General features: G+C 45.7%; 3 protein-coding genes and 1 long non-coding RNA gene across 20 annotated transcripts; 3 read left to right on the top strand and 1 right to left on the bottom strand.

Annotated features, from left to right (window-relative positions):
- Positions 1-1,242: 1,242 nt before the first annotated feature.
- Akap3 (A-kinase anchoring protein 3) lies at positions 1,243-27,107 on the bottom strand. Of its 16 annotated transcripts, none has more exons than XM_063286147.1 (8): positions 23,165-25,472; positions 21,933-22,001; positions 21,351-21,470; positions 20,419-20,519; positions 19,480-19,590; positions 15,763-15,858; positions 9,512-11,836; positions 1,243-1,590 (listed from the first exon to the last, which is right to left on the bottom strand). In XM_063286147.1, exons 6-8 carry the CDS (start codon positions 15,856-15,858, stop codon positions 1,435-1,437), a joined length of 2,577 nt encoding a protein of 858 aa, XP_063142217.1. In that variant the 5' UTR covers positions 19,480-19,590; positions 20,419-20,519; positions 21,351-21,470; positions 21,933-22,001; positions 23,165-25,472; the 3' UTR covers positions 1,243-1,434. The 16 variants fall into 16 exon arrangements, with proteins under 16 accessions (XP_063142217.1, XP_063142215.1, XP_063142216.1 ...); XM_063286145.1 differs by having other exon boundaries at positions 21,351-21,451; XM_063286146.1 differs by having other exon boundaries at positions 21,351-21,382.
- Positions 22,204-23,941, top strand: LOC134486843 (uncharacterized). Its single transcript, XR_010066268.1, has 3 exons — positions 22,204-22,378; positions 22,802-22,977; positions 23,119-23,941. It is a non-coding gene; the product is annotated as an uncharacterized LOC134486843 (long non-coding RNA).
- A 9-nt stretch (positions 27,108-27,116) lies between the features above and the next one.
- Positions 27,117-55,907, top strand: Ndufa9 (NADH:ubiquinone oxidoreductase subunit A9). 2 transcript variants are annotated; one of them, XM_006237500.3, is made up of 11 exons: positions 27,117-27,196; positions 30,986-31,224; positions 31,610-31,707; positions 33,822-33,913; positions 35,370-35,511; positions 39,582-39,684; positions 41,176-41,243; positions 43,116-43,192; positions 47,742-47,837; positions 52,904-52,970; positions 55,650-55,907. In XM_006237500.3, the coding sequence occupies exons 2-11, from the start codon at positions 31,017-31,019 to the stop codon at positions 55,818-55,820; spliced, it is 1,122 nt and encodes a 373-aa protein (XP_006237562.1). In that variant the 5' UTR covers positions 27,117-27,196; positions 30,986-31,016; the 3' UTR covers positions 55,821-55,907. The 2 variants fall into 2 exon arrangements, with proteins under 2 accessions (XP_006237562.1, NP_001094222.1); NM_001100752.1 differs by having other exon boundaries at positions 27,135-27,196; positions 31,054-31,224; positions 55,650-55,901.
- An 8,912-nt stretch (positions 55,908-64,819) lies between these two features.
- Galnt8 (polypeptide N-acetylgalactosaminyltransferase 8) lies at positions 64,820-93,702 on the top strand. Its single transcript, XM_063287010.1, is given in 11 exon segments — positions 64,820-64,865; positions 66,379-66,647; positions 68,586-68,729; positions 70,841-70,968; positions 74,541-74,591; positions 76,097-76,331; positions 76,333-76,448; positions 77,109-77,363; positions 77,798-77,994; positions 85,177-85,304; positions 85,800-93,702. Coding segments are annotated over 11 exon segments (1,716 nt in total). The 3' UTR covers positions 85,947-93,702.
- The last annotated feature ends 8,170 nt before the right edge of the window (positions 93,703-101,872 follow it).

The raw sequence follows: 101,872 nt of genomic DNA, 5'->3' as shown, positions 1-101,872 counted from the left end.
ATATGTGAGCAGGTACCGGAGGAGTCCACTAGAGGGCATCAGATCCCCGGAGCGGGAGTCACAGGTGGTTATGAACTGCCTGCTGTGGGTGCTGGGAACTGGATTGGTCCTCTTCCGCTATATCAAATCCCCTTCACTGTTGAGCCATCTCTAGCTCCAGGTCTGGTCTTTTCCACTGGAGAACTCAGGTCCTCATGCTCATGTGGCAAACATTTCATCACATTCTTGTTTGACAATAGTGGTTGACATTCCTCCATTTGTCCAGTGGGGGAGTGGCTCAGATTCCCTGTTCATCTCTTAGGCCTGCCTGCCCCCGCTCCCCCACCCTCCCATCCCTGTAGCTAGCTTTGTGCTGATGACAGGCTCCGTCTGGAAGTCATGGCACTGGGATGCCACTCAGTTGGTAAGTTGCCGCATAAGCAGGGGGACTGAATGTGGTCCCTAGCGCCTGAGTGAAAGGCTGGGTGCAACAGTATTTCAGCTCTGGGTGACGTAGGCAGTTTTAGACCCCACCTCGAAACAAGTAACATTAGCTGCATCTTCTACAATGAACCAGTAAACAATGTAAAATAGAAATGAAACTCTGGGCTAGCAGGACGACTAGGGGTTAGAAAACAGTTGCTGCCAACGCTGAGGAGTGGTCTGGCTTTCTTCCTTGCCCAGGAAGGAGAGAACTGATTCCCACAAGTCGAAGTAGACATGTCTTGCCCACCAATCAATACATAAATAAATGCAGTTTAGATCGAACTGGGTGCCATCCTCCTGCTTCCACTGCCTAAGTGTTTATACTGCTGCCCTGCAGCCCCAGAACCATTCCTTTTTCTTTTTTCTTTTTTTGCCACTGGGATGGAACTGGGCTCTCACTGGCTTCATCTGCCACACTAACTGCCCCCAGGCTGCTTCACCTATACTTTGAGCTGTGGGTACGGTTGGAGGTGGCAACGGTTCTGCACCTTGTTCAGACTGGACACTAGGTCACACCCACAACACATGTGAATGGCTCTCGGCCTTGGTAAAATCTGTTTTATGGTTGTTGTGGCTCTAAAAGACAAATGAAACAAAATAAGCCCAACTGAGGCTTATTTAATGGAACAGTTTAATCAGCTCACCGCTGGAGATAGCAGGAAACCCCGTGGGTGACTGGCCTCTCTTCTCTATCATTCTGACCCTGCCCTCCTATGTCTGATGGCTTCTGGGAGGCTGCGGCCTTACCTTCCCAACAAACGTAAGCCAAATTCACGCTGCCCTTTAACTGTAATCTTTTAATTTATGTCCTTGCTCGCATGGACAAGAAAATCTGCAAAATCCAGTGAGTAGCATTAGATGGCGTGTCTAGTGTGGGTGGTATGGAGGGAACTTTAGGGCTCTGTGCGGCAGGGAGGGGCTGAGAGGGCAGGGACTCGGCCCACTGCAGGAACACCGGGTGGGCCCCAATCACAGGTTTGCCATCAGCCAGTCCAGCAGCTGCAGCCGCGTGACATTTCCCACTGCCTCATCCAGCTGTCGCTCCTTCTCATACCTAAGCACCGACTGCAGAACCTCCCCGACGCTTCGGCCTTTCTCCACAGCAGTGGCTGAGAGCTGAAGCAGCTGTGGAGAGCAGAGAGAGGGTGTTGGAGGGGCAGAGCGGAGAGACCTGCATACCTGGGGCCAAGGAGCCACCTGACCTGGGAAACTGAAGGAGGAGGGACTCGAGGGAGGACAAACTTTCAGGGATTCATGTAGCTAAGGCTGGCCTCAAACTGTTGATCATATTGCCTCCATCTCCCTAGGCTTATAGGCATGAGCTACCTCTCACTCCACACAAATGCATTTTAATTTTTATGGTACATGGATTGTAGCCAGCACCTAGTACGTGCTTAGCGCTTAGCCCAGCCCAAGAGGACTTCAGTGACAGCTGCTGTTGATGAAAGGAAGTTGCTCTCATTACCCACAATACAAACAGGTTAATGGGACCCCACTCGTGATCCAGAATGTGACCTCTCAGTCAAATCCACCTATTTTTCCCTTGAAGATGATGCTTGAAGTGAGCATTTGTCGACACTGCTCTTGTTTCCCAACAGTTCTAAGATTTTCTGCTCACCCCAATATAAAACAGTCTCCATTTGTGATGGCATATATTCACTGGGAACTAGACAAGGTCTAGAGCCACTTTGAAGTCAAAGCTTTGCGTCATTGAGGTGTGAAGACCCCCACAATGTGGGCAGCAGCATTCCTGAGGCTAGAGTCTCAGACATCACGCAAAAAAGCAAGCTAGCTGAGCAAGAGCATTTGCCACCTTCTGCCTTCGCACTATGGAGACCATGTGGCTGACCATGAATTCCTTACCTTGGAGGATTGACTGCACTCCAGAACTGGGGGCCCAAATAAGCCCAACCTCCCTAAGTTTCATTGTGAGGTGCTGTCACACACAGCAAGAGGACACATCAGCAGCACACCTCTGTTGTCCTAAGACCAACCTGGGTCTTATGGGATTGTTCCCCATACACCTCAGAACCCTAGAGTGTTAGGGCTGGAGGTACAACAGGGATCAATCCCCCCCACCCCCCAGGAGATGTTGCTTGGAAAAGTGAAGGGGCCTTCCAGAGTGATGCTCCTAGAAAACCACAGAGCAAACTCACATCCAGGTCTCAGAATCACGAATTTAGTTCTCCTCCCAAGCGTACGATGAGAATGGGCTGAAGCAGCCATCCAATCATGTGCACAGAGCACTGTCATTCAACTGATATCCTAAGGGCACCAAACCTCTCCAGGCATAAGTTTTTATCTGTACATCTTGCTTTCACTATAGAAATGCACAGAAAGTATAGGTCATGGCCCCAACCCATGAACTAAGTATATATAGGTCATGGCCCCAACCCATGAACTTATCCAGAAAGAAAAATCCCCGCAACAGAAATTGAAGTATTCTTGAAATGAGCAAGACAAAGTTTTGTTGGATGTGATGCTGCTTGCTTGGAATTCTGGGACCCAGGAGGTAGAGGCAGGAGTATTTCTTTAAGTCTGGGGCAGCATGTTCTGTGAAGTGAGGGCCAGCTTAGTTAGGTTAGTCCAATTTTCAAAAAACAAACAACAAAGCGAGCCAGCCTGGTGTACAGGCTTGTCATCTCAGTTACCAGGAAGACCAGGGCAGAACTTTGGCAAGTTCAAAGCCACCTGGGCTACACATGGAGTGCAGAGCCAGCCTGCGTGAGGCAGGGAGCTTCAGACTCAAGTGAAGTATTGCCGCGGTGGAACATGGCCCTGTGTTTGATCCTCGGGTCACGACCAGGACAATGTTTTGCAAAGAAATAAGAGAAATAAAGGAAAACAAGGGGGAAATTTGGGGGCTAAAAATTACATTAAACACATAAAATAAGAGGGCGTCAGATGGAGGAAACCTCAGAAGGAAGAGTAGAAACATTGAAGACCAAAGACGTGATAAACAGAAGTTAGAGCCTGTGAGCATGACCTTCCCAGCCTCAGGATCCTCTCTCTCTCTCTCTCTCTCTCTCTCTCTCTCTCTCTCTCTCTCTCTCTCTCTCTCACACACACACACACACACACACACACATGAGTGCACGGGGAAAAAAGGAAGACCACAGCTGCTGACAGAAGAGAAAGACCAAAGCAGATTCCTCATCCAGCAGAAATACACCTCAGGAGTGGAGTGAAGGTAAAAAAAAAAAAAGCATTTCAGACAGTGTTTGCCTAGTGTGTGCCACACCCTGGGTCTGATCTCTAGCACAAACGAGAGAACTTCTCCCCAACATATGTGTCCTAGGAGAATCACTAGAGGACCACGTTAGCCCAAAGCAACTGCAAGCCAAGTAAGAGAAGCTGTGGCTTCTCGGTGCAAATGGGCAACTGTCCTTTAACTCCTAAAGATAGGAGTTAACACAGACGCCCAGCCACAAAGCAACACATCTTAAAGAAACCAAAATGATCAAGACAGCTCCTAAAATATCATGACAGAGAAATTAAAATGGAACATTGGAAAATGTTCAAATAAATCAAAAGGAGGAAGAACAGGAAAAACAAGGACAGCCACAATTAGAACAAGTGGCTCCAACACTATCACATACTGACCTCTTAATAAGTGGTCAGAAAATTCATAGGGGTCAGTTACCCACAGGCCTTTTGAGAGTACGTCAGAAACACCCACATATCCTGTGTGAAGGAATATATTTAGTTCCTTCCTGACAGGTATGCAAAAGTTAATTCAAAATAGGCTGCTCATAGGTAGAGAGAGCAGTAACTTGGTGGAACTGTGGATAACAAAAACACACAAACACAGAGAGCCAACATCAACACACAAGGCACACACAGACACAAGGGCATGCGAGCCACACGCACTGACACAAGACAACACGGAGGAAAGTCCATGTGACCTTGAGGTGCCTAGCTCTGTCCATACTGTTCCTGTCACAGGTTCACAGTTCTTTGCTGTGACATCGTTCTATGCTTTATAGGGGTGTTGAATTATATGCTTGGCCTTCTGTCCCACTAGCAACTGTCTTCCCTATTGTGACAATCAAATGTCTCCAGACTTTGGCGAGTGTCCTCTGGGAACAAAACTTCATGCAGTCAAGAACCACTGGAAATGCCTTGCCTAGCGTGTGAGGCTCAATTTGAGCACAACAAAGACACAGAAAAGAAACACTAGTTGGGCAGAAATTACTCATATTATTAGATAAGATAAAAAGCACACAGCTTTCGTACCCTGGGGTAGAGGCAGGAGGATGAGAAGTCCAGAGTCATCCTTAGCTACATATGTAATGAGGCTATAACACGAAGACAAGGAACACACAGGAAAAAAGATAAATCAGATAATTCCTCATAAACAATGTTTGCTCTTTAAAAGATGCTTCACACAGAGCAAACATTTGAGAGTTGTGTCTGGCAAAGGACTTATTTCTAGAATGTGGAACCTTTGGGTAGAGGATGTTTGACTCAGTGGTAGAGCATCGGTCTACCATAAACAAAGCACCACATAACTGGGCATGGTGCCACACACCTGTACACCAAGCACCGGAATGTAACACATACTGGGCAAGAGAATCAGAGGTTCAAGGCTATCCTCAGCAATAGAAAAAATGGGCAGCCTGGGCTACGTCAGACTCTGTCTTCAAAAACATGCAAACAAACCTCAACTCTGAACAAGGACTAAAATACCGTCATCAGGATGTGGGCAAGAGAGCTGTGGGGACATGCAGGCAGTGGATGGTACCAAGAGTCAACACAAAATGGAGGAAGGAGCCACATGCACTGACACAAGACAACGTGGAGGAAAGTCCGTGTAGAATTATGTTCAACATCTTTAGTTATCTGAATTTATGTTTATCAAACCAATCCACAATGATCTACCACTGTGACTCCTACAGTAAATGGAAGACACATTGAGAAGAATGGGGGAGTGGAAATCCAACTGAATGGCTACTTTAGGAAGTCATCTTACCACCACCACCAGCACCACCACCACCACCATCACCACCATCATAATTCAAGGTCTCAGAATATAGTCTTCAGCTCACTATGTAGCTCATCCTCCCTCAGTAGGAATGGGTACTATAGATATACTACGGGAAGACTAGCACTGTGGTTTGAATGAGAATATGTCCATAGGATCCCATGGTGGGATACTTGGTCATCAGATGGTAGCGTTGGTATAGAAGGCTGTGAAACCTTTAGATGATGAACATTGCTAGCGTAAGTGAGTCACAGGGGAAGGCTCTTCAGTTGCCCTCACTTCCTGCTTCCATGCCTTCTGTACAGTGAGGGGCTGTCCCCCTTGGAGACTGTAAGGTACAGTGAGACACTCCTTCCTTTCATTGCTTTTTGTCAGCATTTAGTCACAGCTGTGAGAAAACTACCAAAAACACTGGCACAGACAGATAAGGAGTCCTCAGTCTTAGGGGATGTTTTAAAATTCATGAGACTACAATAGAGTTGGCCATTGGTGTAAGAATAGACAGATGGGGGGCTGGGGATTTAGCTCAGTGGTAGAGCGCTTACCTAGGAAGCGCAAGGCCCCGGGTTCGGTCCCCAGCTCCGAAAAAAAAAAAAAGAATAGACAGATGGGCAATTCAATGGCACAGAACGTTCAAAAAGAATAAGGCAGAAGCCAGGTGAGGGCAGGGGGCTTGGGGGCGGGGCAGGGGAAGTGCAGGAAATGACAACAAAACCCCAACTCCCTGCCTTCCACCTTACCTGCAAATGTACACAAAAAGGTCACTCTTAAATAATTTAAAATATCTCAAAATACTAAAAGAAAACTCAAAGCAAAACCCAGAAAATATTCAAAGGAAAAACTACCTTAGATTATATTAAATTGGATATGGTGAAATCAAAAGAAAACCCCAGAGGCAGCAGCTGGAGAGTGTCCAGTTTGAGATCAGCCTGGGTTACACAGAGAACCTAAGCCAGCCTGTGTTACGTAGCAAGATCCTGTTTCAAAGAACAAATTAAAAAGCAAAACAGAACAAAATTGTGAAAACTCTATGCTGCAGAATATATACCTTTACAATGTGTGCATCTATATAAGTTTTATGTGTGCATGGGTATTCTATTTTATGTATGTGTGCATACATATTCCATATGTATATGTGCATGTGTATATCACATATGTGTGCATGTATGTGTATGTGTTTTTCTCATGTGTACATGTGAATTATATCACATGTACTGTACATGTAAATTATGTTATATGTGTTACATGCATACTCTTTTGCTTATAAATGTATGTCGCCACTTGAACTAAAAAAAGACATAGGTATACATTAGCTCTACATATGTATTTTTGGAAGAACACCCTAGGAAGAGATGAGACTGACTTTTCTCCAGAGAGGGCAATAAAGAGGTGATCTGATGAGGAGACACTGTTTTCAGTGTTCAATCATTTTAAATTTTGGGTTTGGATTGTGCATCCATCTACAGTGTTGAAAGCAGTTGGGTTTCTGGGCACCCCAGTTTTCGGCTCAGTGAGCTGCACCAGCATGGTATTTGTATATATCAGTGTCTTTCCAAAAGAAAATCAGTTGATTTCGGATAGTTCCTTTGCTATACATATTACCAACTGTTCTAATGTGGAGAAGTCAAACTGTTGCTGGTCCTCCTTCCTATTGGCCCTTCAATGAAATAATAGGATAAATTTTCTCCAGAATTAACAAAGCTGTGTAAAGGGTCTACAAGTCTATTTTCCTATTCAGACAAATAGATTACAGAACTTTAGTTTAAAATCCATCAGCAGAATATATTGAGTATGCTACGTATGGTGGGTTGGAAAGATGGCTACAGAATAGAAGCTTTTTCATTCGCTGCACATGGAGGCATGCTTGCTTTTAGCTGGTTCATTCATCTAAAATGTTTGCCAGAATATACCCTCCCTTCCTTCTTCTGACCACTGTGGACCAAAATAACTGTGGTTTATGGACTGGGAACACTGAAAGACACAGTCTGCCAGGGCCCCAGTGTCGGAGATGGAAGATGACAGATGACTGGCTTACTCTGCATGTTCCTGACTGTCCACAACCCTGGTACCAAGGCTATTTGCAGACATAGCAGCTGGGTATATGGCTAAAGATGAAGATTGTGTCAGTAGGTCAGGAAGGAGGCTGCCCCTGAGGATGTGCTATGGTGCCTTTTGAGTAACAACTGTAGTCTTGCTAACACTGGGGGAGATGTTCTGACTGAAGTTAAACTCAGTCTGGTTCTTGCTTAGGGTTGGTGCAGTCCAATCTGTAAGCTACATGATTCTGTATCTTCCCACTTTTAAGGTTATTAATCCAATTTATTAAAAGAGAAATCCCTTTCCCTCTATGTCTTCTGGTTTCTAAAAGGAGAGATTTTTGTGCTTGGTGCTGGAGAGTGAATCTCTCTGTCTCTCTTCTGTCTCTCCTAGGCCTCAGTAACAACAGCAGCACCAACAAAAACCAGCAATAAAACCCAAAACAGTTAGAGCATTCTACCCCTGTCTTCTGGTTTAACCTCCAAGTGTCTCTGGAGACACTTCTGAGGGTCGCCACCAAAGGCTTAGAAACTCTGATTTGTGAGCCACGTGTTCCAACCTATGCCACCGACTGATTCTCCACTGTAGAGAAACTAGTACTTGTCTCCCTCAGAATCATCATGGGAAGTTTGCCTTCAATTTTCTTGACCCCCTGCTGTATGTGTGCATGGGTATTCTATTTTATATATGTGTGCACACACATATTCTATCATACGTATGAGGGCATGTGTATATCACATATGTGTACATGTATGTATATGTGTTTTTCTCATTGTACATGTGAATTATATCACATGTATTGCACATGTAAATTATGTTATATGTGTTGCATGTATACTCTGTTGCTTATAAATGCATGTTGCCACTTGAACTAAAACATATAGGTATACATTAGCTCTACATGTACACACATATGTACACTGTAGATCAATTAGGGTAAACTGATGTTAAGGACTAAAGAAAATATTGTCTGGCATCAATATAAGATGGAGGATAGGGAATTTGGCCAAAGGCTGGAAGCTTAAATTAAAATATATACTGCTATGGGATCTGTTCTGGAGGCAAGCAGGAAGCAGTGTGAAGTGCCTTATGTACAGGCCTCCATGGCTCTTCATCAGGTAAGGGCTATGGCAAAGAGAAGCCCAAAAGAAAACCCATAATCTTAGATAATCCCAGTCTACGTTCAAACTCTACTTTTCAAATGAAAAACAACAGAACACAAGGACCAGAGGATGTACCTCCTCCGACTCCACGGAGTTCCAAACCATGCCTACATTTTCCCCAAGAAGGAAGCAAGCCAGCCCTATAGAGCACAAAAAGAGTGAGGCCTCCTACTGACATCCTATCTCATCCCTCTTCTACACATACACTGCTCCCTCAAGACAAGGGCCTGGCCCTATGGGGGATAATCCACATTTACATCCTGTTTTCAGTCACAGACCTCCAACATGCAAGGTAGAGCTTGAGAAGGACCCACACAGATTTCACAGGACGAAATCTGTTTCAGACCTTAACTTTAGTTCTGAATTTTGACTCTCTGCTGTGTCCCTGGGGAAAAACAGAGGCTCTAGGAGAAAGCTAAAAAGCAGCAGACTGATTTAGTTAACATCCTGATGTCCAACAGCCCAGTATGCAGGCTGTTCCAGATCAAGAGCTCAGTGAGTACAACTAGCTGGCAGAGAGCCACGGGTATAGAACCATGATAAAAAGCGAGCAAGCAAAGAGGCAGCCTCAGGTGCAGACTTTTGTCTGACTCATGTACTGAGTCTCCTGGAGAATTTTCCTTTGTGCTCCTGGCACAATAAATGCAGGAATGCGCAAGATGTCTTTTCTCCTTCCCTCTCTTGGTGTTTCTGGTTGTTCGTGATCTAATCTCAGTTTACTCTTACCTCTGCTGAGAGGCATAATCTCCAAATTCTTCCTGTCTGGTTCTCCCCTTCCCATAGCTGGGTTCCCATTCAGAAAAAAACACACAGACCAGAAGATCCAAGCTAACCCACGGGAAAGCTTTCCGGCATTTCTTACCTTCTCCTGGATTCCTTCATCGTCACCAGCGAAGTACAAAATAGGGACATTGAGCTCTGAGGCAGCCACCCACTGAAGGACAGCTTGCAGCTGCTTGTTCTGGACAGTGTCAGCCAGATTGTGGTTGCTGACGATCACCTTGGGGATTTCACAGCCCTCGGGTGGCTGTCCTGACAAACCTCTCAGTTCGTTGTGGATGGCTAGATAGGCGTTCTGCAGGAGGGCTTCGGCTGTCCCCGTGCCCTTGACTGGTAAGCACTCATATAAGTTATCTGGGAAGGCAGAACTCGGCCGGCTGGCATCCCCACACTTTTCGTCTCCCAGCTCTGACAAGGGCGAGTCACAGGACTTGGCGATAATGAGGCATAACTTCATCACCGAGTCCATCAGATGCTCCACCATCTGCCCATTCATACAGCCATCTAGCTGGTTGGCGACCATCTTGGTTAGCCCAGATAAGGCACCACCAGTGGCCTCCTCATCCTCACAGAATTTCGGGACAGGTGGGGACATAGGCCTTTCACATGGAGACAGAGGCCTTTCACATAGGTTGATCTCTTCTTCCTTAATGATCTGCTCGTGAGCCTTGGACTCACAATTACGGCTACCCTTGAATATGGTCTCACTGAGTAAGTTCCGGATAAAATTGAAGATGACACTCATCAGATCTTTCTTTTCTGTTTGTTCCTGCTCACATATCTTAAGGGGAGGAGACTTAACTTTGCCCTCATCATGAACTACAGGAGAGGACTTGGTGGGAAAATTGGTGCTGGCGGCGGCTTCCAGGAAGCTCTGAGCATCCATCCTTCCTCCCTGTGCCAGGTGGTACTGAATCAGAAGCAGGGCAGATACAATCAGGTCCTTGGCCCAGGAGTCTGATTCACACATAAAATTTTCAAAGTTCTCTGGTGGCTGAGGTTGCTGAAGAGGGTTTACCTCACAAGGATCCGGACACTCAAAGGAGACCTCCTGTGGAACGGCGCCCTGTTTTGTGGCACGCTCCAAGCCAGGAGAATTTTGCTGACTCTTGTGCCACATGTTCAGTCCCTCCTTAATGATGTGCTCACCCAGAGTTTCAGCGCATGTCTTCTCTTTCTCTGATATGCATGCAGAAAACAAATTTTCTTTCAGTTTTGATTCTGATTTCATCGCAAAGTTCAAGTTTGAGAGCTTTGGGTCACCAGGTCGTGATTTCATGGAGATAAGGGAGTAACTCTCGGACTTGTCCCTGGCTTTCCTGATGTTCTCAGGATATTTCTTGGCACACATCACATTGTATAGCTTGCCCAGCATGGCATCCATGATATCTGTAGCCTTTTGGCTTCCATGAGAAAAAAAACTTCGCTTCACAGCTGAGACGAAGTCTGTGTCAGTCATGAGACTCCCTGTGACACTGTGGAGGTTCTTCATGAAGGAGTCGATGAGATCGGAGACAACCTCTTTTGCATGCTTCATCAACACCTTCTTCAGCAGAATAGTGGCGATGGTTGTGTCTTTTACCTGGATCTTCAGTGTCTTCATGATGGACACCATCATGTCAGACACCACACTGTTGGCATAGGTCATGATCCCTTGACTGATAGAGTTGGAAAAGTCGTCAGGCCTGTCCGGGCACCTGAACAGTTTTCTATCTCCAGGTAAGGACCTCCCACCCTCCTTGGCATCTCCTGCATTCCGAGACTCAAACACTTCCTTGTAGAAGAAGGACTTCTTAGAACCAGGCTTGTTGTCAGGACACTTGCCTTCCTTCGTGCTCTCCTTGATCTTCAGAGTGCTTGTGAATCTTAGACCAGGGCTCTGTGAAGACGCCAAGGCCCTGTCTCCAGAGCCGGGAGCTTTGTCACCGGTAATATTCTTGGAACATGCACTGACTGTCTCATTCACGAGCTCAGAAGCTACTGTACTCAAGCTTTTGTGGGGTGTGGGATCATCCCCCATATACAATGACTGGTGGACACATTTGTTTTCAGTACCATGAATCTTCTCATTGATCTCTTTTCGGGCCATGGCGATCACTAGGTTTGTGAGGCGGTTGGCGTAGAAGGAAACTTCGTCTATGGAACCCCCATTACCAACATGGGCAATGAGGCCCTGGGGAGGGGTCTCCTTGTGAGACATCTCAAAATGCAATCTCCCTGGATTGCCCTTGTTGGTGGTATTGTAATAATCAACGCAGAAACCTTTTCGTTGGTCTCCTGGGTAAGCCACTTCCTCCCCAAATGATGATTCTCCAGGCTTGAACCTCGAGTCCTGGAACCCTGCTGTACTTTTCTCCAGGTCTTTGCGGAGCCAGCTGAGCACTCGGACAGGATCTGTTGATGAATCCTGAAAAGCAGACATGGATTCACCCAGTTGTAACACAGCAAAGATACGGGACATTCAGGACAACCACAAAGGCCAGTCTCTCAAACTGGCTCCAACATCTTAATAGGAGGAATTCACCTTTGTTGAACATTTACCGTATACCAGACACAGATTTTAAGGCTACCGTCCTAGCGCTGCTTCTCTTGCTTTCTTCATTTTACAAGGGAGAGAATCAAAGAACTACAAGGTTAAGTTAGTTGCTTGAAATTATAAGTTTACTTTGTGACGAAGCTAGAATCCTAACCAGGTCATCTACCCTAAAGACCATGTTCTCGGAAAGCATGCTCTCAGACGCTATATCACACTGCTTCCGTCCTTCCTGACAGCAACATCCTGAAGAGCGCAAGGTGTTCATATCTGAAATGTGCTAGTACTAATGTTCATCTGTTTTGTGTGTGACTGTATGTTTTTGTTTTACAGGTTTTTCTCCCTCCTTTTTTCAAGGTAGTGTTTCTCCGTGTAGCCCTAGTGGTCTTCAAACTCAGAGAGATCTGCTTGTATCTGCTTCCTGAATAGCTGGGGTTAAAGGCCCTCTCACCCTCACCCAGATATCTGTTTTTTTTAAATTTATGTCTATTAATATATTTCAGAAAAATGGGAAAACTGTACATGTTGGATACAACAAAATCTTGACATGCTAAGTGCCTTCCCACAACTAACAAACATTGATGGATTGATTTCTAATTGGGGGATTAATAACTGTGGGTGATTAGTTTCATGCAGGTACAGTCTCTTGAGTGGATATGGACTGTGATAAGCACATACACATTTATATATACCTACTTATTGTAATCTATACGTGGCAAAAACGTTAAACCTAAGGACAGCACCACGTAGGTGTATATGCTTTCCTTGCTATCAAATGTAAAGAATTTTCCATTTAGGAATGGCCACAAATATAGTCCATTTAAAAAAGAATAGTGTTTTACTATAAATTGCTAATATCATCAAACTACTAGGTTCTCATGAAGGCAGAAGTCAGTAGCTATTGGCCAGGAGAGATGGCTCAGCAGTTAAGGGCACTTGTGGCTCTTCCGGAGGACCAGGGTCTCAACACTAAAGACTCATGACCATCACAAGTGTCTGTAACTCTGGTGCTTAGGGACCCAATACCCCATTCTGGCCTCTGTAGGCATCAGGTGCATGCAAAAACAAATACCCATATTCACAAAATGAAAATAACATACTTAAAATGTTCCATAGCAGTAATTTAAAAAATACTTTTTGTGCAGATGTGTATGCACATGTGTGTGTGTGTGTGTGTGTGTACGTGTGCACGTGTTTGCGCTTGCGCGCCAGGAAAGGTGTTAGATCTAATCACACTCAGGCCTGCTGCATCTTGGCCATCTCAGGGTTCAGGCAGCTTCCTCAGAAGGACGCCAGTCCAGCTGATGTAATGAGGTGGTCAGACCAACATGGATGTGACAAGCCTCATGATCACCAGAATTCTTATCCAAGTGGAATGGAAGAGACTTGTAGAAAAAATCCTGTGCATCACTATAAAACTATAGATTGTCCATAATCTGTCTAAATGCAAAGTAATCCCTATGGCATTCCACACTGCTTGACTCCTATTCCTGGAAGGCTGTTTTACAACCCTGCAGGGACAGGGACTGAGGGAAACACAACCATCTGAGTGAGCCCCAGAGACTCTCATTTCTATTCAGTCAGAGTTCACTGCTCCTACAGCCCCCACCCCTTACACAACAGCATCCTGAGCTGTGTGGAAGGAGACGTTGAATCATTCTTTCTCCTTTCAAAAATCAAAACTGTTTGACGCCCGTGGAGAAGAGTGCCAGATGATCAGTAGGTTTAGTTTTCTCTGCTAGAGACCCTATGCTTCTGCAGCTTAGTCTAGGAAACTGTAAACTCAGACCTGCGTTCCTCTTCCACATCCAGTTCATTAAACATATTTAATCCATTTTTCCATCTCCACCTCCTGAGTGCTGGAGTCACAGGGATATCACCATGTCATGCTTGAAATGCCCTGGATGAAATGCTTGTCATGAAACACTTTAACGATTGTTATCGTTATTGTTCAGAAAATCCGTTTGTCGAATGACTCTGAACTGTTTTTTTATTAACGTCCAATGGTTACTTACATAACTTCAAATGCTAGACTAATACCAAATTATACTTACATCTTATAGTATAGTTAAGGTTTATACAGTTTCCCCCATGAGTGGAAAGCTTTACCACAGAACACCTTATTTTGGGTTTTGGATCTCCTGGGGTACTTCTTGCTTAGTGAAAGGTAACAGAGTTTTGTTTGGTTGGTTTGCATTTTGCTTCTCTATATGAAAGGGCAGAGGTGGATAAACGCCCAATGGAGGCAGTTGGGGTTCTTTAGCAATTTGATGAGTGTATGTCTTGTAAAGATTTCTTGGGGTTTTGGCTCCTATTGGTAAGAAAATAAATTTGATATAAACACAGTAGGTCATTAAACACTACATGTTAGTGTTATGAGTAAGGACATAGTAATGAATACACTGGATCATGGAACCCTTAGTTTTGATTTGTAGTATACATGTGTGCTTGTGTGCACACATGTGTGATGTGTATACATCCGTACTTGTGTGTAGAGGACGACAACCTGTGGGAGTCATTTCTCGTCTTTCACCCTTTCAGTATGTGGGTCTGGGACATGGACACGGGTCATCTTTGAGCCATCCTACTGGCCCAACACCGTCAAAAAGAGAAAATTCTGCTCAATGTATGTGAATGTTTCTGGCATTGTATCCTACTGTCTGTGCAGATCAGTTACGGTCGTTCACTGCAAACTCATCTTGCTTTGTGATTCTGGGACTGAGTCTTTTAAGCATTTTTCTCACTTGGCAGCAGCCTTCATCAGTAGGGGACACTATGTAACTGCAAGGGGGTGAAAAGAGCTGTGCCATGGCCCAACTGTGTCCAAACAGTCTTGAATGAGGGCTCTTGCGAGGTTCAGTTTAATGTCTACTTTTTACATTTCCAGGGTCCTGAAGCCCTTCCCTCGCATCTTTCAATAGTGTACTACGTTCCCTCAGGAAACAATGTTAAAACATTAAACCATAGGTGTGGCTTTTATTTTCTTATCGGACCCTGACAGATACAGCCTCCCACCCCAGGCCCCAGTAAGCATTTAATAAATATGAAGCATTTAGTAGATGCCTACAGGATGCTCAAGATACAACGTTGCCGTCACTGAGTTTAGACTTCTCAGCATCTTAAGTCATCCTGATTTCAGGAATTCTTTCTGATATACCTTGGAGACATTTATTTATTTTCTTTTTACAATGACTGATTGGAAGCAAGGTTTATTTCACAACATTTGTGTGGAGGTCAGAGGGCAGGTTTCCTTGATTAGTTCCTCCTTCCACCATGTGTGTTCCAGGGACTGATATTGAATCAAGAGGCTTGATGGTAAGCCCTTCACCCACTGAGTCATCTCACTGGCCCAGGGACAGTTATTTCTAAGGTGCAGTTGTTTAAAACTTAACATTTTGTTCTTGTAATATGTAACTTTTTATTAATCATAGCATATTCTGCACACTAAATAGCAAACACAGGCTCACAGTCAGGAGCATGCACTACACTTGCAGAGGAGCAGAATGGTTCCCCGCCTCCACATGGTCTTTCACAAGTGGCCATAGCTCTGGTTTCCAGGGAATTGCACACTCTCTTCTGGTCTCTGGGGTACCTGAACTCACATGCACAAGTCATGCTCCAGGAACACATAATTAAAGACTAAAATATCGAACATCATAAACAGCAGAATTTGTTAAGGTAAATTGGGAAGTTTTTGCTCTACTCGAGCTCATTTTAGTCATCTTCACAATGAAGAAAGAGACTAATTTGATGACAGTTCAAATGTCCCTAACTAGTGCCGCTGAAGAAAGTGACCTTACCATTTTCCAGTCTTGGTGTTGGTTGTCTCCAGGTGAATAGACACCAACTTTGCAAACGCCACTTTGACTTTGTAACCAGTCAACCCTATCCGCCATCTGGTAGTATTAAAAAAAGAGAGAGAAAAGTCATCAAAAGGTTCCATGACTAGAGGGAGAATTAAAGAGAAAGAAAGACATATGGGTAGCAGGAGTCATGCTTCCCAGAGACTTGTCCAAAGCTACTTAAACCCCACCCAACTGCGGATCTCCAGCTTCGGCTCTCTCCTGCAGCATGATTTCTCAAGGTTTTATCTCTAGAGATGACTGTGGTGTTTTGAATATGCTTGGCCCACGGAGTGGCACTGTTAGGAGGTGTGGCCTTGTTGGAGAAAGTGTGTCCCTGTTGGGTGGGCAATGAGACCCTCCTCTTCCTAACCACGTGGGAGCCAGGCTGCTCCTGGCTTCCTTTGGATGAAGGTGTAGAACTCTCAGCTCCTTCTCCAGCTCCAGGCCCACCCGGACACTGCCTTCTTGCGATGATGACAATGGACTGACCCTCTGAGCCTGTAAGCCAGCCCCAATTAAAGGTTGTCGTTTTTAAGAGTTGCGTTGGTCATGGTGTCTCTTCACAGCATTGGAAACCCAAATGAGACAATGATGTTCACGCCCAATATGTGCTGTTCATGCTCAATTATTTGTTAAATAAATGAACCTAGTCAGCTGTGTCCTGCTTTGTTCCCTACTAACATTCCCCACACCTCGGATTTTCAGTAGACACTCAAAACTAAATGTAACCAAATGGTTAATTTACTTTTTTCCTCACGTGTTCTGTCTACATGACCTAATATTTAAAAAGGGAAACCTTTACTTTTCATTTCTAGAGCACTAATATATACTAGTAGATCTTCCTCTCTCCAAAAGCCAATACTGGGGGATTCTAGTCTCCAGGGTTCAGGATCCAGGATGCAGAGAAGACTTGGCTAACATGTTCTTTCATGGCCCTCATAACACTTTGCTCTGTTCTCTTCCTGTATGGTCCTCTGGATGGCATCCTCTTCAGAAGGCACCTGCCCTGCCCACCTCTAACCATTCCCCCAACCTCCAGTCGCCAGCCTTACACTTGCTTGTACTTGCACTTTCACAGTTCCTGACTCAGAACCCTCAATCCAGATCCTTTTTGGCCTTTGTCTTTAGTCTCATCCACTCTTTGAAACCTTGCATTCTACATTGTGGTCTTTGGAAAGCCTGCCCAAGCATCACAGTGCTGTCCTCCTGCCCAAGCATCACAGTGCTGTCCTCCTGGAGTGACAAGAAGGCTCTCTTTGCCCTCACTTTCTTTTCCTATGTCCCCTCTTAGGCTCCACACTCAAAGTCCCCAGGCTCATTACAAACTCTCCTCCCATTTATATCTCTCAGTGGGTAAGAAAGATGAAGTGAGGGGTTGGGGATTTAGCTCAGTGGTAGAGCGCTTGCCTAGGAAGCGCAAGGCCCTGGGTTCGGTCCCCAGCTCTGAAAAAAAGAACCAAAAAAAAAAAAAAAAAAAGAAAGATGAAGTGAGACGCACACGCCCCCCCCCCCCCAGTATGTCCTGACATCCTCACAAAACAGATGCATATCTTTACATTGACAGTAAAGTTCAACATCTCACTTGAAGCTGAAAAATTGTGAATTAAAAGGCATGCAAGTTCTTGGAGTGGGCACTTGATTAACTGGAAATACTTGTCTTAAGGGACATTGGCAGAGGTGGGAGCATGCACCCTCTCTCAAAATTAAAACCAACATAAATCAAAGGAACATCGGACACATGCTGAATAAAAGTTGAAGAGAAAAGAAAAGGACTGTTGAGATGGTTCATTTGCGTAAAGGTGTCTGCTGTCAAGTCTGATGACCTGAATTTGGTCCCTGGGACTCACATGCCATAAGGAAACCTGACACAAATTGTCATCTTATTGTCACACAAAAAACAAGGCATGTGTGCACCTGTCTCAACACACACACACACACTCTCTCTCTCTAAATAACAATGTAAAAATTGCTTACACATATATGAGCATATTATTATTGTTTTGGAGATCATTGATAAATGTTAAAAGGAAAAATAAAAATATAAAATCATTCAAGAGCTGTTTTCTGTTCTCACAAAGACTTATTCCTATTTTCACACTCTACTGTCTCTGCTTACTGAGCTGTGGCAATCATTTCTGTACTCTTCTTAACGACAGAAAGTTCCTGAGTGAACAATAGATTTTCTACAGTGAAGAACTTGTACAATTACTTAAGAGTGGAGAGAAACTGAATCTGGGGCTGAGGGTCTAGCTAAGCAGAAGAGTGAGTGCCTAGCCTGTGGAAGGCCCTGGGTTTGATTCTTAGTACAGAAGAGAGAGATGGTGGGGTAGGGACGGGATAGGGGTGTGGTGATCCAATATGGCTGGACTTGCTGCAGGTACTGTACATCTGTGATTCCTGTGCTGAGAGAGATCACATGTTCAAGGTGAGCCTGGGTCACACGGCAAGACCCTGTCTCAAAAAAAAATATTGAATAGCACTTCTAAAAACTTTTTTTCATGTGCTTTTTGAATTGAGAAAATTTAGGCATTAAATTTCTTAAAAGATTTCTCAGCATCTGTCACTAAGCTTGACTTCAGTTAGATTTCCAGACTCCACGTGGTGAAAAGAGATAACGGCCTCCTACGAGCTGTGTTCTGAACTCCACATGTATGCATATCATACCGTATGGTACATCCCCCCACCAAATAAGGACATCTTATTAAATGTTCTCACAAGCTTTCTGGCTGATTCTAATGAACGATATGTATTGAGAATTCCTGGGCCAGGAGAGAGAGTGTGATGGCCAGTGTTGACCGTGTGCATGACATAGCAGGGAGAGGGAACTTCAGCTAAGGAGTTATTTCCACCAGACCGGCCATTTTCTAGATTGGTAATTGATACAGGATGGCCAAGCTCACTGTGGGTGCCCGGCCGACAGTTTATAGGAAAGGCAGGTGAGCAAGCCTGCGAGCAGAGCTCCTCAAGGTGTCTCGGATGAACGCCAACCCGTAAGATGCAAGATGAAGCAAACCTTTCCCTCCCCAGGTTGGTTTTAGTCAGTGTTTTATCATAGTACTAGCAAGCAAACTAGGACAGATAACTTAGGTCTTCTAATCTTCTTTGCTTTTGTATTTTAATGTTCTGTTCACTCTGCAGAGAAGTTCATACCAATGACATTAAACCTTGTATGGTTCTCAATAGCTCACACTGTGTAGATTTTTCTTTTTGGTGGTATTTCCTGTGATGGACTCTGGGGCCTTTTACATGCTAGGCATGCAACAATATTCATGAATCACACCTCTATATAAAATATTATGCTTGTGTCATGGGGATAAGGAAAAGCATTAACAGTACTGCTATTTAGCCAAGAAAGGCAAGATTTAGTAGCAGCTTGACCTAGAATGCTGACAAAATCAAAAGATCTATGAATGATGGTCTTCCCATTCCTATATTTCACCCAAGGGAGCTACTTGTGGTGGAGAACAGCTAAATCAATGGAATCTGTTGCCTTATTCAGGCTGCCAACACATGACAATTAAGGCAGATACAAATTAAGTGTAAGAGTAAGGGAGTGGGGGTTGAGGATTTAGCTCAGTGGTAGAGCACTTGCCTAGTAAGCGCAAGGCCCTGGGTTTGGTTCTCAGCTCCGAAAAAAAAAAAAAAGAGTAAGGGAGTGGTGTGCTTACTTACCCTTATTGAGGATGGGTTTTGAGATACAAGGAAAACTCCGAGTGAGCCTTATTGGTGTCTTCACTATCCCTAAGTCTACCCACCCCTCCTGCCATGTAATATATAAGGACTCTGCAAAGAAAGACAGAGAAAAAATGGCTAAATTTATGTGTGGACTCCACTCTTCTTACCAAATGGTGATTTTTGATTTCTTATTTTCGGTATACATACAAGCGAGGGACACAAAGTGACCTGGAGACTTCTGGAGAGTTCTCAGATAACAAATCATTCTACTTTTGGCCAGTGATTTCTTATGTGACTATTGCCATTCTCTGCTCCTGAATGAGTGGCTTACTGAACGTTAAGAACAATTGGCTGTCTCAAGACCCTGGGTTCGGTCCCCAGCTCCGAAAAAAAGAACAAAAAAAAAAAAAAAAAGAACAATTGGCTGACCTCAAAACACACTTCAGTAGGAAGCTGGAAGATAAGCAGTGGAATGGGGAGAGCCTTGGACTGCTGGATCTCAGAATGTTTTGTAAGCCTTTTGGGGGGTTCTTGAGAGAAACATGTATCCTCATAAAGAGAGTTACAGGCCACGAATCCAGTTCAACTAACTTCCTTAGCCTAGCTCTTCCAAGACATGATTAGAGGACATTCGTGTGCTTTAATCTCTCCTTCGAATATCTACCCATCATCAACTGCACATGTGCCTCTAAAATGTCCCTTTAAACCCCATCTTTACTTGAGCCCAAGCCACAGTTATCCTATCCATGACAAACGTCTTAAGTTCCTACTTGAATGTCCTTGCTCCTTCTTCAAAGTCTCCAACACAATTCATCCCACCTTCTCATCCTACCTAACACGTCAACTGTGCACATGTATTCTACACTATTGTCTTCATGGCCTCATGAAGACAAGCAGTTTCCTAACTCATCTCGGTATCCCTCATATCCCTAGTACCTTTAGAGTTGGTGCTTAGTAATTTTCTGTTGAAAGAGTGAATATAAAAGTCCTGCCCATTTGTAATTCCAGGCAGCTCATCTTTCTTAAAATTGGAGAACCTGGGGGAAAAAAAAGAAATGGCTTGCTCAAATGAGTTATGACAGTAAGCCATCATATTTTAATCTTTTAATATCCACTGTTTTGCGACGAGTTTAACACAGCAAGTTACTTATCATTAGATCTTCCTATTCTAGTAATGCTAAGGAGTGAACATCCCCCAAACGTCCAGTATTCTTTTCACAGAAATTAGTACATCTGGTAAACTCTTAGCTTACATCTAGTCTACTGTTTATATACTATTTTGTGTGTGTTTGTGTGCAAACACAAGGCTTTTTTTAGTCTGTGAAACCCCCCAAGTTGTCTGGATGATAGGACACATACATAAGCAATACAGTTTTCTTGCTTTTTTTTTTTTTTGTTATTGAGAGAAGGATTTGTTGAGATTCATGTTGACCTTAAGTCACTATACAACTAAGGATGGTCTGGGATTCCTGCTCCAGCTGCTTCCTGCCCAAGCACTGCTCTATAACAGACATGATCCATGAAGCTTTTCAGCTTTTGTAATGTACACATTTCCCACGATAAAGAAAGGATGATCTAAAATTATTAAGAAGTCAAGTTATAAATGTATTTATAAGTTGAAGATCGGAACTGGGGGTAATGGCCCGTGCATTTGATCCAAACACTTAGGAGGCTGAAGCTGAAAGACTGTCCTGATTTCGAGGTCAGCCAGAGATTCAGAGCTAGCCCAGCCTACCCTGGATGATACAGTGCGATGTTGTCACAAACAAAGAAAATAAAAAAAGTTATAACTTGCTGGAGTCCTGGTTCTATGTTATCTATTAAATGACAGAGAAAAAAATCAATATACAAATGTAACTGCTATTTACCTTTCAATTAATCCACACACCCATCTTACGAACTGGGAAACCGGAGTCCAGAAGAAGATTAGAACCTAATGGGCTTCTTTGGGTACTTCTACCTCTTAAGCCTGGGAGATATGGCACTTTCTGTGGTCACAAAGGGCTAACTTAAAATATTCCTCCACAATTCTAATGTGAGGCTGGGGAGATGTCTCCGTGCGCAATACTGGCTGAACAAGTATCAGGGCCTGAGGTTGAATCTCCAGGGCCCAACTCAAAAGTAAACGTGGCTGTTCACCGGTGCCTGTAACGCCAACCCTGAGGGGGCTGGCAGACACAGGCCTTGTTAGTGTGCTAGCTACCAGCCTAGGTGTAGGCTCCCTAAGAGACCCTGTCTTTACTGAGTAAGGACGAAAGTGATTATGCAACATATATTCCTCTAGCTTCTGAGTATGTAGGCTTGGGTGCAGTGCCTACACATACTACATACATACATACACACACACACACACACACACGCCAATGAGAGTGGGCCTGGGGAGATGTCTCAATCACTAAAGGGCTTGCTATTCAACCTGTAACACCTCAAGTTCCATCCCCAGCACTCACCTAACAAGTTGGGTGTGGTGGTTCACATCTGTAACTCCACTGCTGGGACCAAATTGGTCAGTAGAGACTCTGACTCGAAAAAGTGGAGAGTAACTGATGAAAATACCTGTTATCTACCTCTGACCTCTCCATGCATGCTCTCTCTCTCACGCACAGTTATGTACATACAGATATACATCATACAAATGCCTATGAGACAGCTGGATGTCATGGGTCATGCTAATAATCTCATCACTTGGGAGACAGTGGCAGAATGACAGCTGCACGTTTGAGAGCAGCTTGAACTACACAGTGAGTTCTGAAGAAGCCTGGAATAGTTATGAGGGGGGAAACGAGACCACGGAATGCCAGAGTGAAAAGGTAGGAGGAGGATGTCAAAGTGATTATTACCTCAACCTGTAGAGGAGTGCAAGCCATGAACGTTGGTGGAGAGCTGAGTGAGGCAGGTATGGTTAGGCCTGCTCTGTTCCAGGCCACAAGACTGCCTGAAGACAACCCCTACCCCATTTCCTAATTCCTAAACTCACGAGAAAGCTAAATTGTCGGTAGTATAAACCAGGCTCTTAGGGGTTCCTTCCTATCTTTCATGTATCTTGAAGCTCATTCAACCAAATTTTAGTATTCATTTTTTATATGGACAGATTACTAGTTGTCTCTATCCCTTCCTCCCCTTCTGTCCCTTCTTTGTCTGGAGCACTGTAGAAACTCAACAAATCCTGTTGATACTTGACAGTTCAACCCCACACGGCTACAGATAGCTTGCCCGTTTCCAGTGCTCTGCTGCCTAACCACAGCTTTGGCTTTAAATACTCCTGAGGCTTCAAGTGGGTAAGAATCAGACTCATCTATACCAGCATGATTTTACTCAGAGTACCAGAGAGAAGAGAGCATGCGGAACTAGCCAGACGACACAGCTGGAAAATCCAACAGGCAGGCATTAGTCTACTCTCAACATCACACTTGGAAGGAGGGAATCCCTCAGGCCCACACAAGAATGGCCTGGGAGAGCAGGTCAGACCTGTAAGTCACTCTGAACTTGACCAAGGTGAGTGGAATGTTGCTGAGGGAATCCATGTATTTCCACAGGATTCAAAGTGGAAACTAAAACTGGCTGGGCAGCAGCAGGAAGCTGAGTTTGACATAAAAAAAAAAAAAACTGTCCATCACTTCTCCTTTTTAACCACAGGGGATCAGAAAATGGGCCGTTTTCCCAGCCCAGTGGGCTTTCCTACCTCCGAAGCTCTAGAATAGTGAACCACAGGAGACTCCAGAATATACTTTTAAAGTCAATGAAGATGCTGGGATGTTCTTACTCAGCTGAAGATCTTGTTTCCTCCCCCAGCCTTCCATGCACCTCCTCCTTGTTGGGACTAGGGAGTGACATCAGAATTGCAGCTAGTGATGTCACTGTCTCTATAGCAACCATGTGAGGCTGCCTAAGATTGAGTACTCATAAAGGATAAGAGGAGGGGTGGAAATAAATATACTTTATGGCTCTGACATTTACTTAGAAGGACTGGCCTTGCTTTTCCCTATTTCTTCTGAGTGTTTGAGTGAGGTGGGAGAGTATGGGAGGGGAAAACTTTCCCATTGGATTTCATTTGAAACAGCAGAGTATTATCAACACATCTGGCCTGGCTTTCATGCCAATGGATTCCATTCAAACGGCAGAGTATTACCAACAAACTCAGATGGCAGCATAGGACAGGATCCTGTTTCACACTGGCTCATCTGGAAATAGATGGCCTGAATTAACTGTGGCGTTTCGTCTCTCTCGCTGCTGCTGCTGACTTTGTCACAGGCATGAGCCACCACGTCAGGCACAAAAGTAGTCTAACCAAGGAACAAAGTTCCAGTGGAGGTGGGGAAACAGCATATCCACCCCCACTCCCCAACCAAAACCAACAAAAACCCCAAACCAAATACAAAGCCAACAAAAACTGCTACCATTCAAAAGCAGCTGGGTATTGGTTTCAATCCTCCAATAAAGTCATTTGTCATCTATCGTCTTTTATTGTTGATCTTTCTCATCTTAAAAAAAAAAAGCAGGCTTCTTCTTGTCTGCAGAGCCTCTGCAGCTCAAGCACTCTGCATCTGTGCACTCCCCTGCAGTTTGAATAGGTAGGCACACCTGCTGGCTGGCAGTCCTTTGCAGGTGACCAAGGTCTTTATATCATTACGTCACCTGAGCCTATTAATAATCGTTTGAGGCAAGTAGTAGGTATCCATTCCCTAGTTAGGTATTCGAATTGGAAAATGGACCAAATACTCTCTGGGTATTAAAGTTAGTGCTCTTTTAACCATGACACCTTGAAATCGAAAGTGCTTGACTCAGAGATGGTAAGTGATACACTTACATCAAGGGTTAGGAGGCGTGTGCAAACTGGGGTTGGGGGTCTGTCAATTTATCAGAACTATATCAATCTCGGGATCAAGGGTTAGCCAAATTGTGAGCTCTACTCAAGAAAGAATGAGGCCAAGAAATGCAAGGCAATTCGGCATCGCTGAACTTCAGAGAAAAAGGGATTCTTTTCCGATTCAATTGGGTAAATGGCAATTCTCATAAATAGTAGGGTCAGCTGGGCCTAGAGGTGTAGACCTGTCATCACAGTATCTCAACTACTCAGGAGAACTGTAGTTCAAGGTCAGCCTCTGCGATTTAGTGAAACACTGTCTCGAACTAAAAGGGGACCGAGACACTTGCCTTGCATGTCTGATGCTGCTGAGTTCAGTCCCTTGTGCCTTAAGGAAAAAGTAAACAACAGTAGGGGGCATGCAGGTCTTGCCATCCTAGTCATAAGTGGTCCCTACTCACCACTAATAACTGTCTTTCTCAGCCGCACACTTTCCTCCTGCAGATAAACAATGGGCACTTCCACTACTAAGCATGAAAACATTACCAAGTTGAGAATGACTCCCCCAAACTAGGAAGTTTATTGATAAGCCCAAGGTATATTTCATAGGGTTACTCCCCTCAAAGGGGACAAGAGGTAGTTTATTATGGAGTCAAATATGAATGACCAAATCCAGGTTACCCAACATTCCATCATCCAACAGTGAAAGTTCTTGTAGTAACAAGGAATGTTACAAACACTTTTCAAATACATGTGTGGAAGCATCAGGTGGGCAAGTTATAATAAAATCAGGAAACCCTTGCTATGTATGGACCTTAGAGGCTCTCAGATGATATTCTCAGCTTCTGGGTTAGTGGCAGCTAATGGTCCCCTAATACATCCCAAAGGGTTTCAGCCCAAAGAGGACAGGGGCACCACAGGAAGACCAATAGAGTCAACTAACCTGAACCCTTGGGGTTACCAGAGACTGAACCACCAACCAAAGAGTGAATATGGGCTGGACCTAGAGCCCCTGAATATATGTAGCAGATGTGCAGCTTGGCCTTCATATGATTTCCCCAACTGAAGTGAGGGCTGTCCTTGAATCTGCTGCCTGTCTGCCTGTAGATCCTGTGCCCTTAACTGGGCCACTTTGGCTTTGTCTGGCCTTGGTGAGAGGTGAGAGAGGATGTGCCTGAGTGATTTCATGTGTGGTAGTGAGTGTGGGTATGAGTGTGAGTGTGATACTCAGAGGGGGCTCCTCCTTTCTCAAAGGAGAAGGGGAGAGGATCTGCATGAGGGGGTACTGGGAGGAGATGGTGGGGGTGGGGACTGACATTAGGATGTAAAGTGAATAAATAAATTAAAAGCTTTCAGGTGATGGACACAAAAATGTTATCCACACACAAAGGTGGATAATAAATGGCTATTTGGAGGGCTATGGATACCCCAGGATAATCTGCCCTTGGATCTGCAACACTACTTTCTCTCTACTATTATTAAAGTTCTAATCAATTAATCAGTCTTTCTAGAATGTTCAGAACTTGCAGCTTCTTTCTGGGGACTTCAGTTTACAACTGCTTGTCTTTTACTCAGGTATATCAAGAGGATGAATGTTTTATTTTTTAATTTTTTAAAATCTTTTTTTTTTTTTTTTTTTTTTTTTTTTACTTTTTTAAAATCGGAGATGTCATCACCTAGGCTGGCTTGGAACTCCTTATGCTCCTGTTTCTGCCTCCCAAGACCTGAGATTACAGGTGTGGACCACCACACCCTGAAAATAGATTTTTAAATGAAAGTGGTTTTATTTCTTAGAACATTCTTAGGCTCCAGGTGTCTCCTTCCAGAACAACACAGATTTTCAGAGGCCCAGTTTTAAAAACAAACAAACAAACAAACAAACAAACAACTGACTTGGGTAAAGCCACCAGCAGTTGTTCCATAAGAAAAAGTGTTGAAGCATGACATACAATTTTATATCACCTTTCAGGACATAACGCTTCAAATCCATTTATAAATCCCTGGATCAGCCCAGGGTGGTGACTCCTACTTGAAGCAGAGCTGTGATTATCTCAAGTTCGAAGCCAACTGGGGCTTCATAGGGAGACCCTGTCTCAAAATCCCAAAAATAAAACTTCCCGTTTCATAGTTCAGTTAGTGATCAGTGTGCTTCAATAAACAAAATTAAAAACTGAACACATAAACCCCAGTCAGCCAAATTCATAATACGGAGACTGATCACCGCTTTGGAAAAGGTGGTCAGAAGTCCCTGGAGAGGTCATTCTACGTGCGGAATTGAACTGGTGTAGACATCTAAGTAAGCATTCTATGAAAGGGGACAGTGTACACTAACAACCCCGAAAAGGGTGTTTTGATGGCGTTGGCGTGCACTTACTTTGGCGGCGAGGGGCTTGAGGTGGGGGCGCCTCTGCATTTCTATTTAACTCCCCCCACTGTAATGCAGATCCTATTACACCTGTTTTCTCTTTGCAACTTCTTGAGTGCAGGGACACCCTTCCTCCTTACCCCTGAAGAGCTGTCAGACCCTTTCTGGCCATCGCCCCTAGAATGAGCGTCTTTGAAAGCTGGCCATTTTGCATGCCCTTTAGTCAGTCCCTGGTTAACTCTGAAATGCAGATTCCCCAGAAATATCAGACGGCCTTCACAACCCATTACAGATCCCGGATTCTGTTTTCCCCTGCCTTCTCTCCCTCTCTTTTTCTTTTCTCTACCTCTGCTTTCACTCCCAGTCTCTCTGATCAACCTGGGCCCCGCCACTTCCGTTCTCAGTTGGCGTCTGCGCAGAGAGGTCCATGAGATTTTGGCCCTGCGTAATTGCCGTAGTTGGCGGAAGCGCCGGCCGTGAGGCATTGTGGGAGAAGATGGCGGCCGCCGTCCGCTTTCAGGTTGTTAGAGCGCTTCCAATGTCACGTAAGTGTCACCGGGTACCGGGTCTTGGAGCTGCATTCCGCGACGGGAACAAAAACCTTTCTTCCTCATACCCTTGGCGCATGTGTGAAACTGTGCACTCGGGGAGGAGACGGAGAGCTGGAGTAGTTGGGTGAGACGAGGAGGACCTGGACACTTAAAAGGCTCGAGATAATGCGGAGATTGTTGGGAAGGTTGAGGGCAAAGGAACTACTTAGGGAGGAAAAGGGGTTTGGACAGCTGGACATCGATTGGCTTCATGGTAGTAATTGCAATGGAAATCATAATCCGCTCCACGGATGGAGTCTGTCAGGTTGTGGCGCTAGGGTCTGCAGCAGAGAAAGATGTTTGTGGAGAATTGGGAGCTGGGTGGAAAGAAAAGCGAAGGCCGCTTAGAATTTGTCAACATTGTTTATTTACTCTTCTGCTGTGCTTGAATCTGTTCACGGTCCTCAAATCGAAAACATGCATTTGCTCTTGCAGAATAAGGGAAGCAAAGCTTCAGTCGTTACATGTCACTGTCATTCACCCTCCACACCACAAAGTGCCCACTTCAGTTACATTTTTCCATAGTGGTTTTTTTTTTTTAAAAAACTCATTACGGAATGTTGTTCATTCTCAAAATTGCTTCAAGTCAGATCACCTAGAAGAGCTTGCTTCCCCCCACACCCTCAGGGTTGGAGCAGAAATTTCACCAGCTGCTAAGCAGGAGTCAGATGTCTTTTATGTCACTGCCAAAGCCATCACCACTTCTTTGCCCTTTCTGTTGCTTCCTTCATGTCACCAACTGAGCCCACACTACTGAAAGTAGACAAAACAAGGCCACTCCCAAGAAGTCTTTTATTAGGCCTCCTGCTACACTACAGGGGAAAAACAGCACAAAAGGGTGTCTCCCAGGAGAATCTCCAGATGAGCCATGCTAGCTAGGCAGATAATTTGGAGCAATCATAGCCTATCTTCTTTAGTAGCAGTCACAGTTGTCCCTCTGTGCTTATACTCTGACCTGGGAAATGGTTACAGGGTCATCCAGAATTGGGTTGTGATAGCATAAAAATCTGGAACAAACTGTTTCAGGTAACCAGGAGTTAAGGCTGCTTTGGTCATGTAGTTTCCTCAAGGCGTTCGTGGAATATTCAGGACCACCGGTGCTGCTGTTAGGATAGACCAGCCAGCTCGTTGATTGCTTAGATAAATAGAGCATCAAGAGATAGTCCAACAGCTGCTGAATAGGGAGTTAGCTGTCCCTATGCCCCAGTCTTACTGTAAATGAACATCAAAGGAGCATTAGAGTGGGATTGTAAAACAGAAAGGAATAGTAGCTCACACCTGTAACCTCAGTACTTGAGACACCGAGGCAGGAGGATGATTGTGGGTTCAAAGGCAGTTAGGGCTACATGGCAAGTTCTAGGGTAACCCGGTTACAGACTGATACTCCATCTCCAAAACCTTTGTTTTTAACAAGTGTTAGATAAGGCTATCCCATTGCCCGAGGGTGAGGTGGAGCCCCCTTGTGGATGCCCTGCTTCTGTCTTAATGCATTCATTTACATTCTCATCAGCCCCTCACCAAAGATTGCTTTTCAGTGTTGTTGTTTTGTTTTTTTACGTCTAAACTGTACTCCTTTCATTTATCTTCTTGTTTTCCGTATTTGTATTTATTTAGGATAGGAGAGTATGTATGTGTATGGGCACAGCCATATCCACTGGAAATGGTGAGACTCATGAAGCTGGCACAGCTGGCTGACACAGTTCCAGCAAAACTGAGCGGTTGCCACAATCACTGTCCTTCTTTCTCTAGCTTTTGGATTCTGGTCTCTGTGTGTTGCATCCTTGGGGACTCTCTGCATCCATCATGATTCATTTTCCTGAGATTCGTTTTATGTCTTTTCCTGAGTCTTTTTAGGAAAATCCTAACATTAACTTTTATCTGGCCACTGTTTGGAAGTCTTCCTTATGCCTTGGAGATCATTAAGCACAGATAAGCACATAACTAGATGAGGACATTACTCCGGGAATCTGCTTGGGGTCTCTGCCCCTGAGCAAAGTCAAACAGCGTAATTGATGCAGGGCAAAGAGATAATTGACAAACCCTGACTGGCCAGGAGAATAGGTTACAGACTCAAGGTCTCTTTTTATTATAGGCTTAGAGGTCTCTGAAAATGTAGTTTAAAGATGGGGTCTTGTACAGGGTACACCCCTGCAGGAGTAAAACTCAGTAAATAAGATAGCTCAGTAACTTTCTATCACCTATAGAGAGACTGAGAGAGGTAAATTCCTAAAGCTTGCTGTCAAGACAGCCTGGCCAATCAGTGACTTCCAAGTTCAGTGAGGGATTCTGTCTCAAATAAATAAATATTAGATAGATACGCAGACAGACAGATGTTTATCTGGAGTGTTAATGCTAACAAACATTGCCAGCCTAAATGCAGGTTGTCATAATAAACATGTTTGCTATGGAGGAGACGTTCCTTTTCTTTTTTTCCTTCCTCCCTCCCTCTCTCTCTCATGTACATGAGTACACTGTAGCTGTCTTCAGACACACCAGAAGAGGACATTGGATTCCTTTACAGGTGGTTGTGAGCCACCATGTGGGTTACTCAGGTCCTCTTGAAGAGCAGCCACTGCTCTTAACCACTGAGCCATCTTGCTGGCCCTGGTGGAGACATTCTTTAGATTCTTTAAGTCAGAGTTATAGGGCTGATAACAATAAAAGTTGTTCTGTTTATATTTTCTAATTGAAACTGAACTGTAACCCTGGACGTGTAATGAAAAGTCAAACATATTCTGTTCCACTTAGATACGCACCAGTCCATCTTTGTTCTGTGAGATGTGCATACATAAAGAAGCACCTTGTTGCTAGTCAGTCAGAGCAGCAGAAATGGCCTGGTTGCTAGTCAGTCAACTGTGAGATTCCCCCACCTTGCACATCCTTCTCTCCTCTGCAGGCAGCCCTGCCAGCAGTGACCCTCCATGCTGGGGAAGGCCACTGGCACGTGCACGTATTTGTGTTTGTGAATATGTGTGCATCTGAAGGCCAGAGGTCAATAGCTACTGCCCTCCTTAATCACTCTCCACCCATCTGTCTGTCTGCGTATCTATCTAATATTTATTTATTTGAGACAGAATCCCTCACTGAACTTGGAAGTCACTGATTGGCCAGGCTGTCTTGACAGCAAGCTTTAGGAATTTACCTCTCTCAGCCTCTCTATAGGTGATAGAAAGTTACTGAGCTTGCCAGCCACCATGCTTGGGTGTTTTTTTTCCTTTCCTTTCCTTTCCTTTCCTTTCCTTTCCTTTCCTTTCCTTTCCTTTCCTTTCCTTTCCTTTCCTTTTCTTTCCTCTTTTTATGCACGTGTCAGGAATTCAAACTCAGCCCTCATGCTTTCATAGCAAGCACCCTACCTTCTGAGCCAGCTCCCCAGCAATTTTTCTTCCTTCTTCCTTTTGAGATGCCAGTAGTCTTCTGCCTTACGCCACATCATGACCTCAACTCACTTGCCATCAAATTTCAGTCATGCGCAGATAGTCCTTTGCTGTTACTCCACTCCAGTCTTGCTCAGTCTTACTTCTGCTTAGTTGTGCATGTTGTGTTTCTCATAGGATTCCAGGCTTGGGTCTTCCTCTTTAAAACCTTCCTTAAAATGCTTTACCCAGAAATCCTTTCTTGTGATAATATGGCTTGATGTTATGTATCCCATAGGATGTGGTATTTCCTTTCTAATTTTCTGTAATTCCTATGGATTTTATGCTCCAGTAATTTGCGTTTGCTGTTGTCGGTACTTGAATCCCTAAGGTACAAGTCTCTAGGAACCTTTCGTGCTAACATGTGCCGTGTTTGCTGGCTCTGGTGTTTCCCTGAAGGTCCTGCCATTTCTGCAGCAGCCACATCTGTGTTCTGCAGCTCATCCCATCGCCAGCTTCACCATGCTGTCATACCTCATGGGAAAGGTGGCCGCTCATCCGTCAGTGGAGTTGTGGCCACCGTGTTCGGAGCAACAGGCTTCCTGGGTCGATACGTTGTCAACCATCTTGGTAAGTGAAATTCTTTTAGTTGAGTGTGCTTCATGCCTTGGACTAGGATTGTCTGACTTGAGACTGCAAGCCATGTGTTTTTGTTTTAACGATATTATAAATTACTTCTGTCTTAGATTTATATAAATTTCATCTGCCTTGGCACTGAGAGAACATTCATGCTTCCTCTATAGGATATTATTATGGGAATGCATACATTTGTTATGGGAATAAATAAGTATATGAGAAATAATATGTGTGGTTATGGCATCTTCAATATGCCAGAATACATTCTGCTTTAAGCATTAAGTTAATCCGTCTATCATATTGGAATTTAATGTTTTCTAATCATTGTTGTGTGACATACTCACATTGATGTTGATCTTTGTTTCATGCCATCTTTTAGGACGAATGGGGTCACAAGTGATCATACCATATCGGTGCGATATATATGACACCATGCACCTTCGTCTAATGGGTGACCTGGGCCAGCTTATCTTTCTGGTAAGACTTTATGATGTTAAGGTAGTTTCTGAGGTCATTGTTAGGGAGAAGAGGAAGTATAATAAAGCAGTAGTTTAACCCCAGGGCGGACCAAGTGCATCCTCTTGTTTTAGCTTGCAAACCCTACTCTAGTTGTCAGCAAACCTTTTTGTAAAGTACTAGATAATGATTATTTATAGTTTTCAGATCATAGAATCTTTGTCAGAGCAGCCGAGCTCTACCCTAAAGCAGTCATAGACAGTATGTGAGTGAATGGATGTGGCTGTGCTCCAATATTACTTTATAGATTGTAGGCAGATATGGCCTATAGGCTCTAGTTTACTAAGCCCTCCTCTAGACATGTGCTTTTTCTGCATGGTAGCATTAGCCCTGTGTAGCAGTAGAACACTTGAATTGTGGCTGTTCCAAATTGAGAAGTACTATAAGATAAAAATGCAGATTTCAAAGACTGCATGAAAAATTACATTAGTATGCTAATGGTTTTGTTTATAGTTATTATATATTGGAATATTTTTGATATATTGGGAGAAATAAAATATGAACATGAACTTGTCTTGATTTTGTTTACTCTTTTAATTGTGGCTAGTAGAAGATACCAAAGGGATCTTTTAGTATTTAGGATCATATGTGTGCCTTGTGGTAGGGTTCTAAGGTGATTTTACAGACAGAATCTCAAGGAGGAAGTCTAAGAAGTTGGCATAGTTGGTACGAACTTAGCTGTGCACAGTCCTCTCTTAGCATTCCCTCTTGTTTTTCTTAGGCCAGTGGCTCCCAGAGAACTAAGGAGAGCCTACAGGGGAGGGGTTAAGTTGCATGAGCCCTTTGGTCGTCCAATGAGCAACGAGTTGATTAGACATCATGTAGGGTTTCAGCTCAGCTTGTAAACTCTTGCACTGTGACTATATATTAAGTAATCTCGGAGAAAATAAGAACAGAATTTTCTGTACTAAAATGAAAATTGTCCCAGATGCTGTATGTCTCCTTCCTGCAATCCCAGCAACTTGGGAGTCTGAGACAGGAGGATTCTTGTGAATTCGACGTCAGCTTGGAATACACCATGAATGTTGGGCTATTCAGGGTGGAGTGAGGCTCTGCCTTAACAAACAGGAGCCAGGCTCGGTGGCACACGCTTGTAGTCCTAGCAATGGACAGGTGGAAGCATTTAAGGTTAGCCTGGCTATGTGAGCCCCTATGTGAGCAATGTTAACAACAAGACCTGGAAATTTTCGTCTCTGCATTTCTTCAATTCTTGGTTTTGTGTCTTTAAAACACAGCTGAGGGGCTGGGGATTTAGCTCAGTGGTAGTGTGCTTACCTAGGAAGCGCAAGGCCCTGGGTTCGGTCCCCAGCTCCGAAAAAAAGAACCAAAAAAAAAAAAAAAAAAAACCACAGCTGATATTATAGAGTATTAAGGGCTGGAGATGTAGTACAGTTGATAGAATGCTTGTTGTACATGCTTGAAGACCTGGGTTAGACTCCCAGTGCTACAATTAATGATAATAGATAGATAGATAGATAGATAGATAGATAGATAGATAGATAGATAGATAGGTGGATAGATAGGTGGATAGATAGATAGATAGGTGGATAGATAGATAGATAGATAGATAGGTGGATAGATAGATAGATAGATAGATAGATAGATAGATAGATAGATAGATAGATAGGGAAAGAATTGAAGAGAAATAAGGAACTAGCTCCGAGTTCCCTAGTGGAATGCTGTTCCTTTTGGTGGTCTCCACTGGTGGCAAAGCTTTGCTCACCTCCATGCCATACTTCTTTATACACTGGGGGCAGAATTCCTGCGCCTTCATCAGTGGCTAGTTAGTGGCTAGATATCTGCTTGGGCCTCAGAAGACCAAGCATGGCCCACTAAAATCTGCCATTAAGGATGACCTGCCTCTTTTCTAGAGTCTGATGTCATGAGTGACATGTACTTTGACTTCCTTGTCTTGGAGGAGTGGGGGAGTGAGCAGGGGGTGTGAGCTGTCAGCTTCATATGTGGAAGTGAGTGGAGTCTGAAATGGCCCCGAGTTTGAACTACTGCGGATGGCTATTCTGTAAGTGCGGAGATGTACCTGCATGTTTTACTCTGATTGGTCTCTGCTGTTGTAGGAGTGGGATGCTCGAGACAAGGATTCTATCAGGAAAGCAGTGCAGCACAGCAATGTGGTCATCAATCTCATTGGGCGGGAGTGGGAGACCAGGTAAGTCCTGTGTCCTGTCTTTTCTGCTGAGTCCTAGGGTTCGGTGACATTTACCCGGTACCTTCTGGTGCTGGGGGTTAAGTTTCAGTGCCATTTTAGTCAGCCCACCAGTAACGGGTAAGTAGGTTCTTTGGCACAGTGTAGTGGATGTTAGCAGTATGATACATCATGTCAGTACGGTCGGTGCTGTGGATGTGACAGTGACCAGTGTTGACTGCTTGAACCTGTCGTGGGGTGGAGCTAGGGTGTAGGATTTGCTTGTCCCTCTGCTCACTACTTTGGATTGCCTCTCCGCGGGTTAATTGACCATGATCAGGTACTGGTGTGAATGTGGGTCAGTTTCTATGGGGATTATTAATAAATAATGATATTGTTATTTCTAAGGTTTTTATTATTTTCTTTTGAGATAGGGTCTTATGTATCCCAAGGTGACTCTATTAGACTTAGAGTTCTCCTGCCTCTCTACCTTGCAAGTGCTGTGATTACAGATGTGTGCTACTACACTGACCTAAATAAATGTTTAAGTTTATATTTTCATAGCGCTTTGTTTACACTTTTTCCCCCTTTAGCATTCATTGAATGTCTGTCTTAGATTTATTTTAGTCCCCTGTTTCATTAAGTAGTTTAAATTCTTTGATGACTTACAGGGTCCTTTTCATCTGTGTGTCTCCCGTAGGGACTGACACACTGGCTTGTGCATAGGCTTGTGCATAGGAATCATTTAGCTAATGTAAGGCTCGAGTTGTGGCTTAGTCCCCTCCCTCTCTCTTCCTATGTGCCTTCCTTCCTCCCTTCCTCCCTTCCTCCCTTCCTCCCTTCCTCCCTCCCCCTCTCTCTCTGTCCCTCCTTCTTTCCCATTTTAAAGACTGAACTTAGGGCCTTCCTCAGACAAGCATGTGTCTACTACTGAGCTATATCCCTAGTCCTGTTTTTCTTATTTTTGAGCTAAGTTCTCACTATGTTGCCCATTCACACAGTTGGTCTTGAGCTCACTCTGTAGCCCAGGCTAGCTTTGAATTGTGAGGCCCCTGTCTCAGCTTCCCAAGTAGCCAGCATTATATGCCACTAGGCCCTGCCATAACTGATTTTTTTTTTTTTTTTCTCTTTAGGGAGAACAAAGGTCTGTGAGTCCCTTTCCAGCCCTGCTTCCCTCTAGCCAGAATAGTCAGGTTTTCTTGAGGTGCCTTGGTTACAGGATTCCTTGAGAACATAAAGTACTTTTTATGCTGGCTTTATAACTTGGAGTCAGCCTTTAGTTAAGTGTATTGACAATGAGCAGGCCTGGAAGCCTTAGGAAAAGTTGCATTTGGCTTAGATTTAAGGCATTACTATTTAAAAAGTTAACGGTTATAAATTCCAATCCTGTCATGAAAACCAAAGTAGTATAGAACACTCTGAAATCCTGAATCTTCTCAAATTCTTTACTGTATTTCCCTCACCCCACCTTTTCTTCCAGAAACTTTGATTTTGAGGATGTTTTTGTGAATATTCCTCGAGCAATAGCTCAGGCATCCAAGGAAGCTGGGGTTGAGAGATTCATTCATGTCTCACACTTGAATGCCAGTATGAAGAGTTCTGCTAAGTCACTGAGAAGCAAGGTTAGTACCAGGGACTCGGTCGGTGCTGGGGAAGGCTTTTAGAGCTTGACAGGGGTGAGAAGCTCTTCTCCACCATGCATTGAGAAGTCAGATTGATTTTCATTGTCCTTCCAGAACAGGTGTACTGGTGTTGTGGATTTTATTTGGTTGGTTTTTTATGTTGGGAACTGAACACAAGGATTTGGCCTTCATAGGCAAATGCTTTAACCCTGAACCAAGGCTGTGGCATCTGCACACATGTTGGGACATTTTGTTTCAGTGGTCTGTTGAAGGATAGACCATATTACCTGCCTCCAGATAATATGTAATTGGGGAGATGTAATAAGAGGTACACAGGAAACACCAGGAAACGTAGAGCATGATTCCTGCCAGAGAAGTCATGCCTGTGTCACCTACCATGATTACAGGACCCTCTCCTTCTCAAACCTTCTGTGGTCACAGGTTTCTGCCAGTCCCACCTGGGCATTGTGAAGACTTGGAGTGACAGGAAGAGCTAGTGAAAATGCCCTTTGCATAGTTCATCTTTTCCTCCTGCAACTCCACTGTGACTCAGAGTTCATCTGGCCCTAAAGTATCCTTGTCCAGGCTCATTAGGGTCTGGGTCTACCCGTCAGCATTTGTCTTCAACCACAACAAGCTTGAGTCATGCTGACAAGGACAACAGGGTTCCTGATAATGACTGGGTTTTTGACCCCTCACATGTGTTTATTGAGAAAACTATTAAACACCAGTTGTATGCTGTGAATTGTGTTAGATACTGAGCATACAGTTGTTTATCAAACAGAGCTGATCCTAACCTATGTTAAGTTTCTAGTCTACCAGGAAATGTGATCCCAGCCCCGTGAAGCATTGCAAAGTAGCAAAATGTTCCAGAGGAGCAGAGAGTAGTGGGTGGAAGTGAGCCATACCTGTAGCTAGTAGACTTAGTTGCTAGCACCAGAAAGCTGAGTGTAAGGGGCTGTAGAGATTGCCAGGCAGTTAAAAGCACGAACTGTACTTGCAGAGGATCTGAGTTCCCATTGGATGGCTCACACTGCCTGTAACTCCAGTTCCAAAGCGATTGGATACCATCTTCTGGCCTCCCTACTCACAGCACTTATGGGCAGAGACCCTGACTCTAAACACACACATACACAGAACTTAAAAAGTAGTAAATATTTTTTAGAAAAGGAAAATTGGCTGTAAATATAAAGGAAGTGTATAGGCTCACATATCTAAAACCAGCACTAGGGAATCTTAGCTATGATCGGTGCCAACATTTGTCAAGCCCATAACTTGTTTCAGAGATTTTTCTCAGTTCTGACTTCCTCCCACAGTCCCATGACTGGCTTCTAGCATATCCAGGCGCACATTCAGATATTACATTGGAGAAAAAGACAGTAGGAGTGAACCCAGCATGGCTGCTTTAGCATGTACTGAGTCACATGGATGTCATGGTTCTTGTAAGGGGTAGGCATGTAGTGTTGAGGGGCAGAGACAGCAAAGCTGCCTAGCCCTTCTCTTTAAGCCGTGTCTGTGTGTGTGTGTGTGTGTGTGTGTGTGTGTACTATTGGGTAAGATAGGAATACTTGAGTGGGGCTGGGCCTTAAGCTAGTGATTCTTAGCCTTACTTACACATTAGAATCACTGAGACTTTCAGAACTCCAAAGCCCAGTCTGTACCCCAGACCAAATCAAATAGAATCTTTGAGGGTGGAATTTGTGTGTCAATATTTTTTTTAAATTATTTTCATATGATCTAGAGAGGGATCCGTGAAAGCTGTGCTTTTTGTTTGAATGAATGAGTTTATTAAGCATATACAAGCAAAAGCACAAGAGTAAATAGTAGTTAGTGGACAGAGGGAAGTAGCAGGTAGAGGTCAGTATCGTCTGGTCAGGGCTCACAAAGTCCAGCTGGGATGAGTGGGGCAGCCAAAGGACAAGGGAAGCAAGAGTAACATCACACCAGGGCTGAGGACAGATATCCACAGACAGACTGTGGCACCCTGGTGAGACTGCCGGGATTCCTGATCACACTTGAGTCCCGGGTGGAGCAGGACATCCCTCCAAGGAGGCTATTAAGTACAAGGACAAACAGCTGCAGATGGCATTACTGTTGAGCTCTTGTGCTCTCCAGCAGAAATGACTGGGGAGCCTTGCCAACTCCCAGTGGAGTTCCTTCCAGCCAGAGCAGAGAGTTCTCCTGGATGAGCTTCTGGCTGCTCCTTCCACTGTGGGGCATATATATACCTGAGAAGAACAGCAGTAATCTCTGTGAGAAATGCTTTATTAAACTCTAGTCGATCTTAAGGACACAATATTTTAGCACCTTTAGCATCTCCCATTAGAGAACCAAAGGTCCAGCCTGAATGGGGATTTTGAAAGAAACTTGATGTCAGCCTTCTTGTGCCTCAACTGGCGGAGGTCAGCCCTGCTTTAGAGCCAGCTTCTTAGCAGGCTTAAAAGCACATAATAGTTTGCCAGTATTATGTTCATGCTGCTTTCTTTAGGCTATTCTGAGCTCAACACAGATTACCAGGCATGGTTTTACTTGAGAGAATACTCAGTTTTGAAATTAGCTTTCAATATTGTCCCAGTTGTCCCGGGTTGATGACCCTGGAACTCAGAGGAGATAGAAATTGAGAGTCAGCAGAATCTGTGAATCAGAACAGGAAGGTATGGAGGCCTAGGGAGTAAACAGGCTGACTGAGGAGAGAGCTCTGAGTGGGACAGAGGCATGCAAATGCTTTCAGTGTGGCAGAGAAGGGATCCTGGTAGATACCAAAGCCAGCCAGGACTGAGCAGTGGGTGTGTGGTAGACAGGAAGCCAGAAGAGATCAGCGTTACAGAAACCAGCATCAGGGCTGGGACAAGGATTGTGCTTTTAAACAGTCAAGAACTGTAGTGTCAGATCTGTTGATATCAGTGATCTTATCAAAAATAGTCTCAGATCAGATACTGTAGTTGTTGAAACAGAATCCAGGGTCAAAATGAGTGCCATGTGAGCTGGTGCTTGGCGGTGGTGCAGCAAGGGTAGGCCTAGTTTATCTAGCTTGGCCTTTCTAGAGAAAGAGCGAGAGGAGGCAGGAGCGGGAAGGGTTTGTGGTGGAGGTGATGTTTTTTGTTTTTATAGGGTGGAGGGTGGAGGCTCTACCTCGTTTACATTGAGAGAAGAAGGTGGTGAAGAGGAGGAGGCAGATTTCGTAGACAGTGAAGGAGGCCGCAGTCACTGCCCCCACACTGACTCCTGTGGTGGGCTGCCAGGTTACTGACACAGCAGGGAATCTGTAAATAGGAGGAAGAAAGTGGAGGCTGGAAAACCATACCCCAGTTTCCCCTTCATTATGAGGTTCCCTAGCATAAGAATAGGAAGAACTGTAAATAAAGACGGGGGAGACAGATGCTGGGGTGAAGCCTTCTACTTAGAGAGGCAGGGAAAGCTCCCAGCTGACCTTGCTCGTTCAGTCGTCATCCCAGAAGGAAAGAGCTCCTTCTCCTCCACCCTGTCTTAATAACCCTTCAAACTGAGTGTCTCTCCAGAAATATACTTCCTGTGTGTCTCTCTATCCATCCTCCTGACTTCCTCCCAATCTCTATGGTCTTTTTGTATGTTCACTTCCTGTCAACTGGTTGCTTGCCTCGCCTCTTTCCTGTATGGTTTACATTTTTTTAATCGTGTTTACAATAAACAGAAAGCTCTTAGATGAAAGGTGTGTGCTAGGGCTGAGCCAAACCATTATTAGAGACAGGTTTTCCAGCACAGAATCTCATAATGTAATCAGATATCCAGCAACACTCTTAGATGAAATGTGTGTGCTAGGGCTGAGCCTCAGCACAACTGGAAACAGATGTTTACAATGTATAATCTCAGGGTTCACAGTGCGATCACTGTCCAGCAACAGAGAACCTCAACACAAGTTCTGGGGTGTGTGTGTGTGTGTGTGTGTTATGGCTAATATGATTATCTCCCAAAATTATGGTTACCTAATGAATATAGGGCCTTGGCGATGTAAGCGATGTCTGATGGTGGGGGAGGGGAAGCTCTGTGCACTTGCTATGGAACTTAGAATGCTTTTATTTTCGGTGGTTTAGGCAGTGGGAGAGAAGGAAGTGAGAACTGTGTTTCCTGATGCCATCATCATACGACCATCTGACATGTTCGGAAGGGAGGACAGGTTCCTCAACCACTTTGCAAGTATGTATCTTTCTTCCCTAAAGAGAGGTCCCCTGGTGGCCTAACCCAGTTTGAGCAGAGCATCAGTGGGCAGTGCCCTCGGGGTTCCCAGGCAGAGTTCTAGTTCCTATTCAGTTGCCTCTCCCCTTTTGGGTTTTATTTTCATCACCAACAAGAGTCCTTTCTGCTTCTGGGAGATGAAGGTCCAGTTAAATGTTACGTTGGGGATTTGGGGGGAGGCTGCACAGTGTTATCTCCCTGCATCTGTGGAAGGCAGTGACCATGCTTGCCCCAGAGCATGGACTTCAGGGCCAGAGACTTCCAAGTTTAAACCCCCATAACACTGTGACCTTGGCAAGCCAATAGCAAATCCCCTGAGTTCTACAAATGCTTCCCTATCTCCATCCTGGACACCTGCAGACCACTGATCTCTTTACTGGCCTGGTAATTGTATCATTTTCAAGCTTGACTTCTTTCCTCTTGGTGCATTTAGGATTTGTCCCTGACTCTTAGGGATTTGTTTCCTTGTGCAGCTGAATAGTATTCCTTTGTTTGGCTGTACCCCTTTGTTTATGCTGCTTTGGTGTTTCCCTGTATCTCCCTCTTGATTGTGCCATCTAGAAATCTGTATTAATTCCCACTTTGTTTTTACAATTATGATATACAGTATATAAAGCTTATCACCTGCTAGTTCTTTTTATGTTGAAACTTTAACTCCTGCTGTGGACAAAGGGATTTCTAGGTCATTGAGACTACATGACTTTGTAAGGGTTAGGAACTAGTTGATGGGGTTGGTGGCCTTAGAAGGAGAGGAAGTCTCCGTGTGCACACACTGAAGTAGGCACCCGTGGACACAGGAAGAAGATGGCCATCCACAAGCCAGAAAGAGGCTCACCACAGCCTGCTGACACATGGCTTTGGATTTTCCAGCCACCAGAACTGCGAGAAAATACAATTTGGGATTTTAAGCCATTGAGTCTGGTATTTTACTGTGACAAGCTGAACAGACTGAGACAGACCTGTGTCTGGAAAGGTGAAATGCTGACCCAGTCCTGGAGGAAGGAGAGGCAGCACTGGACTGGGCAGTGGGATGTGGACTGCTGAGATGTGGACAGGAAGAAGCTGTACCTACCACTGGTCTCGCTGCTTCACTGAGTCCCTGGCAGGAAGCACCTTGGGGAGGATGGGTTATTTTGGCTGACTTTTTGTGGGACTACAATCTGCTGTGGTGGGGAAGGTATGGTGGTAGGAAGGTGAGGCAACTGTCACTTTGTATCCATACTCAGGAGGCACCCCAAACCCTTTGCTGAAATAGGTGACATAGCCCTGTGTGGACCAGGCTGGCCTGGAACTCAGAGATTCTGTCTCTGCTTCCTGGGTGCTGGGATCAAATATGTGCACCATTACAACCCAGCCCCCTGTTTATTGAGTCCAGAACCCCCAGATTCTTCTGTGTTTCATTGTAAACATTATGTAGCCATTCTCAGAACAGATTCTCATTTCTTCTTCCAGATTATCGTTGGTTTCTTGCTGTGCCTCTCGTTTCTTTGGGCTTTAAGACAGTGAAACAACCAGTATATGTAAGTACCTTTCATGAAGGCTTAGGAGGTTTGTAGCTGGAGTCAGGTTTGGTTCAGTTTTCTGCAATGATTCTCACCCACAGGCTTCATTCTTTCCTTCATCAACTTGCTTCAACTGGTTGCCTCAGTTTACCTAAGAGGTGCATGTCTTCTCAGTGTCTTCAGTTGTCCATCCACTTACAAAAGCTTTATTGAGGCAGGTTTACAAAGCTAGCCTTGAACTCAGTGTGGAGCCCAACCAAACCTTCAACTTGACACTTTAGGCCACATCTTCCGAGGTAACCAAGGTTACGGGCCTGTTCTCTTGGTCTGATGCCTTAACTCAATAAATGCTTAAGCATGTCTCAGGATGTGTACAGCATTCTGATACTATGTTACTGGGAATATATAGAGGATAGCCATCAGACATACATTTTTGTCCTCAAGTTCTTTTCAGGTAAATGACCATTATTATTCAATGTGGTAAGTGCTAGGAGAGGGAGAGCATTTAAGTCATCGTATCTGAGGCCACAGAATCCAGCTTTGGATGATTTAGAACCAGTGGATAGGCACTGGTTCTCTGTTTCACATAGAGATGATGATACATGCTAGGGCCCAGAGGTGAAGGAGGAGGTTTGGTTCTACTGGGCGGGCTGGGTTAGACCAGTGTTTCTGGATTGGTATTTCTGTTGGTGTGACAAAACACCATGACCAAAAGAAAGTTGAGAAAGAAAAAGTTTATTTTATAGCTTATAAGATCATCACTTAGGGAAGCTAGAGCAGAAGTCTGTAGTCAGGAGCTGATGCAGAGTTCATGGAGGGGTGTTCTCTATGGCTTGACTTTAGCCTGCTTTGATATACCTCAGGACCTCCTGGCCACTGGTGGCACCACCCAGAGTGGGCTGGGTCTTCTCACATCAGTGTTCAATCAAGAAAATACCTTACAGTTTTGTCTACAGACCAGTTGATGGAGACATTTCTCAGTTATGATTCCTTCTTTCCAGATGAATCTACCTTGTGTCACGTTGACATAGAAACTAACTAGCAGTTTTCTAATAGTGACACTACTGATGTTTGGGACCAGATAATTCTTCAGTTCTTCATTGTGGGATAAGGATTCTATCCTTTAGTCAGGAGGTACTGGAGACGGTTACACCCTTACCTCCATGACAACTAAAATTCCATGCAGTTGTTAGATGTTCCCTAACACCATAAGTAATTCTGGTTGTGGATTCTGTCTCTTGATCTAAACCTGTGTACAGTTCCTACTGTGAAAGTCGGAATGACAGAACATCAGCAGCCCTCCAAGGTTTGGCCTTTAGGTTCTGGTGGCTTAGGACAGAGTGGACAAGAGTGTAAGAGATGGCATTGGAGAGCTGGTGGCCTGGCCAGGTCAAAGCCTTGGGATGCTTTGATCTGCCTAGGATAGTACCTGGCTGAGCCTTGAACCTGGTTCTGGGAATGCCTGCCTAGCTAGGTGCTTCCTCCAGAGTCTGAGAAGAGATGACGCCATTGCTTTTCTGTTGTAGCCCTGTGACAGGCAGCTGCTTTCCTTCTTCCCTTTCTCTTCCTCCCTTCCATCTCTCTTTAAGCATCTGTTTGTCTATTTGTGTTTGGTCCTGGGGTTGAGCACAGCACAACATGAATGTCAGGCAAACACTCTCTCTGTCTCTAGGCTACATTCTTACCTCAGTACCACCACCCTGATTTAAAGAAATGAAGACACGTTGTACTGAGGTGCTCAATCCAGCCTTGAACTCAGTGTGTAACCCAGCCGACCTTTGCTTAAGTTTTTCTGCCTCATCTTCCTAGTAACTGATGTTACAGGCCTTGCTCTCCAGGGCTGATGTCCCAGGTCAAGAACTGCCTAAACATGTCTTCCGATTTGTATAGGTTGCAGATGTTTCCAAAGGGATTGCTAACGCGACTAAAAATCCAGATGCCATAGGAAAAACCTTTGCCTTCACCGGGTAAGTGCCTAGAGTTGCTTTACATGGAAAGAAGATGGTAGCTTAGGACAGCAGTTCTTCCTGAGCAGGCCGTTCACAGAACTGGAGCATCCGGCCCTCATGTTCAGCACCTGCCTGAATATGCATGATTCTATTAGCAACCCGAGAACCACTGCCCTAGACTACTACAAAAGCAGGCAGCACTTGGTCTGGGGGTTCCTGGATTCCACTTTCTGATGGAGTAGTCAAGGAATCCAGACATCACCAGTGACTCTCACCTGAGACACAAGGATCACCACACATTTAAGGCCAACCTGAGGAATGCAGTGAGTTTAAGGGTACTCCGAGCATGTAGTAAGACCCTGCCTGAGAAAATAAAGCAAACCCACAGTAGGAGAGTGTGTCTGCACTGAAGATGTGCCTTTTTCTTAGTTCCTAAGCTTACTGACTGAGCTAGGCTGTTTGAGCAACAAGTCCCAGGCATCTGCCCATCTCTGCCTCCCAGCACCACCGGCGCGCTCTGCTGTGCCGGCTTCTTCTTTCATGTGGCTGCTGGGGGTCTAATTTTAGGTCATGCTTGTGCAGCACGCACTTTCCTAGCTAAGCCGTCTCCCCCACTCCTCCAGGTGTCTGGTAGTATTAATCATACTGCTGTATTCTGTCATCCATCAATTAAGGACCTATAAAACACACACACACACACACACACACACACACACACACACACACACACACACAATTGAAAATTAATAAGCAAGTTCGGTAAGGCACACAATAGATCAATATAAAAATCTATTTTTACATACTATCCAGTGAGCAATATATAGACAGAATTAAGCTGACGTTATAGGCCGGGGAAATGGCTCAGCCCATTAAGTGTTTGCTAGCAAGCAGCAGGACCTGAGCTGATCTCCAGACACAGAAGTAAAAATAAAAATAAAAAGCCAGGCAGGACTGTGCCCTCAGCTCTGGGGAAGCATCGTCTCATTAGCCAGCCAGCCTGGCTCAGTCCATGAGCTCCAGGTTCAGTGACTGACTGCTGCAAAAAATAAGCTGTCAAGTTATAGATGAGGTCTGGCCTCCGTGCGTGTACTGCCGGTACAGTCAACACACAAGTGGGTCTACCCACACTGTACATGCGCCAAAGGAAATCATGTTCACAGTAGCATAAAAATAGAATACTTAGGTAAGTTTAGTAAGGCATGTACCCTAAAGGCACTGTGAAAGCAAAATAAGGAACAAGTGATATGACCTTCCAAATTCATGAATTGGAAGTATCAATATTGGTAAAATGGCAGTTGTCTTTAAATTGGTCTATAGATTGTATTTTGTCAAAAATCCCAGCCACCTTTTGTAGAAATTGACAAACTCTAAATTTAAATAGTATTACAAAGATAATATAAAGTGGTAATAGCCTAAACCCTTGACCTTCCCAATTCTAAAGCCTACTCTGAGGCTCTAATAAGCAAGACAATTTGTAATGAATTGATAGATCAATTAACCAGAACCAGCAGTCCAGAAACAAACCTTTGTTTGCCTGTTTGTGACAGGGTCTTGCCACCTAGGTAGCCCAGGCTGCTCTAGGCCCTGCTGTGTAAACACGGATAGTATACTCCGGATCCTCTGCTCTTGCTGGGTTTCTAACTCTCCACTATGCCCAGCTCCACACCATAATTATGGATGATTGGTGTTGACAAACGTGGCACTTGAGTGCAGAGAGGGCAGTCTTTCAACAAATGACTCTCTGGAATATAGGGACTTGGACTTGTACCTCCTACTCTATGTGAAGAAAAGAAATAAGTGTAAGCTTTGAATTAGAAATATTTGTAGTGGCACAGTTCTAGACCCGGGTTTAACAAGATGTTTTTAGTTATATCATCAGAAGCATAACCCATAAAAGGAAAAAAAAATAAGTTTGACTCACCAGACTGTGAAACCTTTGCATCTCAAATGATACCATTTAAAAATGAAAGACCAGGTCTGGAGAGATGGCCCAGCACAAGGTCAGGAGCACTTTCTTCCCGAACCCCGAGTTTGATTTCTAACACTCACATGAGGGCTCAAGACCATTTGTAATCCCAGTTCCAGGGGATCCTCCTCACAGCAGGCATGCACATGCTGGGCAGACACACATGCTGGCAAGTACTTATTATATTAAAAACAAATTCCAGGCTGGGGATTTAGCTCAGTGGTAGAGCGCTTACCTAGGAAGCGCAAGGCCCTGGGTTTGGTCCCCAGCTCCGGAAAAAAAAAAAAAAAAAAAAAAAAAAAAGAAAAAAACAAATTCCAGAGAGGAAGGTAATATGAATGTTTAAGTACATCTAAGATGGTGGAAGTCTTTTCTAGTTACTAGGGAAAGGGTAAGTTATGTAGAGGGAGCATAGCACAGAGAGAACAACAAACGATCGTGACAGTGTGGAAAAATAGGGAATCGTGATATTGGTGCTGGCACGAATGTGAGGTAGGCATAGGCATGCACCTGTAATGCTAGCACTCTAGAAGCTAAGGCAGGAGACTCAAACGTTCAAGGGCAGTCTTTAAAAAACCAGGTTAACATAATGGACGTGAAGGTGTGGGTAAAGAAAGACATTGCAAGGCTAGATTATGCTGATGGGTACACAACGTTCAATTAAATTGCTGAATTATAACTTGAAGTGGGTGAATTTTATAGTGTATAAAATATTCCACAATACTGAATGATACAGACAAGGTTTCTGTTTTTGTGGAGTTGATTCATTAGTTTTGACACCCATGTATAATAAAGCCATACAGCATGAATTGTCCCAAAGCAAAGCCCAGTGAAGCAGAGCCAGAGGAGAGGGAGAGACAGTGACACTGGACGCTGCAGAAGGAGAGTGACAGACAGCATGGTGGCCTCTGGCTCTCTGGACCTTAATAACCTTTGAGACAAGGGCCAGTGTCAGCCTGTGGTGGGAATCTCACTGGAAGCATAGGACGTGGAGGTGGTGGGTAAACAGCTCTAAGGAGAAGCAATGAGAAAGTGGTTAGGAGAAGGTGGGGCTGGTCGGATGGCTTACTGGATAGGGCCCCTCGGCACCAAGCCTGACTGCCTGAGCTTGGCTTAAAACCGTATGGTGGAGGAGACAACTTGACTGCTGCAGTTTGCCCCAGCCCCGTGCTCACTGTGACATGCGTTGTGACGTACTAGGGGGTTGGTTCTGGCAGATGACTCCAGCAGGGTTCAAGACGGTAACAGTGTCTTATGTTCTTACAAATGATGTGTGAAGAGATGGCCGTTAATGTTTCCAGGGACAGAGTAGTCAGAGGAACACAGCCTTTGGGAATGGAGATAGAGCAAGTGAAGGCTTAGCCACCTTACAGAAAGCATTTCTTCATCTTGACAGGGACGAGATGTAGTCAGCTATGAGACACCAGGAACATCTTCTCATGGAACATGAGCAGAATATCAGCCAGCAGGAAGGATGGCTGGCCACAGAAAAGCAGGTGGAAACTTCGAGGTCAGAGAAGACAGATCAGCTAGTTCCCCGAGAGAACTCAAAAGAGCGTAAAAGCAAGCAGCCCTGGGAGTATCATTTAAAGTCACTGAACAGAGTAGGGAGGTGAGGTCAGTTAGCTCAGGTGTTTCCTCTCTGGCTGGTTTGTGTGTGTGTGTGTGTGTGTGTGTGTGTGTGTGTGTGTGTGTGTCTTGCTGAGGATGTCTGTTGACAGTGATTCCCATGAAATGCAGGCTGGGAAGGATGCAGTCTTCAGTGGCCCTGTCTAGGAGCAAGGGCTCTGCTTGTCTGGCCACACTTTCTGGGTTGGGTTGCCATGGAGCCTCTTGAGGCACTGTGCACACGGGAAGCCTGGTCTAATGTTGCCTTTGTTGGACAAACAGACATCTTTTAAAACCCTTTGGGGATTTAAAGGCAGTTTGAGGGGTTTGTGTGATATTTCCACTCGCTGATACCAACATGTCCATTTGAACAGTGGGTCTCGTGTTCTTTGTAAAATGTTGAAATAATGAGCTTTATAGTGAATTATCTTCATTGTGCTCTCAGTTACAGATCTTTCCGACACAAATGACTTAGGGAAATGGGTGGGTAGATGTTAAAATGCAAGTGGTGATTAATTATTAAAGCCTGGTCCCAGATAAATAGAGGCAGTCTAAGTGGAAGGGGTGACAGTTCAGAAGATGGAGTTGGTGTTTATCACTGTGAGGAACAGAAACTATCAGAGGAAAGAAAGTTGTAAATGACCAAAAACACATGAAAAACTAATCTCGTATATTAAAGAAATGCTGATTAAGTCAGGCGTGGTGATTCAGACTGAGGCAAGAAGATTACTGTGTGTTTGAGGCCAGCCAGGCCTAGAGTGAGCCCTTCTCAGAAGGACCAGAAGGATCAGCGAGTAGGGAACATTATAAGCACACCTGAGAGGGCGAGGAGGGCACGGAAGGCAGTTCTCTTTGGCAGTTTGTTAACAGGCGCTTTCCCTTTGTTTATCTGTGTTTGTTACACTGGGTTTCCTTTTTCATAAGAAAAGTGTTAATTTTCTAAAAAAAAATTTAGGGGGCAAATAATGTGAGGAACTCTGTCTTGGTTTCCAGGCCAAATCGGTACCTGCTCTTCCACTTGGTGAAGTACATCTTTGGCATGACCCACAGGACCTTCATCCCTTACCCCTTGCCACGGTTTGTGTATAGGTAAGTGCAGTGCTGTTCGTGTGGCCCCACGAGAGGGCCGACTAGAGGAACTGTAGGTGGCCTCAACAGGCAAGGATGACCCAAACCTTCTTAGGTCATTCTTAGGTGACTCTTAGATTGCACTAAAACCCTAGGCTCAGGTTGGGGTCAGTCAGAGACGGCACGGGTACAGTGTGCGGCCCTGGGTTTGGTCCTCAGCATCTTGAGGAACCTAGCAACAGTGAATACCAGGTTTTAATTTGGAGAAGTGTCTGGCTTGGAAGCTGGTTTGCGGAGCAGTCAGCTCCCCTTTGTTTCTTTCCAGTTGCCCACCGTGGGGCAGTCTTTGGCACAGTTTTGTTAAGGCAGTCTTTGGTATAGTTGGTGTAGTTGGGGAGGAGAAAGCTGACTTAGGCCTTGAGCTGGTCCTGTCTCTTTCCCTCCCTCCCTCCCTCCATCCCTTCCTCCATCCCTCCCTCCCTCCTTTCTTCACCTCTTCCCTTTGGGGACTGAGATTTGTACCTACCAGGGAGAGTAGCTCAGTGGCAAAACCCTTGCCTGGGGAGTGCAGGGCCCTGAACTCCATCAGCCCCTATTATTGGCCGCCTTCCCTTTCTCAGGCAGTGTTCTAGGCACTAAGATCTTAGAGCAGACATTTGTGTAGCTTGTGGCCTGTGGGCTGTAGGTGTGTAGCTCAGCCGCTGTGTGTGCTGAGCACACTCAAACCCCATCTTCAACCCCAGCACCAAAAACAAAACAAGACAAAAACCCCTTAAACAACAAAACCTAGAGTACAGCGTGATGGAGGTTGTTTATTGAGAGCATTCTCCTTCAGTGGCCTTTCTTCCACTTGCTTAACATTCCCTGTGACTTATGTAATGGACAGGGATAGAGTGTGGGCAGAGGAGCAGCAGAGAAGTCACTGGAAGCCAGAAGAATGCCCCCCATTCAAGGGGTGGGCCAGAGATGAGGACTGCTGAGTGCAGGGCTTTCAAGACACTGGGAGAGATTGAGAGGGCATATATGTTTTCCTTCCCGACTGGCCTGGAACTGGCTGCATGTTCCATGATAGCTTGGAACTTGCTGTATAAACGCAGCTGTCTTGAATTTAAAACAATGTCCCTGCCCCTGCCCCTGCCCCTGCCCCTGCCCCTGCCCCTGCCCCTGCCCCTGCCCCTGCCCCTGCCCCTGCCCCTGCCCCTGCCCCTGCCCCTGCCCCTGCCTGTTCTGAAATCACAGGTGTGGACCACTGTACCCGTTCTTTTTATAGATTTTGTTTGTTTGTTTGTTTGTTTGTGGTGCTAGATGAGACCCTGGACCTCTTACAAGTTAGACAAGCATTCCTTTGCTGAGCTGTGGCCCTCACCTAGGAAGGGGAGACATAAACATGCATATCTGACGAGGAGAGTGCTACTCTCTTGTTCATACCCCTGTATCCAGTACCTGGAACTGTTACAGAGCAGTCAGGCTCGGTGTTTCTTGGCCTCTTCTTATCCAGAGTTGAAAATAAGGGCTCACTTTGCAAAAGTAGCAACAAAACTATTGAAGTAGTAGCACTGATTGGGGGGGGGGCTGTGCTGCTAATATATATTGACAGCTGCTCCCTCAGGGCAGGCCTTGGGGAGACCAGTTACTGTCTAGGGATTCCTCATGAGGCTTAAGGGAAGGGGGAGCTTGGTTGCTAAGGAGAGTTAGCTAGGGAACTTCTTTATTTTAATTGACAGATTAGTTCATGTAATCATTTTTCTATATGTTTATTTCCATAATGCAAGTGATTTTAGTCACACGTAAGCCCAAGTTTACATAGATGTCAGATGGTAAAAGTTGACTTGACACAATTTGACCTCACTGTGTGTGCACCTAAAACAGTTTGGGCTGGATCAGAGTTTATATTCTTCGTACCCGAGTGCATTAGAAATACATTTGAAAAGAAACTGCCCCAAGTTGAGGGTCAGTAGGGAAGAAGAAACTTATTCATTCAGAGAGGAGTATGTGGGTAGCCAGATGAGGGTGGGGGTACAAAGTTGCTATGGCCAGTGTTTGCAGATGTTTGTGCATGCACAGTACTTCCAGGTAAAGGAGCGAGGCTGCCATGTGTGTTATGAGAAGAGGCAGGAGTGCGTAACCCAAATCCAGTTGGTCTGAAGTTACTGAGCCATTTCCCACGCCAGTCTGCCTGTGCCGTGCCTGGTGCACAGAAGGCCCCTCCATTGATATTTGTGGACTGGCACGCTAATGAAGTCAGCTGATGTAAAGAATAAAACCCATGGAGTCATTTGGGACACCAGCTTTAGTACAGTGCAGTGCTAGAAACCAGGTGGCAGGGAGGCACTGTCATGTTGCATATGGAGGTGGGAGTGAGGGCAGGGTTGGCAGACAGCAGTGGCACGGCCGCTGAGGGTGTTGCACAGTCTAGATGATGTCAGTGTGAACCCAGAGCACGGGAGCTGCTGTGGGAGGGCTTGTCTGTAATCAGGAGTTTATATGTTGTTAAAGAAATTCTGAGCAATCTTAAGGCTTCCTTTTTCATGGATTTATTTTAGCAACAAGAATGTTCTTTCAGACTTTTAAAAACTGTAGATTGGGGCTGGGGAGATGGTTCAGTGGTTAAGAGTACTGACTGCTCTCCCAGAGGTCCTGAGTTCATTTCCCAGCAACCGCATGGTGGCTCACAACCATCTGTAATGGGATCTGATGCCCTCTTCTGGTGTGTCTGAAGATAGCTACAGTGTACTCACATACATAAAATAAATAAATAAATAAATCTCTTTAAAAAGCTTTACTGAGGGAAGTCCCACACCCGCGGATCCTGAACAAAACACCAATGGCTTATGCTCTAAGATCAAGAATCGACAAATGGGATCTCATAAAACTGCAAAGCTTCTGTAAGGCAAAGGACACTGTGGTTAGGACAAAATGGCAAACAACAGATTGGGAAAAGATCTTTACCAATCCTACAACAGATAGAGGCCTTATATCCAAAATATACAAAGAACTCAAGAAGTTAGACCGCAGGGAAACAAATAACCCTATTAAAAAATGGGGTTCAGAGCTAAACAAAGAATTCACAGCTGAGGAATGCCGAATGGCTGAGAAACACCTAAAGAAATGTTCAACATCTTTAGTCATAAGGGAAATGCAAATCAAAACAACCCTGAGATTTCACCTCACACCAGTGAGAATGGCTAAGATCAAAAACTCAGGTGACAGCAGATGCTGGCGAGGATGTGGAGAAAGAGGAACACTCCTCCATTGTTGGTGGGATTGCAGACTGGTAAAACCATTCTGGAAATCAGTCTGGAGGTTCCTCAGAAAATTGGACATTGAACTGCCTGAGGATCCAGCTATACCTCTCTTGGGCATATACCCAAAAGATGCCTCAACATATAAAAGAGACACGTGCTCCACTATGTTCATTGCAGCCTTATTTATAATAGCCAGAAACTGGAAAGAACCCAGATGCCCTTCAACAGAGGAATGGATACAGAAAATGTGGTACATCTATACAATGGAATATTACTCAGCTATCAAAAACAACGAGTTTATGAAATTCGTAGGCAAATGGTTGGAACTGGAAAATATCATCCTGAGTGAGCTAACCCAATCACAGAAAGACATACATGGTATGCACTCATTGATAAGTGGCTATTAGCCCAAATGCTTGAATTACCCTAGATCCCTAGAACAAACGAAACTCAAGACGGATGATCAAAATGTGAATGCTTCACTCCTTCTTTAAATGAGGAAAAAGAATACCCTTGGCAGGGAAGGGAGAGGCAAAGATTAAAACAGACACAGAAGGAACACCCATTCAGAGCCTGCCCCACATGTGGCCCATACATATACAGCCACCCAATTAGACAAGATGGATGAAGCAAAGAAGTGCAGACCGACAGGAGCCGGATGTAGATCGCTCCTGAGAGACACAGCCAGAATACAGCAAATACAGAGGCGAATGCCAGCAGCAAACCACTGAACTGAGAATTGGTCCCCCGTTGAAGGAATCAGAGAAAGAACTGGAAGAGCTTGAAGGGGCTCGAGACCCCAAAAGTACAACAATGCCAAGCAACCAGAGCTTCCAGGGACTAAGCCACTACCTAAAGACTATACATGGACTGACCCTGGACTCTGACCCCATAGGTAGCAATGAATATCCTAGTAAGAGCACCAGTGGAAGGGGAAGCCCTGGGTCCTGCTAAGACTGAACCCCCAGTGAACTAGACTATGGGGGGAGGGCGGCAATGGGGGGAGGGTTGGGAGGGGAACACCCATAAGGAAGGGGAGGGGGGAGGGGGATGTTTGCCCGGAAACCGGGAAAGGGAATAACACTCGAAATGTATATAAGAAATACACAAGTTAATAAAAAAAAAAAAGAAAGAAAGAAAAAAAAAAGGAAATCATGAAAACAACAAAGAAAAATAGGTGCATAACCTACTTAAATTAGTTTAATAACCACTTTTCAAGGAAATGGTCTGAATCAGCCAATTAAATGATAGTGTGTATCCTAATAGCATCCAACATGAATGAGGTTTTGTTTTTTTATTTGTTTGTTTTTTTGCTTTCAGTTGAAGGTAAACTTGTGAACTTGCTTTTTTTAAACTATGTACTGACTTGGCAAAATGCATCAAAACTAAGAGCAGCCACCAACAATATAAAAAAAAAAGCTTTACTGAGCAGTGCTGCTCCGTGGTAGAGTGCTTGCCTAGCACTGTGAGGTCCTTAGTTTTTCCTAGCATCCCCCTGTCCCCAAAGCTGTAGATTTTGGTAGGCATGGTGGCACATGCTAACTTTTGAGAGGCAGAAACAGAAGGATAAGGAGTTCAGTCATTGTCAGCCACCTAGTGACTTTGACCCCAGCTTGGGGTGTATGAGTCCCTGATTTACAAATCCAGGAACGGGAGGCGGGGAGAGTGGATTAAATCTGTCTCCACAACAGGTGGTAGATCCAGGAAGTTGTTATTTTCTCAGACAACAATGACAAACTTAATGAGTTCTTGTGTGCAGCAGCCCCTCTTTTCCTGGGGGTCCAGTAGGCTGAAACCCAGCACAGACGCCTCTCACCCGTGCCGTATGCACTTCCATTGCAGCTGGATTGGCAGACTCTTCGGGCTGAGTCCATTTGAGCCCTGGACAACAAAGGACAAGGTGGAGCGGGTAAGTTTGGGCACAGCAAGCCTCTGACAGGGAGAACGCTATGGAGGAGGAGAGGTCAGGGTAGCTTGGTTGGCTGGCTTGGCTAGTTGCAGGGCTTCTATGCGTGGGGTCGTCCTCCTGGCCAAGGCTGACCCTTCTGTTCTGCTTTTGGCTCACACACATCCACTCTCATAGTGTCTCACCGTCGTAGTGTATTCTTCCAAGATCATACAAACATGCACAATAGTCGCCCTTCCTCACTGAAGGCCAGACTCTCCTCCCCAGGTCCCTCTGGCCATTTTGCTATTCGTTGTGTTCCCTTACAATGATTTTTGGGTTCTGTTGTTATTTTAAGATAGGGTCTCTAGGTTAGGCTGGCTACCAACTCACTGTGTAGGTGAAGGTGCCCTTGGATTCCTAATCCGTCTGCCTCTGCTTCTAAGGGCTGGGGTTACAGGTGTGAGCGACCATGCTTTCCTTTCATCCCCTAACCATGAAGAGCTGTCTGTACCCATTCCCAACAGTCTTGCCTCATTCTTTGTTTACTCCATTTCAATCACATTGCATCCTCTGCCCTGAAACTGCCCTTTCCAAGGCTACCCGTGATCCCATGCTGCCACCTCTCAGACAGTTTTCTGGCCTCATCTCGCTCCCACTGTGAGCAGCATTTGTTGAGGGGCCCCATTTCTTCATTTTGAAATGGTGTCTTTGCACCTGTGCCTGGCCCAGGCTGCATTCTCTGCCTTTCCTTTCTCCCATTGGGCTGTAGTGGATGGAGGCCCTGTTCCTGCTGCCTCTCCTCCTGGTTGCGGTCTGTTCTGATGGGGGTCACAGCCTCAGCCATTCTCACTTCTGTTTATAAATTGCATCCATCCCAGTGGCCAGCTGCTGCTGCTGCTGGAGGCCATGCTGCCGTTTCTCTCCTGTCTTGAATGTTTTATGTTGAACTATGCAGGCATAGCCACATGTAAATAGAACTGCAATTTTCTTTTTAAATCCTACCAGGCGTTTTTCTGTTTTACTTTGTGACGGAGTCTTGCTATGCTCACTGTGCAGCCCAAGCTGACTTTGAACGGGCGCTGATGTCCTTTGTTCAGGCTCCCCTGTATAGGGTTAGAGGCCTGTACCATGCATGTCCTGCTGTTGCAAGCTTGTGTTCTGTCCTTGAACTCTCGCCTCAGTGACATGCCCTTCTGTGGTCTGCGTCTATGCCAGCACATTGCCAGAGGCAGCGTATGATGCAGAGGACTTGATATATAGCCACCATGACTGCAGACATCAGATTTTAGTTCACTGAAAGTGAGAATTGTGCTTGACTAAATGGCTTCTGTGTTAGGTGGTAAAGTGCTAGACCCTCAGCTACCCTCAGTAGATGCCAGGTTAGGCCACTTCTAACCCCTGCCTGCCTGTCCATCATTAGGAATGTGCTTCTACTAGTATTGGAACTTTGCTGTCTATGTACTAAAGGCAGAGTGCATAACTGTCTCTCCTCTGCCTACTGTTACCCAGGCAACAGTGCTCTCCTCTCTCCGTGAGCCTCTGGCTGCCAGTCTTGTGTGCCTGCAGTATGCTGAGCTCCACAGCCCTGCCTCTTCCTCCTCAAGTCGGCCGTACTCGTCGGACTCATTGATTATCTGCTTCCCGCATGCTCAGATCTCACTGGGAAGGTTGCCAAATAAGCAGATGACAGCCTCTCAGTCTGCAAACGGTGGACTTCCTTTCTATTGAGGAGACGCAGCCAAACTGTCCCTGAAGAGCCAAAGCTTAGCAAAGAACTGATAACAGTCCCAGGGAACAGCCTGCCTCTGACACATTTCCATGGTGTCCTTTCTGTGGCCATGAACCCCACTGTCTGACATTTGCTCTTACCTGAACCCTACTGCCTAGCATTCGCTCTTACCTTAGCAACTGGCAAAGAATGAACATCATAGGCAGACAGGCTTTGGGTTTGGTTTGCAGAATGCCCTGGAGACTCCATAAACACACTGGGGTCCTCTCTGTGTTGTCATTGTGGGGGTCACCGGATGGGACCTGCTTCAGTTCCTGGACAGAGGGATCTGCTTTGCTGCTCTTTGATGAGTGGGGCTGTCTTGTTCATTCTTCCCTAAACAAGCTTGGTTTGGCTTCAGGCTTTGTAGTGAACATAACTTAACCCACGTTGAGTATAATTGGAGCAAAAAAAGGCTGGTGGGGACACATGTGCTGTTACTAGGGAGGCCCCAACACTAGGGAGGCTGAGACAGAAGCATTACTACAAATTTGAGGTTAGCCTGGGTTACATAATGGGTTCCTAGGAGTTCCAATGTGAGACACCGTCAAAATCCCTAAACCAAAACAAACCCAAAGGTTAAAACTGAAGTAGAGAGCTAGAGCCCAGGGACTAAGCATAAGAAAATGGGGGTGCAGAGGTGGACTTCTACCTTAGCTCCTCCTTCCTACCTGGGTTTAGCTCTGTGTACAGGTGCCTGGGGAGCTGCTCTTCCAGGGTCGCTGCCGTGTGGCCCTGGGTGGTACGGAAGACCTGCCTCAGGTCTCTGATGATCTTCTCTATTTGTTCTGCTTTTATGAGTTGCAGAATCAAAGACTGTCGTGGGGTCTCTGACGACACTTGCCTCAGTGATGAACCTCAGGCCAGCTTGGAGGTGGAGGTCTGAGGGGTGGCAGTCTGTTTCACCATTCTCTGTGGCTCTTTGTCCACAGATACATATCTCAGATGTGATGGCGACCGACCTGCCCGGCCTGGAAGATCTTGGCGTTCAGCCCACACCACTGGAGCTCAAGTCCATCGAGGTGCTCCGGCGACATCGCACTTACCGCTGGCTGTCTTCTGAGATCGAGGAAACCAAGCCTGCCAAGACAGTCAACTATTAGTGCCACCCAGGCCACCTGTGTCCTCTCCAGGGTTTTGTACTGAAGGAGGGTGCTCTATTAAATATCCGAGGATTCGGTCTACCGCAAGTGTCTCTCTTGACTGATCTGAGAGCTCACAGCCGTTCAGAGCTGAGCCCCGTTTTCTTTTAGATAACTATAGATAATATTGACTGTTCTCTGAAACGTCAGTGGGTTTGGAATTCTTAGACCAAGGCCCTGTCCTCAAAATCAAACTAGTGTGTGATCTCAGGGTTGGGTGCATGGTTACTCAGAAGCAGTTGGTATAAAGGAGCACATGCACACCTGCAGCTGCTCTGAACTCACACACACTGAGTGTTTTCTAGCTTTCTCACATGGCGGAATGCATGTTGTGTCATCTAATGGTAAAAAGAAGGGAGCAGGGAACTCAACCGTCTTGTTTTTTCTTTTATGCAGTGCGGGCATTGAACACAGGGCTTTCTACCACGGAGCCACACCCTTCTCCTCAACCTCTTTTGTGACAACAGTGATCACTCATGACACAGACTTCTTAAGGTCTGGTCACCTAAACCAAGCCAGAGCGTCTGCTATGCTGGCAGTAAGTGTGCATATGAGCTTAGGAGGGTACACATTTCAAACCACAGCATTAATCAAGGAAACAGTCTTACCATCCTATTGGTATTCTCCCAGTGAGTGCAGAGTTCACATACAGGGACTGTGAATGGCTTAAAAACTGGGACAGATAGTTGGGGAGATTCTTTTCATGAGGAAAAATGGAGTCAGCCTCCTTAGATAGGGATTGTGGGGGCTTCAGCGGACTCTCACGGAGGTGAACTTAAAGCTTAGAGTCTCTGACTTCAGGTTACTCATTACTTGATCCTGGAAGCTGACTTGAGCCCGTAAGACTCTCAGCCCCAGTATCATTTCCTTTTCATTAATCATTTATCATCCAACCTGCATAATTCAACAAAGGCACCCTCCACTGTTACTCTGAACGCCCCGTGTTCATCCAGAGCCCGTCTCACAGGTCCTTCAACCTTGGTAGGACCTGAGACCACCCCATGCTGTGTCCTAAGAACAAACAAGTACTGCATTGTGTGCAAGGAGTGTGAACAGTGTAAGGAAGAGTCCGTCTCTGACAGGTCGGGAAAACCTGGAGAAGGTGACTTGTAAGTTGAATCTTGGGTCTAACCAGGAAATGGGGACAGAGTGCAGTGTGTGGTGCATAAATACACATAGGATGGGAAAGGGAGAAAGAAGGAGAGAATAAGAAAGGTAATGGGGAGGGGTTGGGGATTTAGCTCAGTGGTAGAGCACTTGCTAGGCCCTGGGTTTGATCCTCAGCTCCGGAAACAAAAAAAAAAAAAAAAAAAAAAAAGAAAAGTAATGGGGGAGATAAAGACATATTATCACACAGTTTATTACATGTTAAATGTAGACTTCAGTGTGTGTGTGTGTGTGTGTGTGTGTGTGTGTGACAGAAGGCATGTAGAAATCAGAGAACATGCAGAAATTGGTTCTTATTTTTCACCATGTGTGTCTCGGGGATCAAACTCAGGTCAGATATGTGGCTTAGCAGCAGGTGCCTTTGTCTGCCGTACCAAGTCACCAGGCCTTTTTTGTGTGCAGAATCTCTGTGGCTTAGAATGGCCTGGAATTCACTGTGTGGACCAGCCTAGCCTTGCAGTTGGAGCAGCTTTCCTGCCACAGCCTCCTAAGTGCTAAGGTTACAAGTATGAGCTACCACTATTAGGGACGGGGCAAGGAACATAGAAGCAGATCAGCAAGGTGGTGGGAGCAGGGGCCGGGGAGAGGAGAGGGGGTGCAGGGGGAGAGGGGATGTGAGTAAGATAAAGGATATATGAGAACTTCATAGTGAAGTCCATCATTCCTTATACCAAAGTTTAATGTAGAGAAGTATGAATTTTAATATATCCTTGCTATAAAAATTAGACAAGTCCACTGGTCTTTCTTCCTCAGCTTTGGTTTCCTTGTCTATAAAATGAGACAAATCCAGCAACTACATCCTGATGCAGAACTGACTGGGATAACGCATTTGAAATGCTACCCTGCTTGGTTGCCACCATAGCTGGATGACAAGATCTCATCGGCAAAGACACTACACACTTGGTTATAGGAGTGTAGAAGTCAGTCTTTAACTGATAGGGAAATTTCCTCCCTAAGGAAGGGAGGGAGGAAGGAAGGAAAGGAAGGGAGGGAGGGAAGGAGGAAGGAAGGAAAGGAAGGGAGGGAGGGAGGGAGGGAGGGAGGACGGACTCACTCATAGAGCTCGAAGGTGCTATGCAGCTTCTAGGAGAGGGAAGATCAGTGGTCTTACCTAGTACTGTAAAGCCAGCCTGCTAAGAAAGGTAAATCCTCTGGTCCAGCAGTGGTATGACTGTTAAGGCAGTAACCAACTAGGATCTAATTGGATTTGAGGCCTAGTCTGCAGGATAGGATTCTGTTCAGAAGTTGAAGGGTGGATTGGAGGCCCTGGCGGAGAACCGACTACTGTTTTTCTGCTAACCATTCTAACTGCCTTCTAAATATTTGTTATGCCCATATTTAGTGTACTCTCTACTTGATCAGAGAAGCCTTAAGTCAGGGTGAGCTTTAGTTCTTTCAGCAGTGAGTATTATCCTTACCAGTTCTTTCCGGACTTAACAAAACAGGCACTATGCTGGCTGTGTTGTTTCAGGCCTTGGGAGGCTGAAGCAGGAAGATTTCAAGCCCAGCACCAGCTTGGGCAACTGATTGAGACCCTGTTTTTAAAAGAGCTGGGATGGTGGTGGCAAGATGGCTTAGTGGTTACAAGCACTTGCTATTCTTGAAGAGGACTCTGGTTCACGCTCCAGCACCCACATGGTGACTTAACACACATCAAAACAAAATTTAAAGGATTAGGGTGGTAGCGTTCTTATCTAGTTGTGCAAAGCTTAGGTCCCATCAGCAGAACTAAAAGCACAAACTGAGATCTGCTGTTTCTAAGGGAGAGAGGAGGGAGGGGAGGCCAGTTCCCTGAGTAATAACGGACTAAGAAGTTGAATGACTGTTTCCACACGTAGCTGATCTGAATCTCACTGTAAAGCTGGTTTGTTCCAGCTGCCAGATTTACACCCCAGAGGGTTATGGGGTGCACAGGAGGTGTAGTAGAGCACAAAGTGTATTTGAAGAACCCTCCCCTGCAAAGGAAGAGGCCCAAGAGAATGAGAGTTGTTTGTTAGGAAGGTAGAGGGCAGTTAAGAAAAACAAGTCCAGACCTAGTAAAGCCTGGGAAGACTTTACTGGAAGTCTTTACCTGGAAAGACTCTGCCAGGGAGGAAAGGGGACGGTTCGGTAAAGGAGAGAGGGTAGAGAGAGGTCTGGACTCCACAACACCAAAACAGAAGGTTGGGGTGAGCTGGGAGCAAAGATTCCAAGTACATGAGGCCACCTGGGTTGTGTGCAGGGCTGTCCATGTTTGTTCAAAGGACAGATAGATCTGTTCGTGAGGCAGGGGAGTGCTTGTGTGCATCTGGGAGTATCTTCCCCACTGTCAGAAGCCAAGGGGAGGGGTTTCTCCTTTGATGGCACTTAGATGAGGGCTCCTAGGTTCTGCCACTTTGTAAAACTGGCAGGAGTCTGGGAGGAGAATTCTGTCTTCTCAAAGGGACAGAGAGGGAGTTTGTAATTGCTCATCTTCTAAATGGGATTTGGGAAGTTACTAGGGTTGGCTTAGGCTGAGGAGAGTGTGAAGGCTTATGACCATCTTGGTTGGGGGAGGGAAAATGTTAAGTCTATCAATGTGAGTGGCACCATTGTGGCAGAGAAAGGGACTGCCAGCCATCTGGTCCTGGAAAGAGCAGGAGGGACAGAATCTGGTGTGCAGAGGGAAGAAAAGCACATCGAACAAACTCCCTCAGGGATACAAAGTATGACTTCATTCATTTATGGATAGGGTCATGTATATCCCTGGCTGACCTGGGACTCACTAAGTACATAACTCAGGATGGCCTTGGTCTTCTGATCCTTGAGGCTTCTGCCTCGAGTGTGCCACATGCAGTGTATGTGGTTCTGGCTATCAACCTCGGGGCTTTATGCATACCAGACAAGCACTCTACTCACTGATTTTATTTTATTTTATTTTTTTATCACTCTACCTTCCTTTAAAATCTCTATACAGAATGTAAGGTCTGCCCATTGGTTTTGTTGAAAATCCATGGCTGGAATTTGTTGAACAAATGTATGAGAGCTGGCAAGACTCCTCCCTTGAATTGAAATGGCTCAAGGAAGCAAATAAAAATGGAGTAGCATTGGTTTGGGAGACATGAAGGAGAGCCAAGAAATTATAGACGCATTGGATTTCTGACAGGTCCCTGGGTCAGCTGCACTTTCTCCTGGACTGCAGATGGCCCCACCCCCAGGCACACTGACCTGTGAAAAAGGACAAAGGAAGTTTCTTGAGGTTTGGGTCTGTTAAATTGTATTCTATCAACTAGGAGACCCACACTATACCCAAAACCTTGATTGCATGAGAGCTCATTGCCTTTTTGATTGGCTGGCTGGCTGGCTGGCTGGCTGGCTGGCTGGCTGGCTGGCTGGCTGGCTGGCTGGCTGGCTGGTTGTTTGGCTGGTTGGTTTGGGATAGTCTCAGTATATTGCCTAAGCTGGCCTTGCATTTAGTGGTCTTCCTGCCTTAGGTTATCTACAAATAAATGTGATTTTCCCTTGTTCTCAACTTAAATTTTATTCTCAGTTAATAGATGAAAACTCTACCTAGCCCCCCAACTTTTCTGGTCCTGTTTAGTAAGAATTGTAATTGCTTCTCAGATCTTCAGCTAGGATTGAATGTGATGATTTCAATTCTATAATAAAACTTCAAATTTATAATGGGTTCAGTTTGATAATTAAGATGCCCAGCTCCTGTAATCATACCTGGCTTGGTAGCCTTGAATCTCCTCTCTGAACTCCAGCAGATAAAACAAGAGTGTGATGGCTGACTTCCTGCATTTCCCTTTCTCTTCGTTCTGGCTTGCCAACCTAAAGCATCCTCTCTCTGAGACCGGGCGGGAGCTTAGAAGAGGGGAGAGCAAAGGGTCTTGGTGACACATGCCCTGTCTCCTTAAGCAACAGCTATTTAAAGTCGGTATCACAGGGAACACTTTTGGTATAATAATCCTTTAGATGGCCACTGACGCTATAGATAATAGATTGAGGATCCATTAACATCCTAGCACAAATTAATGTAGTCACACATCATCCATGAGGATCTGAATGGCCGCATAAGGGTAACTAGTTTGTGTGGGAGGCTGGAGTGGGAAACGGAATGGAAGCAGAGGTAAGGAATTTAAAAGAAGTGTAGTCAGAGTTCTAGGGTGAAAGCCTGGGCTCCAACAGGTCAGACTCACCACACATCATAAACCACTTAAAGGTGAGAAGCAGAGAGAGATTCCATCCACATGGCTACATAAAAAAAGAACAGATAAAGGGTTCTGGTATCCCCATGTTATCTTTCAGTTTTTGATATGAACTTAAGTATAAATAGAATGTAGGCAAAGGTCGACAGGCGAGCATGCTGAGGCAAACCTGGTCAGAGTCATTCAACTGATCAGCTTTAGCATGCAGGCAGGCAGGTGTAGGAAAAACTTAACCGAGGGGTTCCTCTTGACTTGGGCTTTGCACACACCCATCTGACAGGGCACCCAGCAGCCAAGGACCCTGCATCAAGCTGCACACACGTACCCTGCTTCGAACCGTGCCCCCTAATACTCCATTGGTGACTCCTTTCATGGGCCACTTGTCCATTACGACTTTTTCAAAATGTATCTGGGAACTGGAGAGAGGGGGCTGGAACTATTTTGAGTGCAAGGTCAGTCCGATTGTGTCTCCTGGGTGAACTCTCGAGTTGAAACCTCTCTGCCACCTTACGCCTATGCATAATTGAGTGGGCATATGATTAAAATCTGATGTGTGGGGAGAAGGGGTGTGCATAGTGAGTACAGCAGATGCTATCATCGTCCATGTCTGTCAATCATGTGCGGGATAACCCTTAGCAACAAACTCCTCCTGCACCAGCCCCAAACAAAAATTCTAGCACAAGGTATATTTGTTGTGAAGGATAGTTCTCTTATAGAGAAATATTTTCAGAAAAGAAAAGAGCCACAAATCAGGCTTTAGGCCTGAATGTATGTGTGTGACCTCAAACTTGCTGTGCTCCTGCTTCATCTTCCCAATTAGCTGGATTGCAGGCATTCACCAGCACAGCCACATGTGGAGATCTCAGCTCTGTGCTTTGCACTGCTACTGTTAGCTGATGTTTTGCTGGGGGAAAATGGGCTGGCACCTTGGCAGGGCAGGGAAGCCAGCTACTCTCTATGCTAAAGAGGCACGTGTGTTCCTGCCTCTTGCTACTAGACAATTGCCCTTGCTCACTTAAAAAATTAGCACGTTGGACAGGTAGACAGGACTTGGAGCTTGATGCTGGCCGCCGAGGAGATTTTTCATAAGGTTTCTGCCCTACACTCACGTATCAAAGGATGGATTGGTAGACAGCTCTGCTAGGCATGCAGATAAACAGATGGCCATCCTCTCATGATCCATAAGGCCCTTTGGTTCTCTCTTTTGAAAATCGAAGGGATGCAGTGGGGGCATCTTTAAGATGGAATGTTAGGGCTGGAGAGGTGGCTCAGTGGTTAAGAGCACCGACTGCTCTTCCTGAGGTCCTGAGTTCAAATCCCAGCAACCACATGGAGGTTCACAACCATCTGTAATGAGATCTGATGCCCTCTTTTGGTGTCTGAAGACAGCTACAGTGTACTCATATACATTAATAAAATCTTTTAAAAAAATGGAATGTCTACCCCATTTTCCTCGAGCCTGGATTTAAATAAAAATTTCTAGCTATGATAGCATTACTTATAAAACTTAACAGACGCTCCAGGCTGAGAACAGAGATGTCAGAGACAACTTAAGGCCACTCACCTTCCCCACAAAAAGACAGTGAACTGATCTCACAGCCAAACCTACCTACCTTCTGGTCTTTAGCGCATAGATTCCTCTAGTTGTAAGACTAACACAGCACAGGAGAAAGAAGTTAGATCTTTCCCCTTGCTTGATAAAACTGCACAGAAATCCATTTCTTTCCCCAGTTTCTGTTTCCTAATTTCTTCTAGAATACAGGAAATCCAAGGTCATGGATCTGTGTCCGGTAACATTACATTACCATGTTCCTCGCTCAACGAGTCCATGCGTCAGGAAGACACAGCAAACTCAGCATTGAAACATATGAGACAGGGTCACAGCAGAGGAGCTGGGCTAACCGGAGATCACAATCAGGGCTCTAAGACCTCTAGTGGTACCTTTTTCTTCCAACTTTTCAAATGTGCTTGCTCTAAGCTACTCTTGTATAGTTCCTCCCAGGACACACTCAGCCTGTCGGTTGTCCAGGAATCTGGAAGAATCCAGGAAGACTCCTGAGCCCCTTTTATGCTGCTCTTTTAACTTTAGTGCCCTCTGCTGCAAGCCATGTTTAGGCAGCTCCCAAGCGTTACTCCTTGACACCTCTGCTCAGTGGGTGTCTCTGTCTGTCTGTCTGTCTGTCTGTCTGTCTATCTGTCTGACTATCTGTCTGCTTCTCTCTCTCTCTCTCTCTCTCTCTCTCTCTCTCTCTCTCTCTCTCTCTCTCTCTCAGTTTGCCATCCCAAGTCATGACTGTGGAAGTGTCCCCCCCAGGGCAATGACAGAGCACTCTGTTTCCTACCTCTCAGAGATCATGCCTTTGCTTCCCTGAAAACAGTTATCTATTTCATGTAGTTTTGCAGATGCCTTTGAGAGGAGGACCAATCTAGCCTCAGGTGTTCAATTATGGCTACAAGCAGGAGATATGTCCAGATCATTAAAAAAAGAAGTACAGCATTGATTCTTCCTAACTCTTCACCAATTCCATTTGATATAGCGCAGGGATAGCCTTCTTTCTAACCCATCAGTCTAGTCTTCACCTGCCTGCAAAACTACATTGCCTTGTCCTAAGTGCACCATTCAATGTTTGAGTTCGAACAGACGGATTGTTTCTCCTCACTGGAGATGGAAGCTAAGCTGTCCACTGAGAGGTGATAGGTAAGGCAATATCTCACCCATCCAATCACACCCCGAGAACTGAGTCCGAAGGCTTACAAAAGTGAATCACATGATCATAAACAGCCGCGTGTGCTGGAGCAGCTCAGACAGTGGTAGTTTCCCTGTGAAACTCCCAACCAGCATACTCAGCAAGAACAAAAGAGAAAATTAAGAAATTTTCTAGCTCCTAGCTTTCTGTTGCCTTATTCTGTAGTCTGTATTGATCTGATGTCCAGGAGAATGCGTTCCTCTGTGCCAATGTCTTCCCTTACAGGCATTCAGTGCCGATGCGGAGTTCTCAGACTTTGCCTCTTTCCAAGATTAAATGTGTATCAACCATAATGACCATGCCATTGCGTTTCCAGTTTACACAGTGTCTATAAATACATCTGGTTAGGATACAATCCAGTTCTGTACAAAGGTCTTTTTTTTTGTTGTTGTTGTTGTTGTTGCCGTGGTGGAGGAATGTGGCTGAACCCCTTGACTTTTGTGGGAGGGAGCATCCTTAAGCTGAGTTGAACCTGAAAATTCTATAACTGACAATCATACTTACCCTAGGATTTCCTCTTGGCTTGTACTGTCTGGTGTATCCTCTCCTGGCCGAAGTTACCATCAAAACACTTGTGTCTGTGTCATACGCAGAATTCAACACTATGATACTTACTTACTACTAATCCAGATGAACAGGAAAGCTATGTCTGTGATACAGGAAAACGGTGTGCAGGTTATCTGCGTTAAACCCCAAACCACAGCACAAAGAAGCATGATTAAAAATGGAAACGACCTCACGACTTGAGGTTGAGGCGAGGGGATTGTCAGAGGGTTGAGGCCAGCTTGGGAGACAAGGTGAATTCCAAGCCAATTGTGAGTCTAAACGAAATTAAAACCCCAAACAAAATACAAAACACAACCCTTCAGAGTTGGGAATGGCGGCTCACACCTATAACCCCAGCCCTAGTAAAGCAGCCAGATGTAGCCCAAGATCAGCTCCTACTGCAAATCAAGATCAAGGCCAGCCCCGGCTACCTGATACCCTGATACCTGATACCCTGTGCCAAAAGACAAAACCACGAAGAATCCATTGAGTACATTCCAGAAGCATCAGGCCTAGGTCTTCTCCAGGACAAAGAGGCCGTGCTAGGATAACATGGTGCTTAGTGGACAGACCTTTCATGTGGGGATGCGGGCAGATTCAGAGTCAGTCTATGATGCTATGTGGGACCTTTATGGGCTAACTCTGAGATGCCTTTAGGGACTTTTAGAAATGCTTACGGAGATTTTGCACAGTGTGGACTCCTTTAACACATACCTTAATACTGTATTAAAAATGCCATGTTATTTGGACTATAAGTGGCCCATGGTAGTATTTAGGTCTCCTAGTTAGAGAGCCCAGGAACCTAAGTCATATTCTAACTCCCCCATCCCCCCATTATTATTAGTCTATTTTTAATTTTTTCCGTTGTTTCAGTGGTGGGGATGGAACTGAAGGACTTGTGCAGCCATCACTGAGGTACCCAGCCCTGGCCAGCGTCTTATTATAAGGAGCTTTCTGTATCACACTTTGTCTTTCAAGAGCTCTTTTTTTTAAAAGATTTATTTATATATATGAGTAACTGTTGCTGCCTTCAGACACACCAGAAGAGGGCATCAGATGCCATGACAGATGGTTGTGAGCCACCATGTGGTTGCCAGGAATTGAACTCAGGACCTCTGGAAGAACAGTCAGCGCTCTTAACCATTGAGCCATCTCTCTAGCCCAAGAGTTTTTTTTTTTTTAACAAAAAAATCCACTGTGATGACAGTATCTTATGTTTCCTGAATGTGCTGAGTCTTTTACAAGGTTGTCTCTCACCTCATAACCACACCACAGAGGAAACTGTTGATTTGTTTCACTTTTTGAAAACAAAGTTTCACTGTTTACTCCAAGATAACCCCAAACTTGTGGCAATCATCCTGCCTCAGCCTCAGGAGTGCCAGAATTCAGGGAAAAGCTCACTGTGCCTAGCCTGTTTGCCTGTTTGTTGTAGCACTAGGGCTCAAACCCAGGCCCTTGCCCATGCGAGGCAAACACAAACCACTGAGCTCTACCTGGAATTCCAGTCAGTGTTATAAACTCTCATTTTGTAGATAAGGAAAAGTTCAGAGAGGTAAACTAGCTTGCTGTGGTTCCCCTAGCTGGTGAGTAATGGACCCACTCTCTTAAACTACAATCCATACCGTCTCCCGCACTCTCTCTGGGTGCCTGTGGTGGTCTAATCTATGGACCAGAGTGACATCATTAACCTATCAATCACTACAAATTATTTACTTATTCTCTTATGGCTGTCATATAGAAGGATGGTGGTGGTGGTGATTATGGCGCTTTGAATGATAATGGCTCCCATAGGATCTTTAATATCTTGCTACCAGTTGGTGGAACTGTCTGGGAAGGATAGGGAGCTGTGGCATTGTTGGAGGAGCTGGGCCTCTGGGATTGCGCTTTGAGGTTTCAAAAGACTTCTGGGATTCTCAGTGCACTCGAAGATCTGCCAGCAATGGGGCAAGGGGCTTTCTGAGGCTCAGCAGAGAGAGGCCCAGGACTTGTTCCTGGAGTTTGGTTGCAGCGTGTTCCTCAGCAACCAGATGCCCTATAATGGCAGCATCCCTGACACCCACAATGCCAGGTGCACTGGGCCTCAGTGTAGTTTGGTGATGAACTTTGGAAGCCACGCAAAGGAAAGGGTAGACAGGGGGTTGAGCTACATAAGTTCATGTGTCAAACAAACACCAAAAAAATTGAGTTTTTTTTTAATTTGATTGTTTTCAGTTATGAAATGAAAGTAAGTGTGTGTGTGTGTGTGTGTGTTTTCATTTTCTATAGTGTGCCCAAAGTACTATTCATACAATAACTAGTAGTCAATACTCCCTTCTGTAATGACATGAGACAATTACCCTTTAGTCATCAGCAGATGGCTGGTTCACTGTTTCCAGGTCTGGGCTGCTGTGAGTAGCACTGTCCTGTTCTCCTTTTCCATGAAGTGGAGTTAGGGTTTGATACACACGTGCTCACACACGAACACGAAGGTTAAGGGGAAAAGAGACAATCAGGAAGAAGCAAGCAAGACATACCCCAAAGCATGGGTGTGGCCTCCTCGAGGTCTGTCTGAAAACAAATGGAGGTCTTCATTTTGTAGACCCTTGTAGCAGAATTGCTGGGTTGTATGGAACTCTGCATTTAACCTTCCGAGGGCCTGCCTGCCTGTTTCCTAAACAGGGCTCCATCATTAGTTTATATTCTGTCCAGCAGTGTTGAGCAAATTCTTGTTGCTTGGTTTTTTTTTTTTTTTGAAGGAGGATTCAAGAACTTTGAGTTCTGAGCTCCGTCGATCAGGGGATTGCAGGGATGGACCACCTGCCTGGCAGAAGCCAAGTCTGGTGTTGGGATTGAACCCAGGGCCTTGTGAATATACAAAGCATGCCACCAATGAAGTGTAATCCGACTCCCGGGATTTGCCCACATATTGGCCAGCACGTGTTATTATGTGTGTGCGTTTGAGCTGTTCACTTTGCTCGTAAGATGAATCTCATTGTGTTTTTTATTTTATTATTTAAAATTTTAGGCCTAATGATGTTAAACATCTCTTTGTGTGCTTATCATCCATTTGCATGTCTTTTTTTTCTTTCAGGTGTGTTTATTAGGACATACTATTTTTTTATTATGAATTGCAACTTCCTTCCTTCTTTCCCCCATCCTTCCCCCTCCCTTCTTGATCTGGTTTCCAGGACTGAATAAAAAAATGGGGGTTGGGGAAGAGAAAGGGCATAGGTCCAGCAGCCCTTGCTATGCTTCCTGATCTGTGGTGATGTGGGAGTCCCAGTCACTTGTCCCTGCTGTCCCGACCTCTGCTGTGCCCTGCCATGATGGATGATGCAGACCCTTGGACCCCGAGCACGAATGAAACTTGCTTCCCTTAAGTCCCCTCTGTTGGACACCTTGTCACAACAGGGAGAAAAGTTTGTAATGAAACCGGAGGCTCTGCAAAGGTGGACATTTAAAAAGGAAATTGACAACCATTTTAATCTTTTTTTTTCCTTTGTTTTTCGGAGCTGGGGACCGAACCCAAGGCCTTGCGCTTGCTAGGCAAGCGCTCTACCACTGAGCTAAATCCCCAACCCACCATTTTAATCTTTAAGTGTGGCTTGAGATTTCCTTCCAGAGTGGCAGAAGGCTGAAGCTTCCTCCCCCACCCCTCACCCTCCACCCCCCACCCTCCAACCCCCCAAATAGTACAACCATCTGACTGGAGAAAAGTGATACACCAGGCAGCATTTTCAGAAATTGTCTCAAGGATTCACAGCAAGTGGAGAATCATCCTGGCAAGAACATCTTCTAAATCTCAACAAAGGTCAGTGGGAGTCTGTGGCCTATGAGCCTCTCTTTCCCCGTGTAACCTCTCCTCCCCCAGTTCTAGAGAGTGATATTCTGTGCCAAGTTCTCTACTCTGGGTGGGGCGTTCAAGGGGGTGCTTACCACTGCATTTCCCATCGGGCTGTGGTTTCATACCCCCCACCCCCTCCGGGAAGGGCAAGCCAAGAACAAACAGACACTTTCCCCATGTCCACTATTGAGATGCAAGTCCTCTATCTGTGGTGGGCAGCAGAAGCAGCTGTGACTTCCACCCTCCACCTCATACCTGCTTGTCTCTTCCCCAGATTGCTTGCACTGAGGAAGTTCTATCCTGGAATGCTAACATCAGGGAAGCCCAGCAGCTCTGCTCCCTACCCGCTATGTTCCTGTCCTTTGTGTCTGCTTACAGAATCCCATGTCATGCTGCTCTCTGTAACCTTGGCCCCTGGGTACTGATGCAGAGGCTCTGTCCAGTATGGAATTCAGGGTGGGAAAAACTTCCTTGCTCTTTCTACCGAACCAACCTTGTTTGGACCAGTTTTAAAGTCAGGGTCTCATTCTTCAGCTCTGGCTGTCTACTCTTTATGTAGGGAGGGGCTTCTTGGAACTCACCTAGATCCATTTGTCTCTGTCTCCCTAGGGCTTCGATTAAAGGTGCATGCTGCCATTCCCAGCTAACCAGGCATTCATGGTGGAGAACTTAAGAGGAAGATCATAGCTCATGGTATAGCTAGTAACCTGTGTGATGCTGGAATGTTAGACATTTAACAGAAGCTGGGAAGACACGAAGAACCGCATGGTATCACACTCCTGCCTGGGCTGACCAGCCATGCTGGAATACTAGCTGTTGGCCTGGACCCACTCAGAAGCAAACAGATGGGCATGAGAGGAAGGCTGACAGCCATTCCTCAGCCTACACATAGACCCATCAAAGGGCAGTTTAAGCTTCCAGGCAGCCATTCCTCAGCCTACACATAGACCCATCAAAGGGCAGCTGAAGCCTCCAGCCCAGGAGAACTTCTAGGATGCTAGACTTGGGCAAAGCCATGTGCCATAATGTCTTCAGATTGTATTTTTAAACATCTTTACACTCCCTCTTCTAACCCTCACATTCCCAATTTGCTTTGGAGACCCTAATGAAAGTCATACATTGCTTAATGATAGGCTACATTCTGGGGAAGGTAATATTAAGTCATTTTTTTGTCATAGCACAAACACAAAGCGTGTTTACATAAACTAAGACAACTGAGACATCACTGGGCGACATAATGTTACGGGAACCATGTTTGTATATGTGGTCTCTCATGGACTGAAACACTTTCATGTGGCTTTAGATCGCTTTATATAAGAGAAATGAGAACATTCCAGTAAAGAAGTTTGTTCAAGGGCTGGAGAGATGGCTCAGCAGTTAAGAGCATTTGCTGCTCCTGTTCTCAACACCAACACTGAGATTCACAGCCCATTTCCAGGGGGGAATCTGACGCCCTCTTCTGGCCGTGGCAGGTACTGCATGATTATGGTGCACATACAGACATGCAGGCACTCATAAACATAAATGAAAATAAATCATTTTTAAAAAAAGAAGCTTGCTTAAGTATGTTTATCTAATCGATGTTCATAATTGCTTCAAAGAAAAAAATACCCTAAATATACTCGAAACCTGTTTGCTGGCAAATGGATAAACACTGCAATGTTATTTGACCACACAAGGTACGCTTGCTATTGGCACCTAATGCAACTCTGATGATAATTCTGTGCCCAGTAGAATATATAACTCATTTCCATTTTCATGAAAGCTCCTGGGATGGTAAGTCTGTGAAAACGTAAACTTGTTCACAGTCTATGTCTATGGCCGAGGGGACATGGGCAGAATGGGTTGGGAAGAAATAGCAGATAACTGGAAATGTTTTAGACTTTCTTTATGTGTGATGAGATTTTCTAAAATTAGAGGCTGGGGGGAGACGGCTTGGTGGGTGAAGTGTTTGCTTCCTAAGCTCAAGGACCTGAATTTAGGAGCCCCAGCACGTCCCTAGCAGGTGGATGCAGATGGATTCCCATGGGCCAACAAGCTTAGCCTATTTGAAAAGCTTCGTGTTTAATTAGAATTCCCATCTCAACAAAATAAGGCGGAGAGGAATCGAGGAAGGCACTTGACCTCTGACCTCTTAAACTAACGCTAACAGTTACTCAGTTTTCTGACTCACCAACCTAGGAGATTACGTGCTTTTAAATAGATGAATTTTATGGCCTGTGACTTATTTCTCAATAATAGGTTGAATTAAATCCTAGGCATCTCCCTTTCAAATTAAACAAAAAAAAGATGGATTGCCTCTCTATGAGCAGAAAAATATTGAACACATAGATATGAAATCTTTTTTGCTTCTTGGATAAAGTCCTGAGATTTTTTTTCCTCACCCACTGAGTTTGAGGTTTAGTGAGTCAAGGAAGACTGGATAGCAGTGTTTAAATCATAAAGATTAATGTGTCACAAAGAATGGTGTCTTCAGAAGCCGGATCCTGCCTGGCTCCCATCACTCAGAGCCATCCTCTTATTATGAAGGAAGCCCCGCCCATCATTGAGAGGCGCCATCACCAGCATCATCAACCGACCCCACCCCAGCTGCTGAAGATCATCCTGGTGGATGACATCAGCTCCCATGGGGAGGATCCTGAGGGAAGGAGGAGAAGGCACGATTACTGTTGGTCACGAGGTTGGCACTTAGGAGTTTGGGACATGGTGAGTGTCTCCCAGAGGGAAAAGTAAAAGAGAATTTAGTGAGGGTCTATCTGTGTTGGGAAAATTTAAACTTCATGAAGCCAGGAGGACAGTTCACCATCTCACTTGTGCAAGGAGGGAAACAAAGACACAGAAGGGCACAGTGTGTCCAAACTGCATGGTAGGTCAGTGTGGGTTCGGGGTCAGGCTCAGAACCATGTGATTCCAAAGTCCCTGCTAATGGACTGTGATGGAGACCTGAGGGTTGAGACCCAAGCAGACCCCAAGAAGAGATTCAGAGCTTCTCCTTATAAGGCAAGGACCAGATTTCTCAGGTAAGGAGACCTGGAGGGAAGAATGCTGGGATTCCGGGATTACTTGCAGTGGCCATAGTCTTGTCCACAGGCTACCTAGCCCCAGGTCTAGCCTCAGACACACGAGAAAGAGGCAGATTGTAGACTTAATGCTTGCTTCCTTTTAAAAAGTTTTCCCATTTTTGAGACACGACCTCATGTAGCCCAGGTTGGTGTACAGTTCACTATGCGGTCAAGGGTGACCTTGGTCACTCTGTCTTCACCTCTCTAGTGCTGGGATGACAGACGTGTGCCACGACATCCAGTTCCGGGAACACTGAGGATGGAATGTATGGTTTCCTGAATGCTAGGTGACCTTGCTTAGGTGGCCCATCTGTTCTCCTCAGCTTCACCACTGGGGTGCACCACCATGATGGGCCTGAGGTTTTTGCCTTCTAAATTTACAAACTTCAGCTTCCTCCCCTAAAAGGCAGATCCTCAAGAATTGTTAGATCTCCAAGATTCACTTTCTTTGAAAGACCCCGGAGCAGGGAGACCCTCACTCAAGTCTCAGGATGACTCGGCCCCCCAAGAACTCACATGAGACTGTCCTTGCTGTAATGAACATGAGGTTTGGGGCTGGGGATTTAGCTCAGTGGTAGAGCGCTTACCTAGGAAGCGCAAGGCCCTGGGTTTGGTCCCCAGCTCCGAAAAAAAGAACCACAAAAAAAAAATGAACATGAGGTTTATTGATAGGAACCAGTGCACTGGGGTCGAGACTTGTATCCCATGCAGGGACGGAGGAGTTCAACCCAGAGAGGCTGGGAGAGGGAGAAGGGGAAGAAACCACAACTCAATGGGGGCAAGGATGACGTCATTGGAAAGTGTGGAGAATACCAGTGTAAAGTCACTTCTGCCTTCTCAAGATTGTTCTCTAAGATTTTAATCTAACTTTATGGTCAGCTAGTTCCTGGGAGAAAGCTGTCGAATCGGCCAATGTGATTGCAGTTCCAGGGCCTGACCAGTTTCTTTCTTCTGTTCTAAACTGTTGTCTAGGGGGCAACCTTAAAACTTCTACCTTTCATCTTTACATGCAAAACATGGCTTTTGGTTGTCATATCCGTGCTAAGGACAGCCAACACGATTTCTCAGTGCTACCAATTTTGGGTAGCAAATAAAAAGAAACTAGGAGTAAATTACAGAGCCAGAGATCTGGACTGATGAGAAGGACAGATTTTAGATTGTGTGGGCTTTTGAAGTGGTAGGCTTTTGTTCCCTTAGTGGGCATCCTTAAGGATGAGAGAGACGAGAAGGGTTTTTGAGTTTGAGGTCACTGAGGAGAAACACGGAGAGAGGGCGGGGCTGAAAAACCTCAGCCCCTGAGGAAATACTTCTCTTCATTTACACGAATCCCCATTCTAACAGTGTAATTAATTCAATGAGAAAGGAAAACACATTTTTTTTCTTTTTTCTTTTTTTCGGAGCTGGGGACCGAACCCAGGGCCTTGCGCTTGCTAGGCAAGCGCTCTACCACTGAGCTAAATCCCCAACCCCAGGAAAACACATTTTATGGAACGGAATTTCCTGGAAGCCATGAATGAGAACTAGTTTCATTCACTTCCGGTTGAGGGGATGGGTCTCAACTTGTACCCTGGTTCTGCTGATAAGGAAAGGGAGACCTAGACACGCACCTTGGAGACCTGAAGGCCCAGGCCCCACTTGGCCCTGTCTGAGGGAACCTTAGACAAGGCCTCTGACTTCTCTGGGACTCAGCTTCTTCATGGAGCTGATGCAAGGGTTGAGATGGAAAGCCTCAAAAGATCTCTCCACTCCTACCATAGTTCTGTAATCCTATGCTCCCTAGTGGGGCAGTAAAACTTAATTCAAGACTCTGTAGTGGGACAATAACATTGAAAATACAAGCAAGATCACTTACGAGGACAGCAGTCTTGTGAAGAAAAGCCAGACAACGATCCCTACTGTCCCAGCTGCCAACCTCATGTGACCATCATTCTCACCTGGGCCTGGAATCAAATTACGTCTTTGTCAACTTATTCTAGTTACAGCTACTGTGGTAGGAGGGTGTGGGCTTGCACACACCACTGTGCACATACGGAGGGAGTGCCGTAAAATGGGGCAAGGGCCAGCCAGATGGCTCGGTGGACAAAGTTGCTTGCCTTCAAGCTGGAGGACCTGAGTTTGCTCCCCAGGAATCCACACGGTGGAAGGAGAGAACTGGCCTCTGTGGGCTTCCCCTGTCTTCCACATGCGTGCTGTGGTTTATGTGCACCCCCACTACAGAATAAACAGGTAAATAAACAAACAAAAGAACAAATGAATACATAAAGTAAAAATGAAACCAGGCAAGTTTCGGTGCCATAGCCACATAAGTGTTGATTTTAGGAGCTGGCTACTCCAGGGGTCACAAATATATTCATTTCCTGAGAGAGTCGCCAATCAGAATTGTATCCTTTGGCTGTAAGCAGAGAGATGGTATGGGGCGTTTAATAAGACTGACCAGCTGTGCACATGGTTCCCGAGCCCCTGGGTGATTAAAGACAGTCTGGCTGTGCCCCTAACTGGATGTGTAATTTGGAAAGTATTTTGCTCGTCCCATGCCTCAGTTTCCCTTTTTCTGTAAATTGGGGATACTTTAGTGCTATCATTCATAGGGTTCTATAAATGATTAGGTGAATTGATAATATCAGTGATGCCAGCCCTTGGGAGGCGAAGGCAGAAGAATTTGTTTGAGGTTGAGGCTAGTCTAGGTTGTGGAGTCTGTCTCAAAAACCAACCGAGCCAAAAACCACTCGCGCCCTCAGTGGATGACTCGGTTATTTGGTTAGCTATTTTGCATACTACTTAGCAATTTGCATGAAAGCTGAAGCTGATTTCAAATATGCAAAGAAGGCAACTGGGAGCGCAGTTAACAAAGGCAGAGACAGGCTTTACAACAAGGGAGGGGAGGAGAGCCCTTGTAAACAGTCTGGGAAGAGTGAGTCGTGCTTGCATAATATTGAGAGTACACTCTTCAGCTAGATTCAGCCAGATGCTGGCATAGAAGCTCGCTCTCAGCGTTTGTTCCCATTGTGACTGGAGCAGAACAGCCAGGGACGCGGAAAACAAAGCAAAGCTGCAGACTCTGGTTCTTGAGGAAACCTTGTAGTTAAGCCCTGGGGATTCCCCAGGCTGACTCTGCAAACTCATCCATTGAGGCTACCAAGCCGGCCCTGCCCTGCTTCCTTACCCAGTTTCCAGTACCCAAAAAAGAAGCTCTCAGAAATCTATGATGGTGACCCCAGGTAAGACTCCTGGCCATGGAGGATACAAATCCCGAACTGGCCATCTCCTGTAACCAAGCAAGACTTCCAATGGAGGGATGGGGACATCCTGCTTACAAGATGTACAGAAGTAAAAGACAGAGCAAAATTTGAAGGAAGGGCTAACTAATATCTGCCCCAGCTTGAGACCTAGGCCTTGAGAGGGAGTCCTGTAGGATGATGTCATTACGCAGTGAGGCGGGTCCAGGATAAGGCGAAGTGGATCATTGGATGAGAAGGAAGGGTAGGCGGGAAAAAGTCTAGGAAGGAGAGAGGAGGAAGGGCGAGAAAAGGAAGCTGGAGACAGAGGTCAATTTTATCTTGTTTAGGTGGGCGGTTTCTATTTTTATTAATTGGCAGTGAATTTATTCTGTGGATGTACTGTAGATTAAGAATTTGACATATACATCTAATTGTTAAACTACAGTTTCTAGAGCTTTGATTTTTACCGTGCTACAGGGGATGTGAGCAAAGTTTCCGGTGGGCAGAGAGACTCCCTGTCCTAGTTCTAGATGCCATGCTAGGCTAGGCTATAGAATGCCTGGGGCTAGCATGGTGTGGTGCCACACTAGACCGCCGCCTCAGGGAACGCAATGTGTATGTCAGGTGTGGTAACAATCTGCCAAGGAGACAGAGTGTGAAAGCGGCTGGCAGAGAAACAGTGGGAGCACGCGGCTCCCACGGATCCGCGCGGAGTGAGAACGTGTGGGAACCGGTAGCCACCGATCCCCCCCCCCTTTTTTTTGGTTTATTTTTACCGCAACAGAGTCCACCCCTAACACTGCTAATGATACTCTGCTATACTTGCAGACAGGATTATCCTAGCACAATCATCAGCAGAGAGGCTTTAACCAGCACCTAACGGAAACTGATGAAGAGACCCACAGTCAAACATTAGATGGAGCTTGGGGAATCCTGTAGAAGAGACGGAGGAAGGATTGAAGGAGACAGAGGGGCCAAGGACATCACAAGAAAACCTATAGAATCAACTAACCTGGGCCATAGGGGCTCACAGAGACTGAACCGCCAACCCCAGAGCGTGCAGGGGACTGAGATAGACCCTCTGTACAGACGTAACCATTGTGTAGCTTGGTCTTCATGTGGGACCCCTAAAGGAGGAGCAGGGGCTGCCTCTAACTGAGTTGCCTGCATTTGATCCCTTTCCTCCACCTGAGCTGCCTCATGTAGCTTCCGTAGAAGATGCGCCTAGTCTACTGTAACCTAATATGCCGAGGCTGGTCGATATCCACTGGGGTGGGGTTCACTCCCCTTTTCTGAGAAGAATGGGAGGAGGAGTAGATGAGAGAGGGGAGGTGAGAGGGAGGGAATGGGAGGAGAGAAGGGAGAGGAAGCTGTGATCAGGATATAAAATAAATAAAATGATGATGGCGATGATGATGGTGGTGGTGATGTACTCACAGCCAGTGAGTCGCATCTCCCAAACAGAGGTACTCAGGGATGGGGAGAGGAATCAAGGAATGATACAGAATGTCTTGGGGGAAGGCACTGGCATATGCTATCTGTACCCTCAGTCAACGTTCTGGAGCTGCTTGCCGCACAGTGGCATCACCCACAGGCCAGTGCAGGACTGTATACAATTTCTGCATCGCATCCATTTTTTTGCATGCAGGGCTCTGCTGGGGTGGTGTCTGGTTGGGAGGAGAACTGAAGGATGAGAAGTTTCAGGTTTACAACCAGAACTATCCAATCCTATTGAGATGTACTTATAAGGCACACAAAGAGAAGAGGTCTTGCACACGACCCAAACACTGGCCTGGAAGCTGCTACAGCTGACGTGGTGGCCATCTTGGATGCTCCAGTTGATGTGAACATTGGGTGGTAGGTTCTAGAAGGCTGCTGCTTTCAGGAAAAGACAGAACTAAGCGATGGTACATGGCAAGTCAGGATGCCATCAAGTTGGGGAATACTAACACCAGTCCTTGAACTAAGGGAAGCTATAAAGCTTTCATTCTAGGGGTCTTGGTGGATAAGAGAAATAGTGTAAGCCAGGCATGGTAGTATAAGCCCATAGTCTCATGATTTAGGATGTAGAGGCAGGCAAGAGAGTCATAAAGACAAGGCTAACCGGGGCTACACATGCATATTTGAAAGAGGTGAATGGGGGCTTGGAATACTGACAGCCAGATCCAGACTTTGCTAATTTTGTGACTTTGAATAGCTCCTTAACTAGACACTTGCATATTTCTCTTTAAAATGCAAAAAGTGGCCATTGTTAATTCCTCCAGTTTCCCTAGCTCTTAAAGGACACAGAATAAAGATTACATGGACAGTGTGGAGAGTCATGCAAGAGAGAGAGAGACACCATTTGGAAACATGGATAATGTAAACTCAGGTCGAGTAGTAACCATCCTAATTCACAATGGCCTGGGTGTGGCAGTTAACAGTAATTCCAATCTGCTCTTGACCTGGGTCAACCGCCAGGAGTCGCAGCAGTCTAGAACATAGCAGACTCTAGAGTCCTTTTTAGTTCCTGCCCAGCTTAAGTAAGAATGGCCTTCACATGACAGTGAGGTTGATAAGAGCGTCTCTCTCTGCTCCCGCCCACTGCGGTGCCACTGTTGGGCTTACTGTATTGTCTTCTTTTAGGGCTCCTGTGTCTGATGATATTAATTTTGATACATTTGAACTGAAAAAGGATGCGCTGGCAGCAGATGGGTTTGTGTGGAAGCTGTGGTACCACTATGATCCTAGCCCTCGAGCCTGGATTGATCTGGGTGATGCCTCTGTTCCGATGACACAGGCATGCGGAGGGAAGCTAATCAGAATGAATTGTGTAGGGCTCGTCTGTCTTCGATGATTGCTATGGAGGTGGAGTGGAGAAGCAGAGAAGGGATAAGAAAAACATATAACAGTGATAACAACATTAAAAAAATCCCTAAAGGCCTTACCCCAGATTAAAAATCATAGACATTTGGCATTATCTGGATTTTCAGACATATAAAACAAAGATATTTAGCACTTTAGAAAGTGCTTGAGACTTCTAGCATTATTGAGCCATGATGAACGATGACATTGCACCATCATTTGTGAAGGGCGGTCACCGCACAGTGAACGTTTCCTCAGGATAAGAAGAGGCTAGGTAGAATTCTGAAGAGCACTGTGGGGCTTCCCAGCCCTCTTCCCTGTTTCTTGGAGAGAGATTGGTAACTCTCTTGCCGTGTATTCCGCAGGAGTCCTTCCTTTGTAGGCATCGTGGCCACCAACAGGATCTTCTTGGAAGAGATCGGGGCTCTGGATGGTGGGATGCTGCTCTGTGGAGGTCAGAATGTGGGACTTGGCCTGAGGGGTGAGTACTTTCCATCCTCTTTGTGGGTCAAAGCAGAGGGAGACGTAACGAAAGCCCTAAGAATTTGGGAATCCTACAGCTAACTCAGCTGAGCGTTTTGCTCAAGAGATGGACAGATGAGCACATTTTCAGTCCCTAGGGTGAAAAGCAAGTCGTAGGCAACAGGACTCTGGAGCGGAACTCTCTGGTACAGGCCTGAATCAGGAGAGCTTTGGTGGGCAGTGGTAGAACTGAGGCTGGGGAATGTTTCTTTCTCTCCAGAGGATTCCAGGCATTTCTAGTGAATTTTCTGGCGTACACCATCCGTGGGGAAGGCAAGACTTGACGGACAAGCACCCTGCCACTGAGGTACAGTCCAAGCTCCTTTAGTTTTGAGACAAGGTCTTTCCCAGTTGAACAGGCTGAATTTGAAGTCACCATTCTCCTGCCTTAGCTTCCAAAGTCAGACTCCCCAACAGGAACTTTAGGGGTTAATTCTTGTATTTTTTAAAAAATCAGATGGCTTTAAAAAAGCTTTTATTACATTTCTCTCTCTCTCTCTCTCTCTCTCCCTCTCTTTTTCCGTGTGTGTGTGCGCGTGCGCGTGTGTTGTGCGTGTGCATGTGTGTGTTGTGCGTGTGCATGTGTGTGTGCGTGTGCATGTGTGTGCGTGTGTGTTGTGCATGTGTGTGTGTGCGTGTGTTGTGCGTGTGTGTTGTGCATGTGCGTGTGTGCGTGTGTTGTGCGTGTGTGTTGTGCATGTGCGTGTGCGTGTGTGTGTGTTGTGTGTGTGTTGTGCATGTGTGTGTGCGTGTGTTGTGCGTGTGCGTGTGTTGTGTGTGTGCATGTGTGTGTGTGTTGTGTGTGTGTGTTGTGCGTGTGTGGAGCTCTGAGGATAACTTGCAGGAGTCTTCTCCCACAGCCTGAGTCCCAGGGATGACTCAGCTTAGGTCATCAAGCTTAGGCAGGTGTACTTAGTTCTTGTGCCGTCTCACCAGCCTGAGGCTGACCTAAAAGCGCCACCTAGCATAACAGAATTTGTAGAAGTCAGAGAGAACAGCCCGGGTCTCATGCTGCCACTGCAGGTGGAGTGAGCCTTGAAAGGTTTTGGACATGTCATTTTGGGGTGTCAGCGTATGTGTGGCTTTTAAAAGCTTGAGTCTGGGTGCCATCCTCAAGATGTAAGGGAAGAAGAGACAAGGTCAAAGGTCAGCAGAAGGCAACATACATGTTCTTAAGGCCCCGTCTGCTGTATCAAGCACCTTGCACGTCGAGTGCTGCAAAGTTTGCGCTCCATGATAGCAAGCGATTAAAATGGCAATGAACTCTGTAAAAAAAACACCAGGCCCAGGCTCTAAGCCACGATCTGGTAACTAGCATCTACAAAGTGTCCTTTCCCTTCCCCAGACAATATTCTATAGCTAAGGTGAGTGATCGCCAGGCCACTGTGGTATACAGAGGAATGCCCTCTGTCCTCTCCTCCGTTCTTACTCTCTTCTTTCTTATTGAGACTGATGATGTGTTTGGTTTTTTTTAAAACAAAATCTCAATCATTCGATTTAACAGTGATGGAGCCCGACATTGAGGTGAAAGCCGTTACCTCAGAGAGGGCAGCTGACCTTCCTCCTCAGCTGACGTCCCACCAGCAACGCTCCTCTCTCATGCCATCTCAGAAGCCCTCCTTCAGACTCAATGTCCCTCCCTTCTTCCGGTGTGTCTTTCTACCCATCCTCCTGACTCCCCCTTACTCTCTATGGTTTTTTTCTTAATAATCCTAGGTTCACCTCTTGACCTCTGGTTGGCTTCATTTAATTCTGTTTATGATAAGCAGAAACTCCTGGATTAAACGTGTGTGCTAAGTCTGAGCCACACATCTGAACACACGTGGTTTTTTTTCCTAGTAAACATCACAATCCCAGGATTCACAATGTGGTCAAATGTCCTCCACCAATGACACGACAGCTATGCCCAATTAGGTTCCAGTCAGGACCCCAGATTTCTGTTACCCTTGTCTAGTTCGTGCCTCACCCCACAATCACCATTCTTCAGAGGTGAAAGCTAAGTCCTTCCTGCACCTTGGTCTCGGCGATTTTTCCCATGCGCGGAAGGAAAGCATTTTGTTGGATGCCTACATGAGGATGATGGGTCCGAATGCTGGCTCCTCTTAGGTGACCAGTGTTGAAACAGCGGAGGTTAATACCACAAGGATTTCAGGCCCACAGTAGCACGATGGGGACCAAGGCGTTCCGAAGTGTAACTTTGCCACACTCAGTATCACGCCTGTGTGGTCTTTAGGCAGAGAAAGGGCGAAGGGAGAGAGTGCTCTTTTCCTCCTAGAACCACGCCTGAAAGTCATGTATACTGTTTCTCTAAGCAAAGGGGTGGAGGAACTGAGTTTGGCCATGGTCATGTGCCCAGCTCAACCAAATTCCCCAACTTTGGACCCAAAGCCCCCATTGTTTCTTAGTTTGTCCTGGCGCGCTTGCCTTTCATTTTCCCATGCGTTGCCTAGAGCTCTGCCCTTTCAGTTTCTGTAGTCTAGGATAGCCTAGAACTCACTGTGCAGATAACACTAACCCTGAGTTCACCATAATCCTCCTGCCTCACCCTCCCAAGATGCCGGGATTACAGGCATGATACCCCAATTTTTTTAAAGCCAGGATCTCACTGTATTTTCCTAGAGACCTAGGCTGCCTGTAGATCAGACTGGCCCTGGACTCATGGCGGTTCTCCTTCCTCTGCCTCGTGAGTGCTGGGGTTACACGTGTGGGTCACCAAGCTGGGCAATGGTGGATTTTTAGCAGTTCCGGGCCTCATGCTGGGCATCGACTGCACCCAGGGCTACATCGGGCCTGAGTGTGGGATTTTAAATGTCAACCTTGTTGACAATCCGAGGGGTGACTGGGAAAGTGTTTCACTATTCCTTTGCTTTGATGACGGCATTCTCTGACGTCCAGGTGGCCTGATTTGCAAGCGCAGCTCTTCGCTTCTTTTTACGTCAGATTTTTTTTCTGTCTACTATTTTTGCCTTTTAGTTTTTACATAATGACTGTCTACATCTGTGCAGGGTAATGCGCTATTGTGCTCGTGGAGTCCTTGTGTATTGAAGCAATCAAGGATGATTAGTCCTCCAACACACTTCACCATCTCCTCATAGCGAGAACTTCCAAAATCTGCTCTTCTAGCTATTTTTGGATTTACAGTGGATACTGATAATTACATCCACCCTGCCCAGCTTAAACTTAGCCTCCCTCCAAACTATAGCGTCTATCCATTGACCAGCTCCTAAGCCCACCCTCTTAATCCTCCTGGCCTCTTGTAAGCACTACTCAGCTTCCGTGAGACCAGCCTTTTCAGGTTTCACATATGAATGAGGTCATGTGGCATTTGCCTTTGTGTGTGAGACCCATCCCTGTCATGTCCTTTTAATGTCTGAATAGTTTTCGGGTGTGTGCTCGTGTGTGTGCGTGCATGTGCATGCCTGTGCGTGTGCATGTGTACATGTGTGCATATGGACTTGCTTTCACACACTTTCTTCAGACCCTCATCTACTGATGGACACCATGATTACTCCTGCATCTGGCTGTTGTGAGTGGTGCTGTGGTGGAAGGTGGGACGCTGATGGCGTGCTTTCGTTTCCTTTCGGATTTACACCAAAGGGTCAGGATGTTGGCTCCTGTGGTAGTTCTGGGTACTTTTTTTTTTTTTAAAGATTTTATTTTATGTATATGAGCACACTGTAGCTGCCTTCAGACACACCAGAAGAGGGCATCAGATCTCATTACAGATGGTTGTGAGCCACCATGTGGTTGCTGGGATTTGAACTCGGAACCTCAGGAAGAGCAGTCAGTGCTCTTAACCACTGAGCCATCTCTCCAGCCCCCGTTCTGGGTACTTTTGAAGAGTTTGCATATTGTTTTTATCATGGTCATAATATCTTACATCCCTATTCTGGGGTCTAAGAACTCCATTCTCAGGGCTGGAGAGATGGGTCAGTGGTTAGGAGCGCTGACTGCTCTTCCCAGAGGTCCTGAGTTCAAATCTCAGCAACCACATGGTGGCTCACAACCATCTGTAATGGGATCTGATGCGCTCTTCTGGTGTGTCTGAAGATAGGTACAGTGTGCTTATATATAATAAATAAATCTTTTTTTTTAAAAAAAGAATTGCATTTTCTACAGACCCCTGCCAGCATTTTCTGGGTTTGTCCTTTTGATAGCAGGTTTTCTAACAGGAAGAAGTGTCGTTGTGATTTTGATTTTTTCATTTTCCTGATGGGCAGTGTGCCCAGCCTGTCCTCTAGACACTTGTGAGGATCTTTGCTTATTTGTTTCTTTCCTGCGTCCATCCCTCCCTCCCTTCCTCCCTCCTGCCCGTCTGCCCGATGCCCCACCTGCCTGCCTTCCTTCCTTGGTTTTTTGAGACAGGGTTTCTCTGTGTAGCCTTAGCTGTTCTAGAACTTGCTCTGTAGACCAGGCTAGTCGGGAACTCAAGAGATCTGCCTGCCAAGTGCTGGGTGTGTGCCACCACTGCCCAGCTAATTAAATTAAGTTAATTAATTAACTAATTACGTTTTTTGGAAATAGGGCTTTTTGTGTAGTCTTGGCTGTCTTGGAACTAGCTCTGTAGACCAGACTGGCCTCAAACTCACAGAGTTCCATCGCCTTTGCCTCATGAGTTCTGGGCCTGGCTAATTTAATTTGTTTGTTTGTTTGTTTGTTTGTTTGTTTTGAGGCAGGGTTTCTCTGTGTTGCCCCGGATGTCCTGGAACTAGCTCTATAGACCAGGATTGCCTCAGACTCACAGAGATACGTCTGCCCCTGTCACAAATGCTGAGAATAAAGGCACGCGCCACTGCCACCCGGTCTGCCCTGTCTTAAATAGCAGAACCTGAAGCCTACATACCAAAGCCGTATGGAGTGCTTTTGTTCTGAGAGGTATGGTTTTAGTGGTGCTTGTGGATGTGTGTGGACAGGAATGATGGGTAGGAAGGAAGCCAGCATTCACATCGCACCTGTATTACTGGTCCTATGCCAGGGATTAACGCATGAATTGCTGGGTTCAGAATCTACTCTGTCACCTGTCCCCCAACAAGCATGAACACATTATTAAATGTGTGCTCTGCTTAGTGAAAGTTAAACTCACAAGAGCTATTAGGATAGGGGTTACGAGCAGAGACTTCATGAGAGGGAAAGAGAGCGACTGGAAAGGCAGAACAGACTAGAAGAATCAAGCCAGATTTGGCTCATACCTGCAATTCCAGCACACAGGAGGCTCAAGCAGGATTGCTGTAAGTTCAGGGCCAGCCTGGGCTAAAGAGTGAGACCCTGTCTCAAAGAATGAAATAATATAATAGACCCAAACAATCAAGCATGAGACTCTGCGTTAGGATCTCTAAATTTCACGTAAGGATCCTGGCTCTACGGTGCATGCCTGTGACCCCAGTCTTGGGAAGGCAGGTGAGGTGGAGCCTATGGCCTGGAGACTCCAAGGTCAGCCAGCTTAGCTCGGTGGATGAGCTTCCGTCTCAGTGAGAGACCCTGGAAAGACCCCCAGGTATCAACCTTGGATCTCCACGTGTGTACACATCTGTATAAACACAGTGCAAACGCAACACTTATAAATACATTTTAATTAAAAGATAAACTAAGGAGTAAAACTGAAATAGCAAAGTTGGAAATTGTTCGGCAAGAACAGCTGATAAAATTTATTATTTTATGAGCAATTTTTAATTTTTAATTCAAAAGCGAAGGCTCTTATTTATGCCAACTGTTATACTTTTCCTTTCGTAATTTTACATGGATTGGAAAATTCCATCAACTGGGAAAACTAAAGTAAAGGCTAAATTTTCTGTTTTATTAGGATTTTTGAACAGGGTCTTGCTTTTTGTCTAAGCTGGCCTTGAACTCATACTGATCCACCTCAGCGTCCCTTGTCCTGGGATTGTAATCATGAGCTAACATGGTTACAATGAGCTACCTCGTGTTTGCATTTTTTTAAAATTATTTTATGCATCTGAGTGGTTTGCCCGTGCATGTGTACACATGCATGTAGTATCACCGGCAGCCAGAAGAGGGCACCAGATTCCCCTGAAACTGGAGTTACAGACAGTTGTGAGAACTCCCGTGGTACCCGGAATCTAACCCAGGGTCCTCCGGGATAAGAACCAGTTTGCTAGAACACTGAGCCGTCTCTCTCGGTGCCGCAAAATTTGAATTTGAAGTTTTTAATGCTTGAACGTTGAATGCAAAACCAGAAACAAATTAGATAGGGTATAATGTCTGTAGGATCTACAGACTCATGAAGGGAGACAGGGGACTTGGAAGATGTGTTTTGTTACCATTTGGTATCCATGAGCTGCCGCACTTGCTATGTTTTTGAACCCTCCCCTGATGGTAGCTGGCCCTTTCTGTGGATGAGTAAGCGGAGGATCAGGGACTGCGGCATTGTGTCTAACCAGCCAGATGGGCAAAGGTGGAGTCAGGATGTGAACACAGGCCAGTCTGACTCCAGTCTGTGAGGTAGGAAACTCCGTGAGTCAAGAGCTAGAGTAGGGGAAGAGGCTCACCAATTTCAAATGTCACTCAGTAAGGCTATTCTTAGATAGATACACTTGTATTTGCTACCTGAATCAATAGGGTGTGGGCCGGCTCTCAGGCCAGGTCTCCTACAGGAGGTTGCCTACCTAGACTGGAACAACTCACTCCCAGAAATTGCTACCCCTTGAGGTCACCATGAGGAGAAGACACAGGAAATATGACATTAGCCCAGTAGGGTGAGATTTTTTTTTCACCAAAACCATATTTTGTGGGACTAGAGAAATGACTCACTGGTTAAGAGCATGGGGTGCACTTCTAGGCAGCCAGCGTTTGATCCCAGCACCCATTGCAGGAGGCTCACAACTTTCAGTTCCATCTCCAGGGGAACTGATGCCCTTTTCTAGCTCCTGTGGGCCCCTGTACTCACATGCACACCTCCCTCCCAACACACACACACACACACACACACACACACACACACACACACACACACTTTAAAAAAAATAAAATCTTTAAAAGCGCGTATTTTTTGAGGTCAAATATGAGTACATGTATTAGAGAACAGTTCTGTCCTCCATCAGGTTGGCTGGAAGAATATCCACAGATCACAAGTAATGGATAAATGGGAAAGCGTCACCTAAGTCAGTTGTCTCTCATTGTGTAGCATTATTAGCTCAATCGAGTACCTTAGCGTAATATGCACTCTTTTCTTTTATTCTGCACTGGGAGTCATTACACTGAGTTATATTCTCGGGCCTCGTGTTACTTTTGGCCTTGAAATATACTCTCACTGTGGAGACATTTGCTTCCAGAAAGGAACTCTGGGAGAAACTGAAATGCAAAACTTTTGACTGGTACCTGAAGATTGTTGTCTGATATGGAGGAGTTGGTAAGCCACGGTTCAGATTTGAAATGCTTCATTGTGAAAAGATAGGGCTAGAGGCCCAAAGCAGCTGAGGGATTGCCCCAAGCCACTCTGCCCAAGCCCCCTCCTGCCCAAGCCCCCTCTTGCCCAAGCCCCCTCCTGCCCAAGCCTCCTTCTGCCCAAGCCCCCTCCTGCCCAAGCCCCCTCCTGCTCAAGGCCCCCTTCCTCTTCTACTCTTACTTCGGCTCTTGGTCTTGAGATTTTCTTTCTTCTCTTGCTTTCCCACCTCTTGTTCTTTCTCCACCTCGCTCCCTTTGCGAACTGCTGCCCTTGGCTCCACATCCCAGGTTTGGCTTCACTCCTCTCAACTGGGCAGGAGCAGATCGCCCTCTGCTGGTTCTGTTTTCTGTTATCCCTCAGTATAACCAAAACTGCACCCCCAAAATACAAGGCTCCGGGATATCTTCTTTCCAACAGTGTGGTTGTGTTTTTTCCTTTAGATGAAAAACTCACTGGATGGAAGTGTTTGCCTGGACGGAGGACCTGCGCCAGGCAATTCTCCCAGAATGGAACCTTGCCACGACTTCACTGTACAGGTATCTCCCTCCCACCAGCATCCTTCTCCAAAGGTAGTGGGTCTTCACTGACCCAGGGCTACAGGTTAGAGTTTACTTACTGTTAGAGGATGGCGAAGGCCGGAAGCGAGCATTCAAGCATTCGGGGTGATGTGTAAGCATGTATTTAAAGAGTGCAGTCGTGACAGGGAGGCCGCAGGGGAGGGAGACCAGGCAGGCAAGCTCTGTTTTATGATATTCATTCTCCCGGTGACAATTTTATTGGCTGTCACCCTCCACCCCCCAACCACTTCTTTTCCTCTAATCTCATGGCTATGTCATTCATTCTGCTGATGTGTGCCTTGGAAGCTGGCCATGCAAGACCATCTATGCTCTGGCAAAGAGAGGGAGAAGGAATGTCCCTGCATGGGTTGGAAGAGATACGACACCACACAGAGCTTGTTCTTATAGGATTCTGTCTTGAGAATACAGACATATTTTATATTACCTTGCGTTAAAAAATTTATTCTTCTTTCCTACATCCCTACTGCAGTTCCCTTCCCTCCACTCCTCCCAGCTCCCCCTGCACCTTTCCCTCAGATCCACTGCTCCTTTGTTTCCCTTCCTAAAACAGTAGGCCTCCCAGGGCTATCCACCAAACATGGCCTAACAAGATACAATGAGACCAGGCATCAAACCTCATATCAAGGCTGGACGAGGCAACCCAGTAGGAGGAAAGGGTCCCAAGAGCAGGCCAGAGTACTCACTTTGCTTTTTAAAAAATGTGTTTAAAGATCTATTTATTCCATGTGTATGAGTGTCTTGGCTACATACATGTAGGGGCACTGCATGAGTGTCTGGTGCTCACAGAGGTCAGAAGAGGGCATAGGGTCCTCCTGCAACTATAGTTACAGATGGTTGTGAGCCGCCATGTGGATTCTGGAAGTGGAAGCCAGGTCCTCTGCAAGAGCAGCCAGTGCTCCTAACTGCCGAGCCATCTCTCCAGCTTTGCCACCCAAACTCTCCTACCCACCTCCTTCCAAGTGTTGAGCCTACAAGTGAATACCAACTCTCTTGGTTATGAAATACCAGCTTCCTGCATTCTAGGCAAGGACTTCCTCCGTGAGTAACATTGCTGGCTATCTTTTTACTTTACATGTTGCTCTTGCAGAGACGTTTAGGGGGTACCTGCTCTACCCTAGCCACAGAACAGTTGGGAACCTGAGTCACAAAGACTCATCCAAATGAAGGCTATGTCAGGCCGGGGATTCGAAGGAAGCCTGCTTCCCTGTGATCAGCATCACTTGGGCTTCTGTTGGTGGTCTCTTAGCTTCCGTTGAGAGAATTCTTCAAAGATGAGTTACAGCTCTCATCCATGCAAGCTCGGATTCTTTGAGGCAGCGTTAATCAGCTATTCACTGCTGTCGCAGAACACCCGTGACCAACAACTTAGGCTCAAAAGCTTTATTTTGGCTCGAGGCTTCAGTCCATGGATGCGTGTTTCCATTGTTCCGGTCTCTGTGAGTTTTCTCTAGTTCCGGCTGCTCCAGGGGCTTATGTCTTAGGCTTCCCCGGTGGGACCACGCTGTCCCCTGGGGGAGATGCCAAATTGCCTGTGATCCTGTCTCCGAACACCTACCCACTGTATTAGCCTCAGGGGCCGTATTTCAAGAAACATAGACAATTAACTTTTTATAAAAAAAAATTTAGATATTCTCATTCTGTAGTTCAGCTTGGCCCAGAACTCAAGATCCTTCTGCCTCAGCGTCCAGAGAGTTGGAATGTGCACCAACCTCCCCTCTCAGCTAGCAAATACATTTTACACTTGATCTCAGCCAAAGGGTCAAGAAGCCATAGCAAATGACTTTTAAAAACTATTTATTTAAATTTATTTTATTTTAATTTATCAACAAATGTCAGATCATCTTGAGTTGAGGGTACTAGTGGTTGTGAACTACCCAACAGAGGTTCTGGGGACCAAACTTGATCTCTGCAAAAACCAGCCAGGGCTCTTACACCCTGAGCCATCCCTCCAGCTCCTCAACTGACAGCTTAAAGCCAAAGGTTTAAAAAATTTTTTTTTGTTGCTTTGTTTTATTTTTAAGAATTTTCTGCTAGCTATGGAGAACGCTTCAGGGAAAATATGTGCAAAACAGGTTCAGAGGTTTTCCAGTCTCCCTGGTCTAGATAATATTGATTATGAGGAGGAGGGAAAGGAAGGGAAGGAAGAGGCTTGGAAACAAAAAGCATGGGTGTGGCAGAGGAACACAGCTTTGTTAACACTCAGAGAGTGGTCAATCTCCCTTATGCCCTGTGCAGGCATTGTCCTTCCCACTCCCTCCTCCCCAGGATCAGACAGTGTTTCCTGGAGGGAGCCTTCTGTGACCCACGGGAGTAGGCGGTCCTTCTGAACACTCTTAGGGCTCCCTTAGTCCTTGTTCCACTCTCTCCTAGAACAACAGTCACTTGAGCTTTGCCTTTTGAAGATATAATCTCGCTTCGTGACACTCCTTAGCCTTCATTCCTCACCCGCCTCTTTCTACCACAGAGCTGCAGCCGGTAAGACCAGGGCTGAAGGACCCTAGTTCTTGCTGAAGCGTAAGGGCTATCAAGAGGCTTGGCCTGGTAGAAAGTAGGTAGGTTATGGGGTTCATGTGAAGGACCCTAGGGGCTTTCGACAGCCTTACACCCACTGCCTCAGGTCAAGATTAGGCCAGATATCAGCTTCCTGACTCTGATCAAGGCTGGGCCAAGTTCCATTCTCTACCCACAGTTCTCGGGAGGAGCAGGAACATTCTTGAAAAACCGCAGACTGTACTGACTTATAGTCACCTGACCCTCTGGTCCCAGATAGAGTTCGAATGCATGCCATATGCTTGCTAGCCAATAGATTCAAAGGTCAATATGCTTAGCCAATAAGTTTAAACTCTAACCTTGCTGATGTAACTTGTACCCCTAAAAAGTATAAAAACTGCTTGGTATAGCCATTCAGGGTCGCCTTCTAGTCATTTGCCATGAGGGGCTGATTGAAGGTCGACCACGACGCGCTGGAAAAATAAACCTCTTGCGTTTGCATTGAACTCTGTTCTCGCGTCTCACTTTGGGGGGGGGGGTCTCCTGGTAGTTAAGACTCACTTTGGGCCTTACAGGGCCTGGTTGGGTTTTGTCTGTTATCATAGTCTGACAACATCTGGAACATGGCAGGCTTTTGACAAGTGGATGACAGATTGGCCCACTTAGGATATCAGCTTGGAGAGGTGAACTAGGAGAGAGGGCTATGCTGTCTTCCTTACTCAGAAAAGTCTTAGCAACCCTCCATCACTACATCAAGTACTGGCATGATTCATGAAAGGGGAATGTGTATTTTGGTTCAGACTAGTTCCTGATCAACTGTCATCATGATAGGAACACATGGCAAATCAGAACATACTCAAGGTGCAGAAGAGAAAGAGAAGGGGCCTAGGGTTGAGGTCACATCCCAGTAACTGGAAGACCCCTAACTAGTTCCACCATCTCCCCAAAGTGCCACACTGAGAAACAAGACTTTAACACAAAAACCCATGGGGGATATTCCAGACCCTAGTGATATCGAGGAGTTTCTGGGGGAAGTGGTTCTAAGATCAGGGGTGAAACACAGGAGCAGGGAAAGACTTCCTCAAAGCCCAGTGGTTTTAGCTGCCCTGTAAGACCAAGCCACCTTGTATCACCTTGACCTCTCTAGTTAATGGTAGTTACCAGGACCAGCATCTGGCAGGACTGGTACACCAATGGGCTTTTAAAATCCTAGTAGACTTGTTACTTCATGTATAAACATAACAATGCTGAAACATTGATTTTATCAGGTCTTTTCATGGTTTAATAAATTGAATTTCCTTACCCACTAAAGACTACATTCATAAATCACTCCCAGTGTTTAACGTGAAATTTAATGATCCCTAATCTCCTAAGTGTTTACCAAATACAATCTCAACATGAAGTCACAAATGTAATTATCCAAGGTCACATCTTAAAATTGGCACTACAAGGTTAACTAGTAAAATGCTGACTTTTCTTTCTTTCTTTTTTAAAAATTTATTTTATTTATATGAGTACACTGTGGCTGTCTTCAGACACACAGAAGAGGGCATCGGATCCCATTTCAGATGGTTATGAGCCACCATGTGGTTGCTGGAAATTGAACTCAGGACCTCTGGAAGAGCAGACAGTGCTCTTAGCCGCTGAGCCATCTCTCCAACCCCGATGCTGACTTTTCTTAAACAGGACACATTCCTCCTGGTTGCAAATAGATATGGAATCTTTGGGGACATTGTTTGTTTCCCTTAATGCCATACTTTATAGTAAAGCTCCTGTAATTAAAGATACTGTTTACCCTAAAGAGATAATTATTCAAGCATTTGGAAATCAATCCTCCCAAGGGAATTTTTGAAAATGGCCGTGTTAGTAACTTTTGTGTTGTGACAAAATATCTGACAGATGCGACTTAAAGGAGGAAGGGTATATTTTGGCTCATGGTTTGAGGGGATACAGTCCACCATGGTGAGGCAGACATGGTAATGGCAGGAAGCTTCTGCTTTCTTTCCCTTTTCCTACTTATTCAAGCTCAGATCTTGCCTCATAGGATATTGGCACCTAAATTTAGGATGAGTCTTCCTTCCTCAGTTAACTTCCCTGAAAATACTCAAGGGTGTATCCCCTAGGTGATTCTAAACACAGTCCGGTGGATGGAGAGATAAGCCATCTCTGTGGCCTATTCAGCTACTGAGGTTGATGAAAGAAGAGATGCTTTCTCTGAGTAGGTGACCTGGCCTACAGGTCAACAGGACAGTCTGTCTGCCATTCGGAGGCTGAAGGCCTGTTTGTTTTTTCTTTTCCTGGACCTGGGGACCGAACCCAGGGCCTTACGCTTGCTAGGCAAGTGCTCTACCACTGAGCTAAATCCCCAACCCCTGAAGGCCTGTTTTTATACCTCTGGGACAAGAATCTACAAGTGAAAGAGAAGGTAATTGATTGGGTGGCTCTTGGTATATTGCTTAATGCTAAACTAATTTGAGTCAGTTCTTTCTCTCCAGTCCTTTCCTATCTACATTAGGTCCTAGAAGCAGAAACATTCAGATATGAAAATGGTCTTTGGTTGGATGCTCAGTCCCTACTATACTCTATTTACTTTTTTAGGCCCAAACTTACAAATCGTTCCACTAAAAAGTTTCCAAAGAACTGAGAGGCAGATGTGGTTACATATTCCCCTGTTTATTTCTACTCTCATGATTCTGAGTCTTGAGGAGGCTGTGACCTCTGAGGAACCCAAGGGAGCCAGTGTCAGTGGTTGAGAATGGACCCTTTTCAGGAGAGGGCAGGGCTCCGGATACGTGGACATTCATGAGAGGAGTCTGGCATCTCGAGTAAAGCTGAGGATGCTGGGTAAGGTGACAGTGATAGCAGGGAACCAGAGAGGGCTTCTGGAGGTGGCAGAAGGAGCACCAATGGATGCGGAGTGCCAGTGCTGGGGCAGCACCCAAGGGACATGGGGAGTGCAGAGGAGAGAACGCCTGTGGAAGCATGAGGAGAGCAGGGAGGGAAAGCACAAGGGATGATGAAAGCAAGGAGCACCGGCTGAGGAGAGTGTAGAGGAGGAAAGCCCCCATGGGGGTCATGAGGAATGCAGAGGAAATGTGCATTAGGAAAAAGTAACTCTCCAATGGTCCAGATGTCCCACCCTTGTGAGTTGACTGTAATATGGCTATTAAAGTGATAATTTGGGGAGTGGAGAAACATAGTTTTAGACAATGAAGATGGACAAAACACAATTCACAGTTAATTGCAAAAAGCAAGACAGGTATAAGAAGTTCACATCCATAATCCCCGCCTTCCAGGTGTTGAAGCAGAAGGATCAGGAGTTCAAGGCCATCCTTAACTATAAGGTGAGTTTAAAAATCTAAATAATGAAATGAGCTATAAGAAAATATAAAGGAGGACATAAAAACAATATTATGGTGCTTTCCAATCATGAGTCCTTCCAATTAAAATAATGTTTCCATAGGTTAAAAAACTAGCATACATTCCTGTCTTAAAGGTGAAAGAAACATAAAGAACTTTTAAACACTGGTAGACAGCGGCCAGAAATAACACACACACATGCACACACACACACACACACACACACACTCTCTCTCTCTCTCTCTCTCTCTCTCTCTCTCTCTCTCTCTCTCTCAGAAAAAGGGAGAGGGAGAGAGAGAGAGAGATGAGTTCCAGATAAATATGTTGAGGAATCCACCTGAGGTAAGGATCACTGTCACAATTTGTCATATGGAAGCTGAGAGAATATTGAAAATAAGTCATTTGAGTTTGTCGAAAAGGTCATTGTAAGTTATGACAGCCAAGAGTTGTTGAGTGTCTGCCACATGGCTAGAATCAGACTGCACACGATCTAGAAGACTTTACTGTCAATTACTCCCCCTAGGAAGCACAAAGAAATCAAATAGTTTTCCCAAGATCCACAGCACAGTAACTGTCTGGAATCAGGGCCCAGAATCTTAACTTCTGTGTGGTATTACCCTATTGTCTGAGAATTAGAATCATACACGTGCTAGGGGCCGGATACTGAGGGAGGGGAGACACTGAATGTTGGCAAGAAGGGGTACTGGACTTAAGCTTTGGGTTAGGGATTTTTTTACCTTCTAATGTTGTGATATTTGTTTGGATATTGGGGCAGTTTAAATAAAAATGTCCCCCATAGGCCCACAGGGAGTGGCACTATTAGAAGGCGTGGTCTTGGTGAAGAAGTGTACCTTAGTCTCTTCCTGCTGCCTGCTGATTGGATGTGGAGCTCTCAGCTCCTTCTCCAGCACCATGTCTGCTTGCAGATTGCCATGCTTCCTGCCATGATGATAATGGACTAAGCCTTTGAAACTGTAAGCCAGGCTCAATTAAATGTTTTCCTTTATAGGAGTTGCCATTGTCACGGTGTCTCTTCACAGCAGTAAAACCCTAAGGCAGCTATATTTAAAAGTTGTAGAAGTGTGTGTGTGTGTGTGTGTGTGTGTGTGTGTGTGTGTGTGTGTGAGAGAGAGAGAGAGAGAGAGAGAGAGAGAGAGAGAGAGAGAGTGTGTCAGGGAGACAGAGAGACAGAGACTGAGAGAGAGAGACAGAAAGACAAAGAGAGACTGAAAGAAACAGAGATAGACAGAGACACAGAGAGACACAGGAAAAGACAGAAAGACAGAGACACAGAGAGACAGAGAATACAAAGGAACACAAAGTGTTGGGCAGATGAAGGAACATCTTTAGTACCAGTTGTGGCTGGACAGAGCACAGAGGGACTGCTGATGGGTGAACGAGAGATAGAGCAACTCCCTTGAGGGTGTCCTCGGGGCAGCATCTGGAGGAAGCTGTTCTGTGAAGACACCGATGAACCAGAAGGATGACCCCAACAGTCAAGTGCCTAGGAATGGAAATGAAATTGGGACGGAGTATTCTGCAGGTGCAGTGGGGTAACCCTGAGGGGCAGGCTTCCTGGCTGCTGTAGATGGATCTTGCTAAGGTCTGTGGGAGAAGGGAGCTTGGGGCAGCAGAGATGGCATTCTAGAACCCAGAGGGTAGTTCCACATGACCTACACTGGATGGATTCTTTAGGAGGGTAGCAGCAGCATGGGGGAGTGGTGAGTGGCCAGGGTTGCTGGCCAGACCACAACCTCACAGTGGTGCTGTGAGGGAGCGTTGGTATCAATGAGGAGAGAGAAAAACCACCTGACCCAGGCACTCGCTAAATGCTGGCAGAGACTGGGTGCTGGGTGTCAGAGAGAAGAGGTAAGAGGGTAAACAGCAAAGGTAGGGTCCAGAGAGCAGATAGTGTGCACAGACTGCAAGGTTTCCCATTGCTCGGTTCTGGCCAAAACAAGGAACTGAGCAGGGTAGAGAGACTGTAGGAGAAAAAGAAGGATCAGCTTCCTTCCCTCCCTCCCTCCTTCCTTCCCTCCCTCCCCCCTCCTCTCCCTCCTTCCCTCCCTCCCTCTCTCCCTTTGTTTGTCCTCCCCTCCCTCGGTCCCTCCTTCCCTTCCTCCCTCCCTCCCTCTCTCCATTTTTCCCTCCCTCCCTCCTTCTCTCCCTCTCTTCCTCCTTCCCTCTCTGTTTGTCCCTCCCTCCTCCCTTCCCTTCCTCTGTTTGTCCTTCCCTCCCTCTGTTTTTTCCCTCCCTCCCTCCTCTCACTCCCAGATAGAACATGGAGGGGACACACGGAGTTCGACTTAGATCCATCATGCAACTTCCTTGTAACTGGCATAGGACATTCAAGGAACAGAGGCCTCATTCCAGCCACTTCTAAACCCATTTCAGAGAAGTAGAAGTCAGACTTGGAGAGGTTATGAAAGTTGCCCAAGGTCCCACGGTATGTATGTGGGAAGTGAGGACTCCTCACTTCTGTAGTAAAGCCCAACAGACAGTGATGGGGAGGGGTACCACTTAGAAGGGTGAGGTAAACGGGCAGGGTTTCCTGTGTGGCTCTGATCTATACCTTCCCCTTTTGAAGATGGAGGGGATAAGAAAGAATATTCCTGAAGGGTTTTGTGGACTCAAGGGTGGAGAAGTTCAAAGGAAGGCAAGTGGCAGAGGGAAGCCGGGTGATATGTAGCCATGATTTCCAAGTAAGTAAAGAGCTGGCCTTTGACCCCCGTGAGGCATGTTGACTAGTTTGTGCATACAGCAGGGCTGGCTAACTCTACTCTTTGCTTCTCTTTCTCCTCTGGGCATGCACTGAGGAACTGTGCAGTGTAAGTCTGACCATCCTGTAGATCTAGAGGCTATACTGCCTACCAGGACTTGTCAACACTTTGCCTTTGTCTCTCCCATCCAGAGAATACCCACACCACAGAATGGTGTCTGGAGATCCTCAGGTCCCTACAGGCTTGTGTTAGAGAATGGTATCTAACAACTATGGACCATGTAGCATATAGGCAGAACTGGGGCCACTAACAGCCAGTGAGCTCCACAGAACCTGGGTTTGGTGTGTGCAGGAGGCAGCTCCTACAGCTGAAACGGCAACTGGATGCTCTGCTGCTCAAACAGGAAGAGGATGAGTGACAGGTGAGTGCTTGTGACTCCAGCATGCCTCATAGAGCTGAGGCTTGGGCACATGTCAGGGTGTCTGCAGAAGAGAGGGCTGCAAACTCAGAAGGTCCGTCCCTAGCTTGCCTTGAGAGATCGTGATATACATCAAGCTCCATTCTGGGAAACTTCTCGAAATAGCCAGCATCATCTGGCTGTGGTGAGGAGACAGCACACAGGATGAAAGTTTATCTTTGATTTCCACCAACGCTGTTTAGCCTTCATTCCTGACAGCTACTATCACCACTGCTCCACACCTCCTCCTTGCTCATCTGTTCGTCTCCCCAGACTGTCTGGGGCTGGGCCACGTGAGACACTGGATCCTCTTCATTACAGAAGCTCTAGGGCTACCCAGGTGGCCTCAATTCCCTCCCTGTCTGGACTGTCTCAAAAGAGACAGCACACACACAGGGGACATTCTCAAATCCCAGCACCACATCCTTCCTGCAGGTGTCTTTGGGTGGCCAGCCTCTCCTGTGGTGGAGTGGTCACATAGGTGGGAGAGGGAGGAGGATCCTGTGTGGGGGCTGTAGGCTTCTGAGGTCTCTTGCAGAGTGTCCTCAGATGCATGGAAAAACATTTGACTTCATTCCCAGCGGGGGACCAACTGGAGGTGTCCAAAGGTAACTTTCCACCCAACTGAGTGATTGACAAAATAGTACACAACACACTCTGTGGGCAGGGATATGGGAAACAGGTCACTTCACACGTCCCCGACAGGGACTCAATCTCATGCCAGCTTCCTGGTGGGCTAATTGGCAGTATCTAAAAATAGCACATGTGTGTTTAATCACTGTGCCAAGAATTCCACCTCTAGAAATTTACCTCCAAAATTAAGAAAATGGGCTGCCAAAATGGTTCAGAGGGTAAAGGCATTTACTGTTATGCCTGACAACCTGAGTTGGATCCCGGGAAGCTGCATAGTGGAAGGAGAGAACAGATTCTCTCACATTGACCTCTGACCCCCCCACACACCCCACTAGATACAGCAGACACCCATGAGATATAAAAACAAATGGGAATGGGGTTGGGGATTTAGCTCAGTGGTAGAGCGCTTGCCTAGCAAGCACAAGGCCCTGGGTTCGGTCCCCAGCTCCGAAAAAAAGAAAAAAGAAAAAGAAGAAAAAAAAAAAAAAGAAAAAAAACAAATGGGAATGAAAAGTAAGAAACACTCATGCACAAAGCAATCCTTCGAGTATTGATTCTAAGTGAAAAACATTGAGGCGATCTATGTGCATTAGTATAGATCGGTCAGTCAGAGACATCCACACAGGGATGCCTGTCCCGCTGTAAAAGCCAGCAAGAAACATCTGTGCCTGATAGAGAGGGTGGAACAGTGTGTTTTGTTTAGTTAGAAAGAAGGAGGAGGAGGAGAAGGGAGAGGAGGAGGAGGGGGAGGAGGGGGAGGGGGAGGAGGGGGAGGGGGAGGAGGAGGAGGGGGAGGAGGGGGAGGGGGAGGAGGGGGAAGAGGAGGGAGGAGAATGGGGAGAAGGAAGAGGAGGGGAGGAGGAGGGGGAGGAGGGGGAGAAGGAGAAGAGGGGGTAGGGTAGGAGGAGGAAGAAGGAGGAGGAGGAAGAGGAAGAAGGAAGAGGAGGGGGAGGAGGAGGAGTGTCTTGCAGCCCTCTTTTGGTAAATAAAGGGAACGTGTATATGAAATATTCATTTCTACACAAGGAAAACAAAAACAAAAAAGGTTAAAGTTGGATGTGGAGGTTCATAGCTGTAATCCCAGCACCTGAAAGGGTGAGGCAGGAGGATTGTGAGTTTGAAGCCAGTTTGAGCTATGCAGCAAGATCTTGTATGAAAAGAATAGGGAGGGGGGAAAAAAACAAACTAAGTAAAGCTAAAGGAGAAACTAGTGAAATATGGTGCAGTAGTGAATCAGTTAATCCGCGTTGGCTCCTGATGGGTCAAGTGTGCGCTGCACCCACCGAGAGCTCTGGATTTATGAATGAAACACACACACGCATACGCACACGCACACGCACACACACCGACTAATTTTGACCTCCTCAATGGCTGGGCACGTCTAAATTTCCCTAGGGCTAGCACATATTCCCCACCCCCACCCTGGTATTCCTAAATTAACATTTTTTAAAAAGTCTAATCTCTTTTTACACTCCTGATTGTATCCCTCTTCTGGTCTACCCTCTGACTGTCACCTCCAATACTTCTTCCCCCTGTCTCCATGGTGATGTCCCCACCTCCCACCCCCCACCCCACCACACCTCACCACTCCCTGGGGCCTCCAGTCTCTTGAGGGTTAGGTACATCTTCTCGGACTGAACCCAGACCCCGCAGTCCTCTGCTGTATATGTGTTAGGGGCCTCATATCAGCTGATGTATGCTGCCTGGTTGCTGGTCCAGTGTATGAGAGATCTTGCCGGTCCAGGTTGAGTCCTCCTACAGGGTCTCCCTCCTTCTCAGCTTCTTCCAGCTTTTCCCTAATTCAACCAGAGGGGTCAGCAGCTTCTGTTCATTGGTTGGGTACAAATATCTGCCTCTGACTCTTTCAGCTGCTCGTTGGGTTTTTCAGAGGGCAGCCATGATAGGTCCCTTTGTGTGAGTGCTCCGTAGCCTCAATAATGGTGTCAGGCCTTGGGGGCCCCCCCTTGAGCTGAGTCCCACTTTGGACCTGCCGCTGGACCTCCTTTTCCTCAGGCTCTTCTCCATTTTTGACCCTGCAGCTCTTTTAGATGGGAACAATTCTGTGTCAGAGCTTTGACTGTGGGATAGCAACCCCAATCCCTCACTTGGTGCCCTGTCTTTCTGCTGGAGGTGGGCTCTACATTTCATCTCTGCTACCTCAGACCCAACCAGTGGAATGACCCCTAGGACTACTTTTCCTGAATCTTACATGTTGGCGGGCCTTTACGTCTGCTCTCTTTGCTCCCCCATTATGGTGATTCTGTTCTTTCTCCCTGGTCCCTTGCCCGGGCACTCAAAGTCCCGCCTCCGTCCCCCTGCCCAGCCATTGGCTGTATGACAATTCTTTATTACTAATGGAAGCCAGCTGGGGGAGGGACCCTCAGCATCTGGAAGCACAGCTTTCGGAAGCCGAATTAAGACAAAGCATTAGAACTAATCCTCAACAATATGGTGGTAATGGGTGGTGGCCGGAAACATGGTGTAAGGGATTCAGGCGAGAGACAGGATGGAAGGAATGTGTGTCCAGAGGCGACACTCCTCTAACTATATGTTTTCTTAAAGCTTTGACATTTAGAGCAATGTTTCATATAAACAAAAAGTGAATTGCAATTTTCTAATTTATTGTTTGTTTTACTTTACTAGTGTGTGTGTGTGTGTGTGTTTATGTGTGTATATGCCATGTATGCGCACATGCATGCTGCAGTATGTGTATGGAGGTCAGAGGATAACTTTATGGAGATGGTTCTCTCCTTCCACCCTTAAGTCGCTTTCTGGGGTGGAGCTCAGGTTGTCCAGCTTGCAAGGAAAGTGCTTTTACCCATTGAGCCACTCCACGATCCTACTATGTAGATCAGGCTAGCCTTGAAGTTTTTATGGCAGTACTAGGATTAAAAGCACAAGCCCCCATACCCAGTGCCTAACTAACTATACTTCTATATTCTATCTCAGTGTCTCTAGCATTGTGAGTGCTTAAAATCCAGCCTTCAGATGTTTTCTTTTTATCATTCTTTTGTGCATGCGTGTGTGTGTGTGTGTGTGTGTGTGTTTGTGTATACTTGTTGTTTGTTTGTTTTGAGACAAAGACTCATGTAGTCTAGGCTGGCCTTCACTTGTTATATAGTCAAGGTTGGCCTTAAACTATTGATCTTCTTACTTGAATATCCCAAGTACTAGAATTACAGGTGTGTCCCACCACCCCCAGTTTAGATATAGTTTCTAACTACAGAGGTAGTGTTCCTTGGGGGATATTGTTCACTTTTGGCTGGTGCTGGGACACGATCCTGTGTTGAAAGTAAATTATTGCTTAAGGAAGGAAGAGTGATCACAAATCATTGAAGGAGTCCCCAGTGGCAACGTCGGGGACAGTTTGAGCACTAGAGTCAATCAAACATTAAAGTCAATTTAACAATAGATGATGCCACAGAATAAAATAAAAACCCACAAGTCGTCTTGGATTAGTGCACGGGTGGGAAGGGAGTGCTCCTTTCACAGAGGAATGCCAGCTAATTAATATTGAAATGATTGTGAATTAGAAAGTGCCATCTGGCACCCACAGTGGTTGAAATTGTCTCAGGCAAGAATCATTATCAATGGGTAAAAACTAGTGAGTGCTACGAAACAGGATACACAGGGCTAGAGAGATGGCTCCGTGGTTAAGAGCACTGACTGCTCTTCCAAAGGGCCTTAGTTCAATTCCCAGCAACCACATGATGGCTCACAACCTTCTCTCATGAGATCTGATTCCCTCTTCTGGTGTGTCTGAAGATGGCTACAGTGTGCAGTATACAGCATACATAAGATAAATTAAAAAAGAGAAAGAGAGAGAGAGAGAGAGAGAGAGAGAGAGAGAGAGAGAGAAACAGGACACACCCATGATGTCAAAGTAACTTCCCAGAAGATAAACATTAACCTCAGATGGGAAATACTGAGAAACATGGCAGACCTTATTTAAGTAACCAGTGCTCACACAAGCAATTGTTGGACAGGTGAGGATCAAATGCTTCCCAGCAGCAGGGACCCAGAGCAGCAGGGACGCAGAATACAGAGCCTTACCCTGGAATCTTGAGAAACCATTAATTAAACCACAATTAGGGTATTGTTTAAGGCAATCTGGTCTGATGTGGGGGTACACATCTATAATCCCACACTCGAGAGGCTGAAGCAGGATTGAGCTGGTGCTACATGTTGGTATGACATGGTAAGACCATGTCTCAAAACAAACAAAAAGACATGACAAAGCAAGAACCCCCAAACTCCGCAAAATTGGGGAACCATCCATATTAAAATAGACTAAAGGCACCATGATGCACCAATGGCCCTAGACTAAGGGGGAGCTCTCCCTTTGCCTAGAACAGCAGTGAGTGACTGGTGGCATTTGAATGGGGTTTGTTGCTTACACGGTAGTTCTGGGTCTACACTCTTCATGGTCCGAATGTGGTCTATAAAAGGCAGGATCCTGCATTTTATGAAATATTCACTGACTGTACTGGGGGATGGGGCATTGTCTCTGAGGTTTTTGTGTGAGGACAAACCATAGCTAGACTGGAAGGGAAATAGATCCAAGGACGGTAAAGAAGACAAAGGTAATAAGACAGCATTGATGGACGGTGAAGGCCGCACAAGAATTCTTTGTGCTCTCTTCATGACTTTTCTCTATGCCCAAAATTGTTTCAAAATAAGAAAAATTTTAACAAAGTCAAACACAAACCGCCCCATCTACGTAGATAGTCATTCCTTCTCTGTGGTTTTGTTCTTCCGCATATTTGGTTTCTTGAGGTCAAATGGTTCAAGAGCATTAGATGGAAAATTTTTGAAGTAATTCCCATTTTTCAGTAAGTGGGCCTGAAAGCTGTAACAATGATCTGCCTGCAACATGTGCCCGGGTTTCCTTCTTCATAACAGCAGATGGCAATCAACGCAGAGACCCACAACCAGAGAACAAGCAGAGACAAGGAGACTTGGGAGTGCTTGGCCCCATGTGGGATCACATCTCTCTTTTAAGGTTCAGAGAGAGGAAGGTAAGACTGTATGAGCCAGAGGTGGGGGAAGACTTCAAGGAAACATTTCCAGACATAATGGAGCAGATGCACACATGAACCCACAGAGATGTTCAAGACTGCGTGTTCAAGACCAGCACCAACTCAAGCCAGCACAGAGGAGGGGGAAGGGGCACAGTCATCCTTAGTCTATTCACAGCTGATAGTTTTGGGATAGGGAGCATCAGTTCTCTTCAGTGGACTGACAGTGGTTAGGGATATCCCAGGGCAGGCTCCACTGTATTTGGTCAACACAATCAGATGCCATTTCTGGGTTGTTTTTGTAGGTATTTTCTTTGTACGTTTGTTGTTTTAAGAGAGAGAAAGAACACAAAGTTGAATGATTTGGGCTATAGGGTAGGAGCGGGGAGGAGCCGGGGAAGGGAAAAATATGATCAAAATCTATTATTGTATAAAAGTACCAAAGAATAAGAGAAGCATTAAACAGTAGGTTGGGACTGAGGAGATGGCTTGAGAGGTTCTGGGATTGGATCCTCAGACCTCATGTAAAAAGCCAGGAATGGATGTGCATACTTGAAACCCCAGGGCTTAGGGAAAAAGAGAAACGTCCTGGAGGCTCCTTGGCCGGCCATCCTAGCCAAAAGGGAGAGCTCCAGATTCAGTGAGAGAATCCATCTCAAAAAACAAGGTGGACAGCAATAGAGAAAGATGTTAAAATGTCTGGAGCCCACCTGGCCCCTCATGGGCATGAGTACTTGCACACATCATACATACATATATGCACGTTTGCCTTGGCTATCTCACATGGTATTGCAGAGTGCCTTCAGAGGGCCCCACTTGTGTGGCTGCCGTCTGCTTCCAACCTCATCTGTCAGGAGACAAGAAGGTCTTCTCAGTGGCTGACTTCAGTCCACCTGCACTAATTATTCACAGACCACTCTCTCCTGACTTTTGGGGATGCTGAACCTCTCTACCCTGTCACCAACAGCAAACATGACAGGCTAACACCATTGCCAACCTGGGAGTACAAGGCCCTCAAAACCCTAACAGAGAAAGAATCCTGTGGTTTCCCCTTGGTTTCTGCAACTGGCATGCCCTCCAAGAGGACCCACCAGTGACATTCCCGGAAGTGTCTTGAAATGCCTGTTTTCTTCCCATCCTATCTCACTTCTGGGTCTTCAGATGCTGTCTCTGATTGTATCCTTCCCGGGTTCCCCGGTGAAGCCCCACCCAACACCTCCAAGGAAGTACAATCTTAAAGGATGCAGGGTCGAAGGC

The sequence above is a fragment of the Rattus norvegicus genome, chromosome 4 (assembly GCF_036323735.1).
Source record: "Rattus norvegicus strain BN/NHsdMcwi chromosome 4, GRCr8, whole genome shotgun sequence".
NCBI classification, from domain to species: domain Eukaryota; kingdom Metazoa; phylum Chordata; class Mammalia; order Rodentia; family Muridae; genus Rattus; species Rattus norvegicus.
This window is presented reverse-complemented; position numbering and strand designations above follow the sequence as displayed.

Coding starts and splice junctions, on each gene's coding strand:
- Ndufa9 (NM_001100752.1), top strand. CDS start 27,148: ATGGCGGCCGCCGTCCGCTTTCAGGTTGTTAGAGCGCTTCCAATGTCA. Junction 35,512..39,581: donor CTAAGTCACTGAGAAGCAAG/GTTAGTACCAGG, acceptor TCGGTGGTTTAG/GCAGTGGGAGAGAAGGAAGT. Junction 52,971..55,649: donor CAAAGGACAAGGTGGAGCGG/GTAAGTTTGGGC, acceptor CTTTGTCCACAG/ATACATATCTCAGATGTGAT.
- Akap3 (XM_039107684.2), bottom strand. CDS start 15,858: ATGGCGGATAGGGTTGACTGGTTACAAAGTCAAAGTGGCGTTTGCAAA. Junction 11,837..15,762: donor AACACCAAGACTGGAAAATG/GTAAGGTCACTT, acceptor TCTGCTTTTCAG/GATTCATCAACAGATCCTGT. Junction 1,591..9,511: donor ATGAAGGAATCCAGGAGAAG/GTAAGAAATGCC, acceptor TGCTCTCCACAG/CTGCTTCAGCTCTCAGCCAC.